This window comes from Leuciscus leuciscus (genome assembly GCF_965113295.1).
Source record: "Leuciscus leuciscus genome assembly, chromosome: 21".
NCBI lineage: Eukaryota > Metazoa > Chordata > Actinopteri > Cypriniformes > Leuciscidae > Leuciscus > Leuciscus leuciscus.
The window spans coordinates 32,460,710-32,600,733 of NC_138745.1; the positions used below are offsets into that span (position 1 = coordinate 32,460,710).

A 140,024-nucleotide genomic window follows, 5' to 3' on the forward strand; every position below is an offset into this window, starting at 1 on the left:
TATCTATCTATCTCAGTGTGTATATATCTATCCATCCATCCATCCATCCATCACCTGCGATTTTGCAATTCAAATATTTTTTTTTATTTTTTTTATTTGAGCATTCATAAAAAATTATTGAGATCTTGAAAACTGCATGTATAGTGATAAAACATAACAATTATTCAAAATAATTCAAAAAAATCATTTATGAAAAGCATCACCTTTAAAAATAAGTTTGAATAATTAGTTATGTATCTATATTCTGATCCTCCATCAGTGTTTTATCAGCTCATAGGTTTCATTAGGAAATTGCAATTCATGTTAAACAGACAGATGCTAATTCTACCAAATGCATGCAGATGTCGTTTACAGTGTGTCTGGTCTCATCTGTGCATGTGGAGATCTGGGAAAGTCCATCTGGAGGGTTGAAGATGTGCCCAAAGGACAAGGAGTCCTGCTTCATATGCTGAATGCCTCTGGGAGTGAATGTGTTAAACACTTTACAGACAGAATGGGTCATATAAAAGCACAATAGCTGAATAGCTGAAGTCTAAGAATAGCCTGAGGAAAGAGGGTTTGCATTTCATCTAATCTAACAGATACATGATTCATCTCCATTCATACCTGTCTGAAGAGATGATCTCGCCACTTTTTATGTGCACATTTAAATGGATCCATAAAATATACATTGTCAACAACTGTGTAATATCTCAGTCAAAACAATAAAAGCACCGACAGCAACAGCCATCAATCATAAATTTCATGACCAGTTTTAGCAGGAAAGTGCATGTGTGAAACTCAATAAACTGTTTATTTCCATATCAAAAGCTCTTTCTAAATTCACATCATGTAGCAAAAATGATTTATTTTTCCCCTGCATGTTTTCTAGTTAGGAGTTTCAAAGAAGCTTCAAAGACCATGATCGTAAAAGACATCTACTTCTCACTTCCTTATTTCTGAAAGCACAAAGGACTCGTATCTGTGAGCCACAGCCCATATTCCGGAGCATTTTCTTCCTGGGTTTCTCTTTGATTGTAATGCAATGGCATTTCTTGTGGCAGATGTAACAGAGTGAGATGGAAGAACCAGCCGGAGGCAAAAACCTAGATTTTAGCATTATCTCTCTCGTCCACAGCAGAGGTGAATTTTAGCAGAGAGAGAGAGAGAGAGAGAGAGAGAGAGAGAGAGAGAGAGAGAGAGAGAGAGAGAGAGAGAGAGAGAGAGAGAGAGAGAGAGAGAGAGAGAGAGAGAGAGAGAGAGAGAGGAGCTCAGTGCCAGTGCATCTATTTGCCAGGTTAAACAATCATGAATGTCTATTAGTTTAGTTTCTAAAACAACAAGCTCAGCTGTTCAATTCTGTGCTAGACCTCACTATTGCTTTACAACTTCAGAAAAAACTTTTTTAGTAACCATTTTAATATGTACTAGACACTTAAATATAAAAAAAAAACATGACAATTCAGATTTTTTTTTTACAAATATGATTTATATGATTTTTATTTATCTACCTACATCTTTATTTTTTACTAAATTATTATAATTTTTATTCATATTAACACAACAAATATACTATATATATATATATATAAAATCATTAAAGAGTAAAAATATATGCTATTTTAGAGTATTTAAAAATTATTAGCCTGCGCATTTCTATATATTTATATTTTGACAGAAAACTAGAGGAAGAACTTTGAAATACTGTCTAGTATAACATAAAAATCCTACTAGTAATATAATATAACAATAATATTTTATATATCATTTTCATTTCCGTAGATGTAAAATAAGTGTGTTATTTGCTAACTTTTTTGGATTTATGCAAATATGAAAATCAATATACTTGACTATATTTATTATAAATACTTATTCAATACTTTATAATATTTATATTATCTATCTATCTATCTATCTATCTATCTATCTATCTATCTATCTATCTATCTATCTATCTATCTATCTATCTATCTATCTATCTATCTATCTATCTATCTATCTATCTATCTATCCATCTAATATATATATATTTGCACTTTACAATCACCCTTTCCCGCACATTATAAGCAAACAATCTATAGACTTAAAGCTAACCATATTCAAAAGTATAAGCACACATCAGGCTTACCTTGAGCTTGAGGCCGTTCAGAGGCACTTATTTACCTCAGAATCCATCGTGGTAATTTATTTTCAATGAACATAAAAAGATGCAGAAACATCCTCTTAGTTTTTCTGTCTTCCTCTGAGAAATTTATTTGAAACACTGTTCCTGTACATTAAAAAAACCAGACATAATTTTAATTCCAGGATTTAACTCTCAGCTCAGGAGGGAGGGCCAGTGCCACCGGGAACCCAAGCAGAATGAGTGTAAACAGTGGGAGGAAGGTTTTTAACGTAACATCTCTCATTCCATCAGGCTTCCAAAGGGAAGCAGCCTCCAGCACCACCTGCTCAGCAGGGAAAGGAGAGAGCGTTTCAATTTAAGAGTCCTTAAATTCCACACGCAAAGAGCTCACACAAAGCATAGTTCAAAAGGTCAGGAGGATAAAAATAGTTTAGAAGTCCACAAGATAGACAGCACCATATTCCATGTCCATGTTCCAGAGTGTATCAGCACAGAGGAGATTGCTGAGACCCCTGATGACATGTGTGTGACACTCCTCCTCTGGGACAGAAGAACACTTGAGGCCTGTGATCACAAGAAAAACACAACATTTAGTTACAACCTGGTGACATCCATCCATTCGTCAGTCCGTCTGTCCATCCATTCGTCAGTCCACCCATCCATCCATTCTTAAGTCCATCCATAAGTCCATCAGTCCATCCATAAGTCCATCTATTAGTTGGTCTGTCCGTCCGTCCATCCGTCCGTCCAACCATCCATCCATCCATTCATTCTTCAGTCCATCCATCCGTCCATCCATCCATCCATCCATCCATCCATCCATCCATCCATTCATTCTTCAGTCCATCCATCCATCCATCCATCCATCCATCCATCCGTCCGTCCATCCGTCCAACCATCCATCCATCCATTCATTCTTCAGTCCGTCCGTCCGTCCGTCCGTCCATCCATCCATCCGTCAGTCCATCCGTCTTTCCGTCTATCCATCCATCCATCCGTCCATCCATCCATCCATCCATCTATTAGTCAGTCCATCCGTCTGTCCATCCATCCGTCCGTCCGTCCATCCATCCATCCGTCCGTCCGTCCGTCCGTCCATCCATCCATCCATCCATCCATCCGTCAGTCCATCCGTCTTTCCGTCTATCCATCCATCCATCCGTCCATCCATCCATCCATCCATCTATTAGTCAGTCCATCCGTCTGTCCATCCATCTATTAGTCAGTCCATCCGTCTGTCCATCCATCCGTCCGTCCATCCATCCATCCATCCGTCCGTCCGTCCGTCCATCCATCCATCCATCCATCCGTCCGTCCGTCCATCCATCCATCCATCTATTAGTCAGTCCATCCGTCCGTCCATCCATCCATCCGTCCGTCCATCCATCCATCCATCTATTAGTCAGTCCATCCGTCCATCCATCCATCCATCCGTCCATCCGTCCATCCATCCATCCGTCCGTCCGTCCGTCCGTCCGTCCGTCCATCCATCCATCCATCCATCCATTAATTCTTCAGTCCATCAGTCCATCCATCCATTCATTCATTCAGTCCATCAGTCCGTCTGTCCATCCATCCATCCATCCATCCATCCATCCATCCATCCATCCATCCATCCATCCAAAACACATTAGAAACCACACAGCAAGACTACAGTTCATACTGTAAGTTTGGGGTCAGTAAAATGTTTTTGAAATAACTCTTTTGCTCACCAAGGCTGCATTTATTTGATTAAATATACAGTAGAAACCGTAATATTGTGAAAAATTACTGCAATTTAATTTCACTTTTTTTTATTTGAATTTAGTTTAAGAGGAAATAGGAAATATATATCCTGTACAATAGAGAACATAAATCCTGTTGCATGTAAGTCCTATTATCTAGTGTTGTGTATGAGCTGTCATGTATTACCAGGGTCCACTGATCTGATGACACCATTTCCTGCTTTCTGGCAGAGCTACGACCAAAGAATGAAGGCTAAAGAAAAAAATAAAAATAAAAACAAAAACTGAACATGGAAACAAAAACGAACGCAAAAAACAACACAACGGAACAAAGAGGAGAGAATAAACAGTACATTTAGAAAGAGACAATAAATATTATTGGAAAAGATGATGGTGCAGACCTTGAAAGAAAATGATAGATGAGTGGTCTATATGATTACCTTTTCTTCTAATTCCTTTATCTGTCGTTTCTGTGTCTCTATCCATTCTTCTAGCTCTTTTATCCTCTGTTGAGACAGGCAAATCTTTAGCTAACAAATAGGCAACACTAAATCCTGAAGCTTCATATTTACTGCAGAAAATGTGGTGTTTGCATATGCAAAATGAATGGTTATTTACAGGTCAAAACAGCAAATATACACATTTAAAATGTACAGTATCCATATATACCATTGCATTGCTATAAAAATAAGCATGATCTCTTCCACTTTTATAGATGTACGCAGACAGGTACCGCTTGAGCATGTTGTAGCAGCTCCATCCTCTCTCTGAGTATCTGCGCATCTCGCTCTCGTAATTCACTCAAGACCTGCCTCTTCCACTGATCGACGGCTTCCCTCAGCGAATCACGGTCCTGCTCGGTCAGCATCTCGGACACCTTACCACCCGTCTCTTCATGCTGCAACGCGTCAAACAGCATCGCCTCCAACTCCAGGATACGCTGAGAGAAACACAGAAGTGTGGGCCGCAGATGACCAGCATGACCACCAGAGGGCACAGGAAGACAGATCTGCATCTCATCATAGAGTAACACTCCTCTGCAGTCACCCAGAAAACATGATACACAGTCCTTACCTTATGTGCACAGTCCAAAGACTGCTTTCTGTAGTCTAATTCATCGTCCAAGTATCCTTTCTGATTGCTAAAGAGTTTCTTCGGAGGAAAATGACAAGAGGAAATAATCATTTTGATATAAAACACAGCATTGACAAAAGTCATCCTGTTAGTGAGTAAATCTGATGAAGATTATAAAGAACATGTCTGGGACTCTAGGTCATATTCAACCAAAATCAACAGGGGGAAATACATAAAAAAAAATTAAAAAAAAACATTTTAAAAATATATTTTGCATTAAAAAAACCGAGACCTGTTTTTTTTTTTCATGATAAAAATCCTGACCAAATTCTCTTTAATGCAATTTATATTTATATATATATGTGTGTGTGTATATATATATATATATATATATATATATATATATATATATGTGTGTGTGTGTGTGTGTATATATATATATATATATATATATATATATATATATGTGTGTGTGTGTATATATATATATATATATATATATATATGTGTGTGTATATATATATATATGTGTGTGTATATATATATATATATATATATATGTGTATGTCAAAATGAAAGGATACACATATATAAAATACTGTATATACTAAAATATAAAAATAATAAAAACTGTAAAGTAATTAAATGCAATGACAATCTAATGAGTAACATCAATAAAAAGCAACAGTAAAATGTTTGGAATGGGAACTTATAATTTTTTTTTTTTATATATTTTTTTCAGTTACACTTTAGATTAGGGTCCAATTCATACTATTAACTATGACTTTCGCCTCAACAAACTCCTAATTACTGCTTATTAATAGTATTGTTAAGTTTAGGTATTGTGTAGGATTAAGGGATGTAGAATATGGTCATGCATTAATATGTGCTTTATAAGTACTAATAAACGGCCATCCTAGTAATATGCATGCTAATAAGCAACTAGTTGATAGTGAGAACAGGACACTAAACTAGTGTTACCGTTTTTATTTAATTTTTGGGTGAAATAAGAGGAATGTGTGTGTATTGAATTTGGATGCATTTACCTTTTCACTTTCTATGTCCAACATTTTCTGCTGTAACGCTGACTTGGTCACTTCGATTTGCTCTAACCACTGAACACAACAGAGACGTTAAAAGAAACACTGGCATTCATGAAACGATCAGCAAAACAGCATGCAAGAAATTCACATAAAATGTAATAATTTTAAAGAAGACATACGGATCATACCTTCTCTGCTAAAGTTAATACCGTTCTGGCATGAATAACCACCACCTGCTCCTCATTGGTCAGATTCTGTGCGCGCCGTCCAATGAAAAGACGAGACATCAGTGACAGAAATATGCATGTGTAGGAGACACACCCAGGCATGTGTAAACACGCACATTTACATATGAAATCAACATACACTTACGGCGTTATCCCCCAGAATATCGAGTTTCTTCATCAGCTCTGTGATAACAATTTCCTGTAGTGTGAGAAAGAGTTTTTAATTGAGAGATATTATTCCATGAATCCTCCGCCAGACACCAGCAGATTAGATCTGATCTGGATCACTGATAGTCTGATATCAGTTCCACCTGAAAAGCTAAACTGAAAACTAGCGCGAAAAACAAATGATTTCTCAGCTGTATGTGTTATAAACATCAACAATAACCTTAAAATAATTAAAACCTAGTCAAGTTGTTATCTGTGGCACTTCTGAATAGTGTCTTCAGTGTCTAGATGTTCAGAAAATTGTAAAACAGTATGACATAATAGTGTTCTCACTATAGGGTAAGTTGTCAAAATGGGAACCTAGTTTATAAAAAAAAAAAAATAAAAAAAAAAAATTCTGAACTATAAAATCCTGTACAAAGGCACAACATATCTGCATTATGTTGAGTATCTGTGTTATATGGAGTAAAACATTTTAATGAGTAAAGCAGCTATTAAAAAGTATATATTTTAGGAATTATTAAATTATTAAATCATAATTTTTGCTTACAAAAACTTTCATTAATGTATATAAAAACTTTGAATTTGAATTTTTTTTAAAATCTTCCTCCATTGTGACAATTTGCCCCAACCTGATCGTTCATTATTAAAACCTTCTACAGTAGTTACTCCCGTGTGACAACTAGCCCCGGTCTCTCTATAGAGACATGAGGCATATCGTTCAGGGTAACTCACAGTAACACCCTCTGCCTCACAGTAGATCTGTAGAGGACTCATGCCCTCGGCAAAATGAATGCTCTGGAAGTTTATGGCTGGAGATCTTCTCTCTCTTTCCTGGAGAAAAATAGTAGCATCACTGTTATTCTTACACATAATCTGTGGCTCTGTTCCTGGGGCTGCAGTTCAGAAATATCTTAACTCAGAATCCTTACTTATCGGTTTAGTAACCATGGTAAGTTTAATTTAGAAATAGAACTTTTTCAAATTATAAGTCAAGAGTTAAGAAAGGAAGTTTTTGTAATACAGGCCCTTAAATGTGTGTTTGAAATTCACACATGACAGATTTAGGAGTGGAAAGATCTTCAGTCAGACTCACTTCAAGCTCAAGAATTCTGAACTCCAAGAGTTCGCTTTGGTCTTTCGCATCCTGAATTTCATTTTTCAGTCGCGTCTCCTCCATCTCCATGTTTTTAATCTGGGAACCAAAAACATAAAATGTTGGTTTAAAAAAGCAGACAAATGAGCTGCGTTCAGAGCCTGAAAGCGGCTTCAAGAAATTAATTAACACCACTGCTGAACTTACTGAAAGTCATTTATGGGTCATTCCTATAATTTGGTGGCTGTTTGGCTTTGAAACTTGAACAAAGAAGCAGTTTTTTGTCTTTACACCAAGTTTTCTAAAGTCACACAGGTCAAACTTAAAGGGATAGTCCACCCTCATGTCGTTCCAAAACTATATTTCTGTCATGACAACTCTGAGTGTTTGGCATGGTAATGGATATGACAATGTTGATATGTTTGGTCTTGGCTGAATAAATAAATTAATAATTTGTTACATTTATATAGCGCTTTTTCTGGATACTCAAAGCGCTTCACAATACATTCAACAACACACTGCTGTGAGGAAGTAAGACATGCTGCTGTTGTACAATATAGCACACATGAATTATCCATAGCAGATCTACACAGGTGGAGCTGGGGAAGCTGGAGGGTTTCTGAAAGCACACTGCAAACTGTTACTGCAAACGCTGTCCAAGTATTTGAAAGTTGAGAAGCGAGCTCATTGGCCAATCAGCTCTGCCCTATAGAGAACGATCTTATTGCAAACAGATTGAGTTAAGGACGTATCAACATGCACAGAACTTTGTATGAATTTCTTTCTTCTGTGGAGCACAAAAGAAGATATTTCGAAGAATGTTGGTAACAAACAGATATTTTTGGAAACCAAAACTGCTCGGTTTCTAACATTCTTTTAATATATCTTCTTTTGCGTTCCACAGAAGAAAGAAAATCATACTTGATTGGAACGACATGAGTGTGAGTAAATCATAACCGAATTTTCATATTTTGGCGAACTGTCCTTTTAAACGGTGTTATTAATAGAAACATTTCAAACAAATGACTAATGAGATTTACTTCAATTGAAAACATGCTCTGCTGATGTTCATCTTCCATTGGTCTGACAAACAGAAACTGCTCCCACCTTTTCTACAAGCTCTTGGTTGCGTTGGTACAAAGCTTGTTTCTCCTCAATCCACTTCATGTCCTGAAAAATGCACATCATTTAAATGCAAATGATTTGATATGATATGTTAGCAGATCTTATCGTGTAAAATCCTCTCAAACTCTCTCCCAGAATTATTCTCCGTCAGTGGCATATCTGATCCCAGAACAATTTCAGCCGTGTGTGTAACGCTCACAGCCCACACTGATGTATGACCAGCACTGCTTTCTAATCAGCTTTCACATTCTCTACGTTTAGGGAATACTTTTAGGCTGCCATCGTGTGTGTGTGTGTGTGTGTTTCCCTTTGACTCAAACTAAGTGGCCCTCAGGTGGAAAAAAATATAAAAAACTAAGCAGGGAGTTGGAAAGTCATCGCAAAACATATTTATCATGTCTGATTACATATATTATTTTCTTTGATGTAACTGCTGTGTTTCCACATGCAACCAAACGGGAACGTCTCCTAACAAGTGTGCACATGTGAAACATGTGTTATCACAGTCTTTAGTGGAGCCAAGTGTGCTGCACACATCCTGAAAAGTGAAGGCAAAAAAATGTATCGCCCCCTGGTGGCTGGTTCATAAACCCCACCCTCCACCTGTTATCCAATGGGATGCAAAGCCAAATTGAAAAAAATCCAATTACACTTCATATACATTTTTTCCCAAGATGGTTTCTGTGAGCGAGAGTACAGGCGGGACCTTGATACCGCGGCTCCACTGCGCAGACTCAGGCTCCAAGACCCTTTCTGGGATATTTTGACTTTCTTTTTCTACAGTGGAAGTAAGTGGAGACGCGTCGTCCATCTTTTTTTACAGTCTATGAGTGGAACTGTACAAATACACCTGTGCTAAATGACATTTTGCAGTTCTAACATGGATGCGTTAGCAGCGCTGGTGTTTTACCTGTCCCTGATGACTCAGAACACACTCCAGATCTGCTATTCTGGTCTGGTACCGGAACATTTCGGCCTGAAGCTGCTCTCGAGTCTAAAACAGATAACAAAGAACAGAGACACTGATGTGAAGGTAAGATCGATCTGCAGTAGCTCAGGATGAACATCATCTTGATCTTTGAATTGAATTGGTCATTGTCAAAAATATTTTTTTGCATATTTGTAAGAAAAAATAAAAAAATAAGCCATTTGCAACCAATTTTACATTTGCATATTTCTGATTAAAACAAGACATTCAGTTAGGAAGAAGAAAAAAAAGGTTACTCATCAGGAATTGATTCGATTGTGTGAAGTGGTCGCTATTAGAAAAGTGATTGGAGAGGGATTCAAAAATAATTTATGATGATGTGACCCAAAAATAAACATTTTAGAGGCATTTAATTTAGTTGAAAACATTTTTAATTAGAGACCTGGTGACTGACTGTCACTCATAGTGGTCAAAATAGCTTCGAAAGCTTGATCACATCAGGCTTGTTAATGACAGTTAATGACACTAAACACGGTGTAATACCGAAGAAAATCCTATTCATATGATGAACTATTCAGCCATCTGCTAAGAGCTGAGATGTTGTTGTTGTTGTTGTTAAGAGAATGAATATATAAATATTTGAAATGATTTACCTTGAGCTCTTTCTCTGCATCAAACGTTCCTCCCACCTGCTCCTGCAGGAGAGCGTAAGCGCGCTGAAGAGCCTGATACTCCATCGTCAGCTGACGGAATCGCAGCTCTGTCTCCTCCTTCACCATTCCCTGAGCACAGGGAGAGGACACGCTTACAGTTATAGTTCACAGACACACACTCACACCCACACAAACACACACACCTCCTCGAGGTCATCGTCTGGTGTGCAGGGCGTTCGGTCTGTGTGGTAGGAAATGGAGGAGCCGTCCGAGTCTATAGAGCCTTCCTCATCATAGCCAAAAAACGTCTCCACCACCGGCTACAGAGAGACAGCGAGAGAGGATTTTTGTTTAACAAAAGCTTTTTGACTCAAGTTTAAATATACAGAAGCACACACACACACACACACACACACACACACACACACACACACACACACACACACACACACACACACACACACACACACACACACACACACACTAACTATAATCTGTAATGTTGAGTATTAATATAATTTAAAAGAGTCAAATCAAACATCACCAGCCGTAATCAATGCAGAGGTGCTAAATTAATAAGATGACATCATTGTATAAAAAGTAAATAATATATATTAATATAAAAATAAATGCATAATTAGATGATAATCAACAAAACATCAAATGATAATATATTATGTAAACATTATATACATCAGTTATTCTTATAAAAATAAATGCATAATTAAAAGTGCATTACTTCAAAAATAGATAAAATGTAAAAAAAAAAAAATTTATTTGAAAGAAAATATTACATACAATGATTATACAAATAGATGCATAACCAACAATAATGTAATGTAAGAGCAATGTAACTTTAGTCTTTATAATAATAGTATACAAGAATAAGATTGGATAATGTATTACAAAATTATGCGGTAATGAAAACTATTGATGATTGGAAATTGTTTTTTATTCATGGAAAAGTACTTCATAAAAGCCCTTATTGGTTTTTGTTTGTTTTTTGCCAACATTTATTTTTTTATGCTTGATTTCATCTGTATGCTTTATATTGTATGTGCTATATACATATATATATAAAATATATATATTTTTTTTTTTTCAAGTGTGTTGGATAGTGCCGTGTATGCGTACCCTACAGGTTCTGAAGGGCTTCTTCCTGCGCAGACTGTCCTGTCTCCTGTATCTCAGCAGCATGTCTCTCTCCTGAGAAACAAGATTAAATTAAGATTAAATGAAAGAACAAAACACATTAACTTATATCAGATAGACTATAGTAAAATAACATCTTACATCTGTGTCTTTAAAGGTGCATTAAATAACAGTTTCCACTACACTTCCAGTTTTATCCATACAATTCTAATTTTATCCATAAATTCATGGCACGTGTATTTAGATTTTGACTGAACATCACATCCACTAAATTTCTCAGTCATTTCAGTTGCTAATTTCATTCACACTTTGAGAAAACCGATATTTCTGCAGATATTTTCATCTGGGTTTCGTTAGGTAACACGTACTGGATTCATTTGCACAAACATATTTTAGCATTTTACAGTGTTAATATTTCCCAGAGGCAAAATGACTCACTATCACACTCTTCACATATCCAGCGGTTTCCAGCGCCTGGAAAAAATTAAAATAGGCCAATCAGAAAACAATAAAACACAGTTTGTAATATTTATTCTTCAAAATGGACCCCAATCATTTTAATTCTTAATCTAATTGAGGCATGTTGACTTAAAACACATGTTAGTACGTCCCTGTGAGAAGAAATGCTGATACCCTGGACAGATCGTCGATTATGTTCTGTTGTTCCAGCACTTGCAGTCTCAGAAACTCAATCTCTCTCTCGTCTTGACTCAGATCCAGATCGTTCAGAGAACTGGGCCGTCGTATCGTCCCAGCCTTCTCTCGCTGCAAAATAAAAACTCATTCCTCACATCAAGAGGCCGGATGTGTGCACAGAGACTGCTGACAGATAATTACTCATGTCTGATGAGTTGCCATAATGATCAGATCATTTAGACATGAGAAATAACAAGGTTGTGTGCTTGCCGGATGCTGAACGGCTCGACCGATAAACGTGTTTACATGAAAACATGGCCATGTTAAAGAGGCATCAGTATTCAAAGCAAATGTTTTATGCAGTTGGTGTGATCTTCACCTGATAAAACTACATCAGGATCACACATTTATGGTTTATGCAGTGGAATAGGCAAGATGAATGCTTCTTTTGTCTGGAAAAAAACATCGAAATAATAGTCGAAGCTGGAAATGGTCAATTATGTCTAATGACAGTGGAGCGGTTGTGGGATTTAAATTGACCACAGCCTCCCCATCACCATCAGGGAAAGTGTATATTTTCTAAGATAACTAGATTTCCAAGAGGAATTATTTTGATTAGTTCATTTGGAGAAAAGCATTTTTTTTTTTTTTTTTTTGGAAGAAATTAATACTTTAATTCAGCAACGATGAATTAAACTAATCAAAAGTAGCAGTAAAGACATTTAGAACGTTACAAAAGCTTTGCATTTCAAATTATTTTCAGCACTGATGATAATATTAATTGTTAAGCAGCAAATCAGCATATATTAGAATGATTTCTGAAGGATCATGTGACACTGAAGACAAAAGAGTAATGATGTTGAAAATTCAGCTTTGTATTATAGGAATAAATTATATTTAGAAAATATAAAAAATATTAAAAAGGAGAAAACATTTTTAAATAGTAATTATATTTAAAAATATAACTGTTTTTACTTATTTTTGATCACACAAATGCAGTCTTGGTGAGCATAAGACCCTTCTTTTAAAAACAATAAAAAACTTGAAAGGTAGAGTATATTATATCAATTATCTTTTTTTTTCTTTTTTTTTTTGATCAACATCAATATTTTTAAGTGCTTTAACTGGTCACCATTTGATTGTTCACCATGTGATATTTCAAATCACATTGAGTATATTATATCAATTATTTCTTTATTTTTTCTTCTTAATTTATCAACATCAATATTTTTAAGCGCTTTAACTGGTCACCATTTGATTGTTCACCATGTGATATTTCAATTTTATATAATAATAATCAAAATAAAAATGTAATCACTGTGGTATAATAATGATTTCTTAAAAAATTAAAATCTCCCTCAATTAATATTAGCTCATACTATATAAATACATTTATGCTCACAGTTGTTTTCTGCTTCATTACCATTTCAATGTTCTCCTGAGTGACGAAATGCAGTTTGTTCTCCATGCGTCTCAATACATGAGCCAGTTCCTCATTTTTGTGGCTGAGACGTTTGTTCTTGTCCAGTAACGGCTTATACTGGCTCTCAGCTTCACGGAGACGCTTTAACTGGGCGCACAGACATAAACAGATGGTTACAAAAATGTAGGGGTGGGAAAAAGCATGCAGTAAATAATATTTGGACATCATTGTCTAATAAGTGCATCGCTGTATGCACTGATTTCAGAAAATACAACTAAAACCAGTAAAGTTACGCATTTTGAACCCAATGCATACTATCAGAATGTGGTCAGAGTTTTTTTTTGCAAAACTAAATGATTAGCCTATACCGGTAGTAAATGTATCACAATGCAAATACAACCTGTATAAAGATATTCTTGACTGTCTAAAGTTGGTCAATTAGTTTAAGACATGAAATCTAAAATAATAGAGAAGCCGACTGGACTTTTGCATTCTACTTGAACATCATGTCATGTTTGAGAGCCGAACTGAGTGGTAAATTCCTTCCTGAAGGTTTCAGCTGCCATGTTTAAATCACTCTGTCTCTGTATCGATCTTTAAGCCTGTCTGAGCTGAGAAGAGGAAACACTGAAGTCATTCATCACTGCTCAGATACTTACCACCATTACTGACAACATTTACACCATCACATAACACTTAGAAAGGCAAAGACGATCTTTAATGGTACACAGTAAACATGATACAGAAGACATACACATACTGTAAGCACAGACACACTTCATTTGTGCACAATGCAAAGACTTTTTTTTTTTTTTATGTTCTATGTTATCAGAAAATTATAATTAATTGTAGGTAAGAAGGCTGAATTATTTTCTGGACATAGTCTGAATATAAGTAAACAAATAAGAAAAAAATAAGAAAAGAAAAAAATACACTAAATATTATTTTTTTTTTACCATAAAATAAAGTGAATATATACATATTTATTGGGGGTTTTTCTCATACAAATATTGTTTCACCTTAACACAAGCACAGACTCACCAGTTCATTGCGTTCCTCTGACAGCAGTGCGTTGCGGTCCTCTAGTTTGCGGATAATAGCACTCAGTTCTGCAATTTTCAATTGGAAACGTCGAGCATCCTTCTCATCCAAGTGCTGCATCTGGAAAACAAACCAACTGCAGGTAACTGGGAAAAAAACTCTCCACTCCTATCATTTTTTTTTTTTTCAATGTTTAAATACTTTCTGTCTGTCTGTATATGAGTCAAAATCTGCTTATTGGTAATAATGGAACAACCCTTTTAAAAAGTGATTTTTCACTATTATTTTCAACAGTATCTGCATTTTCATGGGTTTAAAAATATTAAATAAAAAAATATTTTTGTTATAAGAGACAACAAAAACAACTGTGCATCAAAGTTCCTTTCCTAGTAATTTTTTTTTTATAAACACAAGTCACAAGTCAACAAATTGTTGAAATCTACCTGAATGTACAATTTTAACCAAACATGTCAGTCTCTGAGTAACTTGTAATTTACTCACACCACGGAATAAACTTCATTCCATAAAATAAGCATAATGAACTACGCAAAAAGGATTTTGAACGTCTCCGGCACGTTTAATACCCAAAAATCTAATATTGTTCACGTACGTTATCAAGTCCGTCAAAAACTTAGGCTGGCTGTCGGCTGGAATATTAGAACTCAAATCATCGACATAACACAATCACGGTCATCAATCACTTCACTGAATACTTGCCGGCTAAGAAATACATCATTATTACCTTACTATCCATCTGTTTTCAAATCCACATCATTTGAATATCAAGACATCAATGTCTGTCAAAAAATAACGTGCACAATGTAGGGTAGGGTAGCACGCACTTCCTGGAAAACACACACTACCGGATGTTTAACTACGTCATCGCTTCGCTTTCCGAGAAGAGGCCTGAGCGGCTTCAACACGCTGTCTGTCAGAGACTATAACGCACGCAATACAGAACGTACGCGAGTATAAGTGAAATACGCAAGATAAAGAGAATAAACGCAAATCCAATTGAAAAAATTCTCTGGGTTAGTGAACATCGTTCAACATGAGTTGGTTTTGACTGACATTTTTATGCACATTTACACTATTTGTTACATTTAATTACCCCTTAGCAGATTTTAACTATATAATGCGTATTTTTGTCAATTCTGTTTGGTGCTGTAGTAAGAACATATTTATTAATGTCAGGTAACCGTAGAAACAGAAGCAGGAGGATACAGAGCCAGAGAACACTGGCTCGTCCACATCTGACAAAGACCTGAAAGGTCACCGATCAAATCCATCTTTTCTCCAGCAGAGAAAATGAAAGCAGCAGCCGTGCCACCACAGCTGAAGCTGATATCAAACCGACAGCCAGAGACACGGATGTTCAGCTGCTGGGAAACAAGCCTCAGATATGAAAACGCAAGAATACACCACAGGTGTGTGAATACAAAGTGTGTGACCTCACAGCCCTTACAGCCCTGAGAAGGTGATATATGTGGGAAAGATCACACTCAGCACACATGAAGACAGAGTGAAAATGCACGTGAGCCCTTCTCACAGCTAAATCTATTGTAAGATGTGTATATTTGTATGATTATATATTTGACTGAACAACGGGCAACTGCAGGAAGAGTTTAAGCTTGTTGTAAAAGAGTCATCATTTCTGATACATCAGTTTGTTGGTGCCAGAGAAATGGCACACCGATGCTTTAAAGTTAAACACTGCTTCTCTCATATCATGATACACCACACTGCTGGGAAAAAGTTTGTTATACAGCATTCAAACATTGTGAAATCAAGAATAAAACCTAAAAAAATAGGATTGGATAAAGCAAATCGCTTTGGATATACCATCTGCATAATTTAAATGCACTATAAAAAGTGTTAGTTCCTTTGTTAGATTGCAGATAAAAATTAAAAATCTATGGAAAATAAAATGGGCCCTTATTCAAGTCGCAGCGGGAGACACTATTTTTTAGATCATGTGTGCAAGGAAAGAATTAAACCTCAAACCTAATGAGCACAAAGCCAGATTCAAGACACATGCTGCTGTAAACGGTTTGTTTTGATGCATAATATTAAATTAAATCAAGACACGATGATGACGGCAAAATTAATGTTGTGTTTAGTTTGGTTGTATTAAAGATCATTCTGAAGTTAATTAAGTAGAAACATTATAAGTATTGAAAAAGCTACTGCTGTTAATGAAAATATGTCCCTGATGTCTATTGTTAAGATTGCGCAGGTGATAAGAGGTGTAATTATGCTGTAATTTGTGCAGGAAAGAATAGGACAATAGATTCATGCAGTGAAGTGTGAGGATCCAGGGAAAGCTCTGTGTGTTTTCCACGAACAGATGAAACAAGCAGCCGGACCAGCAGTGTTTTCCTCAAACCCAGACCTGTTCAAGTCCTTGAGAACAGAAATGTCAATTCCCCTCTGTCAATGATGTGCATAAAGTTAATAAGGGTACATTAATGACCCTTGTGATGATCATGTACATGAATGTTCTTGCTCTGGATAGAAATAAAACTACTTTTATAGGTTCTGATGCTAAATAGCACCATCATTAATAAACAACGAGTCACTGATTGTTTCCGCAAGTATTTTCCCATTCATTTTCGTTTTCAATAGAGAAACAAGCCATTTAACCAAACCAACTATCTTCAGCTATAGTTGAAGTTTATGGTCAGTAAGATTTTTTTTGTTTTTGAAAGTAGTCTCTGACCAAAGCTGCATTTATTTGATAAAAAATGAAATATTTTTGATTATATTATTACAATATAAAATAGCTCTTTTCTATTTTAATTTATTGTAAAATGTCATTTATTTCTATGCATCATTACTCCAGTCTTCAGTGTCATACGATCCTTCAGAATTATTTATATATATTTTTTTATGTTGAAAACAGTTGTGCTGCTTAATACTTTTGTGGAAACCCTGATTCCCGAATCTTTAGATCTATTGAATGCGTCTATGATGAATTAAATAATTTATTTACAAAAAGAGAAAGGTACAAAACTGTATATTTAACCATTTTTATGAGGGAAAGAACAACTCATTCCATGAACTCATGAAACAAACATAAACAGACTTTTTGACTATAAAGGTAATTTATTCTAAGTGTATTTCATAATATTTCAAACATACAGATTTATCAGAAATTTGTAGCGCACTAGGAAAATTGCCTTTTAAACATGACTTTTTTTTAAAAGAACATGAACTACTTTTGATTTTAAAAGAAGCATAATAACTTTGGAGCTCATGTTAGGTCTATCTTATATATATATTTTTACATTATCACTCACAATCCGTTTCTCTATGGAGAATATGAATGGGAATGGGTTGAGGAAGACCGATGTGAGCGTGTGGGCACAGTGAAAGCGGCGAGGTTTAGTAATGGAGATGTGCTTACAGGGTTAGCTGTGTTCTCTGCTGTGTCTCCTGCAGCGGGTGAGAAAGGGCCCTCTCGTCTGGGGCTGGAGTCTCGCAGCAGGGCCAGCTGAGAGTCTACAGCCTGTTTCTGCTGCTGTAGTTTCCACGTGTGGCCCGCCTGAGCGCTGAGCTCTCTCTCCAGCCCACAGACAGCGCGCTCCTTTAGTTTAATCTCATCCATCTACAGGACAGAACACAGCACAGTCACATATGCACACGCGCACACGTCCCGCCTGAAACTGGACACAGGTGTGAGTGTGTCCCACGTCCACTCGGGACAGAGAACACGCATGCACAGCATTCGCCATGAAAACCCGTACAGTGATGAGCCACGCCACTTAATATTCAGAGATTTTATTGATTTGACGGCACTGACACTATTGGATGAGAACTGAACTGCGCTGCATGATGACATCACTGTTTACTTCAGAGCTGCTTTATCACTGAAAAGGAACTCGTTCCATTATTGATAAACTTTACACTGATATCGAACTGAACTAACTCTACACTGAACTGACTTCAGCTGATCAATGATACTATTTTATTTAGAGATGCTTTATTTAGAGATTCTGTTCGCATCATTGAATCATTATTTTCCGGTTTATCACTGTAAAGCTGCTTTGAAACAATATATATTGTATAAAGTAAAAATCTATCCATCCATCCATCCATCCATCCATCCATCCATCCATCCATCCATCCCTCCCTCCCTCCCTCCATCCATCCATCCATCCATCCATCCATCAAAAAGTACAAAGTGTGAACTTATGACTTTTACTCCTGTAAATATTTCTCAGGTTTATTTTTGAAAGTCAACTTCTGTACAGAAACATGTGTTAAAGTCTTGGTTACAAAAAGATCTACAGCATTGAATATTTCCACGGTTATTGCCCAGGGAAAAAAGATACAGTACATTGAACACACTGAACTCATATCATTGCATGTTGACACACTAAATGGGGCAAGTTGTCACAGTGTAAACCTGCCATTAAACAGCCCATTATCTAACCGTACAAATGTTTGGTTTTAGTACGATTTTTTAAATTTTTTATACTTTGAATACTTTTACTCAGCAAGGATGCGTTAAATTGATCACCAATGACACATAACCCCCCCCCCCCCCCACATTTTATGATGTTACAAAAGATTTCAATTTCAAATAAATGCTGTTATTGTGATATTCATCAAAGAATCCTTAAGAAAGGATCATGGTTTTTTTCAAAAATATTGCAAAGCTGTTTTCAACATTGATGATAAATGTTTCTTGAGCAGCAAATCAGCATATTATAATGATTTCTGAAGGATCATGTGACTGAAGACTGGCTCCTGAAAATTCAGCTTTGCCATGACAGGAATAAATTACATTTTACAATATATTAAAATAGAAAACAGTTATTTTAAATGGTACAAATATTTCAAAATTTTACTGTTTTTGTGCCTTGGTGAGCAGAAGAGACTTCTTTACCATTTTTTGAAACATTCTTTTTAGTATATTTTCAGCTAAACGTAAGCAGTAAAGCAATGATGAAGCAAAACAATTCATGAAACTTTTACATTGTGACAACTAGCCCCGGTCTCGCCTATACATTCCTATACAAATCTCTGTAGAAGCACAGTGTGTGCTATTCTTCAACCTACTGAAGAGGAGAAAAAGATTTAGTGAATGAAAGTATATCTCTCCCTTTCGATCTTCTTGGTGTGAGAATGACTCATTCTTCTCTGTTTGTCAGGCACGGCCAGCGTAGGCGTTACTGTGATCAGCGCATCTCGTAGGAAATCTCAGCGTGCGTCTATGTTTATCTGCATTATATAAAGCACTACATGGTGCGGTGGGAAATATTAGGTCCTGTTCTCTTATACGGCATCCCTGCGACTAGAGGAAGTCACTTATTCAGCATAAATGCACATTATATGACACATTAGCATTTTAAAGTTTCATGAGCTTCATGAATACATTGATTATGTGTATGCCATTACACACGCCTCACTGATTCCTTGGTAATTCATGTGCATGATAAATTAATTTAATGGTAGAATATCAGCCGTGGACATTTAGTATCCAGGCTCCAGGCCAGACCGCAGGGCTGTAGACCCGTGAGGGATGCCGGTGCGCTGCTTAACATGGAGGTGAGCCCCGCTGCTCCGTGGAAATGTCCTAATTTTTCAATTTCCTTTATTAAAACAGCGTTCTTGCAGGGCCGTGCTTTGAATGTCAAGCCAACCAACTTTTTGCTCAGAATGGATATGCATACAAATATTACACATCATGCCTACTGCTCACTATTCTATGTGCATTGCAATAATTGATTCTGATTGGTCAACTGATTCTGTTTGGATTCTGATTGACAGCATAGAGTGCAACTGTGGAGATTTTCCCAATGGAGAAAATTAATGGAGTTTTTACTTTCTAACATCAGGTTCTCTTTTTCTTCCCTTTATTTATCCATATTTGTTGCTATGAGGCATAGGGCACTCTAGGGGGTTTCTAGGGCATTGCTAGGCAAATACTGGGGTGTTCTAGTGTATTATAATTATTTTTATTAATTATTTAATTAATTAATTATAGGCTAATGAATAGACTTTTATATACACTACCGTTCAAAAGTTTGGGGTCAGTAAGATTTTTTTTATGTTTTTAAAAGAAGTATTTTCTGCTCACCAAAGCTGCATTTATTTAAAATAAAAAACCTAAAAAACTAAAAAACAGTAATATTGTGAAATATTATGACAATTTAAAATGACTGTTTTCTATTTGAATATATTTTAAACTGTAATTTATTCCTGTGATCAAAGCTGAATTTTCAGCATCATCACTCCAGTCTTCAGTGTCACATGATCCTTCAGAAATCATTCTAATATGATGATTTGATGCTCAAGAAACATTTATGATTATTATCAATGTTGAAAACAGTTATTTACATTTTTATTTCATGATGCTATGATGAATAGAAAGTTCAAAAGAGCAGCATTTATCTGAAATCTAAAGCTTTTGTAACATTAAACACTACCGTTCAAAAGTTTGGGGTCAGTAAGAATTTTATTTTTATTTTGGGGGGAAATAAATAAAATAAATCAATACTTTTATTCATCAAGGATGAGTTAAACTGATCAAAAGTTACCGTAAAGACATTTATAATGTTAGAAAATATTCTATTTTAAATAAATGCTGTTCTTTTAAACTTTCTATTCATCAAAGAATGTACACAACTGTTTTCAACATTGATAATAATAATGAATGTTTCTTGAGCATCAAATCATCATATTAGAATGATTTCTGAAGGATCATGTGACACTGAAGACTGGAGTAATGATGCTGAGAATTCAGCTTTGATCACAGGAATAAATTACAGTTTAAAATATATTAAAATAGAAAACAGTCATTTTAAATTGTCATAATATTTCACAATATTACTGGGTTTTTTTATGTTTTATTTATATTTATTTTTATCAAATAAATGCAGCCTTGGTGAGCAGAAGATACTTCTTTTAAAAACATTAAAAAAAAAATCTTACTGACCCCAAACTTTTGAACGGTAGTGTACATTTTTAATGATCAGATCATACTTAAATCACAATTACCAACCATTAATATGTGTTGTGTCTTGTTAACCTAAAAACCTGAAGTAACTCACAATTTCTGGCAATATATAATAAAATGAAGCCTCTCCACACACAATACACCAGGCTGATCCAAACTCCCTGAAATATCCGAGGCACGGCTATCTGTGCAGAATAGGCGGGACAGCTGTAATCCACCTTCCCTCGTGAGCGTCTGAGCTTGTGTTTAATTGACATCTCAACGCCTCAGACGACTGAGTCTCGCTTTCATGTATCAGACAGCGTCTCCTTCTCTGAAACTAATCCTGTTACACCCCTTATCCACGGACTCAACATTATTTATCCAGCCTTTAAACCAGACCCATTCACACTTAATAAACGTACAGTCTGTCTGCATGCAGAGGTTTGCAGCGCACCTAATTCCAAGTTTCTACATCAGTTGGCACTAAACAATTATTGATATGACTTATTAAATGTGATGTGTGCAATTTTCTACTTAAAAGGGTGGTATAATGCTCTTTTCACAAGATGTAAAATAAGTCTCTGATGTCCCCAGAGTGTGTATATGAAGTTTTAGCTCAAAATACCCCACAGATATTTTTATATAGCATGTTAAAATTGTCACTTTTTGAGGGTGAGCAAAAATTCACCGTTTTTGTGTCTGTCCCTTTAAATGCAAATGAGCTGCTGCTCCCAGCACAGGGGGTGGAGCTACTACAGCTTGTGTCCTGAAAATTTTGAAATCTATTTTGTTTATGTTTAAATTTATGTAGCTGATATGGAGTTAACTATCTTCTAATCATTGATTAGCATATTCTGTCATGATAATCTATAAATCGCGCTCCAGGGGGCGGGGTTTATGTACATTTTAGGGTTAGTGATGTCACTAACCCGGGAGGAATGTGGTGTAGTCCCTACCAGCCGTTTGTTGTATAGTCCTTAAAAAGCAATTTCTTTAAAAGCAAATATCTCCCCTTGCTTTGAACTTTGAGCATCGTGACTTGGCAGATGTTGTTTATGCTCAAACAGCGACATTACACACTAACTAAAGTTAGAAAAGTGAAATCATAAATCAAACACCCCTTTAATATTACAACTTAATATGCATACGTATTGTTTCCATTCCATCTGATCATGCTAGTGACACAGATATTTCACACCTCAACTTGATCAAATTCATTAACAACACACACACACACACACACACACACACACACACACACACACACACACACACACACACACACACACACACACACACACACACACACACACACACACACACACACACACACACACACACACACACACACACACACACACACACACACACACACACACACACACACACACACACACACACACACACACACACACACACACACACACACACACTCTTGTATTAAATAAGAATAGAGAACCAAGGCGGCTGGAATTACGGATTACAACATTTTATAGATATTCAATGACAAGACAATTTTTACCTTTTTAAACTCAATTTTCCTGAGTGTGAGTGATGTTTGCTTATGCAAAATTCACTGCCATGATGCTAAGGTTTTGTGGGTTGACAGTATGTGTTCAGAATGTTTTTATCATGTTGCTATGAGGTTGCTCTTAGTGGTTACTAGGTAGCTACTTACTGTCAAAAGTCAAGAGATAGGGTATACAGTATGTAATGTGATTATAAATAATCATAAGACAAATAAAATAAATAATAAATAAATGCATACATACAGTGCATACAAACATACATGCATGCATATACTTATACTTGCATACATAAATGCATGCATAGCATAGAAACATGCAATCATACACTTTAAACTACTACTCAATGTCCAACATTCCCCTGTGAATTACATCAGATGGCCTCCCAACAATTTCAGTATTCACGGTGTTCTTCCCTTCTCACACCACTTGTCTCAGACTCTCAGACTGTGTACCAACAATGCATATAAATGCACTTTACAGCAAGACCTTCCACGTCCGTATAATATGAGAAACATGTCTTGATTGATGTTTCGCTTCAGCCCAGACCACAATAAATCCCTTTATTTAATTTAACCGAGATCCAAATGTCTCTTTCACTTAAAATCACAAGTGGCACAGTGTCTCTTCCCTCTCATCAGCTCAGTCCTATAGCCGTTTTAACTGGCTGGTTTGGCATCCTGTCAACTGGTGCTGATGTCATCACTGTAGCTGACCAATCAGGAAATGTCTTGTGTGATTCATCTTTCCACTATTTCAGTATTTTAATCGACTGGCTCATTATTCCAACTTTCTGACATCTGGTTCTCTTTTTCTTCCCTTTATCTATACATATATGTTGCTGTGAGGTTGCTAGGGCACTCTGGGCAGTTGCTAGGTGGGTTTTGGGGTCCGTAAAACAAACAGTGCTTGTCTCAGCAAGAATCACTAATGATAGGCTGGCTTTGTTGTTTTGGTGACCTGTCCCATACACAAAGGACAGTCGTGGACTTGTTTCAGCAAACATGCGAATGCGCACACACACACACACACACACACACACACACACACACGGTTCACCTTGGCATGCCCTGCCACCCTGCTAGCTAAACGCTATTACATCCCCAGCCGGCCTTCTGATAAAATAAATAATCCAAAGATCAATACCTCCTCAACACATAACAATGACACAGGCCTCTTATCGCATTCAGACCTCCTGCATTCACAACCCACCAGATAAACATCAGTAACGTTTATTCAATAGCTCTGCAATGACTTAAAAGAATGGAATAAGATAAGGGACAGGCAGAGACAAGAGGACATGAATGTTTATGGGGTGAGCATTATCACCGAAACCATGTACTGAATACTGTGTGTGCGCATATATATATATATTTATATATTTTATTTATAACAAAAGAATAATAAGTGGCATCAGTGCAAAAAAAAAAAAAGCTTCACATTATGTAACACTTGATGTACAAACAAGTGTTACTCAATGCTTTGTTGCTTTCGCATAACTGCCATGCAGATATTTCTCCTGTGACAATCCATAGTCCTAAAAATAAATGCTTCTTAGAAGACAGTGAAGCTTCCTATATCTTTTTCATCACTAATAAACATACCATTGAGAGACCTGACCCCAGCCTGTTTTCCACTGTATTTCTCACATGCATTTAGTCCTGAAGCGATATAGTGCAGAGCGCTCAGCCACACGAGAGAGATCGATACCAGCAGGCATGGACTGCAGTGATATTTTCATACTCCAGGAAAAAAGGATGGCAAAAAGCCCAGAACAAGAGAGAAGGGAAGAAAGCAGCTTCACTTTAAAGTGTGGTACACACAGACACACACTGCCATTTTGAGATACACGCACACATACAGGTATGGCTAAATATAAAATGTGAACCAACTGATATAGAACCTTGAAGCTTTAGTAGAGGATCTGGAGGGAAAACCTTCACTAAGTCCAGCCTTTTAAAACATACAGACAAATACTACATTAGCAAGTGTTGCAAACTGATTTGCAGAGTTTGCCATTTTAAAATTAAATGACTGCATAATATTACTATTGATTTAAAGATAAAACTGCAGATAAAATGTGTCACATAAGAATAATATCCAAACAATGATTTATGAGCACATTTCACTTAAAATCATGCTTTGCATTAAAACTCTCCAGTTTATTCCTATAGAACGGTTTATAAAGCTTGTCTAAGTGAGTAACAGTGACCAAAGGGGGAGGGGCTTAGCAAATAATTTAAATTGAACTGTACAGAACTTTACCAAATTTTTATTTCTCACAGAAGTGTGTTGTAATCTATGGAATCTTGTTTTTTATTTAATAAAAAAAAAAAAGGTAATTGCGACTTTTTATCTCACAATTCTGACTTTATTCTCCAATTGCAAGATGTAAACTTGATCAGAAAGTATGAGAAAGGAAATCAGAATTGCAAGTTTATATCACGCAATTCTGACTTTAAAATTTGCAATTGTTAGGAAAAAAAGTCAGAATTGTGAGATAAAAAAGGTCACAATTATCTTTTAGACTGTTTTATTCTGTGGCGAAAAACAAGCTTCCATAGTAATCATTATGTGAATTATTGCTAAATAAACAAATGCTTCATTCCTGAATAATTTCTTGCTTCAAATTAAATTACTAAATAATAAGATTGATTCCAGTTTCTAACACACAGGAAAGTTACCATTATGGAAACACCTATGCGTTTTACCCATGTAAACCGTGTGAAGCCCTGCCAGTTAACAAAAGAATTTCATTCAGCACATAAATTGCACAGACAGTCCCCGTGGAGAAACCCAGGGTAAATGTTCTGCTCAACCTGAACGCTCAGAGCTTTAAATCCACAGGAAATACAAGAGGTAGATATTCACTCAAAGGTATGTTTTCAGACCGACAGAGTAATTTACTGAAAGATTAATACATAGATTAATAGTGTATGCAATGAAACAGTTTTACGCACCAGCCTGCGGATCTCTCTTTCACACTCTCTGTTGATGCGGTTGATTTCCTCCTGGTGGAGATGGTAGACGCTGCGGATCTCGGCGGCTTTGATCTTGTCGGCTTGCACCGCCATGCTTAATGCTTCCTCCATTTGCCTTTTCACCCCCTTCAGCTCAGAGATCTCCTGCTGCATTCGCATGCGCTCCACTTCGAAACTCCTCCTGGACTCCTCTCGTGCCTCCGCCATCAGTGCAGACTTCACCTGCAGCGCCAGAGGAACCACATGGGAGTTATATTCCATATGAACATTTTCACCAAGATTTACTTTTTTTTACTTTTTTTATTTTTTACTTTTTTTAAGGCAGGGTAGGCCATTTTTTTCCAGAATTTTTTTTTTTTTGGTGATGCTGGTTGAAAGTCTCTTCACATCCTGATGTTAAGTGGTATAAATGTATTTATATATATATATATATATATATATCGTCAGAAGGCGTATAGGACCATGAGATGTTTGTCCAATCATTGCATTCGGTCAGACATCACATGTCATCAGCATGTTTCATGCTACGCAGAGTTCTGTCAGGACCACTATCGTCATATATGATTGACAATTAGCATACAATTTGGAATGGTGGTATAGTTCCGTTCTGGGTGAGAACTCCCTGCGCATCCATGCAGCCTAGCATGGATATGAGCAGGGAGAGCAGCAATAACCCCCCTTTTGGTAAACAGAACAGAACCAACATGAATGTATTGCAGATATCATTAATTCAAGATTTTAAAGTACGACATAATTCGAGAATTTATTCTGATTCGAAGGGAATCAGAATGCTAAATCCTGACTGACGAGAGGAGGAGCTGGGGATGGAGGAGGGTAATTCGCTCCTGAGAAACGCGATAGTTGCTGATAATACTGAAGCAGCTTATATATGTATACGGTGATAGGCGTCGTATTCCTATAGGTAGATGTGGATCAGCTGATAGTCAGCTGATGCGAGCTTGACTAACGTGACCTGCCAGAACTAACGCTATGCTTGATTTAGACAGACGTTAGTCACTGAGCACCGCAACTGAAACAGCAGCCGCCTTTAACAGTTCCTCCTGAACTAAAACAACCAGCTTATTCTGCGTTAACATCATAACTACTGTAATTTGGAAGATATGTGAACCCCTGACGTTATACTCGGAGCGGTTCCTGACTCGAATTTCTGCGTTTCAATGGCAACACTATCAATGCCGAAATGAATCTGCAGCAGTCAGGTACAGTTTAGAGCTCTTTAAGTTGTTTATGTTCATTAATGTTATCTTTGAGACATGAGGTAGTATAACGCTGTCTCTCGTGACGCCTTTGTTTGCTCCCTGCTGAATGCGTTCATGTGTTTTGAAGGAGGCGTTGGTTTGGAGGGAGGGTGGGATCTTACACTTTCAAAGCTAGCTCGCTATTGCTAGCCTCTCTGAAAATTGTCTACCCTGCCTTCTTTAATATTGGGTTTACTCATATTGGAACCATTTGGTGGGACTCTAAAAACCAGCACCCAACAACGGTACTAACAGGCCAAGATCAATCAACTTTTCAAATGACCATTTAAATGAGAAATCTAATAATTAGATGAAAAATAAAATTGCAACCATCTACACCATCAAAACAATTTTGAATAAATATAATTCCCTAAATATTATCATTGTTGTTGCTATTATTAATATATTTATTGTGTGTTATGCATTTCTTTTTATAGTATTGTGATCATTTAGTATAAATCGGACACTGCTACCAGTTGAGGAACTTTAAGTAAATGAATATGTAAAATGCACTGCTTAAGTCCATTTCATTTGTACTCTATTCCATACCTTTTCTGTGGATCCATCTCTGAGGGCACCGACGAGCGCCTGGAGTCTCTGAATCTCTCCGTCTTTGATCTTAATGACCCGTACCAGTTCAGACTCGTGCTGACGTAGGAGCGTTTCCCGAAGGCTGTGGAGATCCCGAAGTTTCTCCTCGTGTAGTTTGGCTTTTAACTCGGTCACCACCACCGTGGATTTGTGCTGCTCATGACGGACCTCCTGAGACTTCTCCCTTTCCAGCTTACTGACCTGAGAAAGTAGATGTTAACTCAGATTTAACTAATTGAAGGGATTGAGGTTTTAAATATTCTATGAAACAAAGCAAATATTTAATGGGCAATAAATTGTATGGTGGCATCTCAGACTACATGTATAAAAATACAGTTAAAAAAAACTAAATTAAAGAAAAAAATATATACAAACATGTATATGCATACACAAATAAATAAATAAATTAGATCGATTGATAAATATATGCAAATATTCAATGCTATTTAAAGCTGAAGGGATATTTTTCATAATTTAATTAAGTGTAGTATAACGTATAATGAACATTAAGATGTTTTTATGCAAAGCAACGCTGCACAGCTGTGGGCAATGTTCCATGATTCAGTGCGGTGCAGTGCAGAATATATTGAGCGTGCCCTAAAAATAAGAGAGTTAGTGTGTCAGGACACGACCCCACAGCAGGGTCACATCAGGACCATCAGGACTGACACATGCTGCCACAGGCACAACAACACTGGTAACATAACAGAGATGCCATCTTGAAATTTAGCCACAAAACAAAGACAACACTGGAGGATGAAACTAAAAATACCCCAAATGTCACCAGAATATTGTTATGCCCTACCCTTTTATAAAACATATATGGAGTAACAAGAAGCTATTATGGAAAGAAACAGAATTGATCCTGCATCACACAATTCAACATGTCAATACATATCAGCTCTGACACGCATGTTTTTATGTTTGACTATGTTCATACAATTACTTCTAAAATGCAAAAAAAGTAAAGGATTTCAGTTAGCAAGCAAAAAAGATAGTTAACTAGATATTTACAGAAGAAAGGCATTATTAGGCATTCCCCAGTTTCATAATAACAACATTATTTTGCTCATTTTATCGTTCTACAAGACCAGAATTAGTAAATCTGACCACTTTGATCACCTTTACTCCAAAAGCCGCATGATGATTTGAGGTATCATTCATGTCTTTAGCACAACTTGTGTGGTACGACGTGAATGCTTCCCTAAACCGGTAAGCAACAACAATAGAGATGCTTGCCTTAGCAAACACCACTGAATAAAAGTAGGTTAGGAACGTCTTAAACATTGAGATAAGAGTAAAAGTCTCTGCTCTGCAACCCTGTAGGTCTGCTGGCTTTTATATCGTTGGCAGTCAGATGGAGACAGTAACTTATAAAATGGCTGACTCCACACCAGTCCAGACCAAAACTGGGTCAGACGGTCACTGGACAACTTCGCCTGTTTTTATATAAAACAGCAGAGAAGTAATTTTGGGCCTACTGGGAGTTTGCATTTAAATGCAGCGTAAGAGAACTTGAGGAGAGGTTTAGAGTCCAGCGAGAGTCAGCAGTGCTGCTGATATCCCATTAGCCTCTGCTGAAGAACCAGCCATCCGTAACGTTAAATAAATGTCCAGGGTTCAGTATTAGGTCAGTGCTCTATTGACAGCATTTGTGTTGATTACCACAGAAAATTATATTTTCTAAATATATATGTGCATTTAAATGCTTATTTTTTTTTCTAATGGTTTCTAATGATACGTTTTTGTTTTTTTTACCATCATGCTATACTTACTACTAATTAAATTTGCCTTTTTTTAAACTTTTTATAATTTTTTATATTTAATATAACTGTATCTGCCAGGTTGTAACACTAGAGACACATGCATTTTATTTATTTTTTTCAAATAAACAATATAACTGAAGCATAACCAAACTAATAACCTGAGGCAGGAAACTCACCATGAAATTGGAAGGTTTAATACAATTTTATACATTTTAAAAACTAGTTTTAACAATCATAACACTACTATTAAAGGGACTAAATACTTTGGTGACATGTTAGAGCTTACTAATGCTTAACCTAGTGGGAAATAATTATTTTTTAATTTTTTTATTGTCATCAAGCTTCATTTGTCCTTTAATCCTAAATTATTTTCTGTGGTAATCAACATTATATATTATACTATGGGGCTGTTGAATGCTTGATTCTGATTGGTTGATTCTGATTGGTTGCCGAACGTTCTAAGGTGAGCAATTATTTTCAGGGAAAGGCACGGCTAAAGTAGTTCCAGGCAGGTTTTGACCACATTACAAGTTCATATCACTTCGCCAAATTATTTCCGTTATTTCAAAGAACCAAAACCCACAACGACACTGACCAAGCAAATAAATATAGTAAACAATAGTGTGCAATATGTGCATTATTTTTCTAATAATTAAACGGCCTGTCGTCAATTATTCCTCACATAATATAACAATAATATAACTATTATTGAACGTAGAACAGTCCTTTCATTAAAGTAATGTTGTAGTATAAGATAAAGTGCACAGATATTGCACTCTTAATAAAAAGGGATCCACAAATGTCAGCGGTGACGGGGTTGCACTAGGTTGGAAAAGTCTTTTATGCCATTCTTTGATGTTTGGAGGAAACAAGAAACAAAGTTAAAAGGTGTATAAGTGTTCCCTGGCAGACTTGATCTTGACATTTTGATCTAATCTGAAACAAGGATCAGGAAATAGGATTGAAAAGTCAAAGATGTATACTCCGTAATGCTAAATTCTTTCCTCAGTCAACAAACAAATGATCAAATCTAAGCTGCAAAAATGGCTTGTTTAGTATTGACATCAAAACTATGAGCTAATTAACATATGACCATCCACATTTGCATATCAACACTGTCATCAGTGTGAACTACAACTAGCCTATGTGAAGGTGAACCAATCATAACGGACTTAATTTGCATTGCATCTTTTTGATACGCTTTCTTGCTTTGATTGATTACATTGATCTTCTGAAGCAAATTCAAAATCTGATCATCTAATTCTAAAGGTCAGGAAAACAGAGATGAACTTTGACTAAGATTATAAGTGGACATCACAAAAAAAGGCATAAAATGATAGAATGCTTATTTATAGAATATTTTACTCACTCATAATAACATCCCATGGCTCAAACCCCCCAATCAAACATGCTTTTCAACACAAACCTCTCCTTTCTGCAGTATAAACTTGGGACTATACAGTAGGAGACATGCTGTGTGAGACACCAGCACCATTTATTTCCATCATACATGATGAGTATTGTTCATTCAGGCCTAACAACAGCAGAGACAGCTCCTATGTCCCCTCTTACTGTCAGTCTAAGGAAGCCCATCACAATAGATGCATTGATGTAAGCAGTCTGACAGCACATCTATGATTCGCTTCTGACAGTCTCACACAGGGGTGTGCTGTCACTGCACTCACCAAGAGAACAGATTCATTTTCACGCGCGTGTGTGTACGCCTGGAAACCTGCCTGCGCGCTCACGGTTAATCTCGGAATCTGATGCTTGGACATTTTTGTGCTTAAAGTGCAGTGTGGCATTTATATAAGGGCACTTACATCTTACAGCATCTTAAAGGGACAGTCGGCGTTAACAAACTAAAAATATTACAAATGTTTTTGTTAATTGAAAACCAGCTGAAATTAAATTTAAAAAATAAACATTAGAATAAAATAAACTTTGGCAAATAACTGAAACAATTTTAAGTTGAAGTACTGAAACTGAAATAAAATATATTAAATCGAAATGGCAATATGAAAAAAAAAAAAAAAAAGACAAAACGGGAATATGAAAGAAAATAAATAAATAATAATAATAATAATAATAAAATAAATAAATAAATAAATAAATAATAAAAAAAAATTTTTTTAACGCCCGATTAACGTATTTTCTGTTTGACCCGTGGCCCAACCCCTAGTTGGAGAAATGGAGATACACAGTGTTGCCAACTTAGCGACATTGCAGACCCCTTTAGCGATTTTTTTCCCTTCAAAAAAGCGCCCAAACCTTATTTAGTTTCTGAGAATCGCCGGTACTGCTCTCTCAGCACGCGCGCACACCTCTCTCTCTCTCTCTCTCTCTCTCTCGCGTGCGCGCGCGCGCGGCAGAGAGGAGCAGCGCTTTAATTCAGTTAAACACAGATATTATGTTGCTTCTCTAATTTTACATGCAAGTATAGCCGAAATCACAACACAAATATTGTCTTTATCTTATGTGTATTTGATTTCATCAGACGACGGCTCGATTATCAGGATTTTTGTGCAGAGTAACGTCTTGGAAGGGAGAGCTGGTTATGTTTATTGGGTCGCGTTTCAGTCACTATTTCATATTCATTCCGTTGTTTGACAAAACAAACAGTAACATATACCAATGAAAACAGTTTTATTCAGAATTTAGCTTCATTAAAATGGGCACAGAGAGAGACAAACTAATGTAACAATAAATGTACATTAAGCATTTTCAGAAGAGCTGCCCTGTCATGCAAAAATCTAAACATGTTTGTGTTAGTAAATTGCTCAGTGCAAAGAAAGAGAATAATGGGAACCTGGTATTTCTTTGTTCTTTCTACATGTGTCTAATAGACATGAACAAGTTCTTTGAAAAACATTTATGACCTTTGAAACATGTCTCATCTTCATGTTCTATGTTGACTAGGTTTCAATAATAAACATACATTTGCATAAAGCATCCATATTTATCCATGCCCATGTTGATTTAGAGTATTACAAACTTGAAAAGTTTTAATTTAAGGTACATTTAGAACAAATAAAAAATGTGCGATGAATTGCGATTAATCGCGAGTTAACTCATGACAATCATGCGATTAATCGCGATTACATTTTTTAATCGATTGACAGCCCTAATATATATATATATAAAAAAGAAAATATAAAAACAAAAAAGTTAATTCAAAATATTAATAAAAAAACTAAATACTATTTTAAAATTATATATAAATAATCGGGATAGTTCACCCATTAATAGAAGTCGGTCGATCACAAAATTCTGAAGATTTTTCTGGTTCATCTTTTCTATACAATAACAATTAATGAGGATAAAGTTTTAAAGTTTCATAAAAAGACACAAAAGCATGCACAATAAAATTACTCTACTAATTTTGTGCTATATATTCCAAGCATTGACGTTTAGTGTGAGAAAGAGACCATATTCTAAAAAGTGTGAAGTGAATCAATCTGCTTCACGAATGAATCATTCATATAAGGTTTTGTGAATCAGGTCAACTGATTCACTAAAAATATCCGACTCAAAAGAATTGTTCCACAAATCGGACACAATTATTATTATTTTTTTATCTTTAGTTCCCATTTATTGTAACTCTATGGAAAAGTACTTACAAAACAGTATCAAAACCTATAATTTTGTGTTCTGCGGGAACACGAAAGTGTTTGGTACAACATGAAGGAGAGTAAATTATAGCAATTTCCTTTAGGTGTGAACTCTCTTTCCAATGATTTCCTTAACCACGTATCTTTCTCTCCAGGGTTCTCAGCTAGTCTAACATGATTCTCAGAGACATCAGTCATTCACAAGGAGGACTCGAGATTCACTTTTGGCTATATGACCAAAAAGTAGCCTGTCTCTGTGTTTACTTCCCTGCAGGTCTTGACATTGAAACACAGAACACTCCTGGGTTTATCTCAAATTATAATGAATCAATTTCCTTTCTCTTTCTCCCTATATCCACAATACCGATGCCCTGAATCATTCCCGAACATTGCATTTCATGTTCCTGCAATCAGAAAAGCAATTTTCCAGAAAACAAGGTATAGCAGTGTGTTTGACTTTCAGGCACCGGCAGTAATTGTCCTTGTTAGAGTGTTTTCCCAGTCCTGCAGGACAAGGGGCAGAATCATAAAATAAAACACTCCCATTGCTGAAGGACGTGCACAGGGGAACACACACATTATTCCAGATCATTTACACTTTGCTTTTAAATCAACGACTGTACTGCATCAGAAAGTAGGGCCAGATTAAAGGCACACACACACACACACACACACACACACACACACACACACACACACACACACACACACACACACACACACACACACACACACACACACACACAGCTGTCAGATAATTGAACATCATTATTATATGCACTACATTGTCTGATAGCGCTTATTAAAATTAGCCTGACATTTTCTTAATGGTAGCATTACTATAACTGTGGCTGCCATTATTATGATTTATTACAGTAATAATGGTGTCCCTTATAACTGCTTTACTTGATTCAGATGATGAAAGGGTCAACCAGAAAGGCTGTTCACTAATATACTCTGTGATATTTGAAAGTACAGTATAAATAAATGTTTCTGAGCATTAATGCTGGTTGGTGGCGATCAGTACTTTCTGGTGTGCTTTCTTGCAGAACCTCGATGTCATTTATTTTCACCCTGAGATGTGTGTATTGATCTCGGACAGCCACTGCAGTATGCACACACACACACACACACACACACACACGTATGCGCAGGATAGGGGCGAAGTATGACACAAATTATACATCACATCTATACATATTGATAGTTATTTTAGATAGGAATTTAATTGAAAAAAAATTTATGTTAGTGTTAAATTTTTTTGATTTGTAAGATTTTTAAACATTTACAGTTTTAGTAATATATTAAATAGTATTACAATTTAAAATAGCGGTTATATTTTAAAATGTAATTTTCACCTGTGATGCAAAGCAGAATTTTCAGCATCACAACATCACGATCCTTCAGAAATCATTCTAAAATGCAGATTTGCTGTTCAAGAAACATTTCTGATAGTATTTTGTCAGGATTCATTGATAAATAGAAAGTTCAAAAGAAAATAATTTATTTGAAATGGATTTTTTTTGTTATTTTTTTTAATTCACTGTCATTATTGATCAACTTTAATACATCCTTGCTAAATAAAGGTATTAATTAAAATAAAATACAAATTCTTAAAGATAAATAAATAAATAAATAAATAAATAAATAAAAACCAAAAAAATTATAATAAACCAAGTACAAAAACAAAAAGTAAGCAAAACAAAAGTACAACTAAAATCGATTGTTTTGATTTAAATACTCAATTATAATTGGAATAGTGACATTCAAAGGCAAAGCCAATTTAAAAATCAAACAGTACATACAAATTATATATAGATTTATAAAAAAAATACTTTGTGTTATATTATCCAAGCATTAAATTAAATAAACTTGTAAAAACTGTAAATGACAACTTTCTATCTTTTTGCAGCCATGAACAGTTTAATAATCAATCAAATCAATGCAAACCAGTCAATCAATCAATCAATCAATCAATCAATCAATCAATCAATCAATCAATCAATCAATCAATCAATCAATCAATCAATCAATCAATCAATCAATCAATCCTTTACTTTTGGGATTCACATATCATCAGACTGGTTCTAATCAAGTGTGACCCAACAAATCTACACGTTTCACACACCATTGCATGATTATGTTGATATTTTCAATAATTCTGTATAAGAGTCAGCAAACTTCAATTATGAAACACAAGCAGCCCTTGCTTCCACTGTCAGAAATGTTTTACCTAAAAAAAAGTCAAAGTAAACTAAATTGGATTAAATTGCATTACACAGACAACTAGTGTTTATGAGTCTAAGATACAAAATACTTGATTCCCGACATTTCAAACCCAATGGGCTTCAAATGGTTTTACACATTTCAACACATTCTGAGTTACTTTGTGTCCTTTCCATGTGGCTGTAATCAGAATTTTAAGATTATTTAAGAGTATTAGTTTTAAATTTGTTTTTCATCTCCCGAGAATTTTTTCAGTTCAATGTCACAAGGCATAGTGAGTTGTGTTCGACTCTGAAACCTCGATCAAATCAAATGAAGTGTTCATCATAATGACAGTAAACAGAGGTTCACACCCATCAGTCAATCATCAGGACATGAACTAGATGGTTTAGATACTCTCACGGCTCTTAAAGACCATCTTCTCCACATGAGATCAACAAGACACAATCGTACTGGACTAAGCTGAACCATTAACCCCTGACCAGCAGTCAGTCACAAGCTAGCCTGACATTGAACTGGCTTTGACAGAATGCCTATAGTTTTACACCCTCATTTAAAATGCTAATGAACCCATAAAGCTGCTAACACCACACACACACGTCATGGATCAACTCGGCTACTTAAATAAAATAAGCCCAATCCATAAAACATGAGAGGTTCATCGTCATTACCGGAGAGGCCATCAAACTTGTTTGGCACGCCTAAAATTGAGGGAGTGAATTTCTCGAGTGCTTCTTACATGGAATCTCACATAAAAAAAAATAAAAAAAAAATATAATTCAGCACCAAAATAAAATAATGTCATCATTTACTTACCGTCATGTCGTTCTAAACCCAAAATTTTCCAAACCCCAAATTACTGTTTTGGAACAACATGGAGGTGAGTAAAGATAATACAATCGGTAATAGTAAATGATATAATAAACTATGAGAGAGAGTTTTCATTTTTGGGTGAACTGGCTTTAAATCAAATGAATGCTTAATTATAATTATGACCTTTTTACAAGACAAACTGCTATAAATAACAAAAAAAAGGTTTTCAGTCGTTCTTAAAACATACACTACATTTCGTTTGGGGTCAGTAAGATTTTTTTAAAATGTTTTGGAAAGAAATCTCTTGTGCTCACTAAAGCTGCATTTATTTGATAAAAAAACAAAAACAAAAAACAGTACAATTAGTATTATTGTGAAATATTATTACCATTTAAAAATGAGCATTTTCTATTTTAATATATTGTAAAATGTATTTTTTCCTGTGATCAAAGCTGAATTTTCAGCATCATTACTCCAGTCTTCAGTGTCACATGATCCTTCAGAAATCATTCTAATATGATGATTTGCTGCTCAAGAAACTGATTGATGAATCAGTGATGTTTTTTTTGTGCCTACATTATTTTTATTTTTTTTTGGAAACCTTGATACATACTTTGAAGTATAGAAAGCACAAATGAAAAGCATTTATTTGAAACCGAAATCTTGTGTGACATTATAAATTAATTTAATGCATCCTTGCTAGAATATTTTAAGGCACTATGAAGCAACGGCTCTGATTCCACCCACATAACACAGAACAAGAATTAAAAGGCAATTGTAGTGACATAAATGGTTGACGTGACAACAAAAGACGTCCAGCAGAGACTGAACTCTAGAGAAAATAAATATTTCAAATATGCAGAAGGAAATGAGGTCAGTATTAAACACATTGCAGCAGATGAGAAGCCATTTTCTATAGTCAAACTACATAATATAGAAACCAAATAATACATCTGAAATGGAGTCACTTGCATGTTTTCCACAACAAACTATACTGTAAATAAAGAGTAGAATCGAACCTTGGTTTTCTCCTGCTGCAGTTCAATTTGGATTTCCGTGAGTTTGGCCCTCAGCTCCTCATTGGCTGCCTGCAGTGCTGCCATGGCGTCAGGCCGCTCCCCTTTGCCCCGCCCACTGGGGGCTTTCTTGGACATATTGGGCTGTACTCCACAGGCCACGCCCCTTTCAGGGATGACCTGAGTTTGTGAACGGTCAAGATTGGCTTCTGTTTGTTCCTCAGCTACATCTTTCCACCCACCTGCAGTTCACAAAGACACAAGTATTTACAGAGGTCACCGAGACCTAGAACAATCACAGTATTACAGTTTGACTGTTTCACTGAGAGAAAATCAGCAAGCCCATGAAATGGTTTAACAAATGCAATGTACTTTTTGTAAATTCGGATATATATATATTTTTTTTTTTCCATATTTTGAAGAATGCCGGTAACCAGACAGTTTACGATAGCCATTGACTTCCATAGCAGGAAAAATAAATAAAAATACTATGGAAGTCAATGGCTACCGTTAACTGTCTGGTTACCGACATTCTTCAAAATATCTTCTTTTGTGTTTACTAATTGTATTTTTTTCAAGTTTAACTCTTTATTAGCAAAGATGACAGTATAAGCACCTGGCTTATTACTCCTTTTGAATTATTTTCTGATGGGACTACCTGACTCCATTTTAATCAATAAATGGTCTCAAATCACATCTCGAGTGACAGAAATGAGATTAAGTGAAGAGCAAATGGAGCCAAAGTCTCCAGCTTTTCTATTTATTTATTTTCTTGAGAAAAAGACCCCAGTAATCTCACATCTTCTCTATAGTTTCAGAAGAGATCTCAATGTCTCAAACTGGGCTCAAATTTGCCAAACAATTCAGGGAGGGATCTCAATGTTCACTCAAACATTTCTAATCCAACTAAACTAAATATCTGTTCTCCAACCTGCATTAATTTCACTCTACACTCTTACAGTCGTGTCTTTCAGTTTTGCCATGGTGAAACATATGAGGAAAAGTATCTCTGTCTATTGAGCTATGAAATATTAAATGTATATTAAAAAGATGTCCTTGCTGTGCTGTTATAGCAGTATCAATTCTGGAAAGAGAAAGTTTTTCTCTGCTTACAAGTGCTGGAAATATTTAATACTTTGACAAATCCTAAATCCACATCCAATCCCCATAGAAACATTGTTCCAGCTGTATGTTTGACTGATCGCTTCAGCAGACTACAGATAAGAGGAATCTAAAAACATGCCAACTGGTTTGAACATGACTAAAAAGGATAAAATACTAGGACAGAAAAAAACTAACATCTCTAGATTGAAGGAAAAGCTTTAAAGGGGCTATATGTAGAATTCAGAAACCCTTGTTATTAGCGACACCGGAGGCCGTTACGTGAACTGCAGCCAGCAACTTACTGCTTGTGTACACATAACGTACACCAGACTAAACATGATTCAATGGCCCGAAATAGTTGTTTTTCGTTGGAAATATATACATTTGCAGTGATATACTGTTAACGAATATCCAGACACCGTCCACACTGCTGAGAGTGATGTTTAGATGAATATGTAAATAGGTTATTAAAATTACACTTATGAAAAATTGATTATACCGCATTATTGGGACTATATATATCTGTATATTTAAAGACTATAGTTTGAATTAATCCCTTTTCTTTGCATGACACATTGACATTACAGTAAACGTCATTTTCCCGGCAAAAACGACCCGAGTCCTTCACACAAAAGTCGACAGGCTTTCATAAAGACAGGGAAAGTCTCGTTTTTTTAAGTTTCATTATAAGCTGTTCACACAATGGCAATAAAAAAGTGATTAATGCATGAAAATCCTTACATATTGCCCCTTTAAGTTTACACGCTTTCACCATTACAAAACAATAATTACATTTATATGAGCACTTAATGAATTCATTGGCTTTGAAAGCACTCCGTTTAACACACGTTTTATTGAACATGCAATCAGAGATGCACTTTGCAAGTGTCTCTATATCACATCCATGAATTTCCCAGGGTGCTCTTGGCTTGCCTTGAGGAGCTTCAGTATCCTTTTTGCACTTTTGAACTTTGTGGCTCTATATAGTGCAGTAGATAAAATGTCAACCTCACTTTTGACACAGACAGTTTATATTTTATAAACAGGATTTTTGTTTTGTTTTCAAAGAACACTATAATATTAAAAAGCTTACTTGATGCTAAAACACACACACACACAAAAAAAACTGTATTGTATCTTAACTTTTTTAAATAGGCTTAAATAGTGTTTTATAGATAAGCCTCCTGTGTTGTGTTCAGTAATAGTTTTGTACATATTTTTTAATTAAGCACATATATATAAACACACATACTTTTTTACAACAATAAGTGCAATTTTGTACCTCATTTTCTGCTGCCGCTCTCTAGTGGTATAAGCGAAATTTTATAGTTATTTCCAACAATACACTGAAAGCTAGTATGTACTGAAGTAGGCATACTAACTCTACTAACACAATCTCACTTAAGAAGTGAAGAAAGACACTCTTCAGCTTTGCCCAGTTGCAATGAATACATTATGTGGATCATTGGATAAGATAACTGCACTTTTCATATATACAGCAGCTATACTGACAGGTCTGAGGAACAACTCAATTACTGTCCATCTCAGCCAGATCACAAGCTGTTTGATCTATTCTATTCAACAATGACCTTTCATATACGAGCACCATGAGAGCACAACATGATGGCAAGTGCATAATGACAGATCTTTCATTTTTGACTGTTCCTTTAAAGTTGTGGATGAGAGATAACATGAGGCATCTAATCTGAGTGAATTACAGTGACTCAGCAGACTCAAGCAATATGCTCTTAAATGAATGATAAATGTGAAGCTGCTCTTAAATACGAAACAATTTGGGATATTTAGCATTTATACAGGCACCTGACCAAGGGCAAAAGTATAATCATTGATTAAGCAAGTATTCATCATCATAAATGAGCCCATATATAATCCTCAATCACAACATACAAGCTTTATAAGTGCATCAACATCATGCAACCTGTTTGTAGACCAACTCTTTTATTAAAGTGACATCTAATCAAAATCCTATAGTCTTCTTTATTAATTGCAATGCAACCAATGCTTTGAAATTTAAATTGGTTAGCGCATTCATACATTTTGTTGCTTTTTGTTGTTCCAAACAGTCTCTCTAACCCTCCACATCTAAAGTCAATGAGTTCATTCCCTTAGGTTGACGACTGCATGCTCCAAAAAAAGCAGCACATTTCGTCATTGGTTGCTTGCATCATAAACACAACCTATGCTGTGTTTCTCTGCCAGGCAATAGAAGAAAATAGACGTCAAGCAGAACAAGCCTCTGCATCGCAGATGGCCCTCCGAGAACATTTCGATAAATGTCCCAGAGTGCAGACAACAGCATGTGGACGTTATTATCCTGCGCAAGCGAGGCTGTAACTGCTACAAGCATCATTTAAACAACATCTCCCCATTCTGTAGCTCACATGGACAGTCCTGACAAACATCCCATCAGGCCGGCATCAGGATCATTATCTGGTAATCACACAGGTCTGCGTGTTCGGTGCCACCCTGCTTGAATAAAAAAGGAAATCAGTGCATATAGATTGAGACTGACCTTAAGTGCATGATTTGAGTTGGGATGTTGTTTTAGTCTGCAGGGTTTATCCAGGGAGCTGTTGGTCCTCCATCATTCCGTGGGATTCGCAGGACATGCTCTGAAACGACAAGGGAGGCATGTTGTCATGCCCTGAATTCCATGCAGAAGATGCTTGAATCCTCAGCAGAACCGAGCTGCGCACAGCTGGATCCTCGGCAGCCGGTAGTGATGGATCACCAGGAGGGAATAACGGAGGAAAAAAAGGGGGAGCTATTGCATGTTAGAGGAGAGACTATGAAGCAAGAGAGATTTGATTCCTTGCACTTACCATAAACACTCCCTCACCATCCCTGATGGAGAGAGGGGATTGATGCTGGCAGGGAGGAGGGTGGAAGAGGAGTGGAGATAGACACGGAGCACACACACACACACACACATATGCGCAGGCGTGTGCACATGCATACACACTAGGATCTGGCAGTTCTGCGAGATGTGAAGTCTGGCTTCTATCCGAGGTTGCCTGAGAGAGAGATACAGGAAAAGACAGCTATTGTAGCCGCCCACTGGTCAATGCACTGCAACTACATCTAAGTCTAATAACATCACGTCATCATCCAGCCTATGCATTAAATAACAACCAAATGCATAACAAGCTATATGAAGGCTTGCATGGCTCTCATTTATTTGGAAGCAGTTCAGGAATCACATGCAGCATGCTGTTCCCTCCATATGGCTGATACTAGAAACTGCATCATTGAGCATGGGTTAAATAACACTGCAGAACAACATTCATCCTAGTGTAGTGCAGTGATTATCCTCAAGCCATACAGATGGCGACAAAGAGCTAAAGCATGAAATGAATGATGTTAAAGGTGCAGTGCTTCATTTCTGTGAAATTACAAACAGAATTGCAAAAACACTGTTTTCAGACAGGTTTTCCAAATATACCTCTCATAACATATCAAAGTTGTAGTCACAGGAGATCTATAATACACACACACAAAAATGATGGGTTGTTTCAACCCATGATTGGGTCAAATATGGACAAACCCAACTGTTGGGAGGGATTCTTCACCCAAAACTGAAAATAATTTCTTTATCAATAGGGTCCATCAACTGTTTTTTTTACCCAAACATGGGTTGAAACAGCCAGCATTTTTTAGATTGTACCTTGAAATGTATAATACCTTGAAAGAGACATGTCTTATAGCATTGCACATTGCTATCCATTTCACGCTGTTAAGAGCTCTTATGGGAAGAAGATTTAAAAAAATGAACGCATTCAAAAGTAAACTGTTAACTGAAAATAAATAAATAATAATAATAGAGTAAAATTAAAATAGCCTGATTTTTTGTTTTGTTTATACAAACACTGAATTAAAGATACCGAAACAATGAAAAGACACAATGAAAACACTAAAACTAAACTAAAATCTGATAAGTAGCCTAAATAAATTAAAAGAACCGTTACTAGAAAGAAAGGATACTATAATACTGTGGTGAAGCCTGCAAATGTAGGGTACCTGACCTAGAGTTGTACAACCTGGCAACAACCCTGAAGAGGATTTAGCCCAATCTGGCATCCCGTGTGCCAGTGTGCCAGACTGCCAGTATTGTTGTCATTCTGTTTGCCCTATATTTCCATCCATAGGACAGCCGCATGTTGCGTCACCACCAGCTGTGTGGATTCGTGGAATAAATATCCCGATCCACTTCTGTCACATGAAATTTATTATACTGGACGTGCAGAATATATAAAGCAGAGCTCGTCTCGGCGACAAACACCGTTTCGAGCGTGGAACCACCCATGCCTTTGGATAACTGCTTTTCTAAATCGTACCGACTCCCGATTAAGGATTTAGAAGGACGTGAATCCTCTTCTGCTCTTTGTTTTGTCGGTAAAGGGAACTGAAATGTCGATTGAGAAACAAAGCGTGCCCGAGGAAAACCTTCAGGGTATGTAGCTATCAAAACAGCTCAAGTTAATGTTCTTTTATGCATGTTTCTCCTTAAAACCCCATTCATATATCTAATATGTACATAATTGTGGGGATTATCGTTGGTCTTAAGCAGTAACGTTCGAAATTCTATATATTAGATATATATATATTTATTTCATGCTATGCATCAAATTCCGGTTTCACGTCAGATTAAATGATTGTCCAGGCATTATTAATAGGCTATTTCACGGAATAATGTGTGTCAAGAAGCAGGAGGTGTGGGCAACAAAACAAAACAAAACAAAAAAACATAATGACGCATGTGATCTGCAATAATAAAAATGGAAGCAAAACAATATTCGATTCGTGCAGGAATCATTCTTTAGAGTCGGATCTCTTCACTGAACCGATTCACAGAACCGTTATGAACAATTTGTTCAGGAATTAAACGCAACTCGCCGACTCACTGAACGGAGAACCGCCTCTTTCGAACAGATCTGAATCGTAATGAGCCGAATTAACAATGTATCTGAGAGAACCGCATCGCATGATACATTATAAAAATATGTTAAAGATTTATTTGGCAGTTTAATCAACACGTTGGTTGTGACCAGTCACATTTTATTAAAACATCAAACCTAGGGTTGAATGAAATAGTTTAATGTTGATTTTTGTTAATAAGTTAAAATAAATATCCTTATTATAACGTAAAAAAAAAAAGAAGTAATGGAATCACGGGATGACGTAAAGAATCACTAAACCATTTTAACCGGTTCCTTGAAACGAGCTGTCTGAACGAACCGATTCACAGAAAGGAGGCGGACTACTTGAAAGAGGTGTATTACACAGCCTGATTTCATTGGATGATGAGTGAAAAAAAATGACCTGATTCCATGAGCTATTTCTAGCCAGAGCTCTGTTTGTTTTGCTCTGGCTGCTGGGTTGAGTCTCAAGTGCTGGCATGTCCTCTGCTTTTCTGGATATTCTGGTCGCTGTGTCACGATCATGGATTCATGCCCAACCCAGTTTTCAATATGTCCTGTCGATAAAATATTTGGTTAAAACATGTGATGCTTGCAATACACTGAATTGCAAAACATAATTAAACTTGAGGCACTTATATTCATAACTGGTGTGACGTGATGCTTGCAATATGCTGATTCTTGAAAGACAATGGCATATAGACTGTATATAAAAACATAAACAAAAAAAAAACACAAACATAGGTGAGGAGTGCACAACATTAGAGGTAAATAAAAATAAATAAATAAAAAACTCCAAAAGAGGCTAAAAAAACAATGGACTGTAGATAAAGTCAGCATGAAATGGAAGTTTTGATCGTCATTTCTTCCCTATTGTGACATATCGGAATGAAACAGCTTTACAAACTAGAAAAAAACGAAACGTTGGGCGAGACTTGTCCCTCTGGAATTGATTGGATTGTTTTGGTTTGCTATTGGTGGATCTCATGTGAGTGACAGGTTGCCCCGCCCTCGCGCCAGTAAACATCATCAGAGAATAGATGATGCTGCAAGGAGGAGGAGGAAGATACTTGGATTAAAGATTACGAGGCACATTATTTAAAATAATGTGCATAGATAAATTATTTATAATCAATACTGCAATATTCCATTAAAAAAAATAAAAAAAAATAATCATGGTGACTTTAAATCTGCATGCAACACTAAAAACAAAGACCTAGAAATGATTTGTCTTTTTCCTGCAGGTTCCTGGGTGGAGCTGCATTTTAACAATGGAGGCGGCAGCAGTCCTAAAGGAGGAACTGAGGAACAGGCCGCCAGCACCGCCCCGAGTGGAGACCTGGAGAAGATGCTTCTGGAAGCACAGCACGAGTCGGGCAGGAGCAGCTCAAGAGGAAGCCTGCCATGTGATAGGTCAGTCTGACCAGATGCTAATTTAGTGCATAAACCACACTGAGATTAGAATACTGTAAGATTCCAAGATGTTCATTTGATAGGATAAGCATGTTATAATAAAATAATAAATCCATATGAATAAATTATATAAATTTGGGAATCTCACCAGTCCTCCAAGATCCCAGACTCCTTCACACTTGCGCAGGGGCTCCGAGGTCCACAGCTCTGGAGAAAAGAACAGCTCACAGGTAGATATTAGCAGCTTGTCATGACTTAGAGGGGTGGTTGATTATGATTTCACTTTTCTAACTTTAGTTAGTGTGTAATGTTGCTGTTTGAGCATAAACAACATCTGCAAAGTTACAATGCTCAAAGTTTAAAGCAAAGGGAAATATTTTCGTTTTTTAAGGACTACAACAAACGGCTGGTAGGGACTACACGACATTCCTCCCGGGTTAGTGATATCACTAACCCTAATACATTAACCCCGTCCCCAGAAACACACACAGTCCATGTTGAGAAGAGGAAGAGTTGTTGTAGTAGAGCACATTTGTGAGTCTGCTCAAGCTCTCGCATCCGTCTGCATTTTACACAAATGCAATAGCATCTCACTCTGTTGGCATCTTACAACAGTTCCCACACGAGCGATTTATAGATTATCATGACAGAATATGCTAATTGGAGATAGTTAACTCCACATCAGCAACCTAAATTCATCAACTAACCATTCGGAAACTCCTGTTGCATTCTACATGTTGTCACTTCTTCTTGAGTCTCTCCATTATTGTCCGACTCCAGTTTAAACATAAAAGGCAGAACAGTTTCTGACATTTTAGTGCTTGTCAACACACACACACACACACGAATGTAAAAACACGTTCTGTGTGAACGGCCCCTAACTTTGTTGTGGTCTGGTTTAAGTCAGAGGAAGACTATTTGGAGAGGAGAAGAGAGGTGGAGATCCTGATGAAGAAAAATGCAGACTGGATCTGGGACTGGTCGAGCCGGCCGGAAAACTTGCCACCCAAGTACCTAAACTTTTAGAAAACATACAATTTAATACTGTTAATAAGCCAACGTAAAAGCATCTCAACAGTAATGAGGAAGGACAAACAGATCACACAGTCAATTTTGCCTTTGTAGGGAATTTCTGCTGAGGCACCCGAAGCGTTCCAGCACACTCAGCATGAGGAACACCAGTGTGATGAAGAAGGGAGGAATCTTCTCGGCAGAATTCCTCAAAGTTTTCCTACCCTCGCTCGTCCTTTCGCACATCCTTGCTGTGGGACTCGGGTGAGTACATTTAAACAAACCCCTGAACCCTAGTATTGAAGTTACCCTAGTATATCAGTGTGTAACTTTTGTACCAATCACTTTTTAAGCTGCAGTATTGTTAATGTTAACCAAAACTATTCAAAATCGTATGCATATGAATAAAATAATATAATTATAAGATTAAAAAAAACATTAATTAACAATGCTGTCTTCAGTGTTATTTCAGTATTATTGATATACTATTTTATGCTAAGATAGATAGATAGATAATGTATGTATGTATGCACACACATTTAAGGTTAAGATTAAGGTTTTTTTAAGGTTTTTGAAAGATGTCTCAATCTCACCAAAGCTGTATTTATTTGATCAAAAATACAGTAAAATCGATAATACTGTGAAATATTATTACAATTTAAAATTAACTAGTTTCTGTTGTAATATATTTTTTATCGTTTTTTGAGCACCAAATCAGCACATTAGAATGATTTCTGAAGGATCATGTGACACTGAAGAGCTGAAAATTCTGCTTTGCATTACAGGAATAAATTACATTTCAAAATATATTACAACAGAAACCAGTTCATTTAAATTGTAATAATATTTCACTGTATTTGATCAAATAAATGCAGCCTCGGTGAGATTGAGACACATCTTTTAAAAACCTTAATGTTTCCAAACTTACCGGTAGCGGTCAGATCACATTAATTTTGCCTGTCACACAACAAAATAAAAAAAATCCTATTAACTTACATTTAAAGGTTGTATCAGTGATTTCAGGCCCACATTTTTTTTTTATCACATTCATCTAATCTTTCCTAACGATCCGCTAGCTGCCCGCCAAAAAAACGCGTCTCTGTAGGCAGCCTAGGCTCTGAGATCTGCACACAAACACAAATGGTTTCACCAACCACTCAAAACCAAAACAAATAGGTGTTCCAACCAATCACCGACAGGGGAAGGGTGTTGAGGTTTTGAGCCATCTTCTTCTTCAGCTCCGACTTCGCGTGCAGCCGTACACGAGCACAAAACCTCACAACACCCGGGTTTTTTGACACCATGCTTATGGGGCGGGCAGCTAGCGGATCGTTAGGAAAGATTAGATGAATGTGATAAAAAAATTTTGGACCTGAAATCACTGATACAACCTTTAAGGGAGATCCTGAGCCATAATAGGGAACTGAATATTTTAGAGAGTTGTGGGTAGTTACCAATAATCAACCACCCAATGTTTTGCAAGATTTTAAGCCTTGTATTTATCGATTTTGATGTTAAAAAAGCAAGCCAAATCCTTTTTATCCGCAGAGACAATATTTTATAGTGACACATAAAGGGCTATTTTTGAGTCCTGCGGATGGATGCGGTCTGCGTGCTGGAATGCATGCTAGTGTGCTCTACAGGGGGTTAGTATGACTTAGCAGTTTTCCACTGACGGAAATCTCTCACATCTCTGCTGATGCAAAAACAAGTCCGCTGATTTACGGAAAAATCAACCTGGAGGAGAAAGTTGGAAGAGTTATTCATTTTCATGATAAATTAATACTAGAATTCAGGTTCTTATTTAGCCTGAGAATACTACTAACTCCATCTGATATTAATTTCTTCTTTTTAGGGTGTACATCGGAAGGCGTATTACTACTTCTGGCACATTTTGAGGGAGAAGGAAAAGTCAAGAAACAAGACAAATCTCATATACGCACATCCACCATCTCAGCTGCTTTGTCGTGAATAAGTGCTTGTGTAGATGCAGATAGGGCAAGGTCACGTGACACATTTCCTCTTCCCGGCTGTGAGCCGCTCTGTCTCGCTTCCCCCTAGTGTATTCCACTGGCCTTTCCCATAATTCCTCTTCCAAATCGACATGTAATGCCAGTCCATTCCAGGGCCGTCAGCGCAGGGAAGGCTACGCTAGACTTATGGGCACATGCCTGATAGAATTAGATGTACTGCATCCTCATAATTTCGTATTTACTCATATCAAGACTACTAAGAATATTGAGAGGATCGTAAAATAAGGGATGAGAGAGAGGAAAGGACGAGTGGATCACGAGATGCTGGATCTCCAGAGATGGTACCTGAAACTTAAGACTGTGAATTGGGAGATGTAACTTTCTACCCCATTAAAAACAGGGATCGTATCTATCGAATGCTAAATCTCAACATTTGATGATATAACAAAGTATATGACTTGTTTTACCTTGTCAAAGCTCCAGTTTTCTGTATCTTGAAGTTGTTTCTGCATGCAAGATGTTCCAGAAACCAAAAAAAAAACAGACCTTTGCTTTGGGAATCAGACTGTGCACAGTATTATACAGTATACACACACACAACAGCAACTGTCCTTAGTAAATACTAGCCAAAAGTTGAGTATCATATCAACTCTTATCTGAATGTCAATTGAAATCACAAATAAATGTACAATATACTTCAAGCTTGAGAGATTTTACTAATGTTGTTGAGTTGATTTTGCCTTAGTGCTCACCTGAATTGAAATCACAGATGTTCTTCACTGATGTTTATCTGAATGGTCAGGGTTCCAGCCCGAAGATTGCCTTATATAAAACTGTTAATGAATCAGGCAGGGGTATAAGGGAAATTGTGTAAATTTGTGCATGTTTTGTAGTCGTATTCAGTGTACGTGTCAATTTCATAATGGTTTTGTATCAACAACAAGGAATCAACAGAAATAAATGTCTGCCAACTACTTCAACACTTCCTCTGGATTCTGTGTTTTAAGAATTATTACAGTTATATTAAAGGGGTAATTCACCCAATGAACATTGTCATTATTTACTCACCCTCAAGAAGATAGTTTGAAGAACGTTTCTGGTCCTTATAGACTTCCTCACTTCTCTATTCTATGGAAGTCAATGGGACCAGCAACTGCTTGGTTACCAACATTGTTCAAAATATCTTCCTTTATTTTCAACAGAAGAACGAACTTCACAGGTTTGGAACAACTTGAGAGTGAGTGATGACAATTTGTGTCAAACAAATTCTTGATTCATCTCAATATATCAACAGCAGTATATACACATTTCAAAATAAGTGAATGCTGTTGTTCTAGATTGGTAATTTTGCACATTGACAACATCTCTAATGCATTGTCCTGCACACTAGTTTAAAATGGCAATTATGAATGTGCATCAATGGAGAATGAGAAAGCAATGCATCTGTTACCAACATTAATTTGACTTAAAGATAACAGGACACATTTCCAAGAAAACGGGATGTTGCCCACCAATCGGTTCACATGAATTTGAACCATACCTAAGTTATACACAGTTATCATACACTTTTTAATAGGAATCAGTATACATACCATATTTACACTGAACATAGACAAAAAGCTTGCCAAAGCTACCTGAAATTATTTAAATAAGTGTTGGTCAGTGTGTCGATTCAGATAAACACAATTAAAATTTTATTTAACTTTGGTCAAAAATAATCAAACAAGTGTACACTTTCACAATGTTATCATCATCATCATCATCATTTAACAAGGAACAAGGTTTGAGTACGTAACCGACCCTTAAGTTCCCATATTTAAAGAGTGTCACAATCAGCTATACAACAACTTTGCACTTGTCAATCGTTAAGTTACGTTTGTCATTTTGACATCAGTTTTGCAGCCGCATGTCAAAATTCAGCAGCACACAAACTGTTGTCACTGGTTTCTTTAAAACCACATCCTGATGCACGATAAATCCGCTCAAGTCAATTTCTGCGCAATTTTCTTTTGCGCAGGAATTGAGCGCACGGAGTATCTCAACATTGGTATGTGATCGGTTTAACTTCGATTGACTGGAGGAAAGCCAGTTTTGTCTCTAGAGGCACTCGACACATCGGTTTCAATTTGAGTGTTCTACGCCGGTCACCGACCGTACGATATCTTGTATATTAGTGTCCAAATACTAAGCCGCAAGAACCGTAGCAGCACATGAACGGACAAACGGAGTGCTAGGAGGACAAATAATGCATGTAGGAAGAATTGTGGGTAAGGTAGCCGGGGGCGACTTGATGTCGAGATCATCTAGTCCTCAAGGTTATCAGGTGAGGATTATTTTAGGACAGACTTAAGGCGGTAGAATCCCTTTCCAAAAGAAAAATGAGAAAGAAAAATAACTAATACCAAAATAAAAACAGGATCTAAAGCAAATCAGACGGCAATACTGATGCTTATGGCCAATGTCCTCATTCAAACAGTGCAACTGCAAATTCAAGTAGTACAACATGGAGATTTGCTTCCCAACCGGCTCATTATCAGGGAATTACGTTTGGTAATTACGTTTGTTCCGACATACAAGCAAGTGAAATCTTAAAATCGAGGCCAAAAACAAATATATTTCGTTTGCGTCATTTCATTTGGTAAATTCCATGTTTTTTTTTGGGTTGAATTCCCCAATAATGCTGCCGATACAGGTTCAGCAGGATGATTTCACATTTTAACCACTGGCGCTCCAGATCTACATATGCAGATTACATGCAAATATAGAACATAAAATTCATACATACCTGCTCATAATGTAAAAACGCTTTCTCTTTGTAGTTATGTTACTTTTATTAAGTGGTTTGACACCAGAGGGTGTAATATATAGATACAGTCAGTGAGTAGATATTATGCATGAGAAAACAAGAAAAGAAAAAAAAAAAGGTATAAAAACAGAACAAAAAAGTAAAAACGAAAGAAAACGGAAACAAGAAACTGTCCACTGACCAAATTGGAGACCTGTTTTAAGTGCTTAAAAAGGTAGAAGATCACGGCCTGAGAGTCGGGCCAGGGGAAGGAATGTTAACAGGCAATAAACAAACGCTCATGAAGGCCTGAATTTCGAAGTCGAACAGCGAGTACATACGATTGACAGCGAGACGTTACTCATCCTGGTGCGTTTCCGTACTTTTGGTCGTCAAATCATAAAAACTTAAGGCTCAGCCGAAAGACGAATACATGTACGACTTTTGCGAAGTTGATCTGGTCTGAATGCTGATTGGTGCCGCTGGAGGGTTGGTTGAAATTGGCCTTCACCTCTGCTTTTTTTTTTTCTTTCTTTCTTTAATTATTGACGCCCTCCCAAAGAGGGCTTTTTCCAAAATATACAATGTCTCTCAGCTTCCTTGACTATGTGTGAAAAACAAGTGCTTCACTTTGTCAGGATGACAACGGGGCCATATTTCTCTTACAGATTTAACGACTAAGCAAAGTACGAGATTTCTTGAGTGTCCTCCGACCTGGGCCGGGGGGAAACGGGGAGGAGGGGATGTTTATTTTTTCTTGATTTTTGTTTCTTCTTGGTTTTTAAATCACTCTCTTTTCTCTCTTTTTTTTTTTTTAATTAAGTTTGTCCTGGAATATATACAGGTTGTTGGTGGCGGCCACAGCTATGACGTTCTCTTTCGGGTGCCAGGCAGTGTGTAGGATCTTCTTGTTGAAGTCCAGGCTGTCCACGCTGATTTCGTCTTTCTTCCGTTTGCCACCGGTGCAGACCTTGCGGGGTTTGAGCATGGCACGGGGTTTACTGTTCTCCCTCGACGCCTCCAGTGTGATGTCCCTGCGCGTGTTCCTGTCGAACATCCTAAAGAAGTTGTTGTAGGAACCCGTCATAATGGCACTGAGGAGGAGGGAAGGAGGAAAAGAATAAAGATTAGTCACCGTTTACTTATTGTAAAGTTTGGGTTACCTAAATGTAGTCTCAAAAGGTTTTTGAGTTTGAGAATTTCTGCACAACCAAATGTAAAATAATGACTGTTTTCAATCAGCCACGCCACTGGTCGAGCCTTGGTTTGCATCTTAAACACTGTTAAAGGGATAGTTCACTTTGAAATTAATTTTTGGTATGTTTTAGCTTACCTCAAGGGCATCCAAGATGTAGGTGTCTTTTTTTCCGCAGTAGTTTAATTTTTAAATTTTTAGGTCAAACCGTTCTTGTCTGTCAGTCATATAATGCAGGTCTATGGTCATTATCTCAAAGAGCATGCACAGAGTCCAAATTAAAACAATTCCCCGTCGTCCAAATTAAACAATTCCCCATCGTAAGTACACATTGATGGCCTAAGACACGAAACGAGCGGTTTGTGTGAGAAAACGAACAGTATTTATATCGTTTTTACCTCTTATACACAGCCATGTCCAAGTGATCTGATCTGACGTGTACGCAGACTGGTGCATAGATATATACACTAGATGTCGCCTTGTCTACGGCAGTTCATTGGAACGAATGTCTTTAAGGCGACATCTAGTGTATATGTCTATGCACCAGTCTGCGTACACGTCAGATCAGATCACTTGGACATGGCTGTGTATAAGAGGTAAAAACGATATAAATACTGTTCGTTTTCTCACACAAACCGCTCGTTTCGTGTCTTAGGCCATCAATGTGTACTTACGATGGGGAATTGTTTAATTTGGACGACGGGGAATTGTTTTAATTTGGACTCTGTGCTTGTGTTTTGAGATAATGACCATAGACCTGCATTATCTGACTGACAGACAAGGTTTGACCAAAAAATATAAAAATTTAAACTACTGCGGAAAAAAAGACACCTACATCTTGGATGCCCTTGAGGTAAGCTAAAACATACCAAAAATTAATTTCAAAGTGAACTATCCCTTTAAGCATTGGTTTTGCTGCAGGACATCTGATTTGTAGGTTTGAATGGTTTCAAACTATTGGTTTTAACTATATTGATTCAGTTCAAAAGCCAGATTCAGTGATTCTTTCAGTCCCATCAGAAATGTTCAAGTACCACTTCATCAACACGAATCAGAACCTTTTTTCCTACATAATATCATTAATATTATTAAAGTAAATATTTTCATGCTTAAAACTTACCAAGTATCTTCCACTCAATTTTTAATGAGTAGTTTATATAGATTAAAATATTTCACAAGAAACATACCATTATCCAGTTTTTACAAATATGCACAAATAATATGGCATGTGTCAAATCTAAGATTTTTTGTTTTTTTTTTGTTTAATGTTGCTTCTACCCTCCAAACAACTCAAGCCAGTGAAACCAAATTAAATTAAATTAAAATTAATAATAAATAGCTGAAATTAATAGTAAATATAAAAAAAAAATTATATATATAAAAATTAATAATAAATAGCAGAAATTAATAGTAAAGATTAAAAAATATTATATAAATATAATATATAAATATAATTATTTTTTACATAAATATAATATATATATATAAATAAATTATATATATATATATATATATATATATATATATATATATATAAATAATAAGGGTTGTCACATTATTGGGAAGGATAAACAGCTTTAAAAAGTGGAACTGTAGGGCAATAATTCACTTTTTTTCATAATTGGGTAAACATTGGTATTAGCATTTTCTTTTTAGTATTTTACTTTTAATGTATGTGTATGTAGAGGTTTGCAATGTGTATATGTATATATGCATGTATGGATATTGTATGTTTCTGTGTGAATATGCACTTATACATATGTGTATATATATATATGCATTTATCATTATTGTTTTTTTTGTTTTTGTTTTATTTATTTTACTTGTTTCTTATTTGCTGGGGTGGGGGGGTTGTTCTGTAAAAATGTGAAAAGCTTTAAATAAAATATGAAAAAAAGAAAGAAAAAAAAAGTGGAACTGTAGGAATGGGACTTCAATAGAGCATGTGGGAAGAAGCGTTTGGAAAACCTCTACATTCACCCTCAAGAAATAGTTTCGCACCTGTCTGAACCGTTCCAACAGCACTCAAACTTGTCGAAAATACAGTCGTTCTCGTAGAGCGAGCACAACTTGCTACGTAGGTACTCGTGTACCTGAAACAAAGAAGCACATGGGAATCAGCAAAAACGTATCATTCTCAAAATAAGACACATTTAAGCACTGTGTGAAACTATGGGGAGGTGCCGGCACTATTTGAAGAATGTATTAGTTGAAGACGTGCAACACCATGTTCTGAAAATATGCAAAACATGACTGGACATGCTCTGGAATGCCAGTTGTCGCAATAATCAGATCTCTACTGTACCTGGTAGGTCTCTACGGGCCGGTTCTCCATGTTCAGGTCCCAAACTTTGACGGAGAGGTAATCGCGGGTCATCATGTATCTACCGCTGTGGCTGAACTTGACGTCGGATATGGAGGAGATGATTTCTGAGAAGAACGACCGGCTGCTGGGATCTTCTGGCTCCTCAAAAACTTTGGAGAAACAAAACCACAATATTTTTGTTAATTTCTCACTACTGTTACAGCTTGTTTGAGTAGAAACTGTAAAATTGTGTAGTGCACAAAGCACATGTACACTACTGTTCAAAAGTTTGCAGTCGGTAAGATTTTATTTCTAGAAAGAAATGAATACTTATATTGCATTAAATGCATTATAAATATATTTACTGTTACTTTTAATCAATTTAAAGTTGCAAAGACTTTCTGACTTTCTTTTGAACTTTATATTCCCTCAAGAATCTTGAATATTTTCCATAAAAATATATTAAGCAGCACAACTGTTTTCAACTGTGATAATAAATGTTTCATCAGCACCAAATCAGCATCATGTGAAATTATACTGTCCCATTTCCTTTTTGTAAAGAATATTTGGTTGTATACACTGCATACTGCACATTATGAAGTAAAAGACAGTAGAAATACAAGTCCATTTATTCCATCCAAACACTTCACTTTTATGCATTTGCAGTGTTTTGAAACGAGTGGATTTGACAGGAAGTAAATGGCCAGAGTTTGCTGTTTTGCTTTGCTGGTCTGGAATGAGGTCTAAGTTGAGAACAGAGTGTTCGATTAATTACATAACCCAGTGATTACGTAACACAAGCCCTGCTGACATTGAACACTGGAAACACACTGCAAAAACATACAAAACGGGAACTCTCCACAGCCTTTTAGTGAGAGAGTCAGGAAGAGTCTTTTTTTCTTCAGGAAAATTATCATGTGAAAAGTTCAGACAAAAATAAAAAAATAAACATTTGGAAGAGATATTGGACTGACTTCAAATACTCACATTTACTATGTCTATCGCAGAGCGCGGCGGCCCTCATGTCACACAGGCGGATGGTTCCTTTACTACTGCTGTATACAAAGACGTTACACTGGTGTGGGTGACACTCGGCCGCCGTTATCACCTCCGTCAGCTCCTCCATATTGGCTGGTTTTATATCTACAATGTCTGAGGGGGGAAACCATAAAGGAAACCAACAGAAAGAAGTTCGCACACACTTTAAAGCGGCTGAGACGTCACCGCTGCAGGCCTTGCTCAGTACTTGGGGATTTGGCTTCTAAACAAAAACGTGGTTGAACTATGACTGGGGGATGTTTTCTAAATGACATTAACATATATTCAGATTGGCCAATGCCTTCAATATAATTTTTTTTTGTTTTACAATAAAATACAATTGTTAAAAGGGTTATATTCAGGGCCTAAAACTATTTAAAAAACTATTTTTGCCACACCTGCCAATGGCCGATGACTTCAGAAAATTTACCGGCCACAAATATTTTTTACCAGCCATTAAAGGAGCTGTATGTAAGAAATGTATTTCAATTAATCATTAAATGGCCCTGATATGTCACTAGACATTACGAAATCATGTTCATTTCAAATACTTATATCACTGACAACAGTAGTCCGGCCAGGATATTGTCATTTAACAAGTGAAGTTGCAGCCCTCAACTGATGATGTTGATGTTGTCATCTTGTGTTTTGGCCTGAAGCGCCACCCTCCACCTATCTACCAATCACGAAGTCAGTAGTGTTTCGGCATCGGGGTTGCCAGCTCTGCTCTAGTTACCACAGCTACGTAGCAGCCTACGTTCCTGCTGGATCCTGCAGCCTATCTGGCAACCTCGAGTCAGGGGGAGGGGGAGGGGATACACCGCTCTACAGTAATTTGAAAGTGATTGCAGTACCAGTTTTGGCCACAATCTTACATACGGCTCCTTTAAACGTAGGTAAATCCTTAATAAGTTACAACTGTTATTCAGTCAAAAGCAATAACTGATTGTTCTGTGTCTTTTGTTGACTGATTAACATTAAAAACACACACCAGCAGAAATATTAGGCTGCTGTCACTTTAAGTGCTAATGCACAGATCCAATATACAAATACTGTTACAGGTGTTTTATTTCTCAACTTTTTGAACACGTACTTCAGATGTTTGCGCACAGAAAACTTGCCACACAGCACAAGTAACATATTCGTGAAGATTCAACACTGCCCCGTCAACTGTCCCGAGCGTTGTTCACGTTCTCACAATTTTACATTGTTAGAATTCATAAAAATGTTACCGACCAACTGGCGATTGACACCGTTTCATTTACTCGCCAACGTCAATTTTAAGATATTTGACGCTTGGCGAGTGTTCATTTTAGGCCTTGGTTATATTGTTTCAAGAACCTGGCACAGCATAATTCAGGCTATATGCAAAGAGGTTATTATTAAAGGTGCAGTGAACAATTTCTAAGAACTTCTTTAGAAAGAGAGATAGCTGAGAAATTACCAAAGAGGAAAAGATCAGGAGTATTATTGGAAGAAGGGTTACAATCAGGCAAGGACCCGCGTTAATATTGGAAAAACATTCCAGCGCCGGAGATACGTTAGAGAGCAGGAAGGCATGAAAACAGGTTCCTTTGTTTCTGCTCGATACGCGAGTAACATTGCTGTTTCAAAGAACCAAGATGTGCTATGATGATGATGATGTTGTAGAATCACAAATGATTCATCCATACTTGCGCAAGCTGTATGATGTTAGTGGTTGCCTGTGTTGCATAGTGTTTCCAGTTTTTTGTGGATGGAGAAATGAAGGAAGGGGTGTGTTTGTTTGGGTGTTGATTTCAATATCAAGTGTTTTTTTTAGAAATCGCTTACTGCACCTTTAAAGGATGGGCAAGGGAGGTGCACAAACCCAAACACTTAACTCTAAAGGTGTAATGTGGTCATGAAAACTTAATTATGACTACTGAAGCACAAATAGAAATTTAAATAAACAGCTCTATAGCTAAATAAATTCAGGGAGCACATATGTCAATTAAAAAAAGTCACAAATCACATAAAGGATACTAAAACTTCTATCTGTGATTTCTAAATGCCAGAGGTTTATTCTGAGGTCGTCTGCAGAAAGGTATGTTTCATAATCACTATTTACTGAAATGGAATTGATGTGATATGTATGTGCGTTTGCAAATATTCTGCGTGGGCTGGCTTCCACCATCAAGTCCATCGGCATCAGCACAGGAACCTGCAAGACAACCAGTTACTTAATGAAATATTAAACAAACAAAAAAACATTTTAAACATGCATTTAAAAACATTTTAAATATGTTCATATTTATTTTAAATATTTTCCATTGTCTCTCCCATCCTAGATTAATGTCTAAGGCCGAGTATAATCTTTTATAATCCAAGGCTGATTGTAATCTTTTCACAACCCTATTGTGATGCACTAAACATAAGCAAACATATGATTATAACTGGTTCCAAAGAGCGTTTTGAACACTTGACAATTAAGGTTCTATGGTTTTAAAATAAGTCTGGGTATCCAAAACGTTTTTGTCAGCCGAACCCATTTGACCTAAAACATTTGCTTTTAAAGTTAATATTTCCATAATTTAACAACACATTCACATGTCCACAGTTCTCTGAAGTCAGTTTATGGTCACATGACATGCAGGAAACATATTACTTTTAAGTTTTTTTAAATTATTTGTATGCTTATTTTAATAATCTCGCTAACCAGTTTGGGTTAATGCAATAGTCAACATTAACTAACAACGAAAAAAAAAAAAGTATATATTATTTTTAATTAACGTTAACTAGTCAAATATTTCTACATCGATAGCTAAACATTAGTTAGGGAACCATACTCTAATACTGAACAATGCTATATTTATGAATTAACTTCACCCATTATTAAAGGTTGCATTCAATTTATAGTTCAGTTTTTCCAAAATACATCCTCGTCTTGACTAGTCTGCAACACGTCTCGCTCTGTACACGTTTCTGTAAATAACATTAAGTAAGCAGTCCTGCCCCACTGACAACCGGTATATCATATATCTACTGCGGTATCGAAAAATTGTAGTCGCAAAGCATGTACTCTACAGACTACAAGTTCTGTAAACATCAGTGGAATTACTTTATATATTAATTAAATATTTATTCACTAAAAACCAGTGCTTCACTGCACAGCTACTGGCTGCACTTGCAACTCAGAATGTCATGGGAATAAAAGAGACAGACTAACCCGTAGTGATGTGATTCGAAACGGATCTCGCAGTCTTCCGTCTTCGTCTTTAAGGTTGTATCCTTCCGCTCGTTTGTCCCTTTCACTAATCTTCCATAGTTTAATGGTTTTGTCTTTTTGATAAGAAAATTATACAAATCAGTAACAGACAAACTGCATATCTAAAACCTAGTGAGCTAAAATGGAGCCAAAACGCAACCATGTTTTCCTTTAATCAGTGCAAAATACATTATATTTTTGTCAGGATGATCACAATACTGTCTAGGTAGGCAGCTCAAATAGTTTGAGAACATCTATAGAAAAACTACCATTCAAAAGTTTGGGGTCTGTATGATTTTTTTCACGTTCTTGAAAAAGTATATTATATTATGCTCATATATATATGTTTTTTTTTTGTTGTTGTTTTTTTTTACATAGATCTTTCTATGGAAGTATTAGGACCGAAAAATTCTCATCCAATCATTGCATTTGGTCCGAATGCAATGATAGGATGTCCCACCTGCCTGTCAGAGTATGCATTCCCATACCTCAATAACAAGATGGCAATCCGTGACCCGGAGCTGTTCACGTCCTCAGACTTGGATTTATGCATTACTCTGGCAACACTATCAATGGTGAAATTAATCTGCAGCAGTCAGCTGGTACAAGTCAGAGCTTTGTAAGCTGTTTACATTCATTATTATTGTAATGTTTTGTGCTTTGAGACATGAGGTAATTTAATGCTGTCTCCCGTGACGCTTTGCTGAATCTGCTCTGGCTGTGTTTTGAAGGTGGTGTGGCTTTAGAGTAGCCTGGTTCTACCAGACTCTCGTACATTTCATTTGTACAGAGAGTCTGGCCTCTCTCCATTGACAAGCGTTAACTTCCTTGTAGGCGGGTATTCTGTTGAAGTTTAAAACTATTGGATCATAACCAATCGCTAACCTTTGGTCGTGACATAACCCTACAACTCAAACTAGCGCACGACCTCAACGTCATCGTTCTCAGCCACTCCCTCTGTTCGCTGATTGGACCGCCAAAAAATTGGCCGGAGAAAACCAAAGAATACACCACAATCCCAGACGTAGTACTGAAGGGAAATAAAATTGAGCGGAAGTACGCAGGAGGGCGGAGCCAGGCTAGCTTTAGAGCGCATTGGAGGTAGGATCTAATGCTTTTAAAGATAGCTTGCTATTGCAAGCCGCTCTGAAATGGACAACACTACCTTTAATGCATCCTTGCTGAAAAAAAGTATTAATTGCTTTACAATAAATAAATCTTAACGACCCCATACTTTTGAATGATAGTACAAAAAAAAGAAAGAAGCAAAAGCACAATTTACTCTTCATACCATTTGTGGACAGGAGAAAGTGTGCAGCGTTCTGTTGTGGGAGCCATCTGATTTTATTGATCTTCTCCTCTATTTCTAAACTTTTCAAGTAATCAAACTCAGGCTCATGACTCTGAAAAGTGCTGTACACGTTGTATTCCCCTCTTGAGAGTGGGCGGTTTTTACTCTGTAAAGAGAAACATTGAACACACTAGTTAACACATCTATTGAGTCACACATTGTAAAGAAAAGAAAAAAAAAACTATTCTTTGGGTTGCATCACCTCCTGTTCTCTCTGAAAGATGACGACTCTTCCCCCTTTGTCTCCTGTGGCTAGTAACTCCCCAGAATAGTTAAATTCAACAGTTGAGATAATGTCCGCTGTATATGCAAAAGGAAGAAAGAAAGATAAGACAATCATGTATCTCATGCATTCAACATGCACAGCTTTAAGAAAGTACAAAGCTTTGACATCAAAATTGAGCCAAGTTACATTCCTAAATGCATGTTCTTGGACTGATCATTGTATGTTGTGCCAGAGTCTTGTCTTTCACTTAAAGTGCTCATATTATGCTATTTTAAAGGTTTCTAATTTTGTTCTGAAGGTCTCCAACAATAGGTTTACATGCATCCAATATAAAAAAAACACTAATAATATTCACTGCAGCATCACCTCTTTTCTCACAGTGTCTAAAAGGTTCGACAAAGGTTTCAGTCTCTCTAAACCTCTCCTTTCGCGTGCCAACTCTGCTCTGATTGGTCAGATAGCCCAGTCTATTGTGATCTATTGTGGTCTATTGCTTACAGCGTGTGTTGGAAACAAAACAGCCTTTAATATATCTGAATTTCAGTTCCTGAGCTTCTTCAGCGCTTGTACGAACAGTAACAATGGAGTCAGTTTTATTGTATCAATTCAAGCCAGAGTGGATTTGCAGAAAACAGCATCTTCAACAAAACGAACCAAACTCTTCCAGGCTTCAGCAACAACTACAGTGTTTAATTGCGGGTCAAAGTAGATGTTGTCCGCGCCAGTTGTTTGACCACAGGCTAGCATTATACAAATTGCCTGGAATTACTGACAACACGTTTCAGGCAGTTCAGAATCGGTTCTTTGTCCATTTATCAGCACTTTGATCTATGAAACTTTGCAGATCTTTTATATTCACAAACAGCTATATTACCCTTTAAAACATTCATTATTCAAGTCTCATCTTCATGCATGCTTAAGTTTAACATGTTTTAACCTAAAACTCAAACTGGAGTTAACACAAATCTGTTCAGTATGGATAATTTCCTCTCTCCACCTCTCTGATCTCTCCCGCTCCGAGGGAAGGGCACAGGGATAAACAGAGGCATGATTCAGTGTTCCTGAAACAGAACATTTAGCTCGACGCACCCAGACCTGGCCTTCATTTAGACAACGGTTCACATGCCAAAAACACAGTATTTGAGATAATCAAATGCCTCTTGTACATTTATAGAACTGAAACCAAGCTAATGGCTATTTGGTTTCTTTGCTGTGGATTTGATGAGGAAACTTTACAACAGGTGAGAAACGCTGATAAGCAACGAATCAAAATGGAGAAATCTGGTTTTAACTACATGTTTGGTTATATGGTGTCTGATTAAAAACAGTAACGGGTAACTGGTGTCTGATAAAACAAAAAACAAGGTTATATGATACACACAAAAAAAAAGTCTGTGGTCTCAGCACAGCTCAGTCAGTGTGACTGCATCATGCTGCATATATTTTTGGTAATTCTGTTATTTTTCAGTTTACACAAAGAAAACGGTTCAGAGAAACTTCACCACTGAGTACCACCAAAGCTACGGGAGAACGCACTTTACTCAACCTTGTGAGAAAAAAAGAAAAATAACAATGCAACAACATTACCTGCCCACAAATGAATATGCCACTTGAGTTGGAGAACATACTTTTTTACATCCAAAGTAATCGGACATCTTTATTCCATTTAGGAATGGGCAAAAATTATTTTTATATATATATATATATATATATATATATATACACATATACACGTTTTTTAAATTATATATATATATATATTCGTTTTTTTTTATATATTTGAATTTTTTTATATTTACATATATATTGTTTTTTTTAATAAATATATATATTTATAAATATATCAGGTATATATATATATATATATATTTAAATGTGGTCGATTCAATATCAATTCTCAAAATCCATGAATCGATCTTTATTCCCTGAAAAAGCTTAAATGCACTGATTATTTCATTTGTATCTTTGTTCTATTTGTGTTATTGCTTGTAGTTTAATTATTTGTTCTTTTTTATTAATGACTGTTTACTTGTCTTTAATAATCTTTGAAATTTGTATTAGTAGTTTTATATGTGGTATTGAAATTGGAATCGAGAATTGTTAAATTTTACTTGTATCTAAAATTTTGGGTGTCATTACCTTATTTATTGCAATACAAGGATACATGGGCCAAAAACAACAAAAACAATAAATATTTTATTCATGTATTACTTTCTTTGTGGTGGGGCCAGTAAAAATGGAATCACTGAAATCAGTGAATCAAATCGAAAATCAAATCGAATTGAGATCTTGTGAATCTGAATCGAATCGAGACATCTGAATCGATACCCAGCCTCAATTCCATTTCAAGCTAACTTTTATATAACAGGCAAAACAAATATTTAAATATATAATGAATAAAAACTTCACAAAACAGAACAAATCATTTTATTTTAGAAGGACATGGGTTAATAAAGTGGCTGGCGTAGCTCAAGAGGCCCCAATGAAAGTTAATAGGCACCAAAGTTTTCCAAATTTCTCCTTTTGTAAAAACAATCAAAACACAACAGATTTATGAAAATCAACTAATAAAGTAATTCTTTTAAATCACAAATAATCATGATTACAATATTGACCAAAATAGTCTTGGTTATGACTTTGCCATAATCCAGCAACCCTAACTAAAAGAAATCCTGTGTTGAAGGATCAGCTAATAAGCAACAAACATACAAAGTAAGTAAGTAAGTGTGTGTGTGTGTGTGTGTGTGTGTGTGTGTGTGTGTGTGTGTGTGTGTGTGTGTGTGTGTGTGTGTGTGTGTGTGTGTGTGTGTGTGTGTGTGTGTGTGTGTGTGTGTGTGTGTGTGTGTGTGTGTGTGTGCGTGCGTGCGTGCGTGCGTGTTCTGGACCGTCTGTGTCTGATTAATCAATCTCTAATTCACACCAGTGACAGAGAATCTGATGACTCAAAAACATCAGCGGGTGAACCTCAAAAAACACAGCAAGAACACGCCCGCTCATATTTCACTCCAAGATCAACAAAGATAGATATGATCATTTTTGCATACAGAAAATGAAGGCTATTTTGGAGACAGTTTTTTCACATTGCATAAAGCACACAATTAAGCAAATTCAGCTTATATTCCCATTACAATAATGTTTAAGTTAATAAGCAAAAAAGATGTGCACAAATAGTTAAGTCAACGCTTATATTTAAAACACGAAATACACTACTGTACATCTGCATATATACTATATTTGCATATTAAATAAAAAGAAAAAATTAATTTTGCTATTAAAATATCTGTAATAATAATATTTAATAAGTAGCAATTTAATGATAGCAAATAAGATGTGCACAAAACTCAAGCGACAATTGATATATTTAATAAATTCAACATTTGAAATTACATGCCTTTTTATACATCTACATATATACGCATTTTAATGTAATTATCGTTATTTTTAATATAACGTACAATATTATATATATATTAAATATTTGCAAATACAAATTTTATATTTGAAATAAATATTCAATTCTTTGCATTCATAAACAAACAATTGTATAATAATAATAATAATAAAGTTAATAAAATAAACATTGACATTTTCAGTATCAGCACTCATACTGGCTCATACTGGTTTATCAACTTCTCTCAGTAATGACATGACTTGCTTAAGGTATATTGTCATAAAAATGTACAAATGCAAAACGTCTTACCATAAAACAATTTAATTTCTGCAAAATATATACACATTTTATTTAAAATATTTGTCTTGACTGTGGGTGTTAGCTATGTGACCTGGACATGTTTTTGTGAGATTCACTTTAGCGAGGAGAGCCGTGGTCATTAACTATCCGGATTTTTCATCCTGTGCATCTGAAAAAGACGCAAGTACAGATCCAGAGGAAACACCACTGTACTGTATCAGATCGAGGAAGCAAACACCACTGTGCTGTATCAGATTCAGAGCAGAGCAAACACCACTGTACTTTTTCAGACCCAGAGCAAACACCACTGTACTGTTTCAGACCCAGAGCAAACACCACTGTACTGTATCAGATCCAGAGCAAACACCACTGTACTGTTTCAGACCCAGAGCAAACACCACTGTACTTTATCAGACCCAGAGCAAACACCACTGTACTGTTTCAGACCCAGAGCAAACACCACTGTACTGTTTCAGACCCAGAGCAAACACCACTGTACTGTTTCAGACCCAGAGCAAACACCACTGTACTGTATCAGATCCCGAGCAAACACCACTGTACTGTTTCAGACCCAGAGCAAACACCACTGTACTGTTTCAGACCCAGAGCAAACACCACTGTACTTTATCAGACCCAGAGCAAACACCACTGTACTGTATCAGATCCAGAGCAAACACCACTGTACTGTATCAGATCCAGAGCAAACACCACTGTACTGTATCAGATCGAGAAAGCAAACACCACTGTACTGTATCAGATCGAGGAAGCAAACACCACTGTACTGTATCAGATCCAGAGCAAACACCACTGTACTGTATCAGACCCAGAGCAAACACCACTGTACTGTATCAGATCCAGAGCAAACACCACTGTACTGTATCAGATCCAGAGCAAACACCACTGTACTGTATCAGATCCAGAGCAAACACCACTGTACTGTATCAGACCCAGAGCAAACACCACTGTACTGTATCAGACCCAGAGCTAACACCACTGTACTGTATCAGACCCAGAGCAAACACCACTGTACTGTATCAGACCCAGAGCAAACACCACTGTACTGTATCAGACCCAGAGCAAACACCACTGTACTGTATCAGACCCAGAGCAAACACCACTGTACTGTATCAGACCCAGAGCTAACACCACTGTACTGTATCAGACCCAGAGCAAACACCACTGTACTGTATCAGACCCAGAGCTAACACCACTGTACTGTATCAGACCCAGAGCAAACACCACTGTACTGTATCAGACCCAGAGCTAACACCACTGTACTGTATCAGACCCAGAGCAAACACCACTGTACTGTATCAGACCCAGAGCTAACACCACTGTACTGTATCAGACCCAGAGCAAACACCACTGTACTGTATCAGACCCAGAGCTAACACCACTGTACTGTATCATAGGGCTGTACTGTCCCAGTCGATTAGTCGATTAATTGGTCGATACGTTCTGGTTCGACCAAAATTCTGATTGGTCGATTTTTTGCCGCGTTCATTTCATCAGTTTTGCCGCGTTCATTTCATCAGTTTTGCCGCGCTGAGGCGCGCTCATTTCATCAGGTGGAAAGCACTAACTGCTAATGGGGGTGTTTTCAGAGTACCCTTGTTTCACTGTAACAGTCTGTCTTCAGAACACCCCCCTTGTTTTCACCTTTTTTGGATTAGCCCAACCCAAGAGAGAGCGCGATAACTATAGAAGGTTTAATGCTGAATATTATTTATTTAATTGTGAGAGCGTTTAATAGTCAGTCCTCTTCTAACATGTCAACAACAAAGAAATCAACAGTGTGGCAGCATTTTGTTAAAATTGATAACAGGAAAAAGGTCGAATGCAAAGTTTGCAAGCAACAGTTTTCCACAGCTCAACGACAAACATGACATATCATCTAAAAGTGGTAAGCTCACTTGTCTGCGTTAGCTTGCCCTGTCTGTTTTGAGTAGGCTATATGAACATATCAGAATTTGCATATTTCAATGTTTTAGTGTGATGATAACCTAACTTTTTTATTTTTTATTTGGAGCCTAATGCGCAATTGCGCTGTGCTGTTGGTTGTGTTAGTTTTGAGCCTAGGTTGCTTTATTTTTCAGTTATGCACTTTATTTCGTTTCTGCTCTTGATCTGGTTTGTTTAATAAATATTCTTTTTTTATTAAAGTGGACGTGCCTTTTGTGTTTATTAAGAGTAAAAGCTTTAAGTTAATAGTCTATTCGTGTCTCAGCTGCGAAGCTGTCAGCTCATGTTCAGCCTCGCTCGGTGCGAGGACATGCACGGTGAAATGATAGTGTCTGACAGTTATAACTTATTATTATAACATATGACAAAAATAATTGTCTAAATTATGTTGCATATTCCTCAACAGTTCTTGTGATGATATCACTAGTTGACAACATACTATTTTCGGAAATCATAAGCTATGATATTGCGCAGGTGCACGTGATGCAACGCTGTCAGAGTGTCAGACTCATTTCAGTGCAAAATAATTAGGTCAAAAACGATTTAATATACTGCAAATAGCCTACTAGTTTTTTATGTTTATTTATAATTCATTTAGGCGGACAACAAGGCTACCAAGTACTGCGCACAGTGCGCATCTAATTAATGTAACGGTTTTTTTTTTTTGTTTTTTACCGTCATTTTTAGTCGATTTTAGTCGATTTTTAGTCGAAAATTTCAGGACTTCAGTCGACCAAGATTTTCTTTGGTTGAGTACAGCCCTACTGTATCAGACGCAGAGCTAACACCACTGTACTGTATCAGACCCAGAGCTAACACCACTGTACTGTATCAGACCCAGAGCAAACACCACTGTACTGTATCAGACCCAGAGCAAACACCACTGTACTGTATCAGACCCAGAGCAAACACCACTGTACTGTATCAGATCCAGAGCAAACACCACTGAACACCACTGTACTGTATCAGACCCAGAGCAAACACCACTGTACTGTATCAGACCCAGAGCAAACACCACTGTACTGTATCAGACCCAGAGCAAACACCACTGTACTGTATCAGATCCAGAGCAAACACCACTGAACACCACTGTACTGTATCAGATCCAGAGCAAACACCACTGTACTGTATCAGACCCAGAGCAAACACCACTGTACTGTATCAGACCCAGAGCAAACACCACTGTACTGTATCAGACGCAGAGCAAACACCACTGTACTGTATCAGACCCAGAGCAAACACCACTGTACTGTATCAGACCCAGAGCAAACACCACTGTACTGTATCAGATCCAGAGCAAACACCACTGAACACCACTGTACTGTATCAGACCCAGAGCAAACACCACTGTACTGTATCAGACCCAGAGCAAACACCACTGTACTGTATCAGACCCAGAGCAAACACCACTGTACTGTATCAGACCCAGAGCAAACACCACTGTACTGTATCAGACCCAGAGCAAACACCACTGTACTGTATCAGACCCAGAGCAAACACCACTGTACTGTATCAGACCCAGAGCAAACACCACTGTACTGTATCAGACCCAGAGCAAACACCACTGTACTGTATCAGACGCAGAGCAAACACCACTGTACTGTATCAGACCCAGAGCAAACACCACTGTACTGTATCAGACCCAGAGCAAACACCACTGTACTGTATCAGATCCAGAGCAAACACCACTGAACACCACTGTACTGTATCAGACCCAGAGCAAACACCACTGTACTGTATCAGACCCAGAGCAAACACCACTGTACTGTATCAGACCCAGAGCAAACACCACTGTACTGTATCAGATCCAGAGCAAACACCACTGAACACCACTGTACTGTATCAGATCCAGAGCAAACACCACTGTACTGTATCAGACCTAGGGCTGGGCATCGTTCAGAATTTTTCGATCCGGTGCCAATTTCGATACCTCAGTTTCGATACCGATTCCTAACGATACTTTTTTCGATACCATATGTTTTAAAATTAATTTCAACATCAACAAAAATACATTAAACACAAAGCTTTTATTTTCCACCTTAATTGTGAATCAAAACAGTTATCAAAATAAAATAAAAAATCTGGTAAAACTACTCACTTAGCATGTCCACAAAACGTATATTTTTCTCTCCGTTTTGGCCTTCCGTCCACACGGAGACGGCGTTTTTATTAATGAAAATGAAGCTTTTTTGAAAACGCACTCCATAGTGGATACATTTGAAAACGCGGCAATACATGAGAGCAGTTGCGTTTTAGACCAAACATACGGTGACTGCGTGCGACCTGGACCGCATCAGTGAATGGTGAGATATTTTACTAAATAAAATTATCCTGTCAGACGAATTGCGCGATAACTTCATTATTTATTTTTCCATCTGAATCATATCAGTGATCTTTGGTGGGGATTACATGCGCAGTAAGGTGAATTAAGCGTTTTCAGGCGTTTCTCAAAAGTTTCTCATCCACACTGAAACGTCCGAAAACGCCTGAAAACGCTAGTGTGGACGGAGAGCGTTTATAAACGAAAACGCCGTTTTCAAATGTATCCGGATTAATGTAGACATAGCCTAACATTAATAAAATGACTGCCTGTCAGTCAGTCATCAGGGGAGAGAAAACACCATTGTGGCTGCTTGTTTAGTAAGAGGAAGTGTAACGTCAACAGCACCGCGACCGCTTTCTGCTCGCCATTAAATTAATATCATATCGCAGCAAACACTGTCTGCGTGAAGTTTTAAAAAACTGTTACCACACTTGAGACCAACCGTGACTCTCTGTGACTTCAGCAAAACTGCAAACAGTTTAATCCGTCCGCACCTCTCCGTGTGTGTGTGGGTCGGAGCTCCGCTCTTTGTCAATATGCAGAGAGGACAGATAAGCTTGCGCTTACGCGCTCAGATGGAACCGAAATTTGGCACCGAAAGATAAAGAATTTTTCGATACTCATAGAATTGGAGTATTTTTTTCGATACCATAAAAGTATCGAAGTTCGGTACCCAGCCCTAATCAGACCCAGAGCAAACACCACTGTACTGTATCAGACCCAGAGCAAACACCACTGTACTGTATCAGACGCAGAGCAAACACCACTGTACTGTATCAGACCCAGAGCAAACACCACTGTACTGTATCAGACCCAGAGCAAACACCACTGTACTGTATCAGATCCAGAGCAAACACCACTGAACACCACTGTACTGTATCAGACCCAGAGCAAACACCACTGTACTGTATCAGACCCAGAGCAAACACCACTGTACTGTATCAGACCCAGAGCAAACACCACTGTACTGTATCAGACCCAGAGCAAACACCACTGTACTGTATCAGACCCAGAGCAAACACCACTGTACTGTATCAGATCCAGAGCAAACACCACTGTACTGTATCACAACACAAACAGCCGCAGCAGCAGCGGGGAAGCATAGGCAGGAACATGACATGACCACCACGTCGTACACAAACCATCCGAACGATTCGTCCTAAATCTGCTAACATCCACCTCGGACATCCTACAGCAACATTACATCAGCACCTCCCGAAACCAGATCAAATCACAGCATCATACAGTCACCCAAACATCACGGTCCGTTAGCGCTAGGCAAAGCAGACCAACCCTGACCTCGTAAAGCTCAAAAACAAGCGGAGCACACACGGAGATAAACGCACACATACCCATCCTGAAAGGTAGGGAGAAGCCATTATAGCACAGTTCCAGACTGTGGCAGTCAGCACACAGAAGACAGAGGAAGATTTAAGAGCCTGGAGAAGCTGCGGTGTGGACGCAGGGAGGGTGAGCGACGGGGTTCTGTGCGGCCATGTTAGACAGGTAAGATCATGAGGGGAACCAACCCCCCACACACACACACGCACACTTGACAGGGACCCTCCAATGTGTCATCCCAAATGAATTATGGCCTCATAAACATGAGCAAGCATATAACTTTAAGGGAGTTTGCAACGCAGTCCTTCCCACAAATTACTCACTTCCTGTTTAAAAGTCATTCAGGGCTAGAGAAAAAAACAACTGAAGCTGGACAAGATGGAAAATTCACAATATTCACCATGATTTAAAAAAATAAATAGAAATTTACATAACATCCAAGACATTTCACAAAAATATTGCAGTTCATTACTGGAAAACAAAAACAAATGTGTGCATGAAATAAATAGGCCTATTGAAAATTATTTATATATTATATATTACAAACAAATTCACAATGATTTATAACCATAAATGGAAATTTACATAATTTACACACACATTTATGTTTGGGAAAAATTGCACTTTAGTTCTTTTTTTTTTCTACTTGACAACAATGGCTGTTGTTTTATGTTATATTTTTGTATCGACTGTTTATTGCAATATCAGGCATATCACTTTGAGCGAAGACAACATCTTATTAGCTAATCCTTAAGTGATGAGTCAAACAAACAACCAGTAAGAAACAAACAATATGAACCATATTTTGCACATTTAGTCCAGTAAAACACATGCAACAAGTCAATAACACTATAAGAACATCTTATGACTAGTCCTCGGATTCTTGCTCTAAAATCAAAAGCTCGACAAAAAAAAAGAGAATTGAAATGAAACCGGAAGTCTTCACACTTAGGAATTACTTGGAAAACACATTGGCTGTGAGCCAGCGACTATCTCAGAGCTGTTTAGTGAGAAAGTGTGAGTGTGAGAAAGACAGTCCGTATTTATTTCTATCTTTAGATCCTGTAAGCACAAAGTCTGAAGGTCTGCTAATAAAAAACAATATGGGGCAATACTGTAATTGTATTTTGAATCCGAATTTGCATGCATCCTAAAAATTCCCAAATGCGCAGAATTCAGAGAAAAGGACATTTGCCACTCGGAGCGATCACATCTCATAGTCTAGCAAGTGATACAGTGGTCTCTAAATAACCTTCTCTTCCACAGAAGGGGCCAGTCTGCTCAGATGATATTACACAAGTCAACATGTGTCCATTTCCTAGAAATCTGTTTTATTTTTCACAGAGGGCAAACCTGGAAGTGGCAAAAACATCAACAACCAACCGCCACCATACAAACAACAGGCTAGTTTACAACAAGAACGAAAACTATAAAGATAACTATTAGCATACACGCCAGCGGACGATATCGTTCTGTTTATTCTAAGCGCGTGCTTGTCTGTCACTTTAAATGCTCGAGCTCGTTACAGCAGGATGGATTCTGATTGGCTGTCAATGTTTTTATCGTTCATCAGCTGGATTAAATCATTCTGAAAGTGATTCCGATTATATTTTGTCGTTATTGTTACAGCTGCGGTGTGAACTGCTATTCTTTAATGTTGAGAACGATTTTCAGAACTATATATTTATCGTTATCTTTATAGTTATTGTCCTTGGTGTAAATGGGCCTTAAATCAGTAAAAACTTTTGTTTCAACATTATACTTCATTAAAGGGTCAGTTAACCCAAAAATTTAAGTTCTGTCATTAATTGCTCACTCTTCATTTCATTCCAAACCTGTAAGGCTTTTGTTCATCTTTGGAACACAAATGAAGATATTTTTAATGAAATTTGAGAGATTTCTGTCCCTTTATTGAAAGTCTATTCACCCAAAAGTAAAGGGATCATAAATTTTTTTTTTTTTTAAAACATGAATCAAGCGGTTTAACCAAAGTCTTCTGAAGAGACATGACTACTTCATATGATTAATAGATATAATTTAGGCTTTTATTCACACATTGATCAGAGAACGTACATAGATAACTCAAATTTGGTTACTCATGCTTGCTTTATGTGTGAGATCCAATGAGGTTTGTTCTCGCGAGTCAAGCAAGTATGGTTGAGCTTCAGTTTGTGTTTATTGATCAATCTTTATATGTGAATAAAAGCCTATATTCAATCCGTTCACCATATAAAATGATCATTTCTCTTAAGACTTGGATTAAACGGATGCATTTATTTTACGATCTCTTTATGAAAGTTTAAACCGTGAATACTTTCAATGAATGGACAGAAGTCTCTCAGATTTCATTGAAAATATCTTCATTTGTGTTTTAAAGTTAAATGAAAGACTTGTGGGTTTAAAATGACATGAGAGGGAGTCAGTGATGACAGATTTCCTTTTAAGAATCTCTCTGAACTGAATAAAATGGTGTCAAATAAAAAGCAACATTTAGTCTTATAAAAAGCGACAAGCCACACACAAACCTGATAGATTTAGCTAAAATACTTCATGCAGAAACGACCAAAAAAAGCAACAAAAGCCTCCCGGAAAACCTACTCGGCGGAAAGTGCTCAAAAACCGAAGATAAACATGGATGGTCTTTATAATAACTAATATAAAATACCATATAAAAGCAACAAAAAAAAAAAAGGCAACAAAATCGAAGCACCACAATTTGCTTTCAGAGATTCAGAAGCACAACTGTATTCCCAAGCCTCACTCACTGATCTCTGGATGGAGCGCACACTCAGACACGACACATGGATAATGTGAGCTGGTCGGACCAGTTGGACGTGCTTTCCGCCGTTTCAAAGGCAGGATGTGCTTCCCTACTGGAGCCCCAGAACGCAGCACACACGCTCATCTAGCAATCTATAATGTGTCATGTCATATTAATAAAAAATTTTTTTATTTTGTTACTACTGTGCTATGCTGAATGCTTGTTTGCCAATATTTGCCTTCATGAGATTAAAAACTCACAGAATAGTACGCGGAACACGGCGTTCTTTCCCACGCTGACATAAAACTGACATATTGTTCTCTTTAAATATAGCCAATCATCTGCTACTCGTCATTGCTAGTCAGAGTGAAGGCAAGACACTACAGGAAAAACGATTGTTTTTTTTCTTCTTGAGATTGCAGGCTATTTTGTTCCTGATTACAATTCCAAATTACACATTTCTTTTATTACACTTTATCTTTTTGCTTAAATTCCAAATGCAAACCGTAATAAACACCGTTTCCTGATTAAGAAATCTCGACTTCAGTAGCACTTACAGTAAAACTTTACCCTTTCATTCCGAATTATATTCTAGAGGTTTTACGGGTTTTCTTCTCTTCTTATCATATGCCTGATTTATAGAACATTTTATTTCTTTAAACATGGTGAAAATACATCATCTGATTTATGGAGTGACAAAATCAGCTCTGTAAAAACCTATAATATGTCAACTGTTCTGGAAATATATGTAAATTAGTGCATATTAATTAGATCATGGCTAATTTGCATATTTAAGCATAACATTTCAGAAAACGTTTGTATTAATGTACAGACTAATCGACTGGGGAAGTATGGTTATTTATTTATTTTTTTTTAGCATGTTTTCCTGTGGTATCTTGCATTAAGTAGTATATGGGGGGAGCATTTGATTGGACAACAATTTGGACACACCTATGAGTGCAACTTGAGTCATCAGTATTTTTACACGTTTTCCTCCAATTACGCGTTTCACTTACTTAATTTCTACTTAAATCAATAGGCTAATTCACGTCCATGCATTTGCACATATACACGTGTCGATGTGTGTTTTGTGATCATGTCCAGCAAACTGCATTACTACTGACATCTATTAGCAGGTGGTTTTACCCAAAGCGACTTACAAATGAGGAACATCACAAGCAATCTGTCATTCAAGACCAAACAGTATTATTTACAGTACTGCAATGCAAAGTTAGACGCACAAAATCATCAAGTCTATCGCCTTCACTCCATATACTATTTTTTTTTAAACAGTTTTTGGACAGTAATGTCAATCTTTTGGATGAACGTGTACATTTTCATGGATTTACAACACTCCATCTCTTCCTATCATATCTCGCTATGCATGATTTTCCATACAACACACCTCATCACTCATGCATACTCACCCAAAGGGTGTTTAAGACCAATGCAAACCATTATTTACCTTCTGCAACATCTTCATCTATGGATCCTTTGACCTGGGAGAAGCACCACTGGAAATCATTGCCTCCACCAACCCCTGCAACAACAACAACAACACAACTGCATTTAAATGCATGCACAGATCAACCTCCCAGAAGCATTTAATCACGCTGAACTCAAACCCCTGCCCCGCACGAGCATGCATATTGAGATAAAGCAGTGTATGTGGGTTTGATGTAGTCTCAGTAAAGGGGGCTGGTTTGATGTTTAGGCCGCACTGCTGCCGCTCGCGCCCCCGCCTACCAACACACACAACCCCCAGCGCGGCGCGTTTACCTGCCATCATCTCCGGTGCCTGTGCCTGTGCCTCGAGCCTTCAGCGCGGCTTATCCTCGAGCTCAGCCGGGCGGACGGTATGAACGAGCGCGGAATGAGAGCGGGTTCAGCGAGAGCGGGATCTGCCCGTGATTTGCTTTCGCTTCAAGATGGCGCACACTCCCGTCGACATGACACAGTGACGTCATTTAATCAAGCGCGCCGTGCGCCCGGCACGTCCTCGCTGCGCTGAGGTTTGCGCAGACACTGAAAGAGTTACGCAAACATGCTTAACGCCCTTGTTTGTTTGTTTATTGGGTGGATTAATGTGTTAAACATAATCGCAGACTTTCAGTCTCAGTAGTGAACAATGGAATAATTTATTGCATGTCATTTCAAGCTGCGGTTATTTGTCAAGTTATGCAAAAAGTGTGAAATAGGATTTAATAACCTGTGTGTGTTTAGGATACATAAAATGCTAACTCTGGACAGAGAAGTTAGACATTTTATAATGAGGTGTGTTCATTCCACCACCACAACAGTAAGAGGCCTATTGAAATGTGGTAGAAATTACATTTGTTCATGAAGCTTCAAAGATTAAAAAAAGGAAGACAAGGGAAATGCACGTTGGACATCAGAAAAACAAACAAAACAACAAGTATGAAAAAATTAGTTCAAAGTTTGAGTTGGAGTGACAATGGCATATTAATGGCGCGATTGTTAATATTTAGAATATTTCTGAAAATAAGTGATCTACAAAAATAACAATATTATATACATAGGCCTATAGTGTGTGTGTGTGTGTGTGTGTGTGTGTGTGTGTGTGTGTGTGTGTGTGATCATTTTGACTGTAATTTTACCTTTCTGGTCATTTTGAAATTTCACTTGCATCCGTTATTCTGTAACTATATTCTGTATTGTTGCATAGACTACTTTTTTATTATTATTATTATTATCATATTTACAAATTGTCATGACAATCTGTGTGGTATTTTAATGTTTTTAAGAGATTATACCAATGTATATTTCTCTGCAAACTGTTTAATGTATGAAATGTTTGAAATCCATTTGAATTTTTTAATAAAATCATCAATAAATACACCTCTTTTTTAATGCTAAGATGTTGTGTTATTCTCTGATGAAAGTGTTGACAATATAGTTCATTGCCGTGTTATGGCTATTTCATAAGTTTGCCACATGGAGGAGCCACTATATCTGTGCGAGTGTTGATTAAATTGGACACTGGATTTAGGATATCAAATTGTTAGAGCAGTCTGTTCATTGTTCATAATTTTTGCATGTTAACACATTTGTAAATTTACTTTTTGTCATCATGCGATTAATACTTTATAATAGTCAACAAATAACTGTAAAGCCAATTTGGCATTCATATATAGGCCTATATGTTATGTAGTTTCTTTGAGGAAATCACATTGGGTGCTTCATAGAAGAACATAAATAAAGCATGCAGAATAATATCAAAATGAATAATTCATCTGTTTGCAGGACCCATGTGGATCTGGCAGATGTCTTTGAATCAATGTTTTACAGAGAGCAGCGCAGAACAAAATTAGAGTGTATATCAACAGAGACATCCTACAAACGGGAGTCATTACATGAGCCACACTGCTAATGGGAAAGAGAAGAAGTGAGCAGTGATCTGAAGAACAAACGAGTGCTTCTCTACCACCTCATAAATGCATATGAATTCATTGATGATTTATTAATGAACTGGCCAGCAGAAATCTGCTCTGGTGTGTAATTCAGAAGATTAGGTTCTGTTTATATTTACATTAACTTTCAACAAAGCTGATGGATTATCAAGAATATTCATTAGTAAAAATGGTTTTGCTGAATTATTCTTCCATCCATTTCAGAAACACTGTGAATATGAATTCCAATGTTGTATTTCTCTGAATGCAACCAAACATTTGCACATGCATTATTTTAGGAGCTTTATTTGTCACATTATGAACATGCTGCTGATTTGTTTCAGGTCTGACTAGGTTCTATGATGTTGATTGCCACCAAAACTAATCACAAATTTCAATGAATAACTAAGGTGATTGTGCATTAGTCCTATAGAGGGGTTGATTGCACCATAATTTAGTAGGCCAAGATTATTTACTATAACACATTATGCGTTAATGACCAGCAGATGGCAGTCTTTAAATATAAATGACCTCTTTTTCTTTTTAATGGAGTCTGACTACAGCCTGCAGAATTGAAATGCAGCTGCACTGTTCATCAGGTCCAGTGCTGTGTAAATGGTAATGATATAATGTCTCTGCTTTGCATCAACAGTCATTTAAGTTGCTTTTCAGCCGCTTGAGTCAGAGTTGGATCAGTGTGGAACACATGCTGTGCTGCTTGTCTGCAGATAAGAGGCAAACAGAGCATTTGTTGTGGTTATTTATCATATCTTATTGTTCAAATCATCTATGCTGCATACAGTGCATATCAGTAGAAATCTACATCACAGAGTGATAAAAATGACACAAAACTGACATTTATTTCTGAAGATTGTTCATGACGCTTCATAACATTTGATGAACAGACAGTGGGACATGACTTAAAATTTGAAACATGAGAGTTTAGCTGATTTTCTAAATCAAAAAAAAAAAAAAAAATATATTAAATACATATAAAATAAATGCTGTTCATTTGAACTAGTTCATTTGAGCACAGCATTTTCAACATTGATAATAATAATAAATGTTTCTTGAGCAGCAAATCAGCATTTGAATGATTTCTGAAGGATCATGTGACACTGAAGACTGGAGTAATGATGCTGAAAATTCATCACAGGAATAAATTATTTACATATTAAAATATATATATTTTTTTTTTTTTATCAAATAAATGCAGCCTTGGTGAGGATAAGAGACTGCTTTCAAAAGCTTTTAAAAAAATCACACCAAACCCAAACATTTACTGTAATTGGTAATATTCACATTAATCATTTCACATATTGTTTGGGCTATGCAGTTCATATAGGCCTAATATTCATTATTTGAACTTGATTTTAAGCACATGTTTAAACAATATCAGAACAATGTTGGACAGTGGGCCCTATAGGAACAGAAAATGGGAAATGTATTCATCTCATATATGAGAGATGAAGGGAGAGTTTCTATGTCCTTTAATAAAACAGACACTCTGAAAATAAAAGCCTTTGCCAGCGATGTGGGGAGCAGCACAAGCTTTTAAGTGTAATAAACCAAATTAAATTAGCTTGGAAATCACACAGAATACATCGGCTACTTATGAGGAAGAAAAACAGGCCTTCATCTCACTCACCTTAATTATTAAGCCTTTATTAGTTCACCACACTCTAAATTATAGGCCTACCACTTACTGCATGAGAGCAGTTTCTCATCATTCTGAACACACATTAGCTGGGACGAGTATGATTCTTTCAAGTCTATTACTGCTGTCATCGGATCAGTGTCCTTTGAAAATGATTTCTGTTATTTATTTTATTCATAAGTTCAGAATTCAGATGCTCAATCACAAGCTTTTATTCTGTAAGTACCACAAAGAGGAAGATGAAAATGATGAATCGAATCATTGGTAAACCATGAGGCTTTGCTGACTTGCTTCTTTAGCTATTCCAGACTAACTTACTAAAATAACTGACCTAAGCAGCTGATAAGCATCGTTAGCCAACTGTGGTCGTAAGTTCCGTCGTTATCAGCATAGTTCAACGATTTGGTGTTTCCCGAAACCATCGTTTCAACGAACATTCGCAAACAGCATCGCAAAGTTATGTAGGCCTAGTTGGAATGACAGCCCTCGACCTGTGATTAGAAGCATAGTTTCTAGTTTGCATGACATGTGGACTTAATAAATCCTCATCTTGAGCAAAATAAGCTGACATTCCAATACCATTTCCTGTGTCTTTTATTTAGAATACATAGAAATGTAATTTACGTCTTTGAGTTTGTCAAGAGATTTAAAGCACCGTTTCTGAAGACTGCGCATGTGCGAACGTGCTCTACTATGTTAGAATGATCCTACGACTGAATCTGGAAATAAAGCAAAATAACTGAGATAAATGAGAAATAGTCCTCAGATGTCATGTCTGTAATTTATAGCAAAACATCTAGCGTTAATTCTATCTCAAACAGATTCATTAAAAGAAGTTATTACTCCAACACGTGCGTGACGTCATAAACCACTTTGCGACAATACATTTTCGGAAAGCAGTCGTGACTAGCCAGGGGGGCAGGGTTTCATAAAACACTGAAGCTTCCCCGGGCGCCGCCATTGATTAGCAGACCATCACCTGCTGTTAGCATTGACTCCCATTCATTTTGGCGTCACTTTGACAGCGAATAACTTTACATCTGAGGCGTTTAAAGACTCCATTTGTCCATTATTTATTTCTAAAGCAACACGAAAATGTATAAAAGGCTCCATTACCTTGTATCTTACGTTATGGCCCCGTAGAAGCAGTTTTTGTAAAAATAGGCTAACGATTGCGTCATAACCGCGCGACTCTCTGTCACACAGTAGAGAGATTACCGTATAGACCGGAGGAGAAGCTTGCGCGCAATCGGGGGGAAGTGGAGGCAAAATGACAAAGTAATTAATCAGAATACTTAGCAAAAGTTGCTCCTGTTCCTAGCTCATGGACACCTCCTACTCACGCTCTCCGTCTCTGCAAGATGCGGAAGGGAATGATTCAGATTTCTCTCGGCACAGCTACTAGAAGACAGACGGGTTGCTCACGCCACATCTACGTCGTCAAGCTCAGTTTGAGTCTGCGCAGTACGCTCGACCATCAGGAAGTTAGTGCTACTAATTGACTTCACTTTTCTCCGTGGAATCCAATGGGGTCGCTGTGTCCATTTCTTATACTGTCTATGTGACTAGCTAGTTGATTTCTTCAACAATGCATCGTACTATGGTAGTTAAGCAGCGAGTTATACGTCGTTGTTTGGGAAACGCACCCCAGATAGTTGAAGGTATTGACTTCCATTGTATTTTTTAGTCAATGGTTACCATAAATTGTCTGGTTCCCAACATTCTTCAAAACATCTTTTTAGTTCAACAGATTGAAGCTCATACAGGTTAGGAACAACATAAGGGTGGGTAAATGTTCAGATCTTCAGGGTGTCTTTAAGTTCAGATCTGTTCAAAAAGGGGGATGAGGGTTAACAGGTTAAAGAGTTTTTTTTTTTTTTTTTTTTACTCAAAAGTATCATCACAGTATGTTTTGTCCATCATAAGACAGGCTATACTGCAATGATAAGTATGTTGCTCCTCCGTTTTCTCTCTCCAGTGACTGTCCCTTCTTTTATCTTCTACCCCTTTACTCTGATTTCATAGTTACATTGATATTCAGCCCTACTTTTCCATGTTCATAAAAAATTAATAACACTTTTTTTTCCCTCTGAACTATTTCTACGCAGATCAAACTGAGTCATGGGAGTAATGAGAACAGGCCTTTTAAACTTTAGAATCCCAGCTGAATAAACAATTGAAAATCAGATGCTCTGGATAAGAACCGAGCTATAATCTCTGCAGGACATCAGAAAGAATCAATCTACAACTTTATCCAGTCAATGAATAAATGTGCCAGTGCCTAAGTGTTGTTTGATGCTGTGTGAGTTTCTGTTAAATGGGGAGCTTCTCAGCCATCAGCGACTCTGCGCGCTGGCCTACGGGTTGGAACGTAAAACGCTGTTTGCTGGCCTGGAATTGCAGCTCTCTATGTTTTGGAACAATGCTTTTCTATTATGTTTGGTGGAGACATCTCACTAGTGTTCAGGAAGAGATTGATGTTTGTGATTACATTGTGTTGTTTTGATGTGATGGCTCTTTACGCGGCGGGGGAGAGAGAGAGAGAGAGAGAGAGAGAGATGTGATGAGAAAGTGATGATTCGTCACAGCAAGAACAACAATAACAGGCACGTGAATCACCTTCAGATGAAAGCATGTATGGCAGAACATTATTGAGCTGGGATGATCAGACACTTAGATGTCATAACACAGTGGTTTACAGTGAGGACATACAGCATTCTTGATTCAAGAAGTGTTACTGGCTTAAAACATATTTTTCTGACTAGTGCTTAAGGGTTTATTTACTGATTTTTTATTTTGTTTTTATTTTTACCCCCTTAGCTCCAAATATGTTTCTCTGTGAGAATAGTTTTACCTTGAATTTCGTGTCTGACATACTTTGTGGCTAGTAAGGGCTTGTGTCCCAGTGCAAAACACACCTTAAGGTGTGTTTTAATTGAGAAGGTGTGTGCATGTTTTATCTTGCACAATTTTACATTGCATAATAGGATATCGAACAATTCCTCTACCTCAAAAAAATTTAAAAAGTATTATTATTATTAATTCATATAAATATTTAGATTTAGAATAATAATAACAGTAATAATAATTATTGTTATTTTAATAATAATAATAATAATAATAATTATAAAGGCATATTTTATATAAATGAAACTTTCATGAATAATAATTCCAATAATATAATAATCATTATTAATGAAAGTTTAATGTATATGAAATATATAGATTTAGAATAATAATAATTATTACAGCCCGTTCTCATACCCAAATCGTCACTTTTTCGTCACTTTCAACCATGCTTCAATATCCGACGCACAAAGCACCCTTTAGCGTCCATATGAGACGCATAACCCTACCACATACCTAAACCTACCCATAACCGAAGCGTCACATATGGACGCTAAAGGGTGCTTTGTGCGTCGGATATTGAAGCATGGTTGAAAGTGACGAAAAAGTGACGATTTGGGGTGAGAATGTTGATTATTATTATTATTACTGTTAGTAAAATGACAATTACTATTATTATTACTGTTATTATTATTAATGAAAGTTTAATTTATTTAAATATATAGATTTATAATAATAATAATAATAGTATGTAATTATAATAACAATAATGACAATAATAATAATTGTTTATGATTTTAAACCTATATTTTATAAAGATTAAACTTTAATAATAATAATTTCAATAACAATGTAATACGTATAATCTATCTATCTATCTATCTATCTATCTATCTATCTATCTATCTATCTATCTATCTATCTATCTATCTATCTATCTATCTATCTATCTACCTATCTATCTATCTATCTATCTATCTACTGTATCTATGTATCTATGTATCTATCTATCTATCTATCTATCTATCTATCTATCTATCTATCTATCTATCTATCTATCTATCTATCTATCTATCTATCTATCTATCTATCTATCTATCTATCTATCTATCTATCTATCTATCTATCTATCTATCTATCTATCTATCTATCTATCTATCTATCTATCCAGTTAGCTTACAATTAAATAAAAATTCCATTCATTCATTCCATTCCATTAAATAAATCCAATTAATAAAAAAGTGAAAGATCAAAGCAGTTTGGAAGATCATAGCTGTTCTCTATGATGATGCATGTAACATGTAAACAAAAGTGTTCTGTCACAATAGACTGCACAAGAAATTACTGCTGACAAAAAGCCTTGGAATAGTGTTGTTGAATTATTTAAGGCATAACAAATGCCGAAGCTCGGCGCTCATCCCCCCAGTGCCCTTTCCAGGGCTATAAACCAGCCGACTCAACACAAACCACTGGAGCTCTTTCCGTATGCGCCGAGGCTTGGGATGTAAATTGAACAACAACTGATTGCTGACCTCCCAAAACAGTTCATTAGGAACTTGTTTGAGTTTTGCAGACAGTTTAGGTTGAGCACATTTAATCAGCTTAATTGTTTGTATTTCCAGCCAAGCGTGTCGGAAATACACGGAAAAATCCAAGCTGATAGGTCGGACTGACCTCCCATCTGCCCTACTGAAGGCTGTTATTATCCTATAACACTGCAAACTTCAGCACTGATAGACAGAGATGTGTTTTAAAACAAGAACTGCAACATATTTGGTCATAAGGATCGTCCCTATGCGTTTCCCTATACAGTCAAAGAAGCTATATGAAATTCTTTGAACTATTTACAATATTGCAAGGCTGCCATGTTCATAATTATAAGGGAATAGTTCAAAAAATATATATATATTTTTTTTTTTTCTGTATAGCTTTCTGTCTTTTTGAACTATGTTAATGGATCTAGATATTTTAAAACAACAAGAGGTTTAGTCAATTGTTTTTGGGTGAACTATTTTGAGAAAATCCTCCTTAACATTTATATAAAGCATTCAAAAAACATAAAAATACAATTTAAGTGCTATATTGAGGACACCATTTCTGATTTTCGGATGACCAAGTTTTCTCAATGGATGGTTATGGTGGCCTTAAGCATTCCGGAGCCTGAAAACTTTATCTGAACATGATTTAGATGAAAAACTTATGACTGGAATTTCCTTTTATTGTGAGAATAGTTTCATTAGAAAAGGTTCCAGTTATTGGTTCATACTGTTCATCCAGTTATACTCCATCTGCTTTTCTGCTTGTTTGTTTGTTATAATAAGCAGATTGCTTGTCTCTTTGTCTGTCAACTGTTTGTATTATTTTGTGAAGCGACCTTGGGGTCTTGAAAGGAGCTATAAAAAATAAACATATTTTTATTATTATTATTATTATACAATACCTGAAGCCAGAGAACATGTTATGACTTTTGTATACCTGAGGCTGTTGGGTACATTTTAGGCACCTGGCAATTCAACAGTGTCCTCTGGCTTATCATAAACTAAAAGTCTATATTCTAGTTGAGTCCCTAGTGAGGTTTTTCTTTATGATTGTCAAATTTGTGGAAGTGAATGTGTTTTGTCATTTAAACACTGTTATAATAATCATGCTAGTTGATATACCATGCCACCATTTTTTTGCACCACAATTCAGAGAATCGGATCTGTTGGATTTACATCATGTAAATTCATCCATTTCTCCCAAAATCCATAAAAGTGTCCGGTGAACTGGGAGAAGAATAGAGTAAACTTTATAGTTTCCTACATAATTTGTATCTGATTTGAATAAAGCAGTTAAAAAAATAGCCTAATTGAAAACATTATTATTGCAGCTTCCAGAGACATGAAAATGTGTTTGAAATTTGTATTTAACAAACTAGAAATTTATTTTTGGTAACACATTAGTTTAGGGTCCAATTCTCACTATTAACCAGTTGCTAATTATGCATATTATAGGATATTGACCCTTTATTACTTATAAAGCACATATTAATGCCTTATTCTGCATGACCATATTCTATATCCCTTAATCCTATTATACCCTAAACTTAACAACTACATTAACTATTAATAAGCAGTAATTAAGAGCGTATTGAAGCAAAAGTTGTAGTTAATAGTTAATAGTCAGAATTGGACCCTCATCCAAGGTGTGACCGTGTTGAATTTTTTATAGTAATTCATTTGTATATCTGTTTAAATGTCAGAAACCTAAACATTATGTGGTTGAAAACACTGAATAGTTGTGATATATTACATATTTATAAAGCACTTTATACTTTACAGATTGATTCAGCTTTACAGTGATAACAGGAAAATAATGCATTTTGGCTGTTGTTCTGCTGAAGTCAGTTCAGTGTTGATTCAGTCCGTTGTAAAGATCATCAATTATTAAATTAGTTCACTTCATCTATAAAGCAGTTCTGCAAAAAAAAAAAAAAAAAAGAAGAAAAAAAAGAAGAAAAAAAGACGTCATCATCCAGCTCAGTTAAGTTCTCATACAACAGATCAATTGAATACAGCAAGTACTGACAGATCAATAATATTGTTGAATATAAAATATATAAAATATAAAATTTTCCGTATATTATCATACACATGTTACAGCAGTGTTTGTGGATAGCTGACAGATGTGGGTTTAATGTATTGAGATTTTGGCCTACTAATACAACCGTGTTGCACCCGTCCCCACTCCCCCCGACAGAGCTCAAAAACTATAACATAACAAGAAAACCCCCTGCCTCTTTATTGAAGTCTTTATTAATAGACCCCATTTAAACATTTCTGTGAGGCTATCAAATTTTGACTTGTTGAATATTCTGAGTCGGTTCCCTTTGTGCCATTAAAATTACAGCAGGAAAATATTCTGACACATCAGTTTATTACTCTTTGATATTGCTATTCATTTTCAGAAGAAATGAACCATGAGAGATCTGTTTGGATCGTAGCGCTTTGCTGACTTCCATTCATTTAGCGTTATCATTTGTTCTCTGGGGCTTGTTGATTAAACATATTAATGCCAAATGATAAAAAAAAAAAAAATAAAAAAAAATGCTTGCAGGAAAACGGTGAAAACACACGGCTGGCGTTAAGCTAAAAACTGTAGTAATGATGAGGCTTACATCAGCTTACATTAACGCTGCGGTGCTGCTGACAAACTTTAACCCCTGCAATTAATTGCTCGTTCCTGCCGCATTCGGATTGTTCCGGGTGTCTGAACCCCTATCTGGAGCCTGCAGACCCCAGTGTGAAAGCAGAGAGTGATTTTATCAGCTGGCTTACTCAGTCAGGAATCCACAAGCTCAGCTTTCGCCCAGTAATACCGTGCGACAGAGTGATTTAACGCAGTAAGGCTGTTGTCACTGGCTCCTAAATGAAAGCTGACAGGATCATGGGGTCTTCCTTTGCCTCCAAACTGCCTGAAAGAGGAAATCAAACACCCAAAGTGATAGAAAAGCTAACAACATATACTCGCCATGAGGTTGCCTAGTTGAAATAGTCTACTCTTGAATTACCCGACTGGCGTCAATGCCATGCTAACAGCATGTCTGATTGGTAGTTAAACCGCAAGAGTTGTCCCAGCCTGGCTGCTGTAATTCCAAGGTGATTGGTTTGTGTGGTTTTTTGGGGTTTGTTTTGCTCAATCAAAACTGGTTAATATATCAATTTGTTACACCAATGTTTTTAGTCGCTTGAAATGTCAGACACACTCTTAACACTAATCTAATAAGCGGCTCGTAATTAATCATCTCAGTGGTTAATTAATTTAAAGTTCCCTGTGATTCAGAGGCGGAGAAAGAAACCTCAGCCTTTATCCGTGTTCTGCGCTAACTAAGAAAGAAAGATAACACTTTATAATAGTAAAGACTCATCCTGGTCACTCTTAAAAATAAAGGTTCTTTATGGTTCCATTAAGAACCTTTAACATCCATGGAATCATTGCGTTGCACTAAAGGTTCTTTATAGTTGAAATAGATTCTTTAGATTTTTTAAACGTTCTTAATACTAAAAGAAATTGTTTCTTTTAAGAACTGTTCACTGAAAGGTTCTTTGGGAAACTAAAAATTGGTTATTTATGGCATCACTCTGAAAAAACCCTTTTGGAATCTTTATATTTAAGAGTGTAGGGTTTATAATATCTAGCTTAATGTCAACATTTTGTAAATTGCAATTGTGATTTATTTCTGAAGGACACTGAATATTCAATTAGATTTTTTCTATTAATAGTTGATTGGATTATGAATAGTCAACCAGGGGTGCGTTTCCCGTACAACTATATAGCTCGCTGCTTAACTACCATAGTAGGATGCATCGTTGGAGAAATCAACTAGCTAGTCACGACTGTTTCCCGAAACCGTATGTCACAAAGTATCGTTCAACCACGTTGGTTTATGACGTCTCGCACGTGGTGGACTAATAACTTATTTTAATTAATCTGTTTGAGGTCGAATTAACGCTAGATTTTGTCCAACGCAGACATGGCATCTGAAGACCATTTCTAATTTTTCTCAGTTATTTTGCTTTATTACCAGACTCAATATTTGGCTCGTTCTTACATAGTCGAGCACGTTCGCACATGCGCAGTCTTCAAAAACGGTGCTTTAAATCTCGACAAACTAAAAGACGTAAATTACATTTGTATGTATTCTAAATAAAAAACACGGGTTGTACTGAATGTCAGCTTGCTTATTTTGCTAAAGATAAGGATTTATTCAGTCTAAATCTCATGTAAACTAGAAACTATGCTTCTAACCACAGCTCGAGAGCTGTCGTTCCAACCACACAAGTTTGCGATGCTGTTTGCGAACGTTCGTTGGAACGATGGTTTCGGGAAACACCAAATCGTTGAACTATGCTGATAACGACGGAACTTGCGACCATAGTTGGCTAACGATGCTTTCGGGAAACGCACCCCTGATCTCACGGGAAAACGTGACTATGTTATGAGGTGGCGATTTCATATGAATTCGTACGATGTGAATCATACAAAAAAGTAAGCATGAAGGTCCAACCCGAACCTCTACATACCCATCACACTGTGGTGTAAGCAGATTTATGTATGAATACGAAGTGGCCACCAATTCGCCAAAATATATAATAGTTATGAATTGCCATACGATTGTGTTGGAATAGTGGATGTTCAGAATGGTGAGTAAGTTTCCAGTGGATTATGCAAGGAATTGCAGTTTAAGACAGTAAATCATTTTTGCTCTCATACTGACTAGAGATTGTCCTGAAAACGTTGAATACTCAAATACTTGAAAAGCACATATTAAAGCCTTATTCTGCATGACCATATTCTACATCCCTTAATCGTACCCAATTCCTGAACTTAACTACCTTATTACAACTATTAATAAGCAGTAATTAGGAGTTTACTGAGGCAAAAGTCATAGTTAATAGTGAGAATTATACCAACTATACTAACTTTTGTAAAAACTTAATTATCCCTTTAGCTTTCAAAACTTCATACTTTGTATCTGTACATCACCCCAACATATCCCAGAGCAACATCGCTATTTGGAGAAGATTAGCAAGTCATTTCCCAGTGAGATCCAGCCTGTGGCATACTGCTGTGCTTGATCCGTTTTTCTGTGTTGAGTTTAGTATGCATCTCCTGTTGTGACAGAGCAAGCTTCAATATGGGCTCAGAGCAGAGGCACCAAGGGCCAAGAGCTCGTTGGCACCAAACAATCATCTCTCTTAACTCAACAGTTTCTCAGGCAGGGCTGTTTAATTGGCGCATTGTCGACCCGGTGAGTGCAAAGGTTCTGCTAACAGAAACCGCACGTTTATTAAACTTTCCTCAGGTTTTGAGAAAGGCAGTGACCAATTCTACGTCCACTTGCCTCACCTTTATTTACAGGTAGGCGAGTGGCTCCATCATGCTCAGTGAATTGTGTAGCCATAGAGCTCTAATGATTCCCAGCGCCTATTAAATCAATGGAGATTCACTCCGGGGAGTGATACTGGAAAGAGAATAGCAAATGGTGCTCACACACTGTGAGTCTATTAAAACCCAGTGACAGGACACAATGAATAAGAATTATGGCGAGCGCCAAGCTAGCATTTATGAGCAATTCTGTGGCTTTTCGTTTTTTTCATATTCCAGAGATGCTTGCAAATGAGCAGGGCTATTGCTATTGCTTTTTTCCTGTCAAACAAGACATTAAAACCATTAAAAATGTGACGTTTACACTATCTTTGCATGCTCACTGCAATGTTTCTGTTCTTTTTCTTATTCTCATGTTTTACCTGGGCTGTGTTCAAGATCATTCCCTATATTAGAGCACTAATATATTCCACTTGAAGGAGTGAATGAAAACGAGTGAGTGAATTCAGACACTGAGTGCCGGAAGGGCTGTTGCTTTTGCATAGTTTGTGCTGTTTAATAATCGTTTGAAACTTAGCGAACTGGCAGCTCCAGTAGTAATGAAAAGATCTTGAAATCTATTATGGAAACCAGCTTGTATAAACCTTAAAGGAGAACTCCGGTGAATTTTTAAGTTAATCTTGATCGTTTTACCTTTGTGAGTACTGTCTATAGAAAAAAAAAACGAACCGGATCGGTGCTTGCAACGCGGAGCTGTTACAGTTAATGCCCAGAGCTCCCATTCAGCTAAAACGGCAGTTATGGGGGCATAAACCTAAAGAGTGTCTTTGTGCCTCTTAACAGACACAAAATGCAATTAAAATGTCTGTCCAACATGAACAGGGCCCTTACATGACAACAAGATGCGTTTAGCAACTTAGCCATTGTTTAAAGGGATAGTTCACTTTGAAATTAAATTTTGGTATGTTTTAGCTTACCTCAAGGGTTTTAAACCGTAGCCAAGGCGACATCTATTGTATATATCTATACCCGCCCGCGCTCTCAGATCACTTGGACGTGGCTGAGTTCAAGAGGTAAAAACGATATAAAAACTGTTCGTTTTCTCACACAAACCGCTCGTTTCGTGTCTTAGGCCATCAATGTGTACTTACGATGGGGAATTGTTTAATTTGGACGACGGGAAATTGTTTTAATTTGGACTCTGTGCATGCTGTTTGAGACAAGTGACCATCGACCTGCATTATATGACTGACAGACAAGAACGGTTTGACCTAAAAATATCAAAATTGAAACTACTGCGGAAAAAAAGACACCTACATCTTGGATGCCCTTGAGGTAAGCTAAAACATACCAAAATTTAATTTCAAAGTGAACTATCCCTTTAAACTCACCTAAATAGTGTTTTAGACGGCTAGCTGTAGTCTCGCGCTGAAGTCCCGTGGGAACTCAGTTGTAGCCGGAAAAAGTGCGCAGGATTTTTTTCCCCCAAACCACTTCAGCGGAAATCCCGCCCTGCAGCAGTTCCCACGGGACTTCAGCGCGAGACTACAGCTAGCCGTCTAAAACACTATTTAGGTGAGTTTAAACAATGGCTAAGTTGCTAAACGCATCTTGTTGTCATGTAAGGGCCCTGTTCATGTTGGACAGACATTTTAATTGCATGTTGTGTCTGTTAAGAGGCACAAAGACACTCTTTAGGTTTATGCCCCCATAACTGCCGTTTTAGCTGAATGGGAGCTCTGGGCATTAACTGTAACAGCTCCGCGTTGCAAGCACCAATCCGGTTCGTTTTTTTTTTTTCTATAGACAGTGCTCACAAAGGTAAAACGATCAAGATTAACTTAAAAATTCACCGGAGTTCTCCTTTAATAAACCAATTTAATAATCAATTAAAAAGGAATTTTTATACCTGTATGATATTACGCTGTACCCACATTGGACCAGCGGTTTGGAAAATGGATGGAAGGATGATTCAGCTGCGGGCGCCATTTTTTGCTCAGACGCGGTCCTGACCCTAACAATGCATTATGGGCAATCTCTAGTCATTGAGCATACATCGGTTGTACATTCGTTATTGCGGTGCATTATGGAATTGAATAAGTGCACTCCATAATGTCCATTATGGTTTCAAACACCACTACAAATGGCTGTTCCCTCATATAGTGCCCTATTCAAGGGTATAAGGTGTGATTTTGAACAGCCCTTCAAATCATAGACAGAGATTTACTTGGAGTCTGACAATGTGTCAAAATGAACTGAAATGACCTCCGGTGTGACGAGATAAACTCCATCCACTTGAGAACTGCACGCACAATAATTATAATGCAATCTGAAAAATGTAGTTTACTACTGTCCTCAGAAACAGTTGGTTGCGGTTGCCAAACACTGCAGCAACTCTGCGCTTTACTCTGAATGAGTGTCCTGTAGCAGTCTTCCAAAAAGAGTGACTTTACCTGATGGCTTAACAGGTGAGAGATAAAAACAACATATTAAATTATAGGCTTAGCAGGTGAAAGATGAAAACAACATGGTAAATTATAGGCTTAGCAGGTGAGAGATGCAAACACCATGGTAAATTATAGGCAGCATGTTTTGAGACAATGTGATATAATGCAGTGAAGTCGTAGAGGCAGGAAAAAACGATTTGGTGTCATGATTCAATTTTACATTTTAAATTCACGCCCATAGTTCTCTCTGGCTGAGAAAAACACTTGGCGTGAATTTTTTTTGGAAAACTAATATAAAACATAACAAAAAAATGTCTTTGTTTGGACAGCCAATATTTTTCTTCTGCTGTCTAAAGTTACAATGCCTATTCTAACTCTAGTTGTTGGTTTGGAGTTTGCATGAATAACAAATGCTTACACTTTAGCCGTGAGATCACGGGAAATAAGTTAGGCAAAATAGTATGACCGAAAGCAATAAAAAGATCTTAAACATTAAAGGGATAGTTCACCCAAAAATGAAAACTCATGTCGTTCCAAATCCATAAGACTTTCGTTTATCTTCGGAAGACAAATGAAGATTATTTTTTGATGAAATCTGAGAGCTTTCTGTGCCTCCATTGACAACCACTCAACTACCACTTTAATGCTTCAAAAAGCTCAAAAAGAGATCACAAAACGAATCCATATGAATTGAGCGGTTTAGTCCAAATTTTATGAAGAAACTCGATCGCTTTATATGACGAACAGATTGAATTTAGGCTTTTATTCACATTTAAACATTGATCAAAAAGATCTTCATTTGTGTTCCGAAGATGAACGACAGTCTTGGGTTTGGAGCGACATGAAGGTGAGTAATAACAGAATTATTATTTTGTTGGTGAATTATGCATTTAATGACACATTTAGACACTTTGTTGAAATACAGATTTCAAAAAGTTATTCCTGCTGAACAAAAAATTAGCTTAAACCAGCCTAATTTCCCTAAATCCTGGTATTAGGGAGAGCTAGGCTTTTTTTTGTTTCTTCTTTTCAGCATTTATAATGTAGACTATAGATATTCATATACATTTAAAAAAAAATCCTATTATTCCTGACAACTAAGAGAATAACTACAAGTGTACTATAGTATATTAATTACTAAAGCAATGATGATACTTTAATGTGTGCTTTTATTTGAGATACATTATAAGTCTTTTATTGGAACATGTTTGACACACATGTTTCTTAAACCAAAAGATGGGAGGAGGATTTGTATTAGCCTGATGGGAGAGTAATGATGGGAAATGTAAAAAAGAGAATATGTTAAAATCGCTCCTGGTCATAATATGAGGTGTGACAAGAAAAGGAGTCCCAATGGTTTGCCTCTATCAGTCAGTTCTTTTACTAATGACTGTCCTGAAGGGGCGGCTCACATATACGCCGGCGTCCTACATTCAGATCCGAGCAAGGGCGAAATCAATAGCCCTTACCAGAGATAATATCTCTCACAAACAGGACTTGATTTAAGATTGGAATAAATTCTTTGATATTACATCAAAGGACCTAAAAATGTCTCTAAAAAATATTACGTTCTTAAAATAAATGATCATTCTCATTAAAATAAAAAAGATTAAGATTGATTAAGAACCCACAGCGAAATCTTTGCATAGTCTGCATGGCTTCTTATTTTAAACTCCTATATGTGTATGCAGTGTTGTTGAGCACAAAATTAATTGGTTTTCATTGACTCATGTCATTTATAGTAAACATTTAATTAAACAAATCTTTAGGGTACGGTGATAGCCAGGGGACTTAAGCCTGAATGCTCCGTGCCAGTGCAAAAATTCATTATAAATGAAGCATCGAGAGTAAAGAACTACTAATTGCATTGTAAAACTGGGCAGTGGTGATATGCTGCTAATTGCAATTGATTTGTCATAAAGAGAACCAGCATAATAAAGCTCTTGTTTACGATAAGCGAATGTTGGTATGAACGTTATCGCCCCAGAGCTTCTTAAACCTTTCTACAGGAATTAATCATATAAATAATAATGTAATAAAAAATACATAATAATCATTATTACTAGAATCATTATTATTATCAGTTTGTGGCATTGCGAGTGCCATGCTCTAATGTGAATATGAATATTGATTAAAAATATCTCTCAGCTATGCCTTCAGAAGACTTGGAATAGCACAGAAGTTCCATAAAGTAATGAAAAAAAATGATTCACAATTTCTTTTGTGTTCAAAGAAAAACTAAATGAATGCAGTGGTGTTTCTGGGCTTGCTAGTGCTTGGGCCCCCATAGCACAATAAAGTATGACAGATCACAAATAGCAGTGTCCAGACATATACTTTTTGAGATTTCCCAGATCTTAGTGTCGCTCATTTAGAGGCTTATTTTGTCAAGGCAATGTTGCTTGTTTTTCTAACGAGATTTGGTATCCCTGACATGATTGTTTACTTGTTCTTTTCACAATTGCGACGCAGGACCGAATTATCCGCAAGAAGCTCTCACATCACCACACATGAACCGGTAAATACACCCTAATGGACTTGTTTGAACTACTATGGATGCACAGAAAACTACACCAATCTGATGTCCTCAAACTCAGAGGCGAGGTTTGATTCTCAAGCAGCTTCCGGGACCCCTGCCCATTAGTGTTGTTTACCTTAATACCACCAGACACATGCCTGACATCAGCTTCATTCTTTTCACGTCTACACACATAAATGGGCTTTCAAACCTGTCCAATTATCATGTCCTGCACGTGGTGTCAAGGGATACAACATTTTTACTCCACATTGCATCAGCTCTCGAATAGATTCCACAACAGCCATTAAACGTCCCTAATTAATTATGTGATGAACTCTAGGTTTTGAATACAGTGTGCAATACTAACTTAAATCAGAAATGTGAGTTTCAATAGACCTTAATCAGAGCAGCGCCCTGACAGGTATGAAAGCGAGGCTGTGAGGGATAGACTTAATGTGTTTTCAACGGCATCCACTGTAAAGCTCCTAGATCACTTATTTTTTCACAGCTCATGTTGTTTGGAGGTTTTAGTTTACTGAAATTTCTTTGAAAGATGTCTTTGCTGTGTTTTATCAGCAGAAAAATCCAAAACACATTAAATAACAGTACAAACCTAATGAGATGCATGTGTGTCCCTCACATCCTCGCTTTCATTCCCATTAAAAAACAAAGATGGCGCTGTTGTGAATAAGGTCTATATTAATGCATTTTCCAACATACATTGTAAAATATTAAATGATTAAGAAGTTATGACAACATATGTTTTTACATTGCTTTAACTCATCAAAATAAGTTAAGCAATTTTCAACTTAGTTATACAAGATTCATCTTGTTATTTTTAAGTCAGTTTAACGTAATTAAATTTGAAATGATTTTCAAGTTGATTGTACTTAAAAATTTAAGCAAGCAACTTTTATTTACAGTGCAGTTTTGTTAGTTAAATAGTTAATTAACAATAATTATTGGTGTTATTGTTTCTCTTTCACACACAACCATTCATTGGGAACCTTAAATGTGATCCAAATTACTTTGATTTTACAAGTCTTCTGAACAATATGTTAGGATGTGCATGTTTATTTTTAATGAGCAGTTTGTATTGTAAATGTGATGAAGACCTGTTCAGTGAGTGCGCTGGGAACATGTATGAACCTCTAAAAGAGGGAATTCTCAGTGGAACTGATGAAACACTTAAATACACTCTTAAAATCAGTCCGTTTCATTCTGAGGTTAGATTTACTGAAGCACTTTAGAGTCAACATCCGACCTTGCCAATGTCCTTTATTAGAGGAAGAAAGGGTTGATTATATTTCTACATGAAACCGATTAGAAGATTATTTTTAGCATTATTATCCATTTATGTCAGGAGGACACTTTATCTAGCAAATAGATCATTGCATTATTATTATAATGAAACATTACCATCTCAAATGTCTAGAAATAGAACTTCAGCTATCTAAATTTTTTAAGAGTTTGCAGATAATGTGACCGTGAAGGACACAGGAGGGATATCGGACTATGATTGAGAGTCCAACAAATGTAGTTGCACATCATTGTAAATGTACTTTTACTTGTTTGTTAGCTGAAATCTTACATTATTAGAAAAAATAAATAATAATAGACATTTTACAAAGAGAAAATCTAACACTGCACCTTCAAAACTTTCTGAAACTTTATATAGCAATCCTTAGAAGGTACAACTTACAGTATGATAGACAGCATTAGCAATATATGTAAAAAGAAAAGAAAAGAAAAAAAAAGACGTTTTTCATCCCAAGCTTCTGTTTCTCTAAAGATAAGAGCAAAGCTGACAGATCATTGAAACACAGAAAGCTTTGAAAACAAACCAGGGTATTGAACATCGTTTTTCACTAGAAAACCATTGTCCTTTAAAGGTTTATCATGCCATAATGACAAATATATAGAGACACAAATTCCCTTTTAAATGTGTGGCTGCTTTTCTAAACAAATTGGAATGCAGTCTTGCTGTTTCTTGGGTTTTTACTTTCAGAAAGAAATCTGCCAGATGAACAATAAGTTGGGAAACTGAGGCGAGGCAAGAACTTCTTGACATATCTGGCTCTCAGCCACATCTAGACCAGCCATTTCAAATGCTTCCACGGTATCAGGGTTGTCTTTGCTCAGAAATGTTTTTTTTTTTCTGTAGAAATGTTTGGGGGCTTTGCAGTGTCCCCACAAACCCCTGCAGAGCTTTTGAAAGGATGCATGCTGGGTATGAGAGCTGAGCTGACCATCCTCAAAGACCGTTGTTAAGAGAATCTCAGGATGCAGCAGTGCTGGGAAACATCAGGATAACATACAGTTGTTCCTCAAAGCTCAAAATGCTCATCCAACAATAAAGGATCGGCTGGTTAGAACCATGGGATTCGTCTCACTGTCTGTCAGGGAAAACAAAAAGCAGCTTTAAGGGATCTCTTACGAAAAATAAAAATACTTCAAGTTCATTTTATTAAGTAATAATTTTGCAATGTGACAGCGTTCTAAAAACGCATCTCTAGACCTTCAGTTTTTCTTTTCCACTGCCCTGCGCCTCGTGATTTTAACTGCACTCAATATCAGGGCTTGAAAAACGGTAACAACGTCTCGGGTTACGACTGTAACCCTTGTTCCCCGAGAAGGGAACGAGACACTGCGTCGTCGTCGTGACGACACTATGGGAACGCCCCCAGCGTAACGCATCTGAAGTATGAATGAAATCTGTCCAATCCTGATTGGTGCTGCGTCATGACGTAGTAGATGACGGCATGCCCGGAAGATACAAAGGGACGCTGGCTCAAACACACGTTAGCTACTTTGCGATGAAGCAAGCGCTCTGAACGTGATAGGTGTGGCGACGAGACGCAGTGTCTCGTTCCCTTCTCGGGGAACAAGGGTTACAGTCGTAACCCGAGACGTTCCCCTTCGAGGGAACTCGCACTGCGTCGTCGTCGTGACGACACTATGGGAACGCAATGCCCACTATGCCACACCGTAAGCACGCCACCCTAGTGTGAAGCTGGGAGACCAGGCACACTTAGGACGCGATCACTCTGGCGCCAGGCGTCACAGGGAGTTGCAGACTATAAAATCTTATGAAGGTGTGTGGAGTGGCCCACCCAGCCGCTTCGCAAATATCTTGAAGCGAGGCTCCAGAAAGGAGGGCTACCGAGGAGGCCATGCTCCTGGTAGAATGAGCCCTCACAGCTATAGGTGAAGGCAAACTGCGCACCTGATAAGCCATGGCTATAGCCTGAACAATCCAATTACTGATTGTCTGCTTGGATGCAGGCAGCCCTTTCTTGGGTGAACCAAAGCACACCAACAACTGGTCTGACTTCCTCCACTGAGAGGACCTCTCAAGGTACACTCTCAGGGCTCTGACCGGGCAGAGCAGGTGAAGTCTCCCCTCTTCCGCCGTCACGTGAGGTGGAGGATGGAATGCCTGAAGAACCACTGACCGTGCCACATTAGATGGCACCTTGGGCACATAGCCCGGTCTAGGATGTAAGATGGCCTTAACTCCGCCAGGGGCAAACTCCAGGCAAGTTGGCGATATCGCCAAGGCCTGGAGATCCCCCACTCTCCTCAGAGAAGTGATAGCAAGGAGAAAGGCCACCTTAAGGGTCAGGTTCTTTGCCTCAGCCGACTCCAGTGGCTCGAAGGGGGCCTCAGCCAACCCTTCAAGAACCACCGCCAGGTCCCAGGTTGGGACTCTGGAGCGAGCCGCAGGCCTCATCCTCCGAGCCCCACGGAGGAAACGTACAACCAGATGGTGCCTCCCCAAGGGCCCATCACCTATAGGCGAGTGGAAAGCCGCAATGGCAGCCACATACACCTTAAGTGTGGACGGGGTAAGACCGGCGGAGAAGCGATCTTGGAGGAACTCCAGCACTGAAGCCACTGGGCAGTTAACTGGGTCCACCTCACGCTCTCTACACCAAGTGGAAAACACATTCCACTTCAGGCTGTACAGTCTCCTGGTAGAGGGAGCCCTGGAGCTGAGTAAGGTCTCGACAACATCTGCTGAAAGGCCAGCCTCTAGGTACCGAGCCCCCTCAGGGGCCAGACCCAAAGGTTCCACAGCTCTGGCCGGGGGTGGAATATTGTGCCCCCTGCCTGAGACAGCAGATCCCTCCTCAGAGGGACCTGCCACGGGAGGCCGTCCAGCAGTGCTACAATGTCCGAGAACCAAACTCGGGTCGGCCAGCGGGGTGCTACTAAAAGTAGACTGATCCCCTCTCGGCGAACCCGCTCCAAGACTCCCGGGAGCAGAGCGATCGGGGGAAATGCGTACAGACGCAGCCTCGGCCACGTCTGCATCATGGCATCCAGCCCCAGCGGAGCTGGATGTCTGAGAGAGAACCACAGTGGACAGTGGGACGTCTCTCGAGACGCGAACAGATCCACTTCCACTGGGCCGAATCTCACGCACATGGCTTCCACCACCTCTGGGTGGAGTCGCCACTCCCCGGGCCTCAGCCCCTGCCTTGACAGGATGTCTGCTCCCTGATTTTGGTCCCCGGGGACGTACATCGCTCTGAGAGACGACAGTTTCCCCTGGGACCACAGGAGGATCTGGTGTGCCAATCTGCATAGAGGGCGCGACCTCAGACCCCCCTGGTGATTCAGATACGCGACAACGGAAGTGTTGTCCGAGCGTATCAGGACATGGTGGCCGCGGAGGTCTGGGAAAAAGCTCCTCAGAGCTTTGTAGACCGCCAGCATTTCCAGGCAGTTGATGTGCCAGGAAGAATGCCGGGTCTCCCACAGACCTCTCGCAAAGCGGCCGTCCATGACCGCGCCCCAACCAGTAAGGGAGGCATCTGTTGAAACGGTTTTCCGGCAACATGATGCTCCCAGTACTGGTCCCTGGGACAGGAACCAAGGTTTCCTCCATATGACGAGAGAACGAAGGCATCTGCGCGTTACTCTGATCATACGGAACGGATTTCCCCTCGGGGAAAACCCCTTGGCTCTCAACCACCACTGTAGGGGTCTCATGTGTAGCAGGCCAAAAGGTATGACGTTGGACGCTGCTGCCATGTGCCCCAGCAGTATTTGAAACTGCTTCACAGTGAGGTTGTGGCCTAGCTTCACTCTGGAGACCAACGCCTGTATGGAACCCACCCGAGCAGGAGACATTTGTGCCCGCATCGTCGTGGAGTCCCATACCACTCCCAGGAACGTAGTCCTCTGGGAGGGCATCAACACGCTTTTCTTCGTGTTGAGTCTCAGCCCCAAGCACCTGATATGAGCGAGAACGACATCTCGATGTCGAACTGCCATATCGTATGACTTGGCTAATATTAGCCAGTCGTCGATGTAATTTAGTACACGGATGCCCTGGAGTCTCAGTGGAGCCAGCACTGCATCCATGCACTTGGTGAAGGTGCGAGGGGAAAGAGCTAGGCCAAAGGGAAGAACCCGATATTGGTACGCTTCGCCCCCGAAAGCGAACCTCAGGAACTTCCTGTGACATGGAAGGATGGAGATATGGAAGTATGCGTCCTTCAGATCTATCGTGACGAACCAGTCCTCGAACTGGATCTGACTCACGATGGCTGGAATTGTGAGCATCTTGAACCTGAATCTCCTCAGAGAACGATTCAAGTGCCTGAGATCTATTATTGGACGCAACCCCCCATCCTTCTTGGGAACTATGAAGTACCGGCTGTAGAACCCGGACTCCCTGTCTGGCAGAGGAACACGTTCTATGGCCTCCTTGACCAACAGGGATTGAACTTCCTGTTCCATAACCCGAACCTGCTCTGGGCCGACCACAGTCCAGACCACCCCGTTGAACTTCGGGGGAGGGGAGCTGAACTGCAGTCTGTAACCCAGCTCTACAGTACGCAGGGCCCACGCAGATATATTCGGAAGGCATGACCATGCGCCGAGATAATCTACTAAGGGAACCAGCCTCTCGAGGCTGGCCTCGGGTGTCAACCGAGCCTCGTTCGCTGCCCAGCCGCAGGTCTTACTTGAGGCGGCTGGAGCGGCGTGCGTGCGCGGGAAATCAGTGTGGCCCGAAGCGTACTGGACGGCGGGAGCACAGCACTGATTCCCCGAGAGCTCCGGGACGGAGGCGACCTCAATCGCTCCATCCCGGGGGGGACAGCTCTCAGCGGTGCGGCCACGCCTAGGACCGCTTAGAGGAAGCCTTCTTCGCCTGAAGGACGGTCCTCAGATCGACCTTAGGCTGGGAGGGCTTACCTCGAGAGCGTCGCCTCCTTTGCCAGGCTCCCTCAGGAGGGGCGCGGGCGGCGACACTCTCTTTCTGCACCTGACGGTGCAAGGAGCTGGTAGACGGCTGAGACTGCCCTTTTGCGGCAGTCTTCCCCGAAGAGCTAGGACGGCGAGGGAGATACTGATGGAAGGCAGCTGACTGCTTTTTCACCTCCTGAAACCTCTCGACTACGGAATCAACCGCGCCGCCGAAGAGGCCAGAAGGCGAAATCGGAGAGTCGAGAAGAAAGTGCTTCTCCCTCTCCTTCATCCCTGATAAATTTAGCCAGAGATGTCTCTCTACGCATACCAGACCAGCCATAGAGCGGCCGATTGCACGGGCCGTCTCTTTGGTAATGCGTAGAGATAAATCAGTAGCCTTCCTCAGCTCCAAAATATCATCAGGGGAAGGACCCTCGCCTTCGTCTAGCTCTTTGAGGAGATCAGCTTGATAAGCCTGCAATACCGCCATGGTATGCAGGCAGCTACCAGCCCGCCCGGCCGCCATAAAAGCTCTGCCCACCAGAGAAGATGTTTCTCGGCATGGCTTGGTGGGCAATACCGGGGCCTTCAGGGAAGATGCGGCCTCGGGAGAAAGATAGCTCGCAAGAGCTTCCTCTACCCGAGGGATCTTCCCATAACCGTACTCTGCCGCCCCCAGTACATTAGCGAAATCGAGCACTGGGGGATTGGAGAGCCTGGCTGAATAAGGTTTTTCCCACGACTTGCACAACTCATTGTGCAAGTCAGGAAAAAACGGAAGGCCCCGGCGTGGAGGCTGAGCCCGGCGCTTAAAGAACCTCTCATCCAGTTTACTAGATGGCTGGACTACAGGTTCTTCCTGTGGCCAATTTATATTTAATTTGGCCACAGCGCGGGTCAAAACCTCCACCAGCTCTTCTTGAGCGGGTGTATGAAGCGGTGGATGGGGCTCCATAACACCCGCCTCGATGCTCACAGCATCTGACCCCTCAGAGCCTGATAGCTGAAGCATCGGTGCCTCCACCTCGCGGGAAGAAGCCGCATCGCGGGCTTCCACACGAGGCGGGAGAGCGTCAGAATCTTCAGACGAGGACTGGGAAGATGACGAATCAGTCCCATGTCCCGCTGAAAGATCCATCTGCGAACCCCATGATCTGCGGCGCCGCGCTGCCTCGGCAACGGCGGGCCCAGAACCACGAGGTTCGCGAGCTTGGCCGAGCTGATCAGATATAGCAAGCCGCGAGCGCAATACCCTCAGCGGCAGCTTCTCACACTCGCTACAAGCGGCTCCCTCGAGAGCCGCTCTAGCGTGCTGCACGCCGAGACAATGCACAGACATGAGGTGTGTGTCCGTGCCCGAAATGAAACGTGGACACGGGTGCACACACCTTTTAAACTACTCGCTTGCCATTTTGATAATAATGCTTGTACAAACAACACCAAATAAGACTCACAGAACACAGAGCGCTTAGCTGAAGAGCAAAAAGCTAACGTGTGTTTGAGCCAGCGTCCCTTTGTATCTTCCGGGCATGCCGTCATCTACTACGTCATGACGCAGCACCAATCAGGATTGGACAGATTTCATTCATACTTCAGATGCGTTACGCTGGGGGCGTTCCCATAGTGTTGTCACGACGACGACGCAGTGCGAGTTCCCTCGAAGGGGAACTATTGATTCACAGAATCAGTATTTTAACGTTTCTGTTCATGCGTTCATTCTGTAACATTACATTTCCGAAACCGGTTTGATTAGAAAAAAAAAACCATTAACAGCAATTAAACTTGATTTCGTTGTTCCTGTTAACATTTCGTTAGTGTGAATGGCCCCTGACATGGAATTCTAGAAACACTGCACTCAAGTCAAAAGTAGTTGAACATTTTAAAAAACACACGCTAGGTGGACGTGTTTGACCGTTACGCGTTCTGTGTGAACAAGCCCTGAGAGACCATTCACACAGAAAGCATTTTTCCATGGACGAGTTTCACCACAGCGCACGTGCCTCACGCCGTCTCACGCATGACACGCAACATGCCGCTCAAGTTAAAAGATTATCAACTTAAAAAAATATTCTACTGACTTGCATCTCACGTTTTTAACGGCAACATAACTAAATCAAACAAAAGTTCACAAGAGCACCACGTCAGAGACTGATACGGAAGAGATTTTTTTTTTAATAAAGACATTATTTAGTTTTTTTGCCACACAAAAAGTATTCTCGTCGCTTCATAAAATTAAGGTTGAACCACTGTAGTCACATGGACTATTTTAACGATGTCTTTCCTGCCTTTCTGGGCCTTCAAAGTGTTAATAAATAGCTGTCAATGGAGCCCCCCCTGAGCCATCGGATTTCATTAAAAATATCTTAATTTTTGTTCCGAAGATGAACAAAGGTCTTACAGGTTTGGAACGACATTAGGGTGAGTAATTAATGACAGAACTTTCATTTTTGGGTGAATAATCCCTTTAAGAGAACGTAAACAGTAGTGAGAATATCGGATAAAAATTTGTTGTCAGAATTAATAATGATTGCAATATACCATATCACTGAACACCGACACATGTCTAGTTGGGAATGTTCATACAAGAGACAGAAAATGTGAATGAATCACAAACACAAAAAAGCTAGGCCTACCTGTTTTATAAGGTTGTTGCGATTTCTCTTTCGTGATATTTACAATGTGTTCCAACAAGTCTTTATAAACCCACTCTTTTTGCTTGTCTTTCTGAAAACAACAACAACATCAATAACACATTTATCAGCATCAAAATTGCAGGCTTTGGTATTATAGTGATGTCTAAAAATCAATGCTTTTTTAGTTTGAAACCCTTGATCAGCACATAGTATACATAACACACTAATGTAAATGAAAGCTCAAACGTGATTGCTTGACACATCAGAACCAGTGAGATTTGTTGAGTTACACGAGCACGTTTGAGCTTCTGCAACCAATAAAGTTTGTTCTCGTCCATCAAGCAAGCACAGTCCTCTTAGGTCCACCCTAGAAGGGATAGAAGTCTCTAACTCTCACCGTACCAGTGAAGGCAGAAGCATTCAGATGCATCTTTGACTGATATCTGTCTTCTCTCTGTGCCTTCTTCAGTGGGAGAGTCACATTAAGAGATGAAATCTCCCTCTTGATGGGACAGAGGAAGAGAAGGATGACCCAGTAATGATATCTTGACTTAAGTGTAAGCGATCGCTCACTCTGGTCCACGTGCATTGCTGCGAACAGCGAGATTACTCCTCATGATCTTCCAGAGCCGGATTCATGGCAAACATTTGTCTTTATTCTCCGTCTTTAACCCTGCAGAGTTCACTTACATGGAGAGGGAAAAAAACAGCTGTGAAATGTTAATGGGTACGCTGCACTAGAAAGAGAGCAGATGTGCTTTATGCTATGAAAACATGACCTTATTAACACCCAATTTCCAAGATAACCTCTGAATATGAGGGGCTCAGTCTAAGTCTAAGTGAAGAACACAAGCTTTTGTGTCAAATCCCATTGGTTTTGATCATGTAGCGTTACACAACAACAAACTAAAAAAGCAATGCTGTTAACTACATTTTTCAGAGGCTTCTAAACACTCTAGTTTCTCAAATAAAAGGTGTGATATATATATATATATATATATATATATTCACACACACACACACACACACACACACACACACACACACACACACACACACACACACACACACACACACACACACACACACACACACACACACACACACACACACACACACACACACACACACACACACACACACACACACACACACACACACACACACACAATTTCACACATTTTGTGATTGTTTTTCATTTTGTTCACATTGTGAATCTACATGAACAAGAAATGTTTGAACAAATCAGTTCACACAAATAAATCACTGATTAATTTGAGTCCCTGAGACATTTTAGATCTTTTTTAAACCAAGAGGTGGTTGTGTCCTACTAGTAATGTATTTCAGAAATGTATACATATACAAATCATGCAATTAGCTAACAATGTATAATTTAAGGCAGAAACAATGAGCTCATTGAAGTAATTATTACGAGTTGTGGACATAATGATTACAATAAAGTATATGGAAAATGTTGCGTTGGTGCATATTGAATCAGAGTTGGCGTCATCTGAAGTCCTCGCAGGAGTTGGAGTCGTCTCTTCACAGGTGTTCTGGGGCATCTGAACTCTTCGTAAAGGACTGGATCCAAACTGGAGCTGACTATTTATGCTATGAAACACACAAGAAGAATCAATGTCATTGAGGTCCAGTGTTGTTTTGGACCCTTTTAGCCATCATTGCATGATACAATGATGGTTTTAAAAGGGTCCAAAACAACAACGGACCACAATGACTTTGTATGGACAAAAACGATTGAAACATTCTTAAAAATATCTTATTCTGATGTCATAGAAGAAAGAAAGTCGTGAAGGTTTAGAATGAAAATATGAAAAGTAAATTATGACAAATGATGATTTTGAGGTGAACTATCAAAATAAATGTAACATAATCAGCTACTTTTCATTATAGCTTGAATACTTTTTTTTTTTTAAAGAACAGCTTGACGTTAATAGTGAGGGTATGACGTCAGAATCCGGAAGGAAAATCTCGAAGGATCCAGCGGAGCGAATTAAACTTCTGGGTTCTGACATCACACCTGCACCACTCTGTTCAACTACTTTAAATTATGAGTCGATTGTAGCTTCCACTGATGGTGTAACAAGCCTGTGTCCAGATTCATAGTTTAAAGGATAACTGTCGCCAAAATGCAACCTATATGGACTTTTTGTTAATCTACCCGAGGCAAACTTTCGTTAAAGCATAATTAGAATGGAAACGCCACTTTTAAGTTTGACCGTATTTTCGTTTTCGGTCAAATTGCCTTTTGAATGGGAGTGCTTGGGGCACGACTATGATAGCATCAACAATTGCTATTTTTAAGGCTCGACGCAACATGAAACTGTGCTCGAAGTATCACCAGCGGCTCTACACATGAACACGAGCATTGAGAACATTGTTTGTGTACAGAGTTTACTGAAAAGAAAGATTTTGAACAACTCTCTGTAGCTGTGTCCTTAACATTTAATAACATTTTGACAGTCAAAAGTAGCCGACCTCCGAATGCAACGTAACAGGGAGGAGAGTAAAGATGGAAAGCTCCTAAAGCTTAGTTCCATATAATTTGTTGTTTTGTTGTAAGTGAAAATCAATATTAACCTTGTATTTGAAAAAGGATCCTCATATAAGAAGCAATACTAAAATTCAGAGTCAGTTCATTCACATTCGGAGATCGACTATTTTTGACTGTCAAAACACGGGCGGACACACAGCTACAGTGAGTTGTTCAAAATCTTTCTTTTTAGTAAACACTGTGTACACAAACAATGTTCTCAATGCTGGAGTTCACGTGTAGAGCCCCTGGTGATACTTACAGCACAGTTTCATGTTGTGTCGAGCCTTCTTAGTGTTTTAAAAATAGCGATTTTTGATGCTATCATAGTCGTGCCCAAAGCACTCCCATTCAAAAGGCAATTTGACCGAAAATGAAAATACGGTCAAACTTAAAAGTGGCGTTTCCATTCTAATTATGCTTTTAAATGAAAGTTCGCCTCGGGTATAGATTAACAAAAAGACCCTAGGTTGCATTTTGGCGACAGCTGAATGACTCTCCTCTTCATAGATGCACAAAGGAATGCTTTTAAATAGCTCTTGACCTTGACAGTATAATCTACAGTACGTGTGTTAGCATGTCATAAGAGTTGCGTATAAAAGTTTTTACGCCATTGTCCGCTCTTCTATATCACGGACCGCAGAAACTCAGGTTCTTTTTTTTCACAAGAGGTGTGTGAGACAGTCCCGAAAGGAAAGTAGAAATGACCTTCCTTTCCTTTTCATATGGAAATGTTTTACAGCTACAATCATGAGGGCTTAATGGAGCGTGACTATTTGATCTAAAGCTTAGCTCAACACAGTCGCTCACACCGGCACTGAATAATCTCCACCATTTCCCTTTCTCTCATATTTCTCCTGTTTATAGTTCACTAGTGTGGCCAGAATGCCTCTTCATGCTGGAAACGTCATATTACTCTGCACATATTAACGGTTAGTGATCTGAACAAAAGTATTAAAATTCAGCGCATAACATTTGTACTACAGATACGGATAACACCTCAAACATGTTTCTTGAGTGGAAGTGTATGATTACTTTTTGTATATATTATAGGTGGGAAAAAAATACTGGTTATATTTCCAACACAGTAAAGCAACAATATCTCTTCCATGTACAGTACATTTCAGTGTTTGACCTAATTAGCTGTGACCATGACATTCATTCGCTTAGCTTCTGTTTGTGTTGTCACACTGAGTGTGCTTTCAGTGTGGACAGATTGTATCTGTCGAAATTAAATGATCGCACCCTAGCAACCACCCAGAACACCCTAGCAACCACCCAGAACACCCTAGCAATGCCACAGCAATAAATGAAAGGAAAAGCAAAGCACCTCAGCAAATGCTCTGGCAAAACCTTTCATCATGGCAGCAAGCTTTGTTTGTGCACAAAATTAGCATACTATTATAGCGCACAACATTCATAGATCCAGTTTAGATTAATGTCCAGCTAAATGAAATGATAATACCAGTAAATGACGCACAGTAAGATGTCATATAGCCTCATTTAGAAACGTCAGGACTGGAGGGGAATTTGATTACAGGACCATAAAGCTGTAATTTATGGGATAATAATATAGCTCTTTGGATCTCTGTCCTTGGTCTTCAATGCATCTTCCACTTATGCTGTCACCTGGAGCGGTGATGACAAGAAAAAGCAAAACAAATGATTACAATTTTGATCACAAGCTACCACACTTCTTGTTTGATCTGGCCCACGGTCAGTTTGGGATGTAAATGTCCTCGTTGTGTCGCTCGTCAAGGAACTATTAGATTAGCACACAGCTCCTATCTGTTCTCAAGCACTAATGATTTTACAACAAACAGCTCAAATCTGTGTATATGCTATGACAAGTTATGCATAGGCCTACAGTTCCCCCATAGATAACCGGGTTGTTAAGCAAGCCAAGTTTATTCATCAAGCACATTTTCACACAGCTTTACATATAGGCATGCTAAAAAAATAAGACATGTTTTAAATCCTGTGATCATAAGGTAATTAAAAATGCACTTAAAATGCTATTACTACCTAATGACTTTTGTTGATGCAATTTCATTTAGTCAGATTAATTAATTATATAAATGATATTTTGACTTGAATACAACCAATTAATTTAGTTAGTGCATTTTTGGGTTATGTAGCAGAATTTTTTTTTACAATGTAAATGAAAACTGAATAATAAAAGGTAAAGAAAAAGGTTGATTTAAAAATGGATTAAAATGTATAAGCAAAGAAAAATACATTGAAATAAAGCGTTTTGAAATAACATTGATCATCTGAGCTCGAGTCACACAGTGTGGCTCAGTGTTCAAAGCATTCCCACAGGATTCACTTAAGCAAGCATCATTTGTGTCAGTGTGAGATTTACAGGGTGGGAGGAATATTATTTCCATATAAATGTGCAAAAATCATACACTTCCACTTCAGGAAATCACACAAAATCTGCACGCAAGTAGTGTGACTGAAAATGAAGCGATGTGAAATAAGCCATATACACTTTTCAATAGGCTATATATATATATATATATATATATATATATATTTTTTTTTTTTTCTAGTATCTCATTTTCTCTCAGTGTTTTAACCCAAAACATTAACCCCAAAATGATCCAACTTTTTTTTTTTTTTTACTTTAAAAACCCGAAAACATGAATCGGCCAATGAAAAAGTTAATTTTTGGCACTGACAATAATCTCAAAATTGCCAAATATTGGATAATTAACCAGTGTGACCAATATATAACAAGTTTATAACTGTCTTTGTTGCCTTTGTAAAGTGCACACAGTGATTTACAAAAATAAAAAGGAAAAACCTCTTCGTTTAGAGGTCACACTTGGCTCATCCTTGGTGAAAGCCTTGAAATGTAACTTTTATTTCCAAGGAAATTCAATGTAATATATGTTTGTTCATATTTCACATTAAATTAGAGTGGAGGCCTTTAAAATAATAATTAAAAAAAACCTTTTTTTTCTGCAAAGGTGGTTGATTTGTAGTTTGTACCACCTAAATATTCTCGGAGTTTGCTTATTTTTTCATATTTAACATTCATTTCGGTCATTTTTGACCACGAAGGAGCTACGTGTGACTTTTCTCATTTAACATCCGAATCATGTCCATGATTTATTTTTTGTGTCCACATAGCTAATGCGACAAAAGTCACCAAGTGTTATCTGAAAAAATAATTCTGGCATTTCTGACCGAAGAGGCACAGAGGGTAAAAAAAAAAACCCCAAAAAACCTTGTCAACCCCTCAACTACCAAATAGTAGAACTGGTCTGATAGAGTTCATGCCTTTACAACAAAAGCAAGTCATTGGATGGTCATGACAGGTCACTGATTTCTCACACACTCTCTCACACACTCTCTCACACACACTCTCACACAAACTCTCACACACACACACTCTCACACACACACACACACACACACTCTCACACACACACACACACACACACACACACTCTCACACACACACACACACTCACACACACACACACACACACACACACACACACACACACACACACACACACACACACACACACACACACACTCTCACACACACACACACACACACACACACACACACACACACACACACACTCTCACACACACTCTCACACACACTCTCACACACACACACACTCTCACACACACACACACTCTCACACACACACTCTCACACACACACACACACACACACACACACACACACACACACACACACACACACACACACACACACACACACACACACACACACACACACACACACACACACACACACACACACACACACACACACACACACACACACACACACACACACACACACACACACACACACACACAGTAAACCCAGCAAAGAACTGAAATGAGTTCAGTCTGTTCCACTCTATAGTGAATGAAAAACTGGAGAGATGGCCCAAATACAGGAGAGAACAGAGAGAATTTCCCCTTTATAAGCTCATAATCTTCAGAGAAAGTTCCAGTAAAGTCCTCTGCCACTCTTCACTTCTCTGGCTGTGGCCAAGGCAGAACCCAGGGTACCAGCGCTGCGGTGCGGAGATATGTTTGTTTGCTGAAATACATTAACATCTTCACAATCGTTTCTCGTCATTGTCTTTGGCGCTTTCACTGTCACACATATCCGTCTCTCTCCCTCTTTCCTGTGATTCAATTCACTCCTGTCAAAAACAGCGGGTGTCTGGAATTAGCACATCGCACTGAGGTTGTAGGCCAGGATTATTTTCCCAGAGTGCAGTCACACATCTGTGCTTTTCTCAAACGAGGAACCATCCAAATGCTTCTGTCAGGGCCGTTGTTACTGGGGCTGTCAATTGATTCAAACTTTTAACCCAATTATTCAACATTTAAAAAAATCTACTGACCAAAGCATCCATATGAAGATCATTCAGTGGCAGGTCTTAATGGCAGATGAGTAAAGCATTGAATAGACATTATGAAAAGTGGCTTTAGAATCAATATTTCATGAATACAGGACAGACACACACACACACACACACACACACACACACACACACACACACACACACACACACACACACACACACACACACACACACACACACACACACACACACACACACACACACACACACACACACACACACACACACACACACACACACACACACACACACACACACACACACACACACACACACACACACACACTGGGTTTCCATGTTTAATGGGACATTCCATAGTGTACAAACTGTATATTCAATCCTCTTACACTAACACTACCCCTAAACCCATCCATCACACAAAACTTTCTGAATTTTTACATTTTTATAAGCTGTTTTCCTCATGGGGACCAAAACATGTCCCCACAAGGACACCGATTTCGGATATTGCCATCTTTGTGGGGACATTTTGTCCCCATGATGTAGGGTTTGCCAGGCCGCACACGCACACACATATGTATACAAAATAATAAAATATAAAATATTATTATATTAAAATAAAATATGAACATGCTAAAGGAGAATATTAATGTAAAGTAAAATTTTCCTAATCCACTGGCAAATAGTTGTAATAGAAATAGTTGTGTGTCATTTTAAGTATAAACCTCACTAAATACTGTTAGATTTACGCTTAAAAAAAAAAAAAAAAGAAAAAAAAAAAGAAAAACAACACAACAACAGCAATTTGCCAAAGGGGAAGAAAAAAATAAACAATTTAAGATATGTTCTTGTGTCAGTGTCTCATGGGCATGATTAATTATTTGATCACATTTTCCTTCTAATTAATCGCACTAAATAAACATATTAATCTGACAGCTAGTGCGGTTGCGGAGGCCTGTGTGTGTCTGCCTGATAAACCGCATGAAAACAGTTCCCTCTGAGAGCAGATGATGGTTTATTGGTGACTGTGGCCTCAGCTGGAGAAGAGGAGGCTCTGTAAATTTGCTCATTCTTTTCGCTGTCCTCCATTATCCAGGTGTCTCAATATTTCCTCCTCCTCCTCTTGTTCCCTTTTGTAACACACATCTACCCATCCTCTGCAACCAACTGATAGCGAACCATCTTCATGAGATGGATGCCATTCCGTCCCGTTCACGAAGACCAGATGCCCTTGGAAAACCAAAGAAACTACTGAAGAAGAAGAAACGTGCTTTTAAAAACGACAACTCGAGGTGTCCTGTTACATAAGAAACATATTCTTTACGTTAATCTCGTGTTTCAGCTCAATCTGCTGCGGCTAATCGCCATAATGATATTTCAAACACTCAATCCCTGTGGCCCTCCACCTGCGGCTCAAGATGTGGAACAACTTTGCTAATTAAAATGCTGCCTGAAGTCAAGCCAACACACTCCACCCTACTTTAGTTCAGAGAGTGCTTCAATTACGGTCATTAGCATTAGTTTTAGCTCGCCTTGATCCATGGCATCTTGGATCTGAATGTCTGGTCAACCGAATAAGCTTATGTGAGACAAGTCCCGAACCATTAGAGTGCATTAGCATTCAGCTACAGTAATTAGATCAAACTCGCAGGGTTTTCCACCTCCCTTCCTGGAATCTGAGAAGGTCTCGAGGTCATTTCTTCAAACGCCAATAATAGAACATTATAAAAATCATAGCTGCAGTAGAAAAGGTCCTTTTTAACGAATAATGGCGGACTAAAAAAACTCAGAAATTGCTGGTAAATTTTACAAATAATTACAAAATGGCAAATAAGACATTTAATTAAACCTAGAAATGTATTGTAAAACAGTCCAATAAACTTTGTTTAAAAATAAATAAATAAATAACAGAGCATTGTGAAAGTTGTAAATAAAACAAAGATTATCGGAGTCTGTTTTATTATAAAATACTATTTCAGTCTCTCTACTTAAACATTTCACCTTTTATTTAATGTGTTAACTGCTGTTTCCCTGTAATTAATTGTGAATTTTACTAGCAATTTCTGAGTGAAAATATATATATACACTGTATATATATATTTTTTAAGCACACAAAAAAAATTCAGTGCGCCGCAGGCTGTAGGTGACCTTCAAGTGTACATACTTTTTTTATTTGGCCTTAAAGGAAATTTATTTTATTATTTGTTCTTATTTATATCATACCAAGCATTATATCACATAAAAAATCATCAAAAAAAGAACTAAAAAAACCAAAACATTAGCATTTATCTGCACCATATGCTCCCCTTCACACTTTTTCACATGAATATTTCAAAATGCATCTACAAGTGGACAACCCTCAACCCTCCTGACTGTTTGAATGCATTTCCCACTGAGCCATGACGCTCTCTCCATCTCTCCCTTGACTTTACAGTGTATTTATGCTTTTCTAAAGAATTCCAGGCCTAAGAGCCAGTGGGATATCAGCCAGTTCATTCCCTATCAGCCTGCTTTCCACAAGAAAGAAACAGCTGTTCCCCTGCATGTGATGGCAATGCTTCATATTTCAGGGTCAGGTGGAAGGATGGATGGATGAGTGGATGAAAATAATGAGGCAGCAGGTAGATGCTATGATATCTGGCTTCCATTTTCCCTTGGTATCTGAAGTCATTATTGCTCACACTCTGGCATAGAGGCCAACTGATTTCAACACAATTGTCAGGTGCTGTATACAAATCATATGTTTAATAGTTCTGCGCATTGCTGGACAAGTGATGGGCAGTGACTAGCAAACTTAACTACATCTTTCAGTAGCATAACGGAGACTCAGCTGCTTTCCAGACTTTCCAGTTTCCAGCTTGTCCTTCTTTTTTGTAGAAAGAATCCAATACTTTTGCATAAGGACAGTAAAGATGTTTATAATATCACAAATAAGTTCTATTTAAAATGTATACATATACGTATCTGTCATGCTGGGTTGCAGAGCACACGATGATGAAGAAGGATAAGGTTCAGAAAGTATTTAATAATCCACACGAGTCAATTCAAATATAGACAGGCAAAAAAAAAAAAAACACACAACTCAAGAATTAACAAGACTGGACAAAGAACAATGAAAACAAAGGAACTATTATACTGGTGATAATAAGGTGGACACAGCTGAACCGAATGAGCAATCAAATTAGTAACCAAGACGACAAACGAGTGGCGGGAACCTCTGATGATCTCTGGACATTGTTGGTTGTACAGAAAGTTCTGGTGAAGTCAGCGGGTCACAGTCTATTGTTGAGCACTACCTCAACAATAGACTATGACTCATTCTTCTATGTTTTATTGTTGTTTTTCTCTTTACGGATGTCTCTCTTTCTACAGTACAGTATGTCCGTTTCACCACCTCTTTACTTCCCATCTCTGCTGTTTTTCGTGTTTCACACTCTATTTATGTCGTCCTAACACGCATACAAGAAGTGCATCACTAATAATGGATAGCTACAGGTCAAATTTCTCGGTAAAAACACTCTGTAATTATGCTTTTTATCACAAGACAACGTTAATAATAGACAACGTTAGTGCTGTAAAAACTTCTGTCAGAAATGCAGCCTACTATGCTACTAGATAATGTAATGCTCATAACCTAAATCCATTTAACACCTATATTTCACAACATATCTTTAGACTTAACACCTTAGACTTAATCAGTACTATAATACAATTAAAAAAGCACCTACTTGGTGTTATAAGACATTTCAATTTAAGCAAACTGACTCCCCTTTATCATGCAACTGAAAACTATTCCTAAACACAAAAACAAATAATACATAAATTATTAAATAAAAAATATAGAGACCAGTGTATGTCAGCCTTGGTTAATGTAGAGTGGTTTTGTTTATTTTCATTATTTTCCGTCTGCCCATTGCAAGCTGTGACCTTTCATACTGTCGCACTGTCACCAAATAAGCTCAGACTCCTGCAGTGATATCAATAAAATACATCAGGTGTGCTAGAGTTTCATTTTAATGCCAACCAACTTGCATGGCTCCATATAACACCTGTACTTCTCTTCACACTCAACACCTTAGACATAATAAAGACATTAATGTATGCATGCAATGCATATGATTTACAAGCACACATCTGCCTATTAATTAATATCACCAGGTTCAGATAAACAGCTGACAGCAGTGAGGGTGTCAAGTCGATTTTGGTGTCAGTATTCTTTTCCTCGAGGCCAATCTGTAAAAAACAAAAAAGAGAAAGAACTTTAAGTTAAACTTTCATGAAACACAGTATCTTAAAAAAGTATGTTGAGTTACACCAGGGTATTTGTGCATCATTGTGGTACTGTGTGGGCCTTCCTTGTTGCACATCGTTGCTCATCCGTAAGATAACATTCATATTTGACAGCGCCATATCCACTACACGGAGCAAACAGAGCATAAACCTCTATCTCAAGAGCAGCCGATAGAGCAGTCGCTGGAATTAGGCCCGCTACACTGCAGATTTATCCTGTTGTCAAGATCAATTCAATGTATTCCGACTGTTTCATCGAATTAGTAATGCTCTGTTCTTCTGCAGGTGGAACAACAAAGTCAGTAGCCACAGAACAATAATGGGAACTGATGGATTTTTGTTTGGATGAGTTTTATTCTGTTTTCCTTTTTTTTTTTTTTTTTTTTTTTTTTGGCTACACAAACTGATTCTCAGATTTAAAGTTACAGACTATTTATCAATCAGTCTTAAATCAGTATCCAATATTAGGCTATATCCATATAATAAATACTGCAACATCATTTCATAAAAGAAATAACCATTTATAGGCAAATTCATTTCATTTCCGACAGGATTGTCATAATGTTTTTTATTTTATTTCACAAGGCTTAGATTAAAAATCCTGCTAATGCAACTTCATCAATAGCGAAATATGACTTTACATAATTATTTGTCATTCATCACTTTAAAAGGATACAATTTAAATTAATTGTGACCTATAGCTTACAATAAGAAAAAAATACATTTACAGTTACAATTTACACATGCAATATATTAAAATGATAAATATACCAAACATACAAAAATTATATTATTATATGCGTAAAATAATTATAATTTTAGTAATTAATCATTTAAACTTGAATGCAATTTAAAGTAAGCGTCCAATCTTTACCTTTGGTGCAATAAATGGTTTAAAGTAGATTGTAGATGATCTCTTTCTTGTCTAAGACTATTAGAAGTTTTCTGTATCTTTTAAATGCAGAGTTGGTGATTTATTCCAGAATTTTATTTTGCTATGCTGGTTGAAAGCCTCTTCACATCCTGATAGCAATCACTAAGTTAAGTGGTCTAAATGTATTTATATTTATACATCATCTGTGGAAGGCATAGGACCATAAAATGTTCGTCCAATCATTGCATTCGGTCTGAATGCAATGATAGGATGTCCTACCAGCCTGTCAACATATGTATTTTCATACCTCTGCGCAACTGCCCGCACAGACATCACACGTCATCAGCGAATTTAATGTTATGCAGATTTAGACAGACGTCAGTCACAGAGCACCGCAAACGAAACAGCAGCCAGCTTTTACAGTTCCTCCTGAACCAAAACAATGAGTTTCACGCCATTACTACTGTAATTTGTAAGATATGGAAACCCGTGACGCTATACTAGGAGCGGTTCGTGACTCAAATGTGTTTCAATTGCAACACTATCAATGCTGAACTTATTCTGCAGCAGTCAGGTGGTACAGGTCTGTCCTCTTTAAAGGGATACTCCACTTTAAAATGAAAATTCTGTCATTACTCACCCTCATGTTGTTTCAAACCTGTATGAATTTCTTTCTTCTGCTGAACAGAAAGTAAGTTATTTAGAAGAATATCAGTAACCAGACAGTTTCTGGTCTCATTGACTTCCATAGTATATTTTTTTTCCTACTATGGAAGTCAGTGACTACGTTTACATGCAGCCAATAACCCGTTCAAAACCGGGATATTAGCAATAACCCGGTCGCGCACGGCCATGTAAACACCGGCAAAAACCCGGATATGCTCATATCCCGGTTTTTAAAAACCCGGATATTATACCTGGGGTACCCCCTTTCTAACCCGAATATTTGGTCATGTAAACGCGTATCGGCATATCCCCATCAAAAGGGACATTGATTTGTGTTCTGCGCATGTTCTATTCGCAAGGAATCTTGGTCTTTTGAGTAGGGACGGCGCATACAGAAACCCGCGTGCAGTATACCGGAAGTAAACAAGAAGTAGAGGTAAACATGGCGAGACGCAGCACAGCACCACACTTTTGGAGCGAGGAGGAAAGCGCAAACAAAGGCGATCGCTATCTGCCCCGAACTATTCATTATCCGCGTGCTGCTGCTGTTGTTGTTGTCTTTGGATACAGGAAAAAGAATCGGAAATGACGCATATTGCGTCTTAAGGAAGTCCGTACGTCCAAACGCTAACCGCGCGTCGCCGTTTACATCGGGATATTGTAAATTCCATGTATACAGGAGTAACTCTCTCTGCTCACGCATGTAAACGCGTTATTCCGAATGTTTCAGAAACCCAAATAGTGACCCTAACCCGACCATAACCCGGATATTGGCTGCATGTAAACGTAGTCAGTGAGACCAGAAACTGTCTGGTTATTGACATTCTTCTAAATATCTTCCTTTCTGTTCAGCAGAAGAAAGAAATGCATACAGGTTTGAAACAACATGAGGGTGAGTAATATGATGACAGAATTTTCATTTTAAAGTGGAATATCCCTTTAAGTTGTTTATGTTTGTTCTTATTGTAATGTTATGTGCATTTAGACACGAGGCAATTTAACGCCGTCTCTCATCTCGTGACGCTGTGTGCATTCATGTATATTTGAAGGAGGCATGGCCATATGAGAGCGCTCTAAAGGGAGGGTGGGATCTCATGCTTTCAAAGATAACTTGCTATTGCTCGCCGTTTTGAAAATTCCTTAGCCTATACCTAAAAAGCATTTTCAAATCTTACTGAATCAAATCTCTGTTTAGTGCTGTCAAATAAAATATTGACCCGTTCTGAATGTACAAAAATTGGTTTTGAATCGAATCTGTCAACTCCAAGAATCACACCCCTAATTTCAGAGAATTCACATCTGTAGAAATATAATGTGTTTCGGCTTTTAGATGCCATAAGGAAAAAACATTTCCCAGACACAACATTCAACCATGTGACAGGTTGTTAAGAGGCTGACAAAGGGGAGAACATAAACTGAAGATTCAGTAATGCAAGAATCTCCTCCAGGTCATATCTGTGCGCCTTTCACTCAGTCCTGAGAACCAAACATAACCATTTTATTTTAAAGCAGAAAACACCTTGAACATGATTCTTCATTTAAAAGGCTTGTAAAAGAGTCAATATTTTTAAAGTTCTGTTTGGTGCTGCACACTTCACTTTTAAAGGACTGCTATGAGCTGCTGATTCGTATTCTGACTGTAAGTATCTTCAGAAATACTGGAACAGTACTGTTGTTTGCAGACTGTCAAATTGCACAATGCCACTTAGTGTGGTCCTCCCTACCAAACAATGTGGCACTGAAAATCCTCACAGACTGGCACTGTGAAGGCCTGTGGCCAGAGCTGCTGGCCGAGTGATGGATGACTCTATCAGGACCCAAATTTACTCGGAGGCAAATGCATCTATTGTGCCTGGGTCCAGAAAAGGGCCAATTAGGTTAGGTGAAACTCTGAATATCGCTATATAATCTGTTAATGTCAAAGGGATGCATGTATTGTAAATGTATATGGATGTAATTTACCATACTGTATGCTCCGATATATTTTAAGATGCAGCATGACGCAAGATTTATGGTCTGTTCGTACTGACACCCCTTGTTGCTTGCTATGCAACTAATTACTGCATTTTTGTGGATGAGTTTCCCAAAGTTGGTAGTATATTTTTGGCTCTGCAGAACATTAAAGCAATGAAAGAATCCATTTCTTATTACTGTGCACATTCTGAATGACTTCAGATGTAAGGAGAAAGATAATCCAAATGCATGCATATCAAAGAAATGTGCTTGAAACGCAGTAGTGCAATCCAAACATATGCAAACTCATAATTCTTAAATCCCCCGCTGTTGAGAAGCCTCCAAAAGAGAGCCTGTCACCTTCGGGTTGATTTTCAACATGAATCTGTAATATTATAGAGGCGGTGTTTTAAATCTGTGCCAGTGGGCTAGTTCAGTCTGTGATCTCAGACAGAGCTCTGAAAGAATAGAAGAGCATTCATTCAGTCTCTGTCTCTTGATAAACTCAAACCCTGCTTTTAATTAGAAATAGCAGGTAAAATTAAGCCTCGTTTAAATCAGCGGGACAGCTGGTGTTTCAGTTGACGCTTGTATAGCTTTACGAAAACAAGTGACAGAAAAACTAATTATTTCTGGGTAACACATTGAGAATTGTCTTTGATAACAGCCACAAATGATAAAATAATGAATTAATGCTAGCTACAAACATGATCATTATGAAATGTAACTCACATCAGTGTGAAAATTAATTTGCACAGAACATAAACCCCAAACTGTGTGTGTGTCTGTCTATCTATCTATCTATCTATCTATCTATCTATCTATCTATCTATCTATCTATCTATCTATCTATCTATCTATCTATCTATCTATCTATCTATCTATCTATCTATCTATAGTATCTATAGTATCTATCTATCTATCTATCTATCTATCTATAGTATCTATCTATATATCTATCTATCTATCTATCTATCTATCTATCTATCTATCTATCTATCTATCTATCTATCTATCTATCTATCTATCTATCTATTCTACAGTACCTATCTATCTATCTATCTATCTATCTATCTATCTATCTATCTATCTATCTATCTATCTATCTATCTATCTATCTATCTATCTATCTATCTATAGTACCTATCTATTCTACAGTACCTATCTATCTATCTATCTATCTATCTATCTATCTATCTATCTATCTATCTATCTATCTATCTATCTATCTATCTATCTATCTATCTATCTATCTATCTATTCTACAGTACCTATCTATTCTACAGTACCTATCTATCTATCTATCTACAGTATCTATCTACAGTATCTATCTATCTATCTATCTATCTATCTATCTATCTATCTATCTATCTATCTATCTATCTATCTATCTATCTACAGTATCTATCTATCTATCTATCTATCTATCTTTCTACAGTATCTATCTACAGTATCTATCTATCCATCCATCCATCCATCCATCCATCCATCCATCCATCCATCCATCCATCCATCCATCCATCCATCCATCCATCCATCCATCCATCCATCCATCCATCTACAGTATCTATCTATTCTACATCCATCCATCCATCCATCCATCCATCCATCCATCCATCCATCCATCCATCCATCCATCCATCCATCCATCCATCCATCCATCCATCCATCCATCCATCTACAGTATCTATCTATTCTACAGTACCTATCTATCTATCTATCTATCTATCTATCTATCTATCTATCTATCTATCTATCTATCTATCTATCTATCTATCTATAGTATCTATTCTACAGTACCCTATCTACAGTATCTATCTACAGTATCTATCTATCTATCTATCTATCTATCTATCTATCTATCTATCTATCTATCTATCTATCTATCTATCTATCTATCTATCTATCTATCTATCTATCTATCTATCTATCTATCTGGAACACAAACCAAACCCCAAACAGTGTGTAAAAAAACTAATTTTTAGCAAGCTTGTATGCTTATGTTCAGTTATTTCACTTTAATGGCAATGAAAATGACCTATTAATTGTCATTAAAGTGAAATTACTGAACCTAAATATACGAGCTTGATAAAAATGCTCAGAAAATGCTAGAAGAAAATGTCAGATCGCACTTAGAGGCTTTTGCATCTGAAGTCTTCATATATATATATATATATATATATATATATATATATATATATATATATATATATATATATATATATATATACACACACATTCATACACAAATAAGCTCAGCCAAATTCTACTCATAGTGGCGCTTCTGTGATACACCATCAAGTGGGAAGTGTCAATGCTGTAAAATGTAAATATAGATATTAAAATAGATACGCATCACTCGCACATAGAGGATGCAGTATTTGTGAAACAGGCATTTAAAAAAATAAATAAATAAATAAATAAAATAAATACTATAGTCTTCCATTGGAAGAGGCACTTCAGCCACTTAAGGAACAGAACTACAGTAGACAGGAGCAAGAAGTACCTGCCTAGAACACTTTAGCAAACTAAAAACTACTGTAAACACATTGACAACTGCAAAGCAACACCCTGGAAACCACCCTGAACAGTGTAGCAAAGTGCTAAAAACCACTGTAAACATGTTGGTAACTACATAGCAATGCTCTGGCAACCACATTGTACATATAAAACACTAAAAACCATTGTGAACACAATGGTAACTACGTAGCAGCCCCCTGGCAACCATCCTGAATTCACTAGCAACATACTAAAACTGAGCACATTGTTAACTGCATAGCAACATTGGCAACCACCTTGAACACCCTAGCAACAAGCTAAAACCTACTGTGAGCTATATTGGTATCTGCATAGCAACACCCTGGCAACCACCCTGAACATATTAAAACGTGCTAAAAACCACTGGGAACACGTTAGTAACTGCATAGCAATACCCTGGCAACCATCTTGAATACCCTAGCAACATGTTAAAAACCACTGTGAAGACATTGTCTCAGCTTTTTTTTTTTTTATGGACAAACACCCCTATTCTCTTCAGAAATGGTAAATATCTAGTTCATTTTGTGACCTTTTGATCTCAAGTAATGCATGCATAAAATGAATCTGAAATAAGCAAACCAATGCACAATGTACAAGGTGATCTGTATCAATAATATTATTTGAAATAAATAACAAATGACTGTACAATATAAAAAAATGTTTGCATTGATTAGCCTGGAGAGTATTGGTGGAGTTCACCTGACATGACCTTGTCATTCGTACATTATTAATTCGCGTGGATGTATGGATACTGGGTTATGTAATTATTTATCTGCCGCTGTGTTTCTCTTCTCTTTATATCTTGTCTTTTCTTGTTCATTCTATTCTTCACTCTCACTCACTCTTGTGCCTCCCTGACTGCCATCACACATTTGAAACTAATCAGTAAGGCCAGCAGTGTATTGAATTTCCAATAAAATACACACAATGGAAGCTCAGAAATGTTATGTGTTATTGAACAGCATTGGGGAAGGTAATTTTTTTTTAAATGTAGCATTGCGTTACAAATTATACAAATAAGCATGTGAAAAATTACATTTTCATAATTGACTAATCAGTAATCTGAACAGTTAGCTGACTAATCAATCATCCTGTATAACTAGGGCTGATTTATCGTGTGTTCACACTTGTGGTTCGCTTGGTTTGTTTGGTCCAGACCAAATTATAATTTTTTTTTAATTGTAGTCCTGGTCCACTTAGCATTCACATTGGCATTTTAAAACCGAACCTAAAGGCATAGGGATATGTTCCTAACCTGATTGGTCGGCTTTTATGATGTATATTTCGCGACGGAATTTACCGAACATCCAAAACAATGCTGTGTGCTGGGCTAAATGCACTCGCTGTATGCAAGTAGCCGACATATGTTGGTATTTTGACCAGCTGAGAACTCGTAGAGAGCTTATAAAATGTGTAATGGAGTAAAAATGGCGACAGGAATCCCTCCGTCACACACACAAATGAAGATCTGCTGCGAGGAGACGCGGTTCTGATGCCTGTACCGAACTATGATGGACAACATCGTGACTATGACGAGAAAAAACAAGTATTTTATAAGTTGTCATTCTGTCCTTTTTAGGGTCGCATCTTGTGACATCATGTCTCGTTTTTGTTTTGTTAACATGTCTTTGATCCACGTTGTGTTCATATTTCAGTAGAACCGCACCAGAGTTCATTTCGAAGTGGATCGAGACCCTTCTTTTCGGTCTCGGTCCGCTTGTGGTGCGCACCAGGGTTCAGATGGCAGTGTTCACACTTATTCAAATTAACTCCACTAACAGAGCAATCACACCAGAGTTTCTTTTAATCGGACCAAACATGCCAAGTGTGAACACACCCTTAATTTTCCACATCCCAAAAAAAATTACAAATTCGATGACCGTTTTTGCTTATGCTCATTTTCATGAACACCTTTTCACGCACAAACATAATTACAAAACATACAGCGAATGTAACAAAGCTTGTCGCCCTGAGTTGCTTCCATTGGCAGTGACTTGCCACAATGAGAAAGTATGAGAAGAAACTGTGAGAGAATTATGTGGCATGAGGAGAGACCCTCCATCCCCGATCAGTACAGCTCCACCTGTGGGCTGATTTTTATAGATCTATAAATGAATTATGCATAGAATATTCGAGTTTCATGGCCCTTTGGTATCTCTGAAATTTGTTGCCTGAAGATAGCACAATACACTTCAGGGCAAATGTTCAGAGCTCAAACACACCCCAGGTGTAGCCATTACAAGTCTGTCCAGCAGAAACTGACTCTACGTGAAGACAATACAATACATCACGTTTGTGATTTATCAAAGCAAGCTTTGAATCTAATAAAGCAAAGACAGATGCTTCCATTAAGGGAAGCACAGATGTTTAGAAAATAGAATAAATAGGATGAACGTACTCATTCAATCCACATCTTTACAAAAAAAAACCCCCAAACAAACAAGCTCTTTGTGACAGCATGTACCGTATCTGAAGACCATCAAAAGTAGTAATTAAATCTGTCCTATAGAAGCTCACACACACGGCGGCAGCAGCGCACAGGCATACTATGCATTCACATACTAAGTGCATAATTAATACTAATTAGAGAAGCCAATGATGTTCTCAGCAGGGGACCAATAGCAATGGCCCAGGCATAAATGTCAAGAGAAATGGGCCACTTTTTCTTTTTCTCAGAAAAGGCAATTGATCCACTCGTCTATGAAAACAAATCCTAAAAGGTTAATTAGTCCTTCCAAAGAAGCTTTGTCTTACTTTTCAAATTGCAGAATTAATGGCGTTAAGCAGAACAGTATGTTAATTATGCAAATTTAAAGGCTTTGTGTGTAATTTAAACTTATTAGTGGTGCTTGCTAAGACAAATATCACTATTGCTCATGTAGGGATGTAAACAAACCTCTAAATACTAAAGTTTTGTATTCATCATAAAAATATTATTGATTCCTCAAATTATCTGTCTTGTTGAGGAAAGGTGTCCCATTTTACAAAATTCACCTGGAGGATGATAAAAAATTGGAACCGAGCCATATAGTGAGTGATCAGAATAGACTTGAGGGAGGACTAGGAGCCGAGTTTTTGGGAAACGCATGCAGCCCAGAACACTTTTATAGTCAAGGAACATCAGTTCAGAAACAGTAAAACCTCAAATTTAAACGTACAAAATTTGGCAGACTTTTTTTCCACCCAGAGAGAACTATTATCAGAATTGATGTCTTGCTCTCCATCTTCACCTGTTAAAATACCGTATGATTTAAAGCAAAGGCAAAGGTGATTTTATGCATGCTTCCACTAAAGGGTATTTTTTAAAGTTTTTACAGTGGTGATCATTCTTCTGTCATGAATATTTGATTGGGTTTACGTCCAGGCCAACAACGATATGGGTTCATTTCATTCCGTTTTTTTCCCCCTGGATACCAATGCTCCAGAAAACTGATTATCTCTCTATATCAGGACACAGACACCAGTTTTATGCTCATAACTTTTTGATGATGCTTCTTTATGCATCGGATCCTCCACAAATACTGTTGAGATTTATTTGTCTCTGAGTGATTCCATATTCCAACATATGCAGTACTGGCTCTATTCACACAGGACCTCCCCCATCTTACGATTCCTTGAGACAAGCATTTAAAATAGTCTTACATAATGCAAACCATTGATTTATGATTTATTCATTTAGGTCTTGACAACAGTCTCAGTTTTTTTGCTACAACAGTAGCAAGCAAACTGGATATAGCAAAACAGTATATTCTGTTAATGCTGTTTTATGCAATGCCTCTACAATTATCAATAATTATACTTTCAGTGGGCAGAAATTCTGATCACGGTCTATACACAATTTCAGCTATTTTATGGTATTTTTGTACAACTGTTCACTGTGCATCATTAAAATGATTATAATGGATTTCAGATAAACCTGTCTCTGAATGGGAAGGAAAAAAAACTATTTTGAATCACTTCATTCAGAGAGTTTCTTTCTGTATTAAAGCAATGAACTGCTGTTTTACACCCAATTTTACTTCAATAATGTGATGTTTTTCCAAATGAAACAGGATGTTCATTGTGAAATTACTTATTAAACTGACAAACAATAAACTGATTAAAATAACATTTCTTGTAAACTATATACCCATCCTTACTAAGCTGAAGCTGAATATAGGAAATGGCTGGTGTAAACATCAAATTGATCAGATTTAATATCTCACAGTATTTTCATAAACTGAATTGAAGGACTAATTTCAGTCAACATCTGACACTTTCTAGCTCTAAAGAGACTTCACAGAAAGAGAGCCTTCTGCTTCTCAACCGGACACTTCTTGGTGAATTCTGCTTAATTGTAATCAATGAGTTTAAACAGGGTTAGTAGCTCTGGGAATTGAAATCTGCTGCTTAAGGTATGAAAGGAAAGAGATAGGCAGGCCAATTTGCAGCTTTTCCTTGTTAAAACACTGAATTGTATGTAAAATATAAACCCCCTCAGGCATAAGGCTTGCATCTGCATCTCCAGGACATGGTGACACACTTGAACAGAAGCAGAGACACGGTGTTACTTTTCATTCAGAAGCCAGAAGCCTTGACATTCGCGCTCTCTTATGACTGTGCAACTCGCCAAGAGAGCTGTCTCATCGCTGCAGCTCTGTTCCCAACATAAAGTCAAACAAACCATATAAGAAATAATGGGAGAATAAGGGTTTTTAAGCAAACAAATAGTGGTAAGGAAAGTTTAGACTGGTTGTGTGGATCTGCATTAGAAGCACTGAGTATGCATCATGTTTTTTGTGAGCAGGGCATGACAATCAACACTGATTTGAGGTATGCTGGACCAATTACGTGACCAAATTTAAGATTTTTAAACAAAATTACGAATCCTAAAACCGTGTCCAAGCCAGACGCGATGCGATAAGATTCCAGCAACAAGCAATTTGTCTGTTTTCACCAGACACGACACGTGACAAAATCACAGCCAATCAAAAGAGCGTATGGGTGGAGTCTCGCTGCAACGAAAATGGATAAGTACATAAACAAAATCATAAATATTACACAATTTTAACATTTTTAAAAACTATATTGAGTGACTGAAGCAATCTCTGTCATAGTATACACTTGTTTGTTCACACCGAGTTAACAGTAACTTTGAACGTTCTTGTTTCCTTTAATTTAGGTGAATTATCCATTGTCGTTTTTTGTATGGCCATAAAGGTCATGCAAAATGATATTCAAAGTCACATTAAACACTTTCAACATTAAATAAAACAAACAGTATACCCAAGTATACTGTATTTTGTAGTTGAAGGACAAAAACGCGGTCTTCCTACGAATCTGCACTTTTGTGACGTAATGCTGCTTTTACCTTTGGGAAGAATCCTGCTGTAGAGTGCATATGAAGTATGCCATTTGGGACAGGGCCTGATTAACATGGAAATATACCTTTTATTGCGTATTGCGGTGTTTCATTAAATCTTCTTAGTTCATGGTGTTATTAACGCTCAGCTGTGATGATTGAGATCCTATGCCAATTAAAGGAGAATAACCTTGTGAGATCCGACATGGGACAGGCAGAGAGCGGGGTTTATGCTCAGAGGAAGGCTGTGTGCTTCAAGCGGGCAGCTCATTAATTCTGGCTAAGTGTTCACTGCTAATTTCCATAGATTAGTTAGTGATGTGTGGATGCAAGGTTTGAAACGCTGCAGCCGTTGAGAGTGTATTCAGCGCACCGTCATGCAACCTTTATTCTGCTTTTCCACTCTCTCGCTGCTTCTCTTTCCGTCGCTCGCCAACTCTCTCGCTCTCCAACAGCCTGTTTATACATTTCTCTCACACATGCCTGTCAGATCAACCCATCCATCCACATCCCTAAACTCACAGTATTCCATGAGAATGCACATTAATAGGTGACAGGCAAAGTTACCCCTCGTGACATGCGTCACATCTGTTTCTGCCCCCTCCCGGTGACTAGTCACTTTCTGTTGAAGAATCCATTGGAGGGTGTGTTTGTCAGGACACAATATAAGCCGTCTATTTTGCATTAATCATTTTTCCAATGATTTCCGAGGAATAGTTCACCGAATTGGATCAAACTTTCGATGAGGTTTCTTTCTTCTGTAAAACACAAAATTAGATGTTAGGCAGTATTTACAACAAAAGTGCTTGGTGATATTTTGTGCTTATGGAAGAAAGAAAATAATATGTTGTTAAAATGAAAACAAATAATTTTTGGGTGATTTTTTATTTATTTTAATGATAAAACAACATGACATCCATAATCATGCAGATGTTAATAGGCTTATCTGCATGGTTATTTATTTTGTGTTTATATGCCAGCCTGCGATTGCTTATTTTGTGGCAAAAGGCGTAATTATTTGTCTACAGCCTTCATCTCATTATCTGATTTCCATTCCATCTTTCTCAATATTATGTACATGGGTTCTAAAAAAAATCGATATTTTATTGATTTCTTCACGCCGCCTGGCAGGAAGTGCCATGCGTGATCTCTCAGATGCTCTGTGGCTGACGGTTGAAGAGCAACCTTGAGATCTTACATTTCTCTTGCACTGGTTTGCTCTGGACTGTTCTGCTTTCATGCCCTTATCGATCTGTTGACCTAAACAATACTCTTAACTCATTCTTGGAAATACTTACTAAATTGTATGTGCTGCTATTAAAACCAGATCACAGGAAGCCACGTCCCCTGCCGCTTATATTTACGTACAATCACTTGGAGAAGGTACCTTTAAAAGCACTGAGAGATTTTAAAAGCTAGAGTGAAGTTAAACGTTGGGAGTGCTTGTGAATTTGTGCTGTTTGTTGGCACAGTGAGCGGTATTGGATAATGTTAGCAATTTCCTCTAGAAGCACAACAGCTCTTCCATCATGTGATGTCTATAATTTCAGCTCACATAATAGATGTATGGCAGGTTCCATAAAGGTTTTTCCGGAAATGTGTGTGGAGTGCAACAATGCAAAGAGGTCATCAAACTAACGCTTACAAGATGAGAGGCGAGACATTCCTCCATTCACAACTCATATATATATATAAATATTCCGTAAATAGCACTGTTGACAAGTGCATCGATTTTGACGTCTTTCAAATTCTGAGTAGATAATAGTTCTGTTTCCATAAAGACAACATTATGAAATGAGAGACACAAGATAGCTAGAGAAGTTAGAGAGAGAGAGAGAGAGAGAGAGAGAGAGAGAGAGAGAGAGAGAGAGAGAGAGAGAGAGAGAGAGAGAGAGAGAGAGAGAGAGACAAAAACAACCTCAATATGCATGCACAATTACCGCTGTGCAATAGAAAGAAAAAATGAATAAGGTTTACAATAAAAACAGACACATTCAATACATTTGCAAACATTTCCTTAAACACACACACACACACACACAAACAAAAAAAAAAGAACTTTTTCTTCACAACCCTTATGCAAATAGGGCATGGAAATTGAAGGGACCCATTTCTTCTTCTAAAATAATTGTAATAAAGTATCGCTACTGAATATACAACAGTGAGCAATGAACATACGGCATGACCAGTGTTTTCCAATCCCCAAACTAATGACTCTTATGAGCCAGTAATTCATACTGAAGAAAAACCCACACAGAAAGACCGCTGTAGTCCGATTGCCAAACAAATTACTGAGATCTTCTTGTTACGTGACCAGCGATGTCTAATTCATAAACAAATGATTCTTATGAGCCAGTTCTTCACAGTGAATCAAAAAACATGCACATTCTAATTCTGAAATGAATGGCTCTTATGTGTCATAATTTAACAGTGAATAAAAAAAATGCAACATGAATTGTGTATTCAGATTCCCAATTCAGACACTCCTTTGAACCAGTTCTTTGGCTCAACACACCAACGCCCACAATTAAAACAGAGTCTAAAGATAAAGTTGCACTCATTCAGCGATGTTGTATGTACACAGTCAGTCATGATTAATTCAGTCTTCATCTAAAAGTGTCTGGTAACAGGAGGTTACCGAGATAAAGCGAGTAGTGTTCTGATCTCAGTCGGCTCCCATGAGGCCGCCTACTCCATGTAAAATAAAACAGCGTTTTTTAGACTACTGATGTGACTGGTCTTCTTATGTGAGTGTACCTGATTGTAAACATTTTCCCACAAGTAATATTAATTTATTTAGGTGTAAAACAAAAAAGGGAAAATTTTAAGTTAAGAGCTATGAAAGCGCAAGTTCTGAGAAAAAACTATTCTTTTGAGCAGACATTTAAGAACAGACATTATGTCCCTTTTTCTACACCCCGTTTTGTTTTGCAGATATAAATAGCAAATTTATCCTGCTCCACAACAACACGTAAAAGCTGAATTTTCATTCTTTATTTATGGTTGTACTTTACTTCTAAATTGAGGCAGTGGGGAGAGAAAACCGCTTTCATTCTCACAAAAATGTCACTGGGGACCTTATATAAGCGTTGTCCTACTGAGAAAAAGAAAGTAAAAAAAAAAAAAAAAACTTGGGATGTGTGTGCATGTGCATACTTGCCTTGTTCAAAGCCAATGCAATTGCCATTTTGGAAGAAATGCACTTTTAGATGAGGACAAGGACAAAATATACTCCATAAAATCACATTAGCAACTTCATCAAGGTTGACATTTCTTCAGCAACTTCTAGCCTGACTTTCTGAGCATCATTACCTGAAAGTCACCATCCTTCGCACTCATGCACTTTTTTTTCACTGTCAGTTTAACGTTCACATGGCAAGCCAAAGGATTTTCTGCTCAAAACACTTTTTAAACAGGTGTTTTGAGGGGTCTAAATGGGCAACACTCCTGACTGACCCACATGAATAAAACATCCTACCTCAGCATGCTCATCAGAAACATATTTAAACAGTATTCCTGTTGCTCAAACAGCAGAGCATGGTGCTAGCTGTGCCAAGGTCATGGGTTTGATTCACATGAACTGCTAAAATGAATCCATTGTAAGCATATGGCAAATGTATGCATATATATATATATATATATATAATAGCAATGCTAGAGAAGCTGATGAGCTTTCAAGGTAAAGCTAGCTTAAGTGTGTGAAGAGTATTCCTTTATAATGTCAAATTATAATAGTGAAAAGTATTACAGTAAGCCTATATGAAAGTGGCCCATAACTTTAAATTTGAATTGAGGTAGCAAACATGACAAAGAATTGCAATTTAATGTGAACTAATGTACAAAGTCAAAGATAGATAGATAGATAGATAGATAGATAGATAGATAGATAGATAGATAGATAGATAGATAGATAGAATTCTAGTTAAATTTCTGAGTTTTTTATTACAAAAACGTGCGTCTCTGACTCTTGCATGATGATTCAGAGTAATCAAAAATTCTACTGTGAAAATGTTCAGGGACACCTTCAGATGTGAGATTCATCCAGATATTTCATTCTTCTCCAAAGGCTAGTGGACGTGTCACAGCTCACAGTCTGTTTGTGAAGCAAACTCAGGGCCAGCTTTTGGCTTTCATAGAAATAGCTTCAGTTCTGTATATAAAAAGTGTCCTTTTGTTGGTTGTTTACATGCTTCTTGCTGGACATAAGGGCTTTAACCATCACAAAACAGCTTTGCAGAAGTCCAAGACATAAACACAGCATGAGGAATAAACAGCTACAGGGCATGAAATCTCCTGGTTCACGGAGCCAACTTTTATCTGTATTCCCCAAAACGTCACTCTAAACTTGTTAAGAAAATGTCAATTTTTTAAACATGTTATCAACTCAGTTTTAGAGGACATGCGACATGTGAGAACATCTGATGTCAAAGACATCAAATCTGGCATGAAGCTGCTAGTTTGAATGTGTATTCACAAATGAGATTTGAGAGCTCTGCCTTGCTATCTACAGCCTACATACAGTAGGCAGCTGCCTTCTGAAATGAAACCTTGAAAGTGACCAATTAGGAACGCTTTATTTAGGCAGGAGCTCCAAGCATCATACAAATACTGTACCACTTTTCACACAACATTCAACTCACAATTATAGTAGAGTTTGTTTTGCTAAAAATACTCGAAAATTTGGCGTCAGTCATTTTTGCAATGGTTTTGAAAGAAGTCTCTAAAGCCCGGAACACACCAAACCGACGCCAAAGAACTAGCGCTGATGAAAGCCGACTGTGTTGTTGCCTCGCGTCGGGGAAAAAAGCTGCACTTAAACACACAGAGAGAATTACAGCCGACTGTCAGCTAGAATGCGCGTTCTGCGCCTGCGTGTAAATGAGACAACTGTCTATTTCTGCAGATATATTCATCTATATTCGTCATTCAAAAAGGGAAACCGGTGCTGCAGGCGGCAGATACACAAACCATAAACAAAGCAGTGTGTGCCTACCGTTTTGCATATCAATCCTGCTAAACACTTTCTTTATTCCACTCCGCTCATGTTGACATTGAAATATTCGCCAAGGAACACTCAGGTAAGATGACGTAACATTAGAACAGCCTTCTATCTGTACCGTTTTGACTGCTTACTGTTTTGCCGTTATTCTCGTGCACTGATTCGTTCACTAAGCTGAACAGCCAATCAGAGTTCTCTCTCTCACCGACGGCCAGACACCGATTCAACATGACTAATCGGCCGAAAAAAGCCGACGAGGACCAATTTCAGCCGACGGTGCGGAACCGTGCGGGTAAAAAGTAATCTTGTGAAATGTTTTTGCAATTTAATCCTGTTGTAATTTTTTCCTGTGATCAAAGCTAAATTTTCATGATCATTACTCTAGTCTTCAGTGTCATGTGATTCTTCAGAAATCATTCAAATATGCTGATTTTTATTCTCAATTAACGATTTTTGAAAATCTTCACTTTACTGTCACTTTTCATCAATTTGATGCAGCTTTACTGAAAAAAAAAGATTCTCAAACCAGGCTCTTGGTTTTCAATCAGTTGCCTCAATTTTTAAGTTAAGAAATTCAGAGTTTAAGTAGGCAGAACTAGCAGATTTTTATTTTGTACTCATACATTTGACTTGTTCTTAACTTGAAATGTTTGAGTTCACTAACTCATACATTTAACTTAATTTTCATGTAACCTCAATGTGAACCTTTCGAGTGCCATGGGCAAAGCATGCTGGGAAATTGAAATCCCAGCCCAATTTCAGTTAAACTTAAGTTTGTCTAAATGAACCAAATCGGATCACAAGTAGATGAGAGACACACATTCACATTTACACCTGGTGTTTCAATCCGTCTCATTTGTCCACTTTGAACCACTTCTGTCCTGATTTCTTCGAGGTGAGGGTCTATGGGTGCATGGGTAAATGTATGGGCTTTTTCAGATTTTTTGATCTAATGGAAAATATAAGCTCGCGCAATTTACAAGTGAACGCACTGGAGACGACAAAAACATACGGAGAGCAGCAGCTTTTGTTTCTGCTCTGACAGCCGCAACACCACTCTGAACGCAGTAAGTGTGTGTTAGAAATCAGGAAATTTCCATCTTCAAATCAAACTCGGAATGCGTTTTTGACTACATCCGGAAGTGGTCGAAAGTGGAAGAGCTCAAAACGTTAGACTCCATTTACCCCTGTATTTAGCGTCATCCGCTTGTGATCTGATCGACCAAAACGCATCTTAATACCAGGTGTAAACAGGGCCTGAGTGCCTTGCATCGGAACTGCAACGCTGTACCAGGTGAGACTAAAAAAGATTCGAAAAGCCATTCAATTGGACCTGATTACATGATGCAGACATCAACATGTATTAGTTTACCAATCACACACTACTGAAACAATGTTTTGAGGTCATGATATTTTGCAAGGAACCACACAAAAATGAGTCTTTATTAATCGATAATCTGCCCATGTAATCATAATTTGTGTGAAAAGGAATAAAATGTTGTTGGTGTTTTACTGTTTTGAATGGTAGAATTTATTTTAAAAGAGTTTAATCATGGAGCTGCTTTCGCAATGGGAACATGCCTACTGTGCCTTAAAATGCTGCCTATACGGCTTCTCACAAAATTGTGGAACAAATCCGGAGTCATTCATGCAGATGGACAAACATGTTTGAAAAATAATTGTTTGGCTTTGTACTTTGTGAATCACAGCAGATGTGACACTAGGACTCACAGGTCCCCTGCGGTTGACTCTAAAACTGCTGGATTGAAATTCTGCCGCTGTAACATTTAACTGCTGTTGTGTTTCACATCACACACACCAAACTCAAATAGTGCATGGAGATCTTTGGTTGTTGAAATAGCGACAACATACAGCATAATTATTACATAATTTGCCAAGTAATGTATAGCTGGAGCACAGCATTCTGATGCATTGACAATGAAATCCATCAACACAAGCTGTCCATGCTGGAGATGGAGGAACGGATGAATATGCTTCTGTGTGTGTTGACAGATCGAGTCATAGGTAGAATAAATCTCAGTGAGAGGTGGAACACATAAATAGAAATACAACAATTGCGCCTCACATATGAGTTCCCAGTATTCACAGCTGCTCCTGTGTAACTCTTTCTCTCTTTTTGAATATGCGTATACAAACCTACATTAAGAAAATATGCAGACTTTCCATTTAAGGGATAGCTCACCCAAATAATTCTGTCATCGTTTAGATTACGCATTTTCATGCAGTTTTCCAAATCTTTATGATGCTATTTTTCTATTTTTGAAGATTCTTTTTTTTTTTTTTTTTATGTATGGCTTGACACATATAATTGACAAAAAAGCCTGATGAAAGTATTTGCACTATATTTCAAGTCTTTTGAAGCCATACAATAATCTTGTGTAATGAACAAACAGAATGTAATAGATGCATTCTGTAACATTTTCATAAATAAATGGTTTACACCTTATACATACTGCCATGTAAGAAGTCTCTTATGATCACCATTTAATTGAAAAATACAGTACAAATTCTTTGATGAATAGAAAGTTCAAAAGAGCATTTGTTTGAAATAAAAATCTTTTAGAGAATAATATTTTAGCCAATATTGGTTCTTCTTAAAATTCTTCTTTTGTCTTCCAAAAAAATTAAAATTAAAATAACAACAGCATACAGATTTTAATAAACAACATAAGGGTGAGCAAATAATGACAGATTTTAAAATTGTTGTGTATGTTATTGCTTTTAAAGGGTTAGTTCACTCAAAAGTGAACATTTGGTCAGTAATTACTCATGTTCTTCCATCCCCGTAAGATCTTCGCAAAAACAAAAAATAAAAATAAATCTTCTCAGTTCTCGCGCATGCGTCGTGGCGTTCTCGTGAACTCACGTCACAGGTCCACATGAAAGAAAATTAATAGTGGAATAAAGTCGTTCTTTTTTTTTGTTTTTGCGCACAAAGTATTCTCGTCACTTGATAAACTTAAGATTGAGCCACTGTAGTCACATGGACTATTTTAAACAATGTCTATACTAACTTTCTGGGCCGTCAGATGCAATTACCAAGCGGCCTATGAAGGAGTGAGACAGCTCTCAGATTTCATCAAAAATATCTTAATTTGTGTTCTGAAGATGAACGAAAGTCTTACAGGGTTGGAACAACACGAGGGAGAGCAATTACTGACAGAATTTTCATTTTTGGGTGAACTAATCCTTACCTTGTGGTTTATTTCCCACAACACATTTCAACAGCAGCATAAACCTCTTGCTCTCTCCTCTCTTTAATTGCTGAGAGTGTTTTTAATACAACTTTGTGACTTCCCCATGAGTTTAGGGTGACAGACACTTTATCAGCTAAATTCAGTGTGTGAGTCTTTGGGACACTCTGACAGCCTGCTAACACCCCTGACAGTGGTGTGTATATGTGTTTATGAGAAATGCCTACGGCTCATTGCATAACCAGACACGGCGCTATCGTGTTGCTGACACGACTCTGAATGAATTCACTTCACCTTTCTTAATTTGTGAAGTAAAAACTAATGCTAAAGAAAAAGTTAACCAGAAAAGTATTTTTGATATAGGGGCGTCGCTGGACACTTTTAGCTACAGTACAAATGTTTTACTTAAAGATTTGATATCTGTGTTTCCATGCTGTGAATGAAAGCATTTCTGCTAAAATGTAGAATCTTAACTTATTATTATGATCTGGTGATGATAAAGCCACAGTTTTAAATTAAACATGACAAATGCTAAATTGGTACTTTCCAGTAAAGATCGGACATCTCACTTTGTCCCTGGTTTAAATCAATTACAAGAGCTTGGGGAAACACGTTCTATCCAAATTATGTCAAAATTGAGGGGCTGTTTACTCGACACCATTTTAAACAAAAAACTGAAAACTTTGTATTTGTTTTGGCCGTTCAGATTCCACACAATCAAGCTCAACAACTGGCAATTTCTCAGTTGAAAAACAGCAGGGAGACCATTCAATGTGAGGCACTAGACATAACAAATATGACAGAGAAAGACTGAGATTTTCCAGATCACAACATAATGTTGTTATGCGAGCGATGCAATGACAGCAACCAGATAAAATATAAGAAAAGAGAGCAAAGGGAAAAGAATTAGTCCAGATTGTTTCTGACACAAGTGTTGATGAATGTGGAGCCAATATTCAGCACAGTTCGATAACAAGTAAATAAAACGTATAGTAAAATAATTACAGTAAAATAAAAAATCTATATCATGGTTAAAAATATGTTCTTATAAAACTAAAAATATCACTGAGAATAAACTCCAGGGAGGTAAGTTATATCCATAACTCCATAAAACCCTTCATAAAAAGTTATGTTCTGACCCTGCTAGCTGCTCACTTCTGGCAAAGACCCATAAATAAAACCGTTTCTCATGTCTGTTTAGGTGAGAAAATGGGTTATCACTATTGAGGGAAAGTTTTGGCTCAAAAGATATTGAAAAAATAATAATAAAAAAAAAGAAAAAAATGCTTATAGAAAGCAAACTTTTTTCTTACTAATGGTTCAGAGGGCTGGGATAGCAAACTCACAACCCATTAGTCATTCAAATGATTTGAATATTTGATAAGAGTGTGTGTTTACAGAAAAGTCATATTGATGCAGTTGGACAAAAATGCTTATTAATTCTAAAAGTCATCGCACAGGTGAAAATTGTCATTACAAATGTAACATTATACACTACCGTTTAAATAGTTTGGTAAGAATTTTTTTTAATGTTTTTCAAAGGAATATTTTATGCTCACCAAGGATGCAATTATTAGTAAAAACAGAAACATTGTGAAAAAATTTACAATTTAAAAATAATGTTTTAATGTTAAAGGGTTAGTTCACCCAAAAATAAAAATTCTGTCATTAACTAAACACCACATCTAAGTTCCAAACCTTTCGTTCATCTACAGAACACAAATGAAGATCTTTTTGATGAAATTTGAGAGCTTTCTGTCCCTCCATTGACCGCTACGCAACTGAAACTTTGATGCTTAAAAAAAGTTCATAAAGAGATTGTAAAACTAATCCATATGAATTGAGCGGTTTAGTCAAAAGCTGACTCAATCGCTTTATATGACGAACAGCTTTAATTCAGGCTAAGATCAACGAAAGTCTCACGGGTTTGGAACGACATGAGGGTGAGTAAATTATGACACAAATTTCATTTTTGGGTGAACTAACCATAGATATCATATAATAAAGGCTAGATGTCTCGTCCGCGCTGCTGGCCAATGGAGGTCGACGTCCGCACACGGCGGCCATCTTGCCACAGGGAGCTCGCTCACTCGTAACATTGTGTTTTAATGGTGCATGTACTTTTAAATAACCATAACTTGCTAAATTTTCTACCGATTTTCAAACGGTTTGGTTTGTTATAAACATCAGAGATGTAGTTATGACACTGCATACATATGAATAATTAAGAAAATCTGCAATTTCAACATGTTCCAGCGTTCAGAATTATAGCCACGTTAATAACGTTTGTAAGACACCAAACCGTTTGTAAATCCGTCAAGAAGAGGATTTGTGTTCGTGCAGATCACTCACCTTACTTCAGATACCACAGAGCTTGCCAGAAAGCTGTGACAAGATGGCCGCCGGTGATGCCGTTCGAGACTCCGCCTTAAGACATCTAGCCTTATATGGATATCTATGGAACTAACCCTTTAATATATTTTAAAATGTAATACATTTTTCCAGGATTCTATTTATTTCTTACCAGCCCCAACATTTAGAACAATTGTGTAATGGCCTGTGCTTACCTGACTAGAAAAAGACTACCAGGTGGCTTTGCAGGGACTTTGTTCACAAACATTAGACACATTTACAACACTGAAAAGCATTACCAAGATGGCCGCCATGTGAACTGGCAGGCTTAAAGGTGCCGTTTGAAACTTCGAAGGCTTGGGACAGTACATTAAAATAATATGGTAATACCAGTTTGCAATGTTCCCCAATAGTCAACCTGAAATAATATATATATATTTTTTGGTCAAAACAGGTGATTCACAAATCAGCATCAGCCATGTTTGGCATACTGTCTGTAACATAGGCTATTGAGGCTTTTACATGTACCAGCCTAAGAATCAACAAGACCAGGATTACTGATAAGATTTGCCTTCTAACAAGCTGTGCAGCAAAATCAATATAAACAGATTGTGTTGATAATTAATATGTCTTATTTAATTAGCCATACTACAGAGTTTAAAATTGACAACAAACACATTATTCACTCAGAATGGCGTAACATAAGACACACCTCAACATCTGCTAAAGTATAGCCACAGCACATAGACATATTAAACAGGATTTTATTAAAAATGACATACTGAACACTTTGCAGCATTTTCCCCCCAAATTCCACTTATGTTAGTCAAGGCTTCTTGCACTAAAACAGTAATCATTTAGTCTTACATGACATTATCTGCCCTAGAATTTAACAGGCTAGTTTTGATACAGTAGCAGTTTTAAGATTTCTATATGTAATTGACTGATCTTATGTTACAAACAGTATGCCAATCATGGCTGCCAGATGTCAATTTTAAGCTGATTTTTGAATATCCTGTTTTGACATTTTTTGTTTTATTTCAGGTTGACTATTGGGGGAATATTGCAAACTGGTATTACCATATTATTTTAATGTACTGTCCCAAGTCTTTCGTTAATTTGTCACTTGATAGACGCTATGAGTGAATTGTTCATGGACGATGATCACTAGGAGGGCGATTACTAGAATTCATTCTTTCAGGAATCGGATTGATTGTGCAACAGCACTTTAGAATCTACAGCACGATGAAAGTAGTGCAGAAAACTGGTATTTTAATTTGATGTTCTGACCATGTGCATGTGCGCAAACTGTTAACGTCATTCGCAAAAGTTTTGTGCATCAGAATCTAATGCTGGGTACACACCAAAAGATAATCGGGCTGATTTTGGGCCGATTTCCCCACTTCCGACAATCCTAGCTATGTCCCGATTATCTTGATGGTTCAACAGATTATCTTATCAGATTTTCCCTTGGTGTGAGGTGTGTTAAGGGTGTCCGAACCTGCTCGGAAGAACGTCGGAGCCGCCCCGATAGCGAATCGTAAATATTCAACGTGTTTAATATTTACGATCAGAAATCCTGATGTGTGGGGGGAACCCCAAGGACAAACGCGTGCACGCTCTGGAGATTATCAGTGAAACAAAACAATATCCAATCAGAAAGCGAGATGATGGAAGACACGGTCATTCTCACACACACACACACACACACACACACACACACACACACACACACACACACACACACACACACACACACACACACACACACTTGCAGGAAGCTGAGTGTTAAGGGTTCAGTGAGGTTCTATAGAGGGATTAAATAACTTTTTCTAAAGAGACAAATTCAATAAAGAATAAATTAAGACAATAAAGAATGAATATATTTCTGTATAAAAGGTTATATATAATGGTGGGTACAATGGTTTTTTTCACGTGAATTTTCTGTGAAAATCATTCCAAACACTATCATCGCAATTTCTTCCAGCATACCATCCGCCATGCTTATTCCGAAGTCTCGCGAGATTTCCTGTGTTCACAGTCGAGACACACAAAATCTGTTTGTGTGTGGTGTGCTGTCTTTGTCACATCATGGCACACCACACACCATAGGAGCAAAACGCTTAAATCTAGCATTTTTTGTCCTCATGTTTGTGGTCTATCACATTTTGAAAATCTTATAAAATGTAAAAAATATTTTGGTGTGTACCCAGCATAAGCAGATGCATGAGATATTGTTCATATGCTTCATGAATACCAAGCATTTGGACTCATTTGACAAACTGAATTTTGCTTACTATAATAACCCAGGCTACCAAGTATGTATATCCTGACATGGGTTTGTTTACATTTAATATTGAAGTTTAATTAGGTGATTAAAGCTGAATGAAAACTGATGTGTTGGGGTCCCTATGAGCAGGATTTAGAAATACAGATCAATATGAATTGCACTTGAGCACTGAGAATTGTGGGAGAACAGGAGACAGAGTGTGTGGTAATGATAGGGGTGTTTTTTGCCCACGGATGTGGGTAGACCAGAGATATCATTAGGATTATTAGCTCTCTAGACACAAAAACACAAACATTTCCCAAGTGTCTTCTATAAAGACAATCTTCAAATCCTGTATTCCACTGTGCAGCACACCTTTTTTTCCTAATTTCACTGACACGATAATGTGAAAGGGAAGGGGGAGGGGGAAAAACATTAGCAAAGTCAATTACATGGTGTCGGAAAAATTTTGAATTGTAATAATTATATGCAGAACCATCTGGACAGGTGCTTGGTGCAGATTTTCAGCTTATAGTAAGTTTTGAGACCTGCCCACTGACAATCTGCATCTCAGGGTCTCTGAGGGAATGAAAATATTGTTTGTTCACATCAACAGGATGTTTAAACACGTTTGTAGTCTTTGCTTAATTTCATATGTCTTAGCTAAAGAAGGATGAGTATTACGCAGTCTTAGACAGGAAGACAATGGGTGAATTTGTGGATTAGAATGCAAAATATCTATTGAGACCTTCTCAACCTCTCTTTCTCGCTGTCCAATCTTCCATATCGCAGCTGTCCTCCAGCAATGCTCACAGCAACACAGCTTGAGGTGAACCACATCTGACTTTCTGTTGGAACATGAATATATTTTAGAGGTGTAACAATACATGTATTCGTATTGAACCGTTCGGTACGAGGCTTTCGGTTCGGTACACATTACAAACCGAACGATTTGTTGGACCATTTTTCCTGCCGGGGCGACCAAAATTTTGTTAGCAGTCCCGCTGGCACGACCGACACAACGCTGCCCAACATCAAATGGCAAACGTAATGAAAGCGGAACGAAACTGCGCTACTCATTATTTTGTGCTTCACGGACCGTTTATCAGTTTGGACCAATGCAGCGCGAGCCGATCTTGATCAAGCGACACTGTTACAGTTTTTCTCAATTGCTAAAACACTAAAACCCATTGGCTGAACAAAGTTCTCAGTTGCCTGAACTCATTTAGCTAATTATGCAGTCTGTTGTCAATACCTTAAACCATTTCACATGGTAAAACACAATTTGCAGATCTCACTTAGACTTTTCAGCCAAACTCTAAACACATTCTCATTCTCAAAACACATTCTGCACTCTAATGCACATGTCATCCATACTGGTAAACACAAGTGGCAACAATCAAATACAAATAGAGAACAGTGTCGTTGATTGAACACAACCACTCAAAATTGATTTAACCTGTTTCAAATGATGCCCAAAGACAAGAAGAAGCACATTGATCACATGTTTACTCCTTTGATTTTTGTCCCTTTCAGTATTGTATACTGTACAATGAACAAATTGTATGGCCTGAACATTGTGCTTTCCATTTGTTACAGTTTTTCTCAATTGTTTACACACAGTTTCTGAAAGCATGCCTCATATTCTCAGAACTCTACACACAAATCCAAAAAAACACACACAATGGGCAAAACCCCTCAATTCTCCTGCAAAATGAAACTTTACATTCAAAACAATGTTATTTCTTCTCAAAATGGTATTTTGTTTTCAAATGACACACACAAACCATCATATGAATAGACATTTATAAGAACCAGTTGAACACTGATGTGCTCAATGTAAAACACTATGATGAATGGAAAACACTTCTTCTCCATTCATCATAATGACTTAGGCCTTTTTTTGTTCAGTGTTACACTTACTACAGACAGTACATACATAAGTGTGATGTAAAATATTTGAGAATATTGTTTTTATACTCAGAACACACAAATACATGGTACCAAATATATTTTATTTTTCCCACAAAAACAATGTACACAGTGTACATCCCAAACCAACACAAAGTTGTACATACAGTGGTCTACATACAAAACCACAGAAGAATTTACTGTATACAGTTACAGTAAAAAAAAAAATCCAATGTTGGCATCCATTGCACCATTGAAGAGCTCACCTGTTGCCCTTTTATGCTAAAGCTCTGATTGCTAATTGTAAAACTGTGTGACGGGTGTTTGCCCATGTGATGAGTCAGTGTGCATATTTGAATGGCAGTGTGTTCCTTGTGAAAACAAGAGATTTTCTGCATGAAAATTGTGCCAAAAGCAGAGAATTGTGTGTAGTGTTTTGAAAAAAGTGTGTTTTAGAAGTACAATTTGAGCGTAAAGCAGGAATTGTGCTTGTAGTTTAGCAGAATTGGTTCAGTGGGTTGGTGAATGAGTTACATGTTGTGGTCATTGTGTCTCAAGTACCAGAAAATGTGTGTAAACAATCGAGAAAAACTGTAACAGCACTGACTGCTCAATAGATTTTGACAGGTTGCAGGTTCATATCAACAAAGGACAAGAATTACAGTATCAGAGAGACAAAGGACAATTTTGTGAGATGCAGGGTACAGTACTGTAAAAATAGGTGTACAAGGAGGAGGAAGAACAAAGACATTTTGCAAAGAGCAAAGCAGAGTAGTAATTTCTGATCAATTTTGAGCTACTATGATAGAACATGTTTTCGTTCATCAAAAGACAATGACGGAAAAATATGAAATTTGTTTTGAGATTAAAAATGTACTTCTCCCTGAACTTTTTGATGGTACAGTAAGGTGTCACGGGTAAGTCTACAAACAGAATAGCAGTCCATAGAAATCTTTCGAGAACTATGTTTTGAACAATGTGTTTTCTACTATTTGGTGTATTGTTTACTGACTGCTTGATATCATTTTGATCACTTTGTCTATGATTTGAGAGCAGTGTTTGATTTTGAACACAGGTAAAACTGTTTTGAGGCGAAAGTTTCATTTTGCAAGAGGAGTCAGAGGTTTTGTAAATAGTGCTTGAAGATGAGGTTTTGTGTTTAATGTTTTCAGAAAAAGGAGCAAGGTTTCAGAAATTGTGTTTTAGCAATTGAGAAAAACTGTAATACACAGCGCTACGAGATCCAGTAAAGAAAGCATTTGAATCCGCCATTGAAGTAATAACATCGCTGCAAGATCTAGTGAGAAACATTCAAATTCCTCCGTTATTAAAAGGATCAAACAGCGCTGACGTGGAAACCAGGAGAAACATTGTGCCATTAATGAACTAGTTATAGGCTTTAAGTCCACAGATCAGCAACATTCACCATGGATTTACTGTAGTAACACTAACTAACTATGGAAGTTTGGCAGGAATAGTCCAATGCTTTCAAGTACGTCGGTTTTATTTCGACATTGTGAATAAAATTGCTGCCCTCAAATGTTCATCTGAAATAAAATAAACCTTTGTTTATAACTACTACAATGTTAGGCTACATTTAATTTTTTTATAAGGAGCTGTTTTTGTTTTATATGCTCCTAAGAAGAGTTAAGTATAGCTCCATCATTGCTCAAAGTAAAAAATGAGCATACTTTATGATGTTAGTTTTAATTAAAAAAATTAAATAAAAAAATAAAAAAATCGTAACGTTTGAGGCAGGAACGAAGCGGAGAGAGAATCCACATGCAAGCACTACTTTAATGAAACAAACAGGAAATCCAGGGCGAACGACGGATCTCAGGACATGAACAAGGAACAGCAAACAGCTACAGCAAACAACGACCGACAACCAACAACTGAAGCACAGAGGTTTAAATACACAGGCAAACAAGCTAAACAAGATAACAAGGGGTGGGGCTAATTAGAAACACCTGGAGAGACTATAGCCCCTTTCACACAGAGATTCCGGAAAATACACGGATAAAGTGACCCGGGATTTGACCCGGGTTCGTTTGATTTTGGTTCATTCACACTGCCAGTGATTTTCCGGAATCAGAGAGTGCGTTCACACACAACCCGGAAAAATCCCGTAAAGACACGTGACATCGATGTGACTTGTGATGTCTCAGCAGTGTCTTAAGTTTGCTTATTAGCTGCGATTTCTCTCTCGAGAAACCACGCTTGTGCATTTTTTTCTCTGATTCGATCATAAACTTGCGCATTACGTACCGTTTCACAGCTGGCGAACGATCCCGGCTTCAGCGTCATCACTACGACACTGCATTATTACGGCTTTTGTTCACAC

General features: G+C 37.6%; 4 protein-coding genes across 15 annotated transcripts in view; 1 reads left to right on the forward strand and 3 right to left on the reverse strand.

The window, feature by feature from the left end:
* Positions 1–13, reverse strand: part of dpysl4 (dihydropyrimidinase like 4) — a 16,208-nt gene extending 16,195 nt beyond the window's left edge. Inside the window, exon 1 of the mRNA XM_082151910.1 lies at positions 1–13. This exon is cut by the window's left edge and continues 1,062 nt beyond it. The gene's annotated coding sequence lies outside the window, so the exon portion shown is untranslated.
* A 2,189-nt stretch (positions 14–2,202) lies between these two features.
* Positions 2,203–44,868, reverse strand: jakmip3 (Janus kinase and microtubule interacting protein 3). 12 transcript variants are annotated; one of them, XM_082151879.1, is made up of 27 exons: positions 44,732–44,868; positions 43,574–43,727; positions 41,077–41,268; positions 40,767–40,866; positions 37,133–37,371; positions 27,656–27,898; positions 25,827–26,069; positions 17,801–18,001; positions 14,395–14,508; positions 13,354–13,500; positions 11,928–12,059; positions 11,733–11,768; positions 11,277–11,348; positions 10,346–10,462; positions 10,143–10,271; positions 9,472–9,555; positions 8,544–8,606; positions 7,437–7,535; positions 7,076–7,174; positions 6,312–6,371; positions 6,134–6,199; positions 5,949–6,017; positions 4,903–4,980; positions 4,562–4,768; positions 4,269–4,334; positions 4,016–4,081; positions 2,203–2,668 (listed from the first exon to the last, which is right to left on the reverse strand). In XM_082151879.1, the coding sequence occupies exons 5-27, from the start codon at positions 37,265–37,267 to the stop codon at positions 2,516–2,518; spliced, it is 2,679 nt and encodes an 892-aa protein (XP_082008005.1). In that variant the 5' UTR covers positions 37,268–37,371; positions 40,767–40,866; positions 41,077–41,268; positions 43,574–43,727; positions 44,732–44,868; the 3' UTR covers positions 2,203–2,515. The 12 variants fall into 12 exon arrangements, with proteins under 12 accessions (XP_082008005.1, XP_082008004.1, XP_082007998.1 ...); XM_082151878.1 differs by having other exon boundaries at positions 6,318–6,371; positions 14,395–14,514; XM_082151872.1 differs by having other exon boundaries at positions 14,395–14,514.
* Positions 42,372–48,547, forward strand: bnip3 (BCL2 interacting protein 3). Its single transcript, XM_082151993.1, has 6 exons — positions 42,372–42,704; positions 44,415–44,583; positions 44,735–44,813; positions 45,487–45,593; positions 45,709–45,858; positions 47,450–48,547. The coding sequence occupies exons 1-6, from the start codon at positions 42,662–42,664 to the stop codon at positions 47,490–47,492; spliced, it is 591 nt and encodes a 196-aa protein (XP_082008119.1). The 5' UTR covers positions 42,372–42,661; the 3' UTR covers positions 47,493–48,547.
* A 691-nt stretch (positions 48,548–49,238) lies between these two features.
* On the reverse strand, positions 49,239–73,727 carry ppp2r2d (protein phosphatase 2, regulatory subunit B, delta). The gene is made up of 10 exons (XM_082151968.1): positions 73,551–73,727; positions 73,237–73,311; positions 59,670–59,767; positions 59,408–59,573; positions 58,078–58,190; positions 56,895–57,072; positions 54,840–55,004; positions 53,853–54,022; positions 53,549–53,640; positions 49,239–51,446 (listed from the first exon to the last, which is right to left on the reverse strand). Exons 1-10 carry the CDS (start codon positions 73,558–73,560, stop codon positions 51,167–51,169), a joined length of 1,347 nt encoding a protein of 448 aa, XP_082008094.1. The 5' UTR covers positions 73,561–73,727; the 3' UTR covers positions 49,239–51,166.
* Between the last annotated feature and the right edge of the window lie 66,297 nt (positions 73,728–140,024).

Excerpts from the sequence above, each read along its gene's own strand:
- jakmip3 (XM_082151872.1), bottom strand. The coding sequence starts at position 37,267 with ATGTCCAAGAAAGCCCCCAGTGGGCGGGGCAAAGGGGAGCGGCCTGAC. Across the intron at positions 14,515-17,800 it reads CAGAGAACACAGCTAACCCT|ATGCAGCACTTGGATGAGAA; the intron begins GTAAGCACATCT and ends TTTGTTTTCCAG. Across the intron at positions 10,272-10,345 it reads CAGACGATGACCTCGAGGAG|GGAATGGTGAAGGAGGAGAC; the intron begins GTGTGTGTGTTT and ends CCCTGTGCTCAG.
- bnip3 (XM_082151993.1), top strand. The coding sequence starts at position 42,662 with ATGTCGATTGAGAAACAAAGCGTGCCCGAGGAAAACCTTCAGG. Across the intron at positions 44,584-44,734 it reads GGAAGCCTGCCATGTGATAG|TCCTCCAAGATCCCAGACTC; the intron begins GTCAGTCTGACC and ends GAATCTCACCAG. Across the intron at positions 44,814-45,486 it reads GAGAAAAGAACAGCTCACAG|TCAGAGGAAGACTATTTGGA; the intron begins GTAGATATTAGC and ends GTCTGGTTTAAG.
- ppp2r2d (XM_082151968.1), bottom strand. Across the intron at positions 55,005-56,894 it reads AATCACAGATAGAAGTTTTA|ACATTGTAGATATAAAACCA; the intron begins GTATCCTTTATG and ends TTCCCCCCTCAG. Across the intron at positions 53,641-53,852 it reads GGCCCGTAGAGACCTACCAG|GTACACGAGTACCTACGTAG; the intron begins GTACAGTAGAGA and ends TCTTTGTTTCAG.